The sequence below is a fragment of the Cygnus atratus genome, chromosome 3, assembly GCF_013377495.2.
Source record: "Cygnus atratus isolate AKBS03 ecotype Queensland, Australia chromosome 3, CAtr_DNAZoo_HiC_assembly, whole genome shotgun sequence".
NCBI classification, from domain to species: Eukaryota; Metazoa; Chordata; class Aves; order Anseriformes; family Anatidae; genus Cygnus; species Cygnus atratus.
In genome coordinates this window covers 48,072,115-48,215,782 of record NC_066364.1, presented here as the reverse complement: position 1 = coordinate 48,215,782, position 143,668 = coordinate 48,072,115, and the positions used below count along the sequence as shown (strand labels likewise).

General features: G+C 43.0%; 2 protein-coding genes across 2 annotated transcripts; both read left to right on the top strand.

Moving 5' to 3' along the window:
- The first annotated feature begins 24,738 nt into the window (after nt 1-24,738).
- Nucleotides 24,739-34,386, top strand: OSTM1 (osteoclastogenesis associated transmembrane protein 1). The gene is made up of 6 exons (XM_035564851.2): nt 24,739-25,166; nt 27,161-27,275; nt 28,816-28,913; nt 30,253-30,417; nt 31,176-31,341; nt 31,649-34,386. The coding sequence occupies exons 1-6, from the start codon at nt 24,807-24,809 to the stop codon at nt 31,702-31,704; spliced, it is 960 nt and encodes a 319-aa protein (XP_035420744.1). The 5' UTR covers nt 24,739-24,806; the 3' UTR covers nt 31,705-34,386.
- A 17,921-nt stretch (nt 34,387-52,307) lies between these two features.
- On the top strand, nt 52,308-111,833 carry SEC63 (SEC63 homolog, protein translocation regulator). The gene is made up of 21 exons (XM_035564843.2): nt 52,308-52,662; nt 70,019-70,118; nt 70,942-71,056; nt 74,652-74,764; nt 76,731-76,792; nt 79,580-79,638; nt 80,380-80,430; nt 83,210-83,318; nt 85,824-85,918; nt 88,911-89,043; nt 90,154-90,246; nt 95,717-95,871; nt 97,700-97,847; nt 99,459-99,541; nt 101,196-101,255; nt 101,467-101,625; nt 102,360-102,518; nt 103,462-103,563; nt 108,749-108,847; nt 109,703-109,807; nt 110,302-111,833. The coding sequence occupies exons 1-21, from the start codon at nt 52,539-52,541 to the stop codon at nt 110,443-110,445; spliced, it is 2,268 nt and encodes a 755-aa protein (XP_035420736.1). The 5' UTR covers nt 52,308-52,538; the 3' UTR covers nt 110,446-111,833.
- The last annotated feature ends 31,835 nt before the right edge of the window (nt 111,834-143,668 follow it).

Below are 143,668 nucleotides of genomic sequence, written 5' to 3'. Positions count from 1 at the left end.
TGATTGATAACACTTGCACCACCTGACTGGAGAACAGAGCAAAGAAACAGTAGGCACCTTCTTACCTGCCAATTATTCTCTTTGAAAATGTACACATGGTGGCAGAATCAAACCATCAAAAAAGAATTGGTCTATCTGAAAACTCGGACTGTGTCTTGGCATGCTGCATTTTGCATGTCTATAGCTTTCATATTTGATCAGTTCAAAGCCTTTTTTATTTTTTTTTTTTAAAAAAAAGCTATTTCAATGAAAAAATACACCTGTAAAGATAGAGAAAATGAATCAAAGTGACCATCTTCCACTGTGAACCAATGGCAGTGAGGGATAAGACTGGAGACCACCTGATTTTTGAGCCTCCCTTAATCATTATAACATGCTTTCTCCTCAGTTAATCAAAAAATTTCTCCAAGATACTATTTTATTCTAGATTTGATTCTTTCTTTCTTTTTCTTTCTTTCTTTCCTTTCTTTCTTTCTTTCTTTCTTTCTTTTTCTTTCTTTCTCTCTCTCTCTCTCTCTCTCTCTTTCTCTCTTTCTCTCTTTTTTTGATGTAAATTTTAAGCTCAGTTCAGTACATTCTGTCCAGGATTACAGGTTGTACAATCAAATATTTGTGCAGGGATGCACATCCATATATTTGTATTGGAGAGCAATTATTACTCTCTTCTACACTACTCTGTTGTCCTATGCTGAGTAAAGAAAACTAAGAACAATTAATTTCATGTATCTCCCATAAGCCAAAGAAGCACTCTCAATCTTTACTTTCAAGAAGCAATTAACTTCAGGTTTATTAGTCAAGTTGTGCTACGAAGTTTCAATCTTTCATTGTACACTGTGAATTTTAATTACAATTTATTAAAATAATTTAATTGACTTCAGTCAATGGGCGTGAATGAGGGCAGAATTTCCCTGAGAAAGCTGTAGACAGAAGAAAAGGCCACCCATCCTAAATGCCTTCTGCCTGCCCTTTTTTTGGATTGCATCAGACTGTTTGAAAGAGGGCCGCATTTATCATCTTTGATGCCTCCAGCTCAATGGTCAATTCATATTAGATTCCACAATAGGCAGTGAACCAAATTCATCTCTGATACAATTCCATTGACTTCAATGGTCTTACCACAGGGGTTAATCTGGCCTAATATTATAGTATTAGACTACATGTGTGTGTACTATTAGCCCAGACTCTTTGCTTGAGATCATGCCGGGTAAAAGCTGATAGCTGTTGCAGTTGCAATTTGCTCAAGAAATCCAATTCCTTTTGTTGACCCACTGAAGTTCACATTCCAAAAAAAAAAAAAAAAAAAAAAAAAAAGACCCAAACCCCCTCCAAATCCCTAACCAATTTGAAACTGCAGCTGAATTTAGATGCATATTTGCTAATTTGGTTTATTATGCATGCAAATATTGGTATAAAAGGTGTTTCAATTATTTTCTAAGGCAGGGACCTATGCATTCTCTGCAGTCACAAAGAGTTTAAATGGAGTTATTTTTCCCTGCCTATAATCGTTCTCCCTTTTAAGTACCCAGGCAGAAAAAGTAAGTTTACTGCTTCTAGCACAATGGCTCTCTTCACTTTTAGGTTTGGGAGACCTGGGTGACCTACGAAAGTTAATTAGAAGGTTAACAAAGACTAAGGCAGAGTAGAATACAGCGCCTCTCCTCCAGCCAAAGATGTCATCCATTAATTAGGGAAATCGTTAAGGTGGCCTTTATTGAATCCATAGAAAATCGGCAGTTGGCGGTCGACAGTTTTGATCAGATTTTCCTCTCCCCAATAATACTACCCTTAATCGTAGGAGAAGCAGAGGGTTCGGGGCGGGACGGGAGGGGTGAAGTGGGAAAGTGTGTGCGCGCATAGGGGGAGTATGTGTTTCAGCGACATTACAGTTAAACAGCCGCCAATTGTGACGGCTTTGATTCTCAGGCTTACATGGCATACTTTGTCCATGATGTAATCTTTATTGAACCTGGAAGCTTGGGGGTGGGGGGCAGGGGGCAAGCGAAACTCGCTGCCGCTGCTTGCTGCCGCCGCTGCCGCTCAGCCGCAGGAAGCCCTGGGAGTTAATATTGCAGTCATCATAGGCAGAGCTGGCTGCTTTGGCATGGTAATACGCTATCTGACTCCCCTTCTCCCCTAGCACCACGACCGGCTGCTTCTAGCAACGAGAGCAAGCAGCCATCTGCACAACAGACCCTTCATTTCTCCACGAATACATTCACTTCAAAGTTGAAGGGCCTTTTTGAAGACCTCAGATTTTTTTATACCCTTTTTTTTTTCCCCTACAGTACCAAAGTGGTGTTGCTATGGAGAATTTCCAGTGAAACGTTAGACAATCCCGGCATTTTAACGTGTATTTTTTAACCTAGTGGGAGAAACCAGCTTACTTTTCACGTTTTTCCCTACGTGTTGAACAAGCTCTGCCACGGACAGTAGTTACAGCAAGTGTGTCCGGCGTTTTAACCAAGAAAGTGACCTAGCATCAAAGCAGTGCTCTGCTGGGACACGGGAAGCCATCACCTTCCAGTGGAGGAAGGCAAGGACAAGGGCGACTGCAGTTTGGGATGTTTACGTTAAAGCAGTGCTGTCCCAGCTCTGATGTCCTGAAGCCTATGGGCTGGAGCCACTGGCTTGAGGGTTTTAAAAAATGTGGAATTGAGCTGTTGGGATGTTTAGAGGTCTATATCCTATGCCCCACATGGTACAAAATGTGTTAGAAAGAATTTTTTTTTTTTAAAGACAATCAAATGATTAATAGTTTAATTGACTGGTCTTCTTCAGGAGAAATTACACATAGTTTCAGGCCATTAGAGACTAACAAGCTACTAAAAAAATCTAGCACTCAATCTTGCATTTCATATTCTGGTAAAAAGCTTCTTCATGTTAGCATGAAGTTCTCTACCATAAAGCGTTCAAATGTTAAATGCCAGGAAAAAATGGCTACATTTTAGAATCAAGTTTCCATCTGAAATGCACAGCACACACATCAACCTTATTTCTTATGTATTTTTGAGCACTGCAGTAGATACTGTTTTATTTTTTATATAACCTATAATTCAGCATCTCCCGTAAAATATTTCAGCCTTTACCTAGTATTTTAAGATGTAAAATATGTCACAGTGAAAGCAAGTATCAGCACAGGAGCAGTAGCAAAGAAATGTCGAGCTTCCTGTATGCTCCATGCAACCCCCAGCTTGTCTGTATCCTTCTTCTCATATCAAAAGGGAGATGAAGCAAGGTTTACTCCACAAGTTAGGCTTTCTCTGTGCTTTGAACAGCTCACAGAGAATTGTGATTTGACCTGGAGAGGCGTTGTGTTCCCACAGCTCTGTTTTGGGCTTTTTTCTCTTTTAGGCTAAGAAACGAACTAACTCACCCATTGTGTAGCCACTGAGGTCGCCTAGATAAAGTACTATAAGAGTGCCACACACTATTATTCTTTTATTACGGAGCAGCAGTAGCTTTTCAAGAGCAATTGTGGATTTTTATATGTTTTCCTACTGCCTTTTGTCTTCTAGTAGCAGTCCTGTGGTTTTGAGAGCTTCGTTCTCTGCCTGGAGGAGGGTTCCTAAATTTAAGGTGGCATCTTTAGGAGGCTTTGGAAGTCATTCTGGGTAGGTGAATGCAGGTTTCCTGTTACTTAAATGTATTTTTGAATCATTGGAGCTTCCATATTAAAGTATATACGAGGGTGGAGAGCTGGTATCAGCTCTCTTTAACTTCAGCACTCTTGTGATGAATCTCCTGTCAACATTGAATAGCATTTGGAGAAAGCCCTGGTGTAAGCGGTGTATTACTCACGGAGATGCTGTCCAGAGTAGAGACAGGATGAGGACACCTCCCTCAGGGGAGGGAGGAGATTCTTGTAGCTATGGCTGTAAGAAATGTATGAAGGATGAGAAGGTGACTTACAAATGTTTTTTTCTCAGCCAGTGCTCCTGGAATTACAACCCAAATTTGCATCATTTGGTCTGGAACTTTTCTGGATTTTTCCTATGATTTTTTTCATCTGGTGGCTGAGACTGAGAGCAAAGCAAACACAGATCATTGCAAACACAACTTGACAATGATTTCATAGTTAATACATCTTTGATAAGGCTATTAAAGGGTGCATACTGAGAAGAGAAAAAGTGTTATTTATTTATTTATTTATTTTTAGTAGTAAACCCACTTATTTTTCAGTTTCCTGAAAAGGCACAGAAAGGAATTGGTACAGGAGATGAGGAAGAATGCTGGCAGAAGCGTGGAGAGACTGGAAAAGATTAGAGCAGGCTGCCATAACACAAAGCAAAGGAAGTTCAGTTAAAACTGTACTTCTGTTGCCCAGGTCTCTCGATGTCCACGAGCCCAGTTGTAGGTGCTACTGCAGGTGCTCCTCCACCATCTTCTCTAAAAGCATCATGGGAAGGATGTCTGGGGAAGACCAGGTATCTAGAGGAGGGTTCCTAAATTTAAGGTGGAGTCTTTGAGAGGGCGAGTAATTCTGCATAGCTTTAGGCACCTACACCTGTTTCAGTGTCCTTTTATATCCAGGGGAACAGAGGAACACTTGGAAAACACATTCTTTTGACATTTTTCCATTCTAATAAAGGAACTCTAGTGTATCTAAATTTCAGTGTAACAGCTTTTGGGAGGTCATGAGCTAAACAGGAGGAACAGGGAGCAGTCAGATCAAGGAAAATCACTCTTTGGGTTTCTCAAAAAGTTACCCAACTTATATTTTTAATAAACACCTGGGTGCAAAATGAAACACCATCAACTATTCAGAGAAGGACAGGAATATCCAACAGGAAGAGTTGATCGCCTTTACAAATAGAAAACCATTGATTTGTAATTGTGTAAAATGGACTTATGGATGAATCAGAAGGATTTCTGCTTGAAGCCAGAAGTTCATTACTTAGAAATGCAAAGGGGGAAAAAAAGACCTGTTACTGACCATACTCTGATCATGGGACACTAGAGCTATAGGGTTGCCAAGTAGGCAAATGCAATTCTAGGTTATTTCAAATTAGCTGTTTCCAGTGGAGAAAGAATAAAAATAAATAAATAAATAAATAAATAAAATAAAAGAATTGCTGTGCTCTGCCATGCACTGAGACTTCCTGTGAAATTCTATGAACAAAACCTACAGAAACTGAGGATATCACAAATAACCAAAAATAAGGTCTAAAATCTCAAGAGAAGGGCATTAGACTTCACTGAAGGGATTAAAGCAGCATCTGAAGGCTGTGCTGAAAGGCTTGGGAGATGGCCTGGGACTGGAGGTAAAATTTTTGGGGGACAGCAGAAACTGGAACAGGTTCAAAACAGATGAATAAGGAACCAGTAACCAGATGGCTGAGGACCAGCAGCTTTTCCGGGGACAGGGGAGGCCAAGGAAACTTTGGCAAGCCTGGAGGTTACTAACTGAGCAGAACTGCAGTGAGGATTCAGAAAGCTAAAAATACCAACAGCACAAGGAAATCAGAAAGTTGCAAAAGTCAGAAACCTGATGTGGAATTAAGGCTGTGGGAGGACTTCTGTTGACTGGTCTCACAGCTACAACTGCAGAAACTGGAAGGGAGGAAGTCAGACTGACCAATCCAATATATAAAAATATATAAATATATATAAGGAGGGAAGCCCAGAACCTTTTGTATCAGTGTTTAATGTGCAGCCTAAATCAATGGCAGAGAAAATGGGCAGCAATAGCGTTTCCCAGGAACCAAACCATTCTGAAGCCTTACCTCCAGCAAAAATAAATGACGGGGCTATCCACACCGTTTCCAACCCACAACACACAGTGTGAAGTCAGAAACCAGTCCCGTAGGCTGGGGTTCAGCGGGGATCTTGGAGAAGAGATGGGAAGAAGCTACCTCAGTAGTGGGGGAACCTGAGGAGCCATCGTTCCTGGCACGCCTCCAGCAAGGGCTGCCAAGATGCTTTGGCAATGGACCAGTTCAGAGGAACTCAGCTGGGCTTGGCCTGGCTTGCAAAGATCAGTGAAAGGAGGCCAAAGGCATCCCGAGAGGTGCTGGAATTTGCCATGGGGCTTGGGTGCAGTTCTGCAGTGAGAGGGGACATCGCTGGAGAAGAGCGGCAGGACCCTGTGAGGGTGGGGGACAGTCTGATAGGAGGGATGGGAGTCCTGCTGATGAAGTTTCTGAGTGATAAGGATCAATGTTACAACCTGTTTGTGAGGCAAGGGAAGTGGTTGCTAAGGGAAGCAGCCCTGTTAATTGCTCATTTAATGGGGGCAGGTAGAGGAGCACTGCATTCAGGGTAGCTGGGACCGTGGCCAAAAAAGAGCAACTGGTGATACCCAGTAAGAGCCCTTGCTCAGCTCTCAGGTGCAAAAGGTGCAGCTTATTGACCTGAAAAGTCAGACTGTGAGGTACAAGGGTCACAGCTGCCTCAGGTGGGTAGGACTGGCTGTGGCCGAATGCGTGAGGGGTTTCCATCTCTGGGGAACTGTGGCCAGCAGCTGAGCGTGCAGGTGGTTGGGTGGGCATGGACTGATGTGAGGAGACACCGTGGTGGGGACTGTGCAGTCTGCTCCACAGCTTGTTGCAGAAGGCCAGTCACAGAAGCATGGGGCCTAGCTCCAGCAAGAGAGGGCTGAGGCCCTCGAAGACGTTGTGTGGATGAGGTGGGGGAGCCGAATGCAGGGCAAATCTGATCTGCAGGGCAAGAGTGACCTTACAGGAGAAGGTGTTATCATGCGGCCTGTGCTGTGCCAGTGGGAGAAAGCTGGGAAGATCCTCTGAGGTCTGGGAAACCTTGGTGGTGAGAGCTCCTGGGGTGGAACCTGCATAAGCACCGTTTTTACTTCATCATTAAAATGAAGTAAATCATTAAAAAATCACCGGTTTTACTTCATCATTAAGACTCAAGGCTTATCTTTAGAGGCACTGAAGCATTAAGCAGCCCCACTTTGGGGAAAAGGTGCTTTACAGACCACTGACGAAAAGTACTGAGGGGATCTAAAGGTGCTTTCAGCAGTAACTTCGATGCCACCCCCAGGTCTGGTTACAGACAAGGATAGTGCATACCTCAGTACAGAGCAGAGCACGCTGAAGGGGATCATGCTGTGATATGTGCAGTCAATGCCGTGAGCAGGTAACACCCTGGGCAGTGCAGCAGTCCAGCCTGGTTTCTGTACCGGGTTTTAAGAAGAATTGGCAAGTGGCAGTGGAAGCAAAGAGCAGGAGTGAAGGGCAGGAGACAGCCTTTCTACTGCGTCAGTAGGCAGCACTTGAAAGTGCCGGCTTCTGGCTGACACCAAGTGATCTTGGAAGCGGTCACTGCAAAATAGGTCCCTCTCAGCCTGTCTGCTGTACTGAGATGGCTCTGGGCACGCTCAGGGCTGCTGCTAAGAAAGACTGCATTTACAGCCGGCCTGGGATCAGATCAAGGCTGCCACTGAGCCCGAGCTTCCTGAAATGAGAGTTGCTCTGAAAAGAGGTACCTCCTCGTGGACACACAGCCCCGTGAGAGAGAGTTTTCCCTAACAGAAAGGAAAATATGGCTGTGCACAGGGCTCGGCAGTTTCCCGGGCAGTCACAGACATGCAGGGCTCTGTGGGGCTCTGAATTTACTACGAAGGCTCTACCTTCGGATGTGCCAGTATCACAGAGCTGCTGTATGAGCTGGGTAAGAAAGAGACACCACCACAGAGGTGTGTGAGAGCTGCTGCTTTCAAATTTAGGGTTGCTTTTGCCTTGGCCAATACTAAAACACTTTCACGCAGGCCCAGACTGGATACTGCTCTGAAGCAAGAGCACAAGGAACTTACAAAGTTGAAGACTTAATATCAGTGATGGTCTAAATAATCCAGAGACCTCGTAAAGGGGAATTCTGAGGGACAGTTTGCCTGGAAAGAGGAGAAATGGTGAGGTTTTGTAGTCACACCCTGCAATAAGAAAAATGCTACAGACACCTTGTCCCAGCTGCCTGGTGGTAGTGAGCTGCAGATATTGCCCTGAATAGGATTGCTCAGGAGAGGTTCTCTAAAATGTAAGTTTGTCTCTCCACCTTCACAGTGTTTTCAGGTGCAAAGGCTTCTGGTGCATGCCATGAATACCACTAGACATAGGATTAGAGATGTCAGAGAAATGTAAATATTTCTTAAAGATCACACCTTCGATGTAGCATGCTGTGTAACTAGAAAATCTATTGGCAAATGTGCACGTCCACGAGTACTGCGAAACTGTCATTGCAACAAAGATCAAAGGGAAAATGATGTAAAAGGTGGTAAAACTTATCCAGTGATGATTCTGGTACAAGATGATGACCCTAAATACCGCATTGCTCAGTTCTGATCCATGTAAGCATTTTGAAACTGCCAGATATTCAGAGAATGTAAAAGTCTTAGGCAAACCTCTGATTAACGCTGAATAAAGAACCAGAAAAAGAGCATGCGAAATTTGTCAAGAAATTAGCAATTTGCAAAAATAAAGCTATTGGGATAGGGAAGACATAGAAGAGCAAAGAAGAAGCTGGTTAAGGATTTATAGAGAAGGGGCGCAGAAAAGGAAGCCCAAGTCTTTCAGTCTCCTCAACTTCTGCAATCAGGAACATGGCAGATAAGGGAGAGAGCCTGCCGCATGGCTGCACATGGCACGCACACACACAGCACGCATTATACAGCTAAGGACTGTAGGTCACGTCATCAGCTGGGAGAAATCAGCGCAGCTTCATTTACTTTCATGGAGCACCACCAGTTCCCCCCAGCTGCAGATTCGGCTCCTCTGTGCCCTTCTGCTCCGCAAAGTGAGCTGTTTTTTCCCGGCAACTTTGTTTTCTGGGGTTTGTTATTGCTGTGGGGGCTGGGAGGAAAGCAAAGATGTGTCCTCCTGAAGCAGACCTCACAAGTATCTAGGGAGATGCCTCCTTGTACAGTCGCCCTTTGCCACCTTCTCCTGCCCCTGAGACCAACCCAGCGTGCTTGGTTATGTCAGTTTTCCTGCCCGTTGTTGCAGAGAGGGAGCCAGCCTCCTGACTCCTGAAAAGCCTTAAACTTAAGTTTCAGGAAGAAGGAAATTTTATTTATTTTATCAGATAGAGGGAAAAACAAGAGCTATGATGTAGCCTTGAAGATTACCTGTGTTGTGATCAACTCAAGCCTCCATCTGTCTCTCCAGACCACCACATCAGTGTGTGTCTCGGAGTGAAGAAAATGTAAAGCCCCCTGCTGCAGTGGGAGAGGCTGAGAGGGAGGGCTGACAAGGGGCAGGATGATCTGAGGATGTGAACTAGGAGGCAGTGAGGGGCAGAGGCCGGTTTTGACTCTGCATCCTCTGCAGCACTCCACGTGATTGCTCTGGTGGCTGAGAGGGACTGTGAGGCATTTCTGTGCATTTCGGTCAGAGCAGAAACGGGGGGCAGTGTCCCATGACACAGGGGATCTGGGATGGACAGAGAAGGTGTGGGGGGTGGGAGGGTCCCAGCAGGTGTGGAGAAGAGAAATTTCTGCATGGAAGCAACAGCTGCAAGTCAGCAGATCCCTGCTCCACACCTGCTCAGCAATGCCTTCATCAGGATGAGGCACCCCTGGGGTACCAGCTCCTTACATAGCCCCACAGGAGCAACTACCTAAGCTGCTGGTCCCGCTGTCCTTGCACAGTCCCAAGCGGGCTGGCAAGCCCTCTGCGCACGCTCAAATGCAGAGACCCACCAGAGGCAGAGGCTGGCAATGAGAACGTGCCACTTAATCAACGGACCCCGCTCTAACGGGCTGCAAAACAAACGCCACTTCCCTCTCTGCCATATTGCTTACCGAATCACCGCGTAGCGAATAAAACGAAAATCCAGGCTTTCCAGGTCATGAACTCTGGGCCGTGGCGGCCGTGCCAGCGCTCTGCAAAGCGCTGAGCACTGCAACCCTCGCGGTGCCCGCGATGCTCCCCAGCGCCCTGACCACGGGGCACCCCGCGGCTCTTGGAGGCTGCAGCTCCCCCGATCCCCTCCGTAACTGCGGTGGGCTTCAGGTCGGGTTTATATTCCTTTTGAAAACCTTTGCCACATGTGCAAACAAGTTGCACTGGGTGGTGCAATTTGAAACCGAAATTAAATTAAGAGGTGACGCGCCACCAGCGTACACAAAACAAGGGAAGCGTTTCCAAATCACAGGCTGGGGAATGAGGAGTTTTTACATAATGGCAAAATTAGGGTTTGGATGACTGGTATTCTTCAACAAACTTTTCAGAAATATTTCCTGGAGCAAACCCAAAGAGAGAATCCTCATTTACCCTATTCCTTTCAGAAGTAATTGAATTCACTTGTTTAGGGTTTCTGCCTCCTCCACCTTTCATTCAGCGGTGATGTGAATTCTGCTAATCTCTCTACAAAACAGTCAATCTCCTCTAGTCTCACTAACCATCATTCAGCCACCCAGTAATGCAAAATTGCTTTGATCCTCTCCGTTTACTTCACCTCCAAAAAAAAAATTGTCTCCATAAAAAAAAAAAAAAGAAAAAATCTTTAATAAACACTGCCAACAAAAGGAACCTGCACGGTTAGTTCAGCAGCTTTTTCCCCCTGCAGTGGGTTGTTTGAGAAGCCCTGGGAGTTAAGGACACTGCAAAAGTGGCTTTGGGAATGGGTATATAACATTAATGTGAGTGTCCGAGTGGTTGTGCAAGCCACGGAAAATTGTGTGAAGAAGAGGGAAAATGCAGGGAATGGATTCGTGGTCACTCTTTCTGGACACTGCCTTTACAAATAAACCTCTGTCACAGATATTTTCAGACCACAGCAGTGCTGCTGCACGCAGCTACCCGGCGCTGTACCCGCACTGTATTAACTCAGATGAGCAGCACGGTGCTTTGGGCGTCTCTTTGGGGAGGAGACATGAGCACCGTCTCCCCAGGGGATCACTGCACCTGCCAGTCACCTGCAGAGCACCCAGAGCGCTCTCCCCACGTTTTCCCAGGGCAGCTTACGGCAGCCTCTCCGCCTCCCCTGACTACACATTTTCACTGGTACATATTCAGATCTTCATTGTTACAGCAATCAGCAAACTTCAGATACGTTCCCAGAAAACACAGCCATAAATTCGTCTTCTCTGTTCTCCTTGGGAAAAGATCGTAATTGCAGAAACTGTAAAAGCTATTGTAGTTCTGTCTGAGAGGGGATACATAAAAATGAAGCCTTCCCAGCCCTTGTTTTGTCAGATTCTGTGGAAGCCACAGTCATTTCTTCACATGCAAAATGGGTGCTTTTTCTCATTCCTGTACATCCCCTGGAGCAGAGCACAGTTTAACCCGATGTGCCACAAATCTCCAGTACCTCTGTGACGAATTTACAGGCTAATTTCCTTCTGCTTACTGTCCCAGCCGGGTGATCATCAGAGCTAGTGCCGTAAAATGCCCTGCAACACCTGGAGAAAAGTTGCAGTGCTTCTGGCAGCACCCCTCAGCTGAGAAGGGCGAGGCGCCCCGCGAGCCCTCGGGGCAGGTCCGGGGAGCGCTGTGAGCGGGGCGTTTTGCTGGCATGAAACTCACTTCCATTCCACGCACAGCCGTGTGTCTATATGTGTGCTTTTATTTTCCTAGACACATTAGTTTTAGTTATTTATCCATTTGTGCTCCAGATAATTACACGCTGCGGATTCAATTGGATGCAGATTTATTCTTCACTTCCTGTCCTAAATTCTCCGCAATTAAACAGCTGCTGTGTGCTTGGTGTAATGAATTTACACAAAATCTGTGAGGGTTTGGCATAGCAGAAAGGTTGTTTGGCACGGGCCTGGGATGGCTACGTTACGTATGACTGGCAGCCCCTGCGCGGGCCATGCCTTCTCTTCCGAGCGAGCACCACCGCGCCACGGTGCAGCCGGATCGAGCCATGAGCGGGACGGAAATGGTTACAGATTCACAACTTGATTTGCTTGGCTGTTTTGAATGTCCTCTCCCGATCTGAAAAGACAATTTCCTCAGCTGTCGATGGGCTAAGTCTTTTGGGAAGACCTAGATGGAGAGGAAGGAATTATTCAGGAAGCCTCCGCCTGCAGAGATGCCTCCACACCGTTTTGCCAGGAGGAGCTTTCTCCCGCTGCTCTGCTGAGAAAGCCAGAAAATGCAGAACTGGGCTCTTTTACGTATTTCTGCGTGTACCGTGGCGTTTTGCAGCATTTTGCATAGTCATTGATCAAATGCAGATCAGGAGGTTATCCTACCCCTTGCAAGGGCACGCAGAGAGCAGCATCTCTCGGTCCTCGCTGCCCTACACCCTGTCCTGACCCGCCTGGCTCGGGAAGTGATGCCGGAGCCCCGTGTCATACAGTTCCCTCCCGATATCTGCCTGTTGTCCCCACGGTGTCCCCATATCCCCACGGCACCTGCAGCCTCAAGTTACTGTGCTCAGTGTTGGTGTGTGGGCAGCACTCAGCCCTTTTGGGGAGCAGATGCAAAGTTGGCTAGAGCGGGGCCCACAGAGTGGAAATCAGCGATGCACTCCTGTTTATGAGCTAGCACACATGTCTTTTTGTTTCCTGATACCTTCTGCATAATGAAGTCAATGAGAGTTAAACTCCTCAGCTGTGATTCACATATTCATTAATCTTCTGTAATAAGAAGAACAAATTTTTACGGCGCATACAGTACGCTTATTACCAGCATAAACAACTTGCTGCATCGAAAAAAAAAAAAAAAAGGAAAAAAAAAAAGTGTTGTGGGAATTAGGTCCCATTGTATTGAACTGAAGGGAAGAAGAGTTAGAGAAATCTGCTTTGCACTGCTGGCTGGGCTCAGGCGGCTGCAGTGTGGTTGTTACCCGGCAGCGATTCTGGATGTGCTCGAGAGAGCCAGCCTCACGGCTCCCACAAGTGTCATCGGGGGTTGCTGAGGCCCCGCAGGAATTAACGGGGATTTAGCAAGCCCTGGGAGTCGCTGAGAAATGCCTATAGAAGCAGCGCATCTGAAAGCAGGACAGATGATTTATTGAACTTATCAGTGCAGTGGTGAAATAACGCTAAGGCAGGAGCAGAGAGCAGACCGTGCAGGCAATCCCGAGGCACCTCCTTTCTGAGAGATCGCCCCGTGGGACAGCTTTTGGGGCTGGGATATCCCTCCTCGCAGCAGATGACTTTGAACTTCAGTTAGGATCACAAGAAACATCCACCTCCTTCTTTCCACCCCCTCCACAACCAGTGCCTGTATCTGCTGTGACCACCTATCCTTTCTCTGGGAACATGCCTGTTGCTTGGCTTTAATAAAGGACAACCTTGGACATTTTAAAAAGGATCATTTTCCATTTCCCATCCCCCTTGACTCAGCTCCTGCTCAGGGTATAGTGTTTTTTTCCCATTTTTCCCCCCACGGAGTTCAAGAGGAACAGGATCAGGCCCATGACACAACACTGTGATACTCCTTGTGCTTTCTGCTCCTCGAAGGCTGAAGTCCAACCCACGCTCTCTTCCCCCTGTGAAATGAAGTCGGAGTTCCCAAGGCTTCGGGTCCAGCTCCGGGGGAGCTTTGGGCCAGACAAAAACTGAGCGGACAGGAGCTGCAGCCCGCAGGTTGCTGGCTCCTATAAAGACGTACAGAGAGCAGCATCTCCGCGAAGGAGGCTGACGTGTTTAGTGACATAAAGTGGCTTGACTGTTAGCTTCTTTTTTTGCCTCTCTCTAAATGACAAGACATCTCTGCTCCCCTCCAAGTCCCCTCACCCTCCCAGCCGCCCCCTTCCCCCTAGATGCTTGGTGTTTCTTCTTTTTAGAGCGAAAAGAGAGGGAGGGAGGGAGGGAGAGAGAGAGACATTTTCTTTCACACAAGCCCTCAGAATTACAGTTCATGAACTATTCAGTAAACTGACCGGCATGAACCTCCCTTCAACGGCCTAATCTAAGGGGTGGATCTATGTGTTTTGTTGCTTGTCAAAAACAATCACTGCTCGGCCCATTACATTTACAGCACGTCGTCCTTTAATTGGTGTAACACACTGAGGGCTGAAAGGAAGAAAGTCCTACAAAAGCCCCCGAGTGAATGAACCCTGACTCACACAAAAATACTCTTCAGAAGTTCAGAGCTGGGCACTAACAAGGGAGGTAGAGAGTTAGCTTGAAAAGGGGTTAAGTTCAGAAATGTGCCACCTTGAAGACCCTCCCATCAAAGCCATGATAGCATTGACAAGATGCAGGGGAAAAAAAGTTAATATTCTGGCCTTTGGGGGGTTGAGGAAGGGAGGGGGGAGGACTGGGGATTCTTCTCCGCGCCCCTTCCCCATGTAACCCTTTTCGCTTCGGGGGCATTCCCATTGTGTCCTTCGGCTGCCTAAAAAAAAAAAAAAACGAAAGGGGAGAAGGAGAAAAAAAGGAAAAAGGGAAAAAAGGGAAAAAGAGAAAAAGTGAAAAAAAAAAAAAGAAAGCAACGACGACAAGCGAGGTGCGGCGCAGCCCGGCCGGCGGAGCTGGCCCCGCCCGGGGGGGACAAAGCCTTCCCTCCCCGCTGCATGCCGCCTCCCGGCCCTTAATGATTAGACTAATTAGCAAAATCGATGTTTAACCGTCCGAAGCCACACTTCGGGGGGAGAGAGAGGGGCGAGGGTGCCGGGGCCAGCGCCAGATCCGACACCCAGCGCCCCCGGGAGCCCCGGGGAGCCCCGGCGGGGCCGGCGGCAGCGGGGAGAGGGGGCCGGGGGGGCCGCTCCGCCTCTTCTCTTCTCTTCTCTTCTCTTCTCTTCTCTTCTCTTCTCTTCTCTTCTCTTCTCTTCTCTTCTCTTCTCTTCTCTTCTCTTCTCTTCTCTTCTCTTCTCTTCTCTTCTCTTCTCTTCTCTTCTCTTCTCTTCTCTTCTCTTCTCTTCTCTTCTCTTCTCTTCTCTTCTCTTCTCTTCTCTTCTCTTCTCTTCTCTTCTCTTCTCTTCTCTTCTCTTCTCTTCTCTTCTCTTCTCTTTTCTCTTCTCTTCTCTTTTCTCTTCCCTTCCCTTCTCTTCCCTTCCCTTCCCTTCCCTTCCCTTCTCTTCCCTTCTCTTCCCTTCTCTTTCTCTCGTTTCTTTTCTTTTCCTTTTTCTTTTCTTTTCTTTTCTTTTCTTTTCTTTTCTTTTCTTTTCTTTTCTTTTCTTTTCTTTTCTTTTCTTTTCTTTTCTTTTCTTTTCTTTTCTTTTCTTTTCTTTTCTTTTCTTTTCTTTTCTTTTCTTTTCTTTTCTTTTCTTTTCTTTTCTCTCTCTTCCACCTTTCTCCTCTGTCCCACCTCTCTCGCACGGACTCTTGCTGCCGCGGGATTTTTTCGCTCTCCCCCCGAAGATACAATAACTATTTTGATGTAAATGGCGAGCCTTGGGTGGGTCCCTGGGGTAGAGAGTTAATGATTCTTCTTCCACCGGGCTGCGCTTTCACTTTTCCTGTCTGCACCGTGTTAATAAATTAATGCACCTTTCATTACTCCTACACGCATCAAACCCCAGCTTTGCATTTTCCGGGCTGACCCCCGTTCCTACACTTTTGTGAGCGAGTTGCCCCCATGCTAAGGCCGGGGCACTTTCAAATGCAGCCCCATAGTCCTATCCAGGTTTGTAATCCGTCAAAAAGCCGTTGATTGCTGCAAGCGTTACTTTTCATTAAGAAAACTTAGAAGCAATTTGGAAGAACCCTTCTCAATGAATACATTTACCCCCAAATGCTTTTTATTCTTCGCCTATACTTGATGAGTTTCTCTGGCACAAATCAGTTCTTACAGGCACAGAATGGGCAATCCCCTGATCCCCATCAATTGTCATCCAGAGTTTGGGCCACTTTGACCGCCAATAGTGGGGAAGTCAGAGCTAATCCTCAGAAGGAATCACGGGAAAAGAAAAGCAACAATAACCAAGTCAAGCGTAAAAAATGAAAGAGAAATCTCTATTATCACTCACTACATTTCCCAGCGATGTACTGAAAAAATCAGCTCGTTTGTCATTCGAGTCAGACACCCGGAGAAGAATATGGGGTCGTGGTGGGTTGGTAGACTCACACGACGTAAGGAACAATATTTTAGAGCGAAAGGCCTCTTCATTTGCCAAATCCTCCTCACATCCGCCATAACCATTAAATACAGACTGACTTTATTCTGTATGGGAAGAACAAGGGGAAGGGAGCCTTCAGCCGCAGAGCCAGACAAAAGTCCCCAGGGCCGGGGACAGGGGAGCCGAGGCGGGAGGAGAGCGCGGGCTGCGTGTCGGGGAGCACGCGTGGGGGCGAGGGCGTTGGGGGGTGTTGGGGGGTTTTGGGGGGGATTTAGGGGATCGTGGGGGCGTGCCGGGACGCGTGGGGGTGCTGGGGGCTGCGAGGGAGCGGCGCGCCCACGCGTGGGGCGAGAGATGAGTGGGAAAGGGGCTGCGTGCGGGTAACACGCGTGTGCACGGACAGGGTGGCTGCGGGGGGGGACACATCGCCGCTCCCCACGCCGACACCCCCGGCTGGCTCCCCAGGAAGGCCGCCAGTCCTTTTCTCCAAGCGAGGGGCAAAGGCAGCGCTCGGCCGGCAGCCGCCAAGCCTGCCGCGGGTGGCGGGGCTCGGGCGAGTCAACAACTTCAGAGCCACCCGGAGCGGGGGGCACCGGCTATTTCGGGGAGCCCCCCAGAGCCCCGGTGCCCTCCTTGCTCTCTCGGGCTGGCGGAGTGGGGGGCACCGTTTGATTATTCTATTATCTTGCTCCTGGTGAAAAATAAAATCAGTTTTTATGTTTCTAACGGATTTGAGCAAAGCTTTGATTTATTTATTATTTTCATCTTTTTTTTTTTTTTGCCTTTCTTTCTCGCCCCCCGTCCCCGCAGGTCTCGGGGCAGGCCCGGCTCTCCCCGGCTGCCCGGCCAAGGGCAAGGGGCGAGCCGGAGGGCTAGGGACAGCCGCGGGCCACTAGCCCCGGGCCACCAGCCCCGGGCAGCCCCGGCCGCTCTCGGCAGTCCCCGCCGGGGCGCAGCGCCCCGGCCGCGCTGTCCTGCCCGGGATTTACATAAAAGTGCGCTCTCTTTGCATCATCCCTCATCTCGAAAGGGTGCTTGAAGAACTCGAGACACTCTGCAGTCCTAATTAGTGATTTTTGTCCTCTTGTTACGGGGCTCAGCATCTCATGCAAATGAACTCTTCATCGCCGGCACCATTACCCCTGCGCCAGAATTAACTGACTCTTATCTTTAATGATATGCCGCTGAACTTCTCGGAGCCCGGCTAGCTTTTTATCTTGATTACTCTAATCAATAAGAAATGATAGAGTAGAATTATAAACTCTATTGGCTTTTGAATGTTGCCGACAAGCCCTCTAGATGCGCTCCCCTTTCATTGTTATTTATTAAAATGATCTTCAGCTAACGGCGGATGCAAATAGGGAAACGAGCCGGAGCGGGGGCCCTGCTCGGAGGCCCCCCCCCCCCTCCCCGGCCCCCCTTGGCCCAGCTTGGAAGGGGGCAGTGGGGCTTTGTAAACAAGTGCCTCCTTTTACCAGAGGCGAGAGTTTAAAAAAAAAAACAATAATAATAATTAAGGAAAAAAAAAATACAGCGCCACAAAACCAAACCTCCCCCTTCACAACAAATTAGGATACCCCCCCGGCACCCCGCCCCGAAGCCCTGCACCCCCGGCAGAGGGGGCACCCCAAGGGCCCGATCCCGGCCGGGCTGCCCCCCGGGGACCCGGGGAAAGGGCTGCGGGGTCCCGCGGAGCCAGCGCCCCCCCCTCCGGTAAGGCGGCCGGCAGCGGCTCTCGGGGACGTGCCCCGGCATCGGCGCCCCCGCTGCAGCCCCCCGCTCGTCGCCAAAACGGTTTTTGCTTCTCTGTCAGCAGCAATTAGACACCCTCCCGGTGACACGCAGCGCTTTGCTTTCAGGGGGAAGGATGCGGGGGTATGCGCGCACACACACGCTCCCGCTAATACCGAGGGCGAGTTTTGTGGCTGCCCTTTCCCCCCCCCCCTTTTTTTTTTCCTCCCTTTTTTTTTGAAGCTAAAAGAGTTGGGCTGCTGTCAGTCCGTCCCGTGGCCGTGTGTCCCGCCGCAGCTAGAAGGCGTGGGGCGCCCCATCCAACCCCATCCCACCCCATCCCATCCCATCCCACCCCATCCCATCCCATCCCATCCCATCCCATCCCATCCCATCCCATCCCCTCTCCCTGCCCGCAGCGAGGGGTCAGCGTCCTGCCAGCGCCGCAGAAATGTAGCTATACCGCCAGGCATGCAAATTTTCGAGGACTGCCGGACAGGGGAGGATGCCTTGGGTTGTCGGCGTGGAAACGAAACGAATTTTGGGGAAGGGAGCTCGGTGGGGAAAATCCCCGTCCTCTGGGGCCGTCGCTTCGCCCCTGCACGAAGCTGCACTGCGCTCCCCAGGCGCGGTGCTGAAGTTAGCGCCTCGCTCTTTGCCATCACCTACCGGGGAAACTCCCCGGGGCATGCGGACCCCCGCTGCAGACACTTTTCCCTAAACCGCTGAATCGCTGTGATCCTTTTTGTAGGGACCTGTGCTGCGTGCGAGCCTGGCCCCTTAGCGGGATAAGCGATCAGAGGGACGGTGGCGAGGGTGGGGATGAGTTAAACGGGGAGAATCGTAAAAGTAGCACCGCCGGCCAGCCAAAAAAAAAAAAAAAAAAAGGTGTTTTTTCCGTCCTTAGGAGGAGCGCACTCGGATTTTTGGTGCCGCACCCGGCTGGCGGACCGAGGGCGGCAGCGGCAGGGGCAGGTTCGGCATCGCGCTCCCACGCCTGCGAAGCGAAGTCGGGCGCCACAAAGGCAGCCTCGACCGTGGGGGAAGGGCTGAACGCGGCAAAATCATGTAAAATCTCGCTTCTTAGTAACATCTCGTTATTAGGAATGATGACTAAACCTCCAGGATTATTCTGGACTGTAAGTTATCAAGAGCCCACTAATTTCACATTAAAACCCATTGACTGCAACGGCGTGATTGAAGGGTTTTTAACAATTAACATAATCAGAAAATGAGCGGAGATAATTTTTATTCAACTCATTACTTTTTAATCATGTATTTCTTTTAATTAATATCTGCTCCGTGAAAATAACAAAAAGCCGAGTCCCAGCGCGGCCCCGGGCAGGGGAGGCGACCCCGAGGCGGGCAGGGACGGGCCGGGGGGGGGGCCGGGGGCGGCGGGGCCGGGGACAGGAGGGGACCGGAGGGACCGGGGGGGATCGGCACCGGTCCCAAAGCCTCCCTCGGGGCTGCAAACAGCCCTTCCCCGGCGCTGATCCCCGCGGGCTGGGGCTACGAGGTCCCCCGGCCCCCCAGCACCCCCCAGGGGCGAGGGGCAGCCCTGCGCCTGGGGCTCCGAGCCCTCCTAGCTGCTCCCCCCCCAGCCCCGCGGCTGATTTGAGCCGTGGAGGGGCTGCCCCTGGCCGAGGCGGAGCCGCGAGCGAGGGGAAGGGGGATCCTGACGTCTGTCCGTCCACCTGTCCGTCTGGCCCTGCGGAGATCCCAGTGCCCCCTCGAACAGGGCCGAGTCCTGCCAGCCGTGGGGAAACACCGAGCACGCTGCAGTTTGAAGACCGAAAGGTTGTGGGATTGGGTTTTGGTTTTGGTGTTTTTTTTTTTCTTCTTCTTGTTTTTTGTTATCTTTTTTTTTTTTTTTTCCAAACTAGCTATTTTTTAATGAAAAATCAAAGACTACATGAAAAAAATATATATATATATTTCCTTTTGGAAAAGAAGTCGAGCACCCCCATCCACACCATTCCATCCATTTAAGGTGCATTCACCACATGTTATATTTACCTTTGAGATACTATTTTTTTGTTTTTTAATAAATCCTGTGGGAACCCGTGGGACAGGGGAGGTGACTTTCGGGTTCGAGCAAAGGGCCCAAAGCCCTGCAATCAGCACAGCCAGGTGTCACAGCAGCTGCTTACAAAACATCATCAGGAACCTTCGATCACCTGAAGCCTTTTGGAAGTGACTGCTGGATCCTGCCAGCATCAGGAAGGACGTGGGGCATTCAGTGTTGCGCTTACCCCCCCCTCGGCCAGGGCACGCTCCCTTCTGTGCCCACGCACAGCCTCAGAGCTGAGCAGACCCGCAGCCTGGCAGGTGAGAAAGCTTGGCCCTTTTGGGGACAAGCACGCCCCTGACTCGTTGTCCCGAGCAGCACCCAGCTCTGAGCAGAACCTGGGCTCTCCCCCAGCCATGGTCATCACCGGCATATTGCTGGTATAACAACCCCAAATTGTGCTGCGGGGTCTTGGCTGTCTTTTTCCTTTTTTAACCCTTGCAGTCAACAGCCATGTGAGAGGAGGTGGACTTGTGGAGCTGGGCAGTCAGCACCTGCCCCAGCACGTGTCCTCGTTGCTGGGGGTTGCTCGTCGGGAGCTTTCTCCACATCTGGAGGGCAATTCCTGGGCATTGCCAAAAAAAAGAGAAGCAGGAAGCTGCATTGCAGAAACGTGCTGCTTGGCTCTGTGTGGAAACGCTGAGAAGACAGACAGACAGACAGACAGACCTGTGGATCTGAGGTCTGCTGAGGGCTGGCCTCTTCAAAAGTCATTTTTTTTTGCTGCATACCTACCTTCTTTATCTATGTATTTACTACTTCATCAGTATCTTCCCGTTTTACTGTCACAAAAGGCATCCAGTCTAGCAGCTTTTCTTTCATTTCATAACGAATGACACAATTAAGACTTAATTAGAAGCATATGAATAAGGAAGTGGCACGCCACCCAGGACCTTAAATGTGATATCATTCAATTGCTCAAGTACAGCATTCTCCTGGAAAAAAAAAAAAAAAAAGCCTTTTCAATCTGGATCTTTTCAGACTGATGTGACTGACTACTGACAATTAATTGTTTTCTAGTCATGGTTCTAAAAAAGATAATGTGCTTCTTCTTCCCTCCCCCCCCCTCCCCAGCAAAAACTGCTGACAGGTGCATGGAAATGACAATTCTCTGTGCATGGGATCCTCAGAGATTATTATACGCAAACATTCAAGGTCTAAGCAAAGATCATGTGGCCCTATATGATTCCACAAGCTGTTACACTGTTATGAGCTTACAGAAAATAAAAGCCTTCAAACCAAGATGTGGGGTTGTTTTCCCTCTTCAGAGTGTGATGGTGCTAAAGAGGGAAGGGCCTTAGCTGGCAGATGTCCTCTTTATGATTGATTGTGAATGAGAACATTAATGCTGGCTTTCTGGCTACATATCTCAGGTCAGTTCTCTTCCCTCTGATGTTCTGGCCACAAGGATGGGATAACATCCACGACTCTTCCTCCTCCCAGATCCTTCTGGGCGAAAGTGGCTGGAGTGTCCATCAGAGGCTACAACAGCCACGGGTTTCAGAAGAGGATGGCTATGGAAAAGTGCAGATGAATGCAGGGCAGGTCTCTGTGATGGTCAGAACAATAACCTCTGATCCCTTGAGGATCCCAGGTGCCGGTTCAGCCTCCCCCAAGTGAACCAGCTGGCCGTAGGGAGGAGGTAGATGTACCAGGTGGCATGTAATCCTCACTAAACCTTTCTCTGAGGTAGGGAAGCTCCAAAATGAGAGCATGGTGGTTTGGGTTAGGGTGGGAAAACCATGCACTCACAATTCCCTGTACCATTGACCAAGACAGGCACAATGAAGATCCTGCTCGAGCTGGACAGTCAGGCATAATAATTTTAGCCACCAGCTATTTGGAAAATGTCAGTGCTATCATTCTTCCTTTTTTTCTTTGGTGAGTTCAGGGAGTCAACTTTGACTTTCTAGAAGGTTTGTAAAAATGTGTGAGGCATCATCACCCTTTTTCTGTAGGTCTAAAATTTCTGACGTTTATTTGGGAATAGCATTTCTCATGTAGAGCGTGCTGTCTGTGAGTGGCTTCACATCCCGAGTGCCTGACCTGCCCTGATTCCCACATAGCCAAAGCATCTTTACTGCTCCAGAGTGCTAGAGGATGAAGGACAGGACTACTTGGCATCTGATTTGCAAATCCACTGGTAATTTTGGGGGTTCTTCAGAATTAAAGACTGAAATTATTTTAAACCATCGGTGTCAATATCACTGAACTGCTTTTTTTTTTTTTCCTAACTTGTTCTTTTGCTCATTCTTCATGATTTAGAGCAGATGTAACTGTCTTCTTGCACTGAGTGAAAAGGCTTTAATATTCTTTGCTACGCACATAGAAAAATAATACTCTGACAGGACTGTGCTAACAGGCACCATGTCTCAGGCTGGCCAGAAATATTGCAGCTAGACAAGGGTTTGTCAATCATTTTTAAACAAAGGCTCACATAATCTTTCGAAAATAAGAAATTGCTTAGACAATTATGCAGCATTGCCAAGATGATTTTCACTTGCAAGCAAACAAAAATAGATCTACAAGACAGTAGTTTATTTAACATATTTGTTCCCCCACAGGTTCATTTTCCTGGGTGTGATGGGGATGTGTGCATACCCTTAATTAAGTAGTTGTGCAAAACTGCCTTCTGGACTGCTGTCTGATGCTTTGTGGTGTCTGGAAAGCAGTTGTTGAATGTGGTGACCACTGCTGGGCTTTGACATAAGCCATAACCATCACACGAAGGAGCCAACTTTGGCCCTGTGAATAATCAGGGACAGGCAGGGCTGTGAGGGAGGCAGGGAAGGAAAACTTTCCATAGGCAGGAATTTTTTTTCAAGAAGGTGTAATAAGCTGGTCATGTTGAGCTTTGCCATCTTTGCAGTGAAATTAGTTAAAATTAATAAAAAGATTCCTATTTTCCCCTCCTCAGAGATGCCTCTGCAGATGACACTCGCGCTCCCAGCTCTTGCTGGCCCCTGTTTCAGCTGAGGACAGCCGTGTCAGCTCAGGGCATCAAGTCTCAGCTCCCAGGGATGTAAATCAGGAGTAAGACCACTGAAGGCAGCCAGGAGACACTGTACAGGCAGAGATAAGAACCAGGTTTGCAGCTCCAAACTCATCATTTTCTCCATTTCAGGCTGACATCTCCACAAATCCAGCAAGACAGCATAGGAAATCAATATTCACCTGCTGCATCCTGCTTCTTCACTGTTAAGTAAGGTCAGGCTCTTCCTCCTGCTGAATTATACGGACCTTTTCCTGTAGGCAGGGTGGGCACTGATGTATTTTCTGTGTTTTCAGGAATAACTGGGACTGTACAATAATGCAAGCCTTCTGATAGTCTGAGTGTTATTTCTGAGATTTCCTGGTAAAGGCCTTGCTTGCTTTGGCCATGAATATAAGCACTTGAGCAGAAAGGCAACAGCACCACTTTTATAAGGAAACTGATTAAGTTTGCTCCACAGCCAAGCTGTCAGACAGGGTGAATGCTGATTTCTGCCTGATAACAAAATTTGTCTGTTATCAGAGAAGAGATATGGCCCCTGCTTTCCTCAGACCCTGTTTTTGATCCACAGCTGACAAAGTTCATGAATTTCTAATTTTGCTTTGTAATGTCAGGGTTATTACTGATAAAAATGAGAAGTACTTAATGACAGGATGCCTTTTTTACGGGTCTGCAGCAACGCATTTATTAATGCCAGAAATATTCAGATTTTATTCTAAAACCCTTTAGACTTGTCTTTTTTCTTTCCTCCAAAGGCCAGTTTTCCACCCATAGGAAGAATACATTCTCCATCGTTTAGGAGGAGGAAAACACACTCCCTCGAAGGCCAGGATTTAGCTGCCACATGCTGTGGGACAGCACATCCCTCCTGACCTGGGAAGACGAAGCTGCGGCCACCAAAAGCCCCAGCAGGTCCTTCCCAGTGACCGTGCCTGTCTGCAGGAGGGAAAGCCCCGGCGAGGAAGGCTGCTCTGGGGATGCGAGAGGCTTGTCCGTCCGTCGGCCCCCGGGATGCCAGTTTTCTGCAGGAAACGCTGGCCTCGGGGCAAGGGGCGAGCGCGGCCGCGATGCGCCCGAATGCTGCTGCCCTCTCCCGGGTGGATGCAGCCAGACAAGACACATCGGGCCGGGACGGAGAGCCCAGGGGACACCTTCGCCCTGCTGGGGAGCAAGAGAGAGCAGGGCAGTCCTCACCCCAGAATAAAGCGATCCCCAGGCTGGGAGAGTGCCGCAGGGGCACCTGGAGCCAGGGTGATGTCGCCAAAGCTCCTCAGACTTTGGGCTGCACATGGGAGCGTGGGCCACGCTCAACTGAAGAGCGCGTTGTGGCTCTCAGGCTTTGCCCATCCTATCAAGGGATCCTGGTCTTCCAAACGTGGTGCTCTTGGCCATGCTTGGGCTGAGCCCGCGATGCCGGGTGTTATGCAGGAGGGTATCTCTTGGACTCAGCCAAAATCTTGGCAGGGTCAGCTCCGAACACGGAGCCACAGGGCTCCGTTCTGCCTCTTTGGTGCGTATCTGAGCAGAGAGCCTGAGCCCTGGTGAAAGGCCCATTGAATTCCCAGGACTCCGGTGACACGGCATGGGCATGGGGTCAGGGTCCCACCACCACAGCCGCTGGCATAAAGCGAGGCCCTGCGTCTGCTGCCGAGGAGGCTGCGTGGTGCCACAACTCACACTGCGTGCCCTGGCAGGGACCTCCTTCAGGGGCTGCAATTTTCTGGGGGAAAATATAGGGACAGCTGGCAGGCGGGCACGAGCAGCGTGCCCAGCTGGGGATTACATGGCGGGGAGTGCACTGCAGGAGGGCGTGGGCTGTTCCTCACCGGCGCTTTTTATGACTGGGGGGATCACTGCTGTAATTACTGCATTTTTAGCACTTTGTGGGTCGCTTCCTATGCGACAGATACCTCACACTTCCCCCAAGCCACGCCCACAACCACAAAGCCACGCCCATAAACACGAAGCCACGCCCACAAACACGACGCCTCGCCCACCCCGATAACCCACGCCCACCCCAATAACCCACGCCCACCCCAATACCCCACGCCCACCCTGTGAGCGGCGCGGCGCTTCCGCTTCCTCGGCGGGGCCGCCATGGCGCCGCTGCCCGGCTTCCATCTCCGCCTCCTCCTCCTCCTCCTCCCCGTGCTGCTGCTGCCGCCCGGCCCCGCCGCGGGGCTGCAGGCGCTGGGCGAGGCGGCCGAGATGGCGGCCGGGCTGCGGGCCGGGCTGCCCGAGCTGGAGCTGGTGCTGCCCGGGCTGGAGCTGCCCGAGCTGGAGCCGCCCGAGCTGGAGCCCGAGTGCCGCCGGCTGCTGGCCGCCTTCGCGGAGGGCAGCGCGGCGCTGTCGGGGTGCCTGGCCCGCCGAGCCCGCCCCGTGCGGCTGTGCCAGGCGTGCCGCGGGCAGTACCGCAGCCTGCTGGGCCGCTACCGGGACATCGCCCGCGCCCTCGGGGTGCGTCCTCGGGGAGGGGATGGGGATGGGGTGGGGGTAATGGTAGCGGGGGGCATCGGGGGCAGCTGCCCTGCACCCTTCCGGGAGGTGGTCTGTGAGTACCGGCGCGTCCCCGGGCGTTGGCTCGGTGCAGAGGGGTGTTTGGGTGAGGTTTGTCCTCTCCAGGGCAAGCGTCCAGCCAGCAGTCATTTGAGCTGGAAACCTGCGCCGCGTCTGTTTGGTTCTCACAGGGGAGCTGTTCTGTGAGGCCTCCGATCAGGTCGTGTGGAGGTGAGGGATGGAGCACGTAGTTCTCGCTTCTGTGTGACACCTTGCCTCCTGAAGGGTTTGTAACGCAGCCGAAATGCCCTGCACTTCAGGGTGGAGGCCATCGCTGGGGAACTTTCAACACAACGTTTTCATTGCCAAACAAATCCCGGTGCTTATAATGTGTGTGAACTCGCTATGGCCTCTGTTCTGGAGTACCGGCAGCCTGGGAGGGCAGGTTCAGCATTTCGCCTGAAATGCACGTCTGTGTTTGCCTTTCGCTCTGTGCGTGGTTTGCCTAACCGAAGAAATAAAGGAGGCAACCCCTTGTGACCTGGGTCCGTGATCATAAAAGTGGCCAGATACCTGATGTAACCTAATGTTCCCATCCTGCAGTAATTGCACTGCAGCATGGAAGAAGCGGCCAAGTTAAGTTTTGGACAGCTGTGCAAAGTAAAATCCTCAGTAGGCTTATAAATAAGCTAGGCGAACATCTTTAAGGAATGATACAGTTCTACCAGATCCAGTTTGGGATTTAAAATGTTTTTTTTCCCTACTCAGGATTAAAGCTGGTGAGGAAGTTTCACAGTTTTAACTCGCTTCCTGAAGCAACCAGCGAGTTTCCTGCATAAACAACTGCCTTGCATGTCTGCATGTCACTTAGCAGAATGGAAGCGTGGGAGTTACCAGAAGTGACTTCTGCCTTTGAGTCTCATGGGGAAACCTATTTAAAAAGTAAACCCATTTTAAAAGAGGGAGGTGCTGGGTCTCTCATAAAGCTGTGTAAGCAACATGCTTCTTGCTGAAGGGATTCTTTTCTTGCATGTCCCACGTTGCTCATCAAAGAGACTTTTGGCAGCTTTGGCAATTTTGGGGAGTGCTTAAGGCAATTTAGCAGCTAGAAACCAGGAACTGGAGCATGGGAGTCAAGTGACTGGAAAGCGTGGTTTTCTATCGGTGACTTGGGGAAGAAATGAAAGCTCTGGAGGAGAAAAACGTTAATCTAAGTTCTGATAGGGATGCTTCGTTTCCTCTTTATTCTGTAACTGCTTTTGGAGTGATTCTGCATTTTTTACTAGCTTGGTCCAGGGAGTAATTTGCTGTAAGAGTTCTGCCACGCCTCCCCTTGGAGGATGGGGTACATTGGATGGCTCTCTGAGATGAGATCAGCCTGGTACCTGTATTGGGTGAAGGAGAGCCTGGCCAGACACCAGGCTTGTGGGAGTGACCGCTGTGCAGAGGACCCGCGTTCCTGTATGTGGGGGGGTGGCCGTGGTACAGCGTGTTGGTACAGCACTGCCAGACCTTGCTCTCTCGTGTTTGGGTTTTGTTTGCTTGGAGGCTGTTCTGTTGGTTCAGCTCCTTCAAATAAGTCTGCAGTCTGATGAGAATGGTACCCTACCCATCTCTGGCTTGAGCTGGCTCCTAGGGCAGCAGCCCAGAACTGGATGAGTACAAGCTGGCTGGCAGAGGAGGCTCTGACTCTGTGCTTTCATGCGTCTGTGTATTTTTGACCAACAAGCGTGCAGTCCTAGTAGATCTTCAAAGACCATGTGCACTAAGCTGTGTTGCTTGTAGGATGATTTGGAGGATCAGAAGATGTTTATCGTTCAGTTGATTCTGCTCTAGAAATGGCAATGTGATGAGATGCGTTCATTTAGCTGTGTTTACCAAAAAATACTTCTCAAACTTTCCCTTCATATTTTTAACACCTGATGGCTTTTTTTTTTTTCCCCTTTTTGCTCTAGAATTCTTCTGAGAGCCACAATTGTGCCAAAAGCATCTTGACCTCGGACAGGCTGCAGATAGTTGTGACCCTTTCAGAGTTCTTTAACGAAACCTGGGAGACAGCCAACTGTGCAAGTAAGTGACTCGTTCTACAGCTTTCATGCCACTGTTAGGACTTAGCTTAACTTTGGCCCTAAGATTTGCACAGATCAGAATTGTATGTATTTGTTTAAATACATACAGTATATAACATAAAGATCCTAAACTAGAGCAACTCCAATGAGGCCTACAGGAGGTTTTTATTGGTTAAGGGATACTGCCAAAAATCTGAGGGTGTTCGTCTGCATAAAAAATCAGAAGTTATATGTGTTTGTTCTAGGCAAGCCTTTCAAAAGGAGGTTACATTAGGGTTGTGTGTGTTTGTGCAATCTGCAAACCCTGCTGGAGACTTCCCTTAGTTTCACTGTAGCTTCTTCTGTTTTTCCCATCTTTCCTTTTTTTTTTTTTTTAATTTATGTAAGGAACTTTGACTTTTTTGTTAATAAGTCAATAACTGCAATGCTTACTTGTATCTGCCTCCACAGTCATGCCCGTTATTTCACTTCATGGGTGGAGGGCGTCCAAGTCCATCCTTGTGCCTCCCTATCCCCATGCTGATGGTGCTGTGCCATGCTTACAGATAAACTGCAGCTCTTGGCTCTTCCCCTGGTGTGGGAAGTGGGACGCTATGCCAAAAGGTGCACTAGAAAATGGAGGGAATAGCACTGTGAAGCTAAGCATTACGGATAATGGGGCTTTCTACAAAGTCCTCTGAGAGCCTGGAAGAGTGTTTTTTTTTTTTTTTTTTCCATTTGCGAGTCTGGCTTCATGATGGCTGGAAAGGCAGTGTGGAAGGAGCCCTTTGGTCTGTGCTGTCCTGCCATGCTCAGATTTTGATCTGTGTGCTGCCTTCCCTGTGTCCTTGTGAATGCCCACTCAACACTGATGGTGCTTCCTTCTTTCATGAGAATTTTCTAGGATGTCTGCTTGCTCTCATAGTACTGTTGCTGAATGTCTAAATTCCCAAACCCCTGTCACTTCCAAGGGTTTGTCTGGTTACAGCACCTGAAATTGGGTGGCTGGCTGCCTGGGAGTGTTAACGGGCTGGGGTTGAGGGGGTCTGTGACCTGGAGGAAAGCCCCAAAGCTCCCCTGAAAGCTGGTGAAATGGTCAGCTCTTGTATTAAATAGCATTAACCTACACTCTGATTTCTACCACTGTTCATGGTCCAGCTTTTCCCTGGGTGCCCCCCCTTTCATCTCTGCTTCTGAGGCTTCTGCTGCCATATAATGGCTGTTACTGTTGCTGGGCAAAGCCAGATTTTCAGGGTAGAAAATAAAAGTAATGTCTTGTTTTATCTTAAAGTCCAAAGATAATTCAGACCTCCTCTTCAGAAAGCTCTTGATGATAGTCTTCATCTTTCACTTAATCAAGGCCAATTAATTCTGAAAAATGTTCTCGATGAAGAGTTAGGTCAGCAGGTCTAAGACATCAATGGCAGGCAGATAAGGAAAATGCAGTGTTGACTAGACCAGTCTTTTATAGTCGAGAGCTCTCTTTGCAAGAGTGGAGTGCCTGGGGCTTGTCAGCTATGGAAATGTTAGAATATCCTGATGTTTTTCTTTCTCTTTGACAGATTGTTTAAAGAACAACAGTGAGGGATTATCAAATTCTACTGTAGAATTCCTGGATTTATTCAATAAGTCTCTGACATGTTTTGAACATAACCTTCAGGTATTTATGCTGTTGTATTTAAGAGAATCACTAAATCCTCTAATTGCTAGAAAAATCTTGTTTATGCTGAATAAACTGTGGATACGTATTAGGCAAATAAAACTCTCAAGCTCGCCAGCAGTTTAGGCACATAGATCAGTGATCTGCAAAAATGTGGTTATTTACAGACTGAGAGCCTAAAATTAATTCTAATTGATATTCACCTTGACTTCATTTTGTATGTAGTTGCAATGTTACTTCACATCAGAATTTCTGAATTCACAACAGTTGATAATTACATAGTAAGTACGATAATGTCTGACTGCTGTCACTTTTTCTACCTCTTCGTGGAACTGTTGTCTTCTGACTTAGCAATTCAATCTTTAAATAACCTTTTGATAACATAGACTAGTTCAGAAACACCAGCTACCTTATATGATTGTTACAATTCTCTTGACTAGTGAATTTTTTGGTAGTCCGTACCAGAAAGGCAACATAATGCACTTTTTGAAATAAATGTGGTAATTTTCCTTAAAGAAAATGCCATAAATCGCCTAAGAAAAGGCACATAATCCATTTCATTTGGAAACTAGCCAAGTTCTGACATCGTTCAATAGTAAAAATGGGAAATGATGGGTATGGTACAATTTCTGAGGTAACAATCTGTGTTTTTTATTATTAATGCTATCTAGGAAATGTGCCTGGATAGGCCTTGGTCAGGCGCAACACGGAGTGGTCTGTCAATCAAATATCCAAATTCGATCTTAACCCAGTGGTCAGTGGTTAGCTGATACAGTAATTACTGGGTTTGGAATGTCTTTAGAAACTAGTTTTGTTTTCAAGTATGTTCTATTGCATTTGGTGATGGCGAAGGCCATAAGTCAAAAGGATTGTTTATTATGGCAAAGTCTGTGGTGGTCAGAGTTGCTCAGCAGTAGCAACAGTTACTTGCCTATGGCCAGATGATCAACCTGGTCAAATGAAAAAAAAAATACAAAACACTGTTAAGGAACCTGATCTGTGGCTCCAGAATAACAGTTAGTTGCTTGCAATTTTTCTCCTGTCTCTCCTTCTGGGAGCTGGTACTTTTAAAAATGTTTTTTTAAAAACATAACACTTGCTGATTCAAGAGATGCATAATCTGCAAAAAAAAAAAAAAAAAAAAAAAAAAGGGATCTTGTCACTAGAGCAGCCCAGTGAATTAGTGTTTTGGTCCCTTTTCCTCCTGCATTGTCATGTGAGTTGTCTGTCTGGGCCTTTTCTCAATGTGGGTTGTTATAAATCTGAATTTTGGTTCAAGCTTGACTGTAGTTTTTATAATTCCTTCAAACTCTGTATGAGTGCTGTTCTGTAACCCTAGGGACAAGCCATCGATGTGTCACCAAATAACTACACCGAAGTATGTAAGAACTGCAACGGAACCTACAAGATGTTGAACGACCTCTATAACAACTTGCAGAAGCTGAACAGACATGGCAGTGAGTCTGGACACTCCGCACACTTGTGTATCGATGTGGAAGATGCAGTAAGTACTTGTTCATGCTCAACAGGGAGACCTTAATCTGTGTCATGCGTGCTTTTCTTGCTAGGGATTGCTTTTTCCCCATTCAGTTTGGGACCAGCAGCAGGGCTTTTGGCAGGCTGATGTCCAGTGGAAGGGAGGGAGCCCAGAGAGGCTGTCTTGTTAGGTCCTGTCCTCAGTCAAGCAGCGGGAGCGTGACTGAGGCTCCTGATTGCCTGAGCACATTCCAGTTTGAGTAGCTGCACTCTAATTTCTTGTTACAGTGAAGGGGGTGGATTTAAAAAAAAATCTCTTAATCTTCTGGCTTTTAATGCAAAGCTTTACTGCTATTGTTCTAGCCGGTGTGATAATTGATTCCCTATTACAGCAGCTGTTTCTAGGGGTCCTCAGTATTTGCCACCTATGTTTGGAAGGAGCTTTGTTACGTTGTGAGGTTTCAAGCAGTTGGGTAAAAGGAGTGTTACTGAAAGCGTGAGATTAACCCTGTCCCCACAAACTGTCAGTGAGTTCTGCGGGAAATGAGCACGTGGTATTGTCTACAGTATATACGAGTATAGTCTTTTTTTTTTTTTTTTGAGGCTTGTTGAAACTTTGATGTGAGATTTTGGCTCCACGTAAATTGCATGTTTCTACATTTCCAGGGATTTGCTTGTTTTTGGGGGGAGATCTGTTCAAGCTGTTTTCTGAGGTCATGTTTGAGTGCTTGAATATCCTGAAAATGCACATGTTGTCCTTCACCGTTTTCTTATGTTTCCGTGTAGATGAACATCACTCGGAAGCTTTGGAGCAGGACTTTCAACTGCTCCGTTCCCTGCAGTGATACGGTCCCGGTGATTGCAGTTTCATCCTTCATCCTCTTCCTACCTGTTGTTTTTTATCTTAGTAGCTTCCTTCACTCAAAGCAGAAGAAACGGATACTCATTCTGCGTAAGTGATGTTGCTGGCGTTGTGCTGTTAGAGTTGGGTGGTGCCAGGGACTCTCTTGGCTCTCGTGGGAGCAGGGGCCCAGCCGGCTCTGCCTGCAGCTGTGCTGACAGCGCTAATAGTGACTATTAGTCTGCTGCTGTCCCCTGAAGAAGGGTGGGAAAGAGCTTCAGCCATATCTTTTCATTAAAGTTTTTGGACGTGAACAGAAAGCTGTTTGCAAGTCTGTGGCGGATAAATAGAGGGAGTGGAGAGACGAGTTTTGTGGAATTCTTTGTGTTTAATTTTCATATAATTTTTCCCTTTCTAGCCAAGCGTATCCAGTCAAATGCCAGTCTTGTGAACATCCAAGAAAAATACAGCTGAGCTGCAAAACAAAACCTGAGAACTGCTGCTGGTACACAGTGGGTACAATTGTGTTGGAATGAGGCCGGCACAAAAGAGGAGTTAATTATGGTTTAGTGTAATGATACAGAGCAACACAAGTTAAACAAAATGCTGTCTGACTTCTAAGCAAGGATATTAACAAACATGACAAGGCAGGGCTGTGTGACACTGTATGGACTCTGGTTTTGAAAAATCTGTGGTTTTATTTTTCAGTCTCAGGCTGAAGCTGGTGTTTTTCTCTCTAAGCTTTTGTACTTCTCACCAGTAGAATAGCTATACTTTCTTTGCATGTTTTTTTTTCCTCTTTAATTTATCATATTTGATTCACAGAAACCTATCTGAGATTCTGGATCTTTTTGAGGTGATTTTCGTAGACAGGAAAAACTTGAAGTAATATTTGACGTTCCTGTGTGAAACATTATTTCCATGTAACACTCTGTCTTGTCAGACTTGGAATGGACAGGAAACCTTCAAAAAAAAAATAAAAAGTTCCTATCTTTTTGATCCTTCTCTCTAAAGTCATACTGCTGCTCAGTTGATTGTAATGGTCTCTGTGAAAAGCATGAAATATGCAGAGGAAGTGGTAATACATAATGTTAAAAGCCAGCAACAAAAGCAACAGAACTGCCAGTGCTAGACGTGAACAGTAATCATTGATGACTACAGTTTTCAGCTATCTCTGATATAAGTGGCATATTTAGTCATTTGCACACTTCAACCACTAAAATATTTGCTTTTCGAATGTTATATTTTCAGAGGCTTATTCTAGGTGTCTGCCCAGGTCATTGGGAATGCATCACTGTCTGTTTATTGCGTTGTTTCCTTTGCCTTTAAAGTGTGGTGTTTTTTTTTTTTGCTTTTATGAAGTATTGAGGTAAAGTCAAGTCACTGGACATGCTGAATTTCCTAGTCTAGAGCTTGCTGTGGCTTAATACAGAGGTATTTACAGGAGTGTGGTAGGGAAAAAATGGCCCTTTCATGCATAACATGTATTGTACAGGTAAATGAACCAGGGGGTTCATGCAACGTGAAAACTGTCTTGAAGGACAATGAAGATGCTGTGCTTGGAATTTGATGACTTTCAAGAAATAGTCTTAAAAATTAGCCCTGTGAAACAGATGAATAATAAATACAAGCATGTGGAATTCCAAAGCAGATGGAAAAAGCTGTACAGTAACTGCAGGGATGGATAGTGCTGCTGACAGGCAGTGGGTACGGTTCAACAAGCAGCAGCTGCAGTGATACCAGAGGTTCGATTTGGCTGATGATGGTGCTAATTTGGGAGAGTGATGGGGTTGAAACAACTTATAGCTGTACTTGATGTTAATGAATGGCTTTGCTCCCGTTTGGAAATAACTGTTTTTATAACCGTGAGATAAAACTAAATGGCCATATCATCTAAAAATCAAATTTCTCTTGAAATTTGTGTGTCTGACTGTGGTCAACAACTGTATGAAAGTCTTACGTACTTGACTTGCATTTGAGCCTAGTTTGTTTAATTATTTCTTTGCACAAGGGCTCAAATACATATATAATGGTTTAACAAAACAGTCCTAAAGTCATCCTAGTCATTGTGGTTTTTTTTGGTTTTGAGCCATGACATACTGTCAGTTTTAAAGTCAAGTTGACACTGTGTGTTTGTTATCAAGTAAAATACTGTGTTAGTGATTGGCTCCATCCACATGACTGCTTTTTTTTTTTTTTTTTGCATTCTATGACTGAGAAGTATTTATCTCCCTCTGTTAAACATGAATTACTAGGTCAACAGTCAGTTTGTTCTAGGTAGCTTGTAACAATAATAGAAAAGTTTTTCTTCTGGTTATTCTATAGTTACTTCCTTGTGGCTGGGAGAGGCATGTTGCCTGTAGGAAAAAAGACATTTAATATTTTTTATATCTGTTATTCTTAAACTTCAACTTTCTGGGACTTATTCAGCCGCCTGCTCTAATAGCATTACATTGATTTGGGACATCATATGATTGAGAGCTGTTCAAAACAATCTTTCATTCATGCAGATAAAGCCAGTTTGTATGTGCAGCACTTCAGAATGACAGCTTTTATACTGTAAGCGGTGGCTTTTTGAGCACATTCGTGTTAAGTAGGTCTCAAAGTCATTACTTTTGGATATGGTGGTTAAGCACTTTACAAAAAAAAATAAAAAATAAAAAAATCAGCTTTTCTTATTTTCCTGGCTGCTAAGCCAAACGGAAATACTCATGTGACTTTTTTTTTTTTATTTTAAAGCAGCAGTAATGTTTACACTTGAGATTTTAAATCTTATATCCACTATTTGTCCTTCTTTTTTTTCCAAACTTTGTACTGCTAACTTGCTTTACACAGTTATATTTTTGGTAGGATGCTTCACATATAAATTGACTGAATTCTCTTTATAATCTTTCCAAGAGTAATGTGGAAGCACACAGATGGTGTGTTTGAAGGAGAACTAGAACTCATTTTGCTGCTAAACTTTCATCTTCGTTTATTTTTTGCCTTTTTGGTATTATATGTACAAAACAGTGAACTTTGGAAATACTGGTTGTTTGTATCCTTTTGTGCAAATAAAGATTTCTAACTGTGGGGTGGCACTTTGATTCGTATTTATACTTATTAGGAATCCTCTAAATGCTGAGAGTCAGCTTTAATAAAGATTGTCAATAAACAGTGAACAGTGTGGTTTCTTAATTGCTCCATTTATAGGAGTTTTATATTCCTGCTGTTCGGGGTTTGTGTTTAGAGGCACCTGCTTATTATTCCTCATTATGCCATTTGCAGGAAAACAGTATCAGAAGGACATTTTCAAAGCAGCGCTGCAGTGAATTACAGAAGAAATGAATTGCAACTGCTGAGAAAGGGTGGAGTTTGAGTGCAGTTAAATCCTGCAGAAGTATACAAAAAGAGTCTCAGTTGCAATGGAGTTTCTTAGTTGTCTGGGGGTAAGGGTACTTGGGATAACTTGGTGTCCTTCTGGGGTGGCTTTTAGTTACCTGCACTGGCCCCTCTTTCAGCTCCAGCAGTTGCCCTGTTGAATTTCTTTTGGACTGGAAGATTTTCTTAAAATGACAGTGCAGTGAATCATGGTGCAGAGACGTGGGTCTCAGTTGACGATAGCATAATGCATATATGGTAGATGTGAATGTCTCAAAGGCAAATTTAATCTCAGTTTGTCACAAAGGGACTTCCAGAAAAGCTGGGAAAGTATTATGCCAGTATCTGAGGTGCAGCTTCAGCTGGAAAACTAGGTACAGTTCTGCCTGCATGTGTTCTTGGGATTTGAAAGGGAATAAGTATAAGAGAAGGACAGCAGGAGGAGTGGGGGATTAAGCCAGTGAGTGGAACAGAGGTGCAGGGAGTAATTGAGGGCGGAAATGGGTATCTGGAAGCACACTCAGTTGCACGCTTTTTAGCCTGATCTTCATTAAGTTTGACTTAGGAGAGCAGTGATTTTACTGATCACATGGCTTATCGTTCCAGAGAAACTCAATATAAAATGAAGATGGTCTTTATTATGTTTGACCAACACTTCTCTGTTTTTGCAGTGTTTAAAGGTACCCTTTGAAACAGTGGAGTCAATAAATTCTATGACTTTCCTGAAGCATTACGTCTCCCAGCATTACAAATAGTATCTGTTCCTACTTGCTAGAGTCAGCCAGGATGACCTGTGTGCAACTAGTAACCTCGTGTTGTGCCAAGGGTTGAAGTGAAGTTGTTGTCTGCTGGAAAGATGGTGCTGGTCCAAGCTGTTTTCCCCCAGCATCTGCTCTGAGGTCCAAGGAGCTGCCTGGGGTGTTTCTGATTTGTGTTGGCAAACATAAACGTGGGAGCAGCCACAAGCACATCTGCTTCTCTGGGGCTGCAGGGGACTAGGATGGACCTTCGTTCCTTGCACAGATTAGAGATAGGGAAAGAGGAACATTTTTGTCCTGTGGGGTTTTTGTAACTTTCAGCCCTAGACAGAGAAGAAATGGTTGTCTCTTTACCCCTAGACAAAACAGCCTCCTTGCCCACCTTTCCTGTTGAATCCTGACTTTGAAATATTTGTATACGGTGACACTGACTTTCACTGTCATCAGTATTTTATATGGGATCTCCACTCTATATAGATATTGCCAGATTGCTTATGCTGCGGTGAGGCTGTCTGCTGTCAGGGAGCATTTTGCTCTTCTATTTAAGCCTTAACTGTGTTTCTTTTTCTCTGGGCAGCTCTACTTTGAGATCACTGGAGGTCACCAAGTCCAACTCCCTGCTCAAGCAGGACCATCTCTAAAGCTGGATCAAGTTGCTCAGGGCTCACAGACGTGTTTGGTTCCCCACTTTTGGGCACTGTTGGGTTCTGCTCCAAGCAGGCTGTGCTTTCAGCTCCCCAACATGCAGGGGTGCAGGGTGGCTGCCACAGCTTGAAGAAACAAGTATGAAAAACTGATGTCCCCTGCTGCCAGCCCGCTGTGGATAAAGAATACAGGGATAGTTTATGCTACGGTGTAGCTTCGAAAGGAGTCTGCGGTTTGAAGTGTGAGCTGTGTTTGGTTTTTTATTTATTTCTGTGCATCTCACAAATAGAAGTAAGACTGACCAGGTGGCAGGAGGGCAGGGATGCTGTTGCAATGCTTTGCAATCAAATGCAAAGTTGCAGAGTTAACTGCTAATTTTTTTTTTAAATTACTTAATGATTTTTGCTGGAAATAAGTTAAATAGTTAAATGAACCCTGAAATCTTCACCTACTCCCATCTAAGGTGAAAATGTTGGAAAGCTATTTCAAATATTTAATAACAGAGACACTTGCTAGTAGCTCGGTTGAAGTTTTAACTTTTAATGCTGAAAATTCCACTCTAGTGCCAGCACAGTAAGTATCATGGATTGCTGCAATTAAGCCAGTGCCTTAAGTTATTCATAATACTCTTTCTGGGCAACATTCCCACCTGCTTAATCTCTGCTCTACAAGCGTTTATTAGAACTGACTGTTGAAAACACCAAGCTAAATCAGACACTAAAAAAAATAATAAAAGAAAAATCAATCAATATGATGCCCTAAACTGGTTTAATATGTCTTTCCTCTTTAATAATCCTACACATTACTGATTTATTTGCTGTAATGAACATGCCATTCAACCAAAACAAGATTAGCTGAGAACACCACAGCATTAAGCACAGAGAAACTTTAGTGCTGCTTTACATTTCATTGTAATGCTCAGCACTTACAGTGTTGTCTCTTTCTTTCCTCTGTAATAAAGAGTTTGTGTGAGGATCACGAAGGGCTCTGGAGTGTTGTTTTGTTAAAGCATTTGAAGCAATAGATTTGAGTCTGAGTTGCAACGTAGCAGCTCCTTCATCCAACCGTAAGTGGAACCAAACTGGTGAGCAGGATTAATGCATGAATTTCTATTCCCTGCAGGATTTTTCCGGGGTTAACCATGAAATAAATGGCTTATGTCAAACTGATCAAGGTTAAGACAGAGAGTACAGCCACTGGCAATCAGAATATTCCTTTGGACTTCATTCAAAAAAAAATTTTTTTTTAGTAGCATTTGGAACAGTAGCAGTCTTCTGTGCTGCTGGAAATGCACACTGCAGTGAGCAGGTACCTTGTTTTTTTTACAGAGGAGTCCTGGGATAGATGTGGTAAAGACAGATGACTTTCAAAGCAGTCTGTAGAAAGAATCGGGAAAATATGAATGACAGAAGTATCTTATACCTGGCCAAGCTGTAAAAACAACACCTGGCTAGGTATAATGCAAAGTCTGAAGACTGTAAGCTCTCCAGCTTCCAGGTAAAACTGTGTGTGCCTGTCTTCCTATTACAGGGGTAATCCTCAACTGGGAATCTCTAAAGGCAGTGGGTTTAAATTACTTTGTTGTATTTTTATTTTCCCTCTGTCATGGAAAGAATGCTTTAGACAGTAACATTCCCTTCTTGATGATTAAGAGCAAGTTGTATTTGTTAGGACATCCATATAATCTCCATAGTTCTAAAAAATAAAAAAAAAACCAGACAATGAATTTTCCAGGGATGCTGCTTGCAGTACGATGTTATTTTTCATTTTCTTTGGAAGACTATGATAAGTTGCATGTGTGTACTTCAGCAGCTTTTTGTGTCTTGGAGTCGAGACTTGGAGTTAAGTATTGCAAAAGTGTGCTGAACTGGGAGCAATTAGTCAAACAGAGAAATGAGAAAAAGGTCAAAGAGTGTTTGCACTGTGCTGGAAGAGGTTTTCAAATGTGGGTTGTGTTTCTGATGCTGGAATGTGCATGTTTCTTTTGGCGAATGCTGCTTTTTTTTCCTGTTGATCAGAACAGAGAATTGAAAGTGATCTGGCAAAGGGAGAGTCAAGAGATTCAAGGCAGCTGTTTCTGGAGGAGGAAATGGACTCTGAAAGTCTGCAGCCTTACTTTACATGTCTCCATTGAAAAAATAATCTGAAGATGCTTTCAGAATGTCTGCCTGGAAGGTGAGTGCTGGGGTGCAAAGAGAGGGCTAGCAAGTATTAGCAAAGATGCTAGCTTGCCATTAATATGGCAGGTTTTCCTGGAAAAACAGTATCTCAGACTGAATGGGATGGAGCACTCGGAGGGGAGCATGTGTGCTTGGAAGGGAGAATTTCCTCCAGAACAACTGGTGTAAAGCTGGTCGTGGGATGAGTAATAACAGTCATTTATATGAGATATGGCAGTGCCTTTTTTTTTTTTTTTCTCAGTTATCAGAAGACACCACAGCACCATTTACTCTTTTGTCCAGGCTGCACAGGTATTTGCCATGATTGCATTTATCAATGCACCCCCACAGTTTACCTGCTTTGCATTACAGCAGACTGTTTCACTAGTGCAGACTATGCTTTGTTGTCTGTTACACAGATAAGCAGTATAAAAGGTGTATGTACATACATGAGTGTGTATTTATATATAAAAGAATATGTATGCTTTACTGTAGCCACTTGTGTGAGTTACTTTAGGTCTGCTCATGAGCCCCCAGATGCGTTTTATTTAAAGACCAAGTGATCTGTGTGATCTCCTAAATCATGGCAACGGAAGCACTTGGACTGACCTGTTTGGTGTCCAAGCAAACATCAGGAGAAGGGACAGTGAGAAAGAAGGAATGAGGCAGAAACAGCAAGACTGCTCAAGAGAAAGCAGGATCGAATAGTCCTGGGAAAGCCTCTGCCCTGCCTTAGCTTGTATAACGGGGACTTACACAACACGTAACCCAATCTGACCCTGACCCTGCCAGTGTTCAGAGACTATATTTTTACTGAGATTAAGCTTTTATTTTCTTTCTTTTTCCCGGTACAGTTTCCTTGGCTTTCAGCTTGCCTGTTGGCTGTCTGTCTGGCATGGCTGAGGCTACCTTACCTGTTTGTTCCTATGACACTTGGCCAGCTGCCCTTTGCGAAGGGCGGCCCTGCGTGTGCCCAGCCACCCTGCGGTGCCCCACAGCAGTGCTCACCAGGGACGGCCTGGTGTCTGTTCTCTGCTGGCAGCAGCACTGGCGGGGAAGGAGAGACAAACACGGTAAATGTAACCGCACCTTTCAGTTTAGCAAAGCAGCTGTGAGCTTCCCAAATAAAATGTCACACTGCATGGGAAGTGGCAGAGCTTGGATCCTCTAGGAGGCCCGGTGTTTTTTACCTTTCTCTTCATGGTAACGTGAGGGACTGGTGTCATGCCACCTTGCTGTCCTGCCTGCTGGCCTCACCCCTGGAAAACGCTGAGATCCCCATGCCATGAGAAAGGCCAGGGGAAGACCCAGCCCTGGAGGCTCCCTTGGCCATCCCACGCAGCACGGGGCCACCACACAGCCCCCTAGGCCTGCTTGCCAGAAGCATGTGGGATGGCTGCAAACTTGTGCCCCATTTTCACACAAACAAATCATCTTGCCTAAAGACAGTCCTAGCTCAGGCTGCCCTTGGTGTCCCCCATTTCCAAACCTCTGGGGGGTGCAGACTGCACTGGGCACATGCAGCCCTGTGTCATGGTGAGGAGCTCCTGCTGACTGCCTCATCTCCTGCTCCCCTGGCCTTCTGGGGACCATCTTAGAATCACAGAATCATTAAGGTTGGAAAAGACCTTCAAGATCTCCCTTCCTTCCAGGTCTGTGTGGTCCTCTCTGTGTCTTTAGAGTGGGGATGAGCTTTTTCCCTAGCTAGGACACAGGTCATGGATGCAATGTGGGCCTACACCGCTACCTGGACGTTGGCTGGCACAGGGTGTTTTTTGTCTCACCTTTGAGCTTCCTGGTTTTAGCTTGCTCTCATCTCAAGCTGCCTGGTTTTACACTTGCAACTTTAAAGCATCTCTCCCTGGGATAGCTGTCCCCACCTCTGTGGCACCATGGGGGAACAGGTAGGAATTCCAAGGGGAAAAATGCTAAACATTTTCCCCATTACTGACTTAGGAGTTCAAACCCAGCCTTTAAAAATGTGCTAAAATCCACTGACTCAGAGTACTGTGCAGCATCCCAACAGCCAGGGCACTTGAAAGGCAGGGCTTGGACTCCTGTGAGACTCTGTGATTGCTGGAAAATATTCCTCCTCTTTCAGATATTAGGTATTTTTGAAAACACTTGGTCAAGTTTGGCATGCAAGTGGTCATTAGTTCATATTTCTCAACTTATCTCAATTGATAGTTTCCTGTTCTTTCTCTAGTGGGGCTTTGAACATTCTTATCCAAGGGCTGCTGTACAGGGTATATGGACTGGCTTTTCCCAGTCACCCATGAGAGGGCCCTTCAGTGTTACGTGTGGTGCCCCTGGGGTTGAAAGCCACCGCTCAACTCAACCTTAAGCTGTTAGGGTCAATGCAAGGGTGAGCGTCTGGACATCCCTGGCTGGTGCTGTAAACCACACTAGCTTCAGTGCCTCTGACCGTTTCTCTTGGATTTAAAATCTTCCAGCAACACCTTTCAGGTGTTCTCCTGTGCTCCCAGGTCTTGGTGGCATATCTCCCTGCTCTGAACTCCATGATCTTCACGGCTTCTTCTGGCTCCATACCATTGCACCACGATGCAGTAACATTTGCCATCCCAGGATGGTTTCTTCACCCCACGGTTCCCACTCTGTCTTTAATACTTGCTGTCCTGATTCAGGCAGGTGGGTGCAGCTCCCTGTGATGCCATCAGATGGGAGCTGGGTTCTCGTGATAATGCAGAAATGACCATGGCAGCCTTCCCAAGGAAGTGTTGCTCAGCCAGCTGAGAGGGAGAGCAGAGACTCGCAATCACTGGGGGCTGAAAGCAAAGAGAAGTCTGTAGCCTTGAAGGGCAAAAGAGACTGTTGGAGGTGAAAGCAGATTTATGTAGACTATCTCCCAAAATGCTGAGCAAAGACAATCTTGCAGCATAATCATTTTAACATTTGATATCTTGCAGCATGAGCAGATTGTGGATTTGTACGAGGAAGAATTGTTTAACCCTCACCAATACCCAAATGCTTCAGAAAGAGCTTTCCACCTGAACACAGATTCTCTTCCCAGTCACACATCCAGCAGGAACTCCAAGTTCACAGTGACTGACCATGACAAACACTTGAACTTTGCAGGCTGCCAACCCTGCTCATTCCTGCCCTTTTAGCACGCTGGGACCTACATGTTCACTGTTTGAGCTAACTCCTCTGGACCATCTACAACATCTAGAATACATCAAAGCTGGGAAAACCTGTGTTTTTGTCTCTAAAATGACTCATATTTATGAATGCTTCAATTCAAGATTTGCTTTTTTTTAATTTTTTTTTATTTTTTTTCTGTACTCAGCTGAGAATGCTGAGTACAGGAACAGTGTTGTCCTTTACATGATCAGGGCAGTAATTAAACTGCATGTTATGTTGATGGCGTGATGCTATGAAACTCATTTTTTTATTCACACTAGAAACTCATTCCAAGGGGACAATAAGCGTAAGATAACAGGGACAGGTATATAAGTGACAGGAAAAAAAATAGATTTATAAATAAATATATATATGTATTTCTTTTTCTGCTAAGTGCATCTTCTTGATTTCAGAGCACATTACCTAGCTGCTGCACTGTGAGTCAGACAATTCATGAAGTGGGTTGCACAGATTGTCTAATTTACTCACTTTCAGGGTCTGAGGGGGTTGGTAAGGGAAAAGGAAAAAAAATGTTAGAGATTGTTAGATGTAAGACTAAGAGATCCCATCTTACTGGTAGGAAAAAAAATATATATATACTGCTAAAAGGAGATAAAAAGAGCATAAATTCCAGTCAGATGTGCCTCTCGTGAGAAATGACTAATTAAATGACATCGGTAGCTTAAAAATAGACCTTGCTTTAATGGGAAAATATTTTAGAGGTCATTTAAAGAGAAATCAAGACCCAGGAAAGATGAGCAAGTATGACTGCCTGCCTGGGCTTTGTTATTTCTTGGAAGTAAATCTCATTTTGGGGGCAGTTTCAAGAACAGTGGTAAAGCCCAGCACATGTACAATAGCCATGGTCATGCAAACAAGCACCATGCAGCCTTACAGAAGGCCCATGGAGGTCAGAAAACAATGAACTGAGCGGTGGATAAATGAACCAGCTATGGCGTGAGGAGTACAGGAGGGCAGCCCTGAATCCAGCCCATAGGAGCTGCCGCGCTGGGCCAGCGCTGCTCCAGCAGCCTGCCTCCACCCTGCGCTGCCTCGCGCACCGTAAATAACAATTATCGGTTCCTGTGATCCACCCCCGTCGTGATTTCGTAAACCTTTGCCATTTCTCTTCTGCAGTTGCCCCAAATAGATATTTCTCAGATCACGTGCCCGAACACCTGCAGGATGAGGTTTGGTTTAAATTTAGTTTACATACTGAAAACATGAAAAGGATTAATGCAAAGGGGAAGCGTTTGATCTCTTTGACCAAATAACCATATCAAAAGCTCTTTTCAATGCCTTTTGTTGAAACATATAAAAGTCACGAACTCCCAGGCTTCTAGCCAAATACACCCGAGTGTATGGGCCAGGTTGTTGCCCAGTGTAAGCCAATGTCACTCTGCTGATCTCGAGGGATATGAAGTGACTTTCCCCATGTTTGGACCCAGCCTCCGGGGATTAACAAGGTGCTTGTATGAGCAGTAATGCTGATCAGCCTGCAAAGAAGTGGGACAAACGGGTTTGCAAGCCTGTGAATGTATCTGAGAGGAAAAGCTAGCTCCTGAAGTAAAATAGATATTATCCCCAAGAGGGACTGACAGATTATCTTTGAGATGATTAATAGGAATAGGATTAAAAGCATTATTTTATTCAAAGCCTGGCTTTGCTCTGAATACTTCGGTGTTGACTTCCTGCTTAGTGCCAGCTGAGGTTGCTCCCCTGCAAAGGAGAAGTTCCCTTTAGTTCTCATTTTGATAGCAGCAAAACCTGATCGCAGAAATTCCTCACCCTCCTGAGCTGCGCCGATGGTCTGAAGAGAAAAGAGGAGGTATCTTACTCTGTTTGTTCGCCCTGTCCTTTACTTCAGAGGTTTTCCAGCTTGCTAGGAGGGGTACTGATGGTTCCCCAGCTGGGAACCGCCAGAGAGCTGTGAAGCTGAGGAAATCCCTGCCGAAATGGGAGCTGGAAGCGGTTTGTGGGTTGCTCAGAGCAGGTGTCCCAGCAGCGGTCCAGCTCCCCACAGCTGCGTGCCCACAGCAGGACAGCCAGCACAGCTCCTGGAGTCTGCAGGGTGGGAGAAACTTCTCCTCGTGTCTTGTCTGCAGCTGCTTCTGCCTACGTTTCACGCAAGTCCATGACAGTGGTGGAAGCATCCCTCCTCGGTGGGGTCTCATAAAATTGCAGCCTGGCAGCAGTCGATGTGGCTATGGTGCTGGCGAGCCCTCTGTTCCTCCAATGCAAGAGGATTTTCTTTCCCCTTGGTACCAAGGAGTTTTATGCTGAACTGACGGAATAAGACATTCCGGCAGAATAATTTTCCTGGAAGATTAAGAAAGTCAAATATTTCTTAGGATCTTTATCATGTCTGAAATCCCCTTATCCTGCATATAAATTACGTTTTTTTCTTTTCAAACCAACAAATGCACTGATGCTGAACCCGACGCTTTCCCTCCCAGCTGTTGCTGCTTAGCTGCTCTCCTCTCTACTTAAAAACTTTTTTTTTTTCTTTTTTATTATAGAGAGAGCCTGAGGGAGGTCAGATGGAGCATAAGTGCTCTGCTTTTTTCTTTCATTAGCACAAGCGATGGCTACCCATGGATTTCAAATTTGTTTCAGCTCTTACTGGGAGCTCTTTGCAACCTGAAGCAGGGATTGATTGTCGGTGAAGAGGCTCTGCAATAACAAAGACAGAAGTCATACAGCAAAAGTCTGACATGTGAGCTGTCAGAGGTGATGCCACCAGCAGCTGACCTATCATAAGACCTCCGGGAAAAGCCACCGGGCGCCGTGCTTGGGAGTTTCTAGTGCCCTGCTCCCTGCTAGTTTGTGCTTGGAAACAGATTGACTAACATAATAGAGTGATTTTGTAATCTGTCATAATACCATAAGCTACAGATCCACAGACTTTGACCCCTCGCAGGTATAATGAGCTCCTTTATTCAGCTGCACATGCTCTCTCGATGGGGGAGGAAGGGGGGGGCTTTTTCTAATTATATATCCAAAGCATATGTTTTGCCCAGAAACAAAGCATTATATTCATTAGCAAAATCCTATAAGCTAGGCTCTTTTTATTAGCCAGTTAACTAATTGACAGTTAAGAACGTGTATTAATATCACGGTGTAACCATGCAGTCACTTAATCTGACAGCTTTATTAAAATCATAGCATTGCTCTTCTAAGTTGCTGCAGCGAGAGGCTGTAGCATTTGCATTATAAACCTCGGTGTTCGGAAATGTTGGGTGCTCAGCTGCAAAAAAAAAAAAATCGATACATCATCATGCAGGCTCAGCCTAGTGGCCGTCTCCCTTAGTGCTTTGACAGGACCGGAGAAGAGCGCTAAAGGTCCTCGCATTGTTCTTTAAAAATCCGCTCAATCAATTTTAAGTAGGTCTCGGGAGCGCGCAAAGCATATGTTGGTGCATTTCCTTTCTCCCTTCCTAATTCAGAAAGTGATCTCACTGGAAGAAAATGCAGAGCGTCGCGCGTCTGAAAGCATACTGTGGGATGCTGAGAGCAGCACGGGGCGGGGGGCGTATGTCGGGGAGAAGGGGGACCCCGAGTGCAGCTGCGGATGTTGCACCGAGCAGAGCCCGTCCATTTGCGATGGTGGGTTAAAGAGGTGAGTGACTTGTGTATGGAGAAGCTTAGGGAATAAATACTGATAATGGAATCAATGTCATCACAGTATGAAGACGTTGTACAAATCAATCTTCCGTCCTCACTTCATCTAAATAACAACCCTCTACGGTAGCCCATGCTTGAAAAGGTTTTGGTCACAGATTTATGTCGCAAAGCACGGTGTTTTGGTGAGGAATAATAATAGGGGCTCTGCAGGATTACATTATTCCCTTCGTTAGGCTTGCACAGCCTCTGCGTTTGGCTTATAGATCATTATCACTCAGTGTCGGAGGTGGAAGATGGAGAATACAGTATGAAAACACACAATGATGTTTTCACAGGTCTTTATTTCATATACCTTGGCAGAAAACAAGGGGAAAATGTTTTCAACTCCCTGCCCCGAGCTGCCACTTGTCTGGCTGCAGCATTCCCATTGCAGCTGGGAGTTTTGTGTCTAGCTGGGCTGAAGCTACTGGGTATTTGCTGAGCTGGTTGGTGCGATCGCTAGGCAGGATAATGCCTTGCTAATCAACATTTTGTGGAGTGCTGGCCTAACCTTTTCCATGGCAAAGATGTGCATGTGTGTCCCTGCCCTCACTAGGTCAGGCTAAATCCCGTTGATTTTACTCTTCCTTCTGCACCCAAATCTCCCCAGCCATTGTTTCAGCTCACTCAGCAGAAGATTGCCACCTGGCACCGAGGACCATCTTGCTCCTGGTGCCCTGGGTGCACAGCTCAGGCAGGTGGGAAGATACAAGTTGCTGATGTTCTGGTTTTTCATGATCTGTCCCAGCTTTCAGGAATGATCTGGGATGGGATGGTTTGGACCAAGTTAAAATCATCAGGGCTGAGGAACTTGAATTTGGGCTGGACATTTACAATGCAGAAGCAGAGAAGTCAACAGGTCCTCAAGAGACTGTTGATCATACTGCAGATAGGAAGGCTGCTCATGAAAAAAAAGGCAGTTTTTGAAGCAAAGAAACCTCTCTACACAGATATCAGTGTGTGCGCATGAATATAAGGACAGGTGATGCTCCTTTCACTGGACAGTGGCAACAGGAGATGCTATTTAGGACAAATGTGAGCCTAGTCACCTTTGATGGTCCATTGACCCCTTTCTTTGCTGCATATAGTTCTGCTGTACTAGGAATGTTCAGGGGTATATCCTGGCCTAGTCCTTGTAGCACCCATCCATGGACCTGTCGTCCATCTCATCCCTCTATGAACCAGCTGGCACGATGCAGCTCCGCCAGCCTCCTGTAGCTGCCAGCTGTAGGAGTTCACTGCCTGATGGACGCAGAAGTACTGGCTTTGGTCTGTTGTAAATGGCCTCTTCTCACAGGTAACCAGTGATAGGACTAGAGGGAGTGGCCTCAAGTTGTGCCAGGGAAGGTTTAGGTTGGAAATTAGGAGACATTTATTCTCAGGAAGAGCAGTCAGGCATTGGGATGGGCTGCCCAGGGAGGTGGTGGAGTCACCGTCCCTGGGGGTGTTCAAGGAAAGGTTGGACCTGGTGCTTAGGGACATGGTTTAGTGGGTGACATTGGTGGTAGGGGGATGGTTGGACCAGATCATCTTGGAGGTCTTTTCTCCCATGCTAATGTTGCAATATTTGTGTGCAGCAGCGCTTCTTATCTGTATTCTTCAAAGCTTTGTAGACCTCAAACATGCCCCTTCCCACCATCCCCTCTGCAGAGTCCCCACCTGCCGAGTCGCTCCTTGTGCTGTGACCACAAGACGGTTCCCTCGATCCTTCCAGTTGCCCTTCCCTGTGCCTCCTCTATCTCCACTTTCTCTGCCAACTGTGTATACAAACAGCCATTCACTTCGGACACAAATGTGAGATGCGGTTCAGTTCAGCCAGTGGGTACTAGCTTCTCTTTGATAGATATTAACTGTATTTTAATCCTCATGAAAAACATTTTTTACCCTTTGCCTTCTGACACTTTAATCAAAACTCAGGAGCTCTTGCCCCCTTAAAAATAAGCAGAGGACAAAGTGAAGCAGAGAACTGTAGTTAATTATAAATTGTTAATGAAAGCTGACAAAAGCTTTCTGGAAGCCAGCACAAGTCCTGATGCGTAACATTTACATGCATGGTTCTACAGCTATTTTCGAGGCAAATCTTGCATTGGTGTCTATCAGACAAGAGTGTCAGTGGGAGCTTTGCCTGATCACTGGCAGCATGATTGAGATTATTGAGAAATAAACAAAATGTCAGGGAAAGCTCTTCTTAAACATTCAGACAACATTCGTTAATGAAAAACAGGCACGGCGAACATACTGTAGAGTTATGCTGTGCTAAGCCTCTGTAACTTGGGCCAGGCTTGTGGGGTGGGCTATAATATCACACTTGCTGAGCATTTTCTGAGCAGCAGAGGAGTAAACAATACCTCTAATGCGAAACCAGAGGTAAAATGAATTAGGTGATGATAACCCTTTAAAAAGAAAAGGTATTTTGTGAGTTTCTGTGCAAAGACCTTTTGAGCTCTAAGCTTTATAATCAGCTTGGAAAATAGTTTAACCCACAGGATCTTTGTGACTTACTTCTGTCTTCCCCAGTTTACAAGGTCAACCATCAAAACACATGTTGTTTGAAGAACGAATGTCAGGCGGCAAGGTCAATTTATAAATCATTTCCCATTTCTAAAGGCAGTGCCACTGCACTGTTTTTAGGCTATGATTAATATCACGGCATAAAATAGTTAATTTAAACAAACAAACAAAAGGGAAACTCAGTGAAAAAAAAGGGGTGCTTTTCAGATAATCCACTTACTGCATCTTTGTTGTGCCTATCGTCATAATACCCCTCAGTCCCAGTTGCTGGATTTAGCCACAGTGCTTTCTAATTTCCAGAGAGGCAGCAGCAGCACACCAGCTTTTATCGTTAGTATTCCTGATATGAGCACAATGTCCTGATGTCTTTGCAACCCTGCAGCAAAGTCTGCAGCTCCGCAAGGGCTGAACCTGCAGGCATGCTCCCTTTGTGAGGCTGGTGAAAGGTAAGGAAAAGCAGAGAGGGGAGAGAGGAAGAAGAAAAAGAGAGGAAGAAAAAGCAAGAGAGGAAGAGAGAAAGATGAGAGAAAGATGAGAAAAAGATAAGAAATGAGAGAGATAGGGAGAATAGAAACAGAGGAAGAGAAACAGACAGAGTTTGTCTTCACCGAGGGCCTAGAAAGACTGGAGAGAGAGCTCCCTTGGAGAACCTGCATTTTGGACCTAGGTCTGTGGAAACCCCCTACCCCTAATGCACTGTTCAGTGTTCCCATTCCCAGAATTATCCCCAGCACCCAACAAAAAATAAAAAAGTAGGCCCAAATGCCAACCAAACTGATTCCTGATATAACTTGTTCCATCCTCAGATTTTCATCTGAGGGTAAGACTCCAGGGAATCACAGCCCAAATATTACAGAGGAGCTTATGAGGTGCATGAGCTCTTATTTTCCCACTCTGGGCACCATGCCTTGTTCAGGAACATTGTGTGTGTTTTTTCTGTTTGTTGCTGTCGTTTGGTTTGTTTGTTTGTTTGTTTGTTTTCCTTTTCCCCCTGACATTAATCCCTATAAAACTGAGATATAAGTTCCCAGCAACTTGCCCTAGTAACTTCTGTCCTGAATTTGTCATCTCTAAGTAGGAAATACCCCTGATTTCCTACCATCTTTAACTACAGATGTGAACTACAGACAGACGTGAACCACTGAGAGAAGTTCTGCAGTATCCAGCGCACTGCCCATGAAAGCTCCACTTCTCTGTCCTACAGATCTTCTGCCATCACTCTCCTCCAGTGCTTCTCCACTGCCTCCACCATCCCCTTGCTGTCAGCCTGGCCAAATCCTTGCACCTAGTCAGGAGCGGATCTATGGAAGCTTTTGTGGAAATCACTCCAAAATGTTGGGAAGCGTGCCAAGGAGAAGGTGTTACATGGCCTTTCGCATCTCTCTTTGGAAACAAATCAGGTTTCGGGGGCACAAGAATGTGATAATCCCAACCAGAGGGAGTCACACACTTGTGGGAGCCCCAAGAAGAGGTTAAAACATGGTACTTTTCTTCCTCATATGGTCGTGTTAGATGCGTTACACAGTGAACTCCTCGATGGCCCTGGGCAGCCATTGTATTTGTTGCCATTGAAAACAACATATAAATCCTAAGGTGACAGGTCCACTCCAGTCCCAGGGTGGATCACGGGGCCATTTATTTGAATCTGGCTTCTCTGCCAGAAACAAGTAAAATAGCAGCAATAAAAAATGCTAGCCAGATAAGCAATGGTGTTTGCAGGGCAGTGAAGGCAGGTGTCCACCCATCCTAGTACATTTAGCTGGAGGCACCTTCCCTCCTGTAGTGTGTTTGTCTTCTTGAGATCGTTTTCGTTTCACAGGTGTCCAGGCTGGTCACATACAACCTTTGCTGACTGGAACTAATTGAATTGACCACCTTGTGTCATGAAACATGCACACAGGAAGAATATTTCTAAAACAGCTGGGCCAAATACAAAGGCTCCTGTGTGACATGGTCTGCAGAGCGGAGGAGGCTGCGAGACAAGAAGCAGGGGTCCTGCACTGCCACTGAACACAGCTGGGTAGCCTGAGGTGGGCCACAGCCACATGCACAGTGCAGATCCTGCTGCCTGGCTCATGCCTGTAGCTTTTCCACGGCTACAGGTGCTTTTGAAGCTCTTACAAAGAGCTATTTTCTCAGTAATGCCCATTTCAATTAAATATGTCATGCAAATCTGTTATCTTCTCTCCTTCCCACCTGAACACACTAATAGCATTCTTCCTTTCTTGGTTTAATGACCCAGATACGGTAGACTTATATAAAGTCACATTGCATTTTGTTGGAAACCAATATACTTGCTGAACTGGCAAATTGAAATCGGTCACCGTCTTATCGGACGCGTTTGGCAATGGCATGAGCTGGAGAGCGCCCCACGGCTGTGTTTGATCGCCATCTGCCGGCCATTCCCTACCTCTGGAAACTCCTGCTCTCCGGATTCCCTCGGCTGTAGGAAGGCAGTTCACCACCACACAGAAGTTCAGGAAGGTCATGACATCTGGGATACGAGTTCCCACAGCTATATGCATATCTGCCAAATTGTAATTACCATTTCACAGGTCGTAAAATCTTACATTCAGGTTTGAAACTGCCTATTCGTTACACCAGAAATGTTCTACATTTCACCATTCCTACTAATTCCTGCTAAAACAGTCCAACTGTCATCTTTGGTGCCTTACTAGATCTTTAGTAGCTGTTCTTCTGTAGAGATTACAGGATTTTGTCAAAGCATTGTCTTTCTCCTGACCTGGCACCTCCTCTTCTTGATTCACGGAACTGTATGGTTCCCTCAAGCCGCTCCTGATAAAAGCGCAGGTGTGCTGCTAGGTAACACAAGGGGTAGAAGATTTGTCCAGCTCATCAGAAAATGGACGTGTTTTCAGCATGAATATGCATCAGTTGTTGTGCAGTTTCAGATACCAGGCTTATAGTTTTTCTGCCTTCACACTACCATTTCTCCTTTCTGTGCCTTCTGCAGCCAACCTTACCAGTAGTTTGGGTCTCTGGTTCATGTTTAGGGATGAAGGTAGGACTGAAGATAGAATGCTTTTTTTGTATCTTTCCTTTGATGAAAGCCCCAACCTGCACGCTTGGTAGAGGCAATCAGCAGCTGACAATCTCCAGTGACACTGGAAACAACATCAGAGGATATGCAAAAGCGATGCTGGTGGCTGTGAAACCACTGTGTGAATGACCACACACATAACACCAACCCCACAGGTCAACGTTACCAAGCCTTTTGCATTGGAAGGAGAAGTCAGACTGATAAGTGTCCTGGGAGGTGCAGGAGGCAGCCCCCGTGCTTCTGGGGGTAATTGCAATAAACCACTCTGCCCCTGTGGAAGTGTCCACTACGACTGCGAGTAGCGCAGCAGGGGTGTGTAATGCAAGAATGCACTTTTGTGACTTGACACAATGAGTGTTAAAAGTATTCTGAGAGTGTTTGGGGAAGATCAAATTCCTCTAGTTTAGAAATAGCTATCTGCTGGGGTGTTCCCAAAATGTTGTCTCTACCTCCAATAGACGCAGCTGCACCTGAAATGCAAACAGGTTGTGGTTATTTGACAGGCTGCCGGTGGGAAAAGCAACTGATTCTCCCTTTCCCCATGGAAGTAAGGGATAACCATTATTGTTCATGGGGAAATTGTGTACACAAGGAACAACACTCAAACAGACTGTTAGGGTCTATGCTAGAATGGCCTCTGCTCACTCTGCTATTCAGATTCTGGGTGACACGCCTCCTAACCAGGAAGCCCAGAGCTGGACAGCAGAAATTATTTTTCCAGTGACGGTTCCCTGATAGCTGGAACAGGCTCACAGGGGAAGAGCAGAGACAGGATGAAGCCCAGAGCAGCCTCCAGGATTCCCTCACTAGATCAGTTAATGCCAAGGCAGCCCCCTCACAAGCCAACTTTGCCAACACCTGACAGAAAATCAATAGCTGGGCTCCATAATAATGGCATTAAGAAGCAGTTTCGTGACCTGCCCTGTGAGAGATGCCTGCTTTCCTCCTGATCTGGCTCCTGTGATCGGCTGAATGCATTGACCAAAGATTTGTTGTGGGGCACTTACACACACTGTTCCCTGTGTGGATTGTACAGTGCTTAGGTAAGATGTTACCTTAGCTCAGCCACTGCTGGTCCTTCACCTTGGAGCACCCACAAACCTTCCTCATCCAACAGGTTAACTTTGCAAAACCTGTAGGAACTTAACTGTCTTTGAGAGCTCTACCCCTTTATCTGAAGAAACGGACTCGGCAGCTGAACACAGTGGCAGAAGGAGCATTTCCTCTGCTTACAAAACCAGGCTAAGGTTCTTATTGATTCTTTTTTTTTTTTTTTTTTTTTTTTTTTTACTGTACGGAAACGTTTCACTGTCTCACTGGGAAATTTAGGACTAGAAATGTTCTTGGGGAGGTGAGTGCTTTATGTATTCAGGCGTCTTCCAAAACAGCTATTGCAAGAGCCTTCGCTGCTGCAGGAAGTACTCAGTGAAAGCCCACGCACATAGCAAAAGACATAGCAGGAAGTATTTTATTCTGCTTATAAACTCTGCGAGGATCTGACAGGGAATTGTTACAAAGACACCTCACACACCCCTCAGAGCCCCCAGCCCTCCCCCACGAGCCGCAGCCACCGCGCGGCGCGGGCGCCATCTTGTGGCGAGGGGAGCCTCACGCAGCGGGGACAAAATGGGGGCGTGCGCTGGGCGGGGGGGCGTGGCCACGGGCGGGGTGGGCGGAGCCACGAGCGGGGCGGGCGCGGCCCCCGCGGCGGAAGGCGAGGGGCGCGGCCTCGCTCGCAGCGAATCACAGCGCGGGCGGCCGGGGCGGGCGCGGCGGTGTGACGTCACAATGGCTATGGTGGCTGCGCAGTGACACGTCTCCTTGCGGCGGGGCCGGCGGGAGCGGGCGGAGAGAGCGGCGGGGGCGCGCGCGCGCTCGTGCCCGTCTCCGCGGGAGCGCGCGGCGCGTGCCCGGCGGGCCCCGCTTCGAGCCGTTTGAGGGCGAGGGCGAGGCCGGGCCGGGCCTGGCGGTGCCGCTGCCGCCGCCGCTGCTGCCCACGGGCGGGCGGCCATGGCGGGGCAGCAGTTCCAGTACGACGACAGCGGCAACACCTTCTTCTACTTCCTCACCAGCTTCGTGGGGCTCATCGTCATCCCCGCCACCTACTACCTGTGGCCCCGCGACCAGCACGCCGGTGAGCGGCGGGGACGGGGCTGTGCGGCGAGGCTTCCCCCCCCCCCCCCCCGGGGGGCGGCACCAGGGGTTCCCGGGGTGCTCTGAGGCGTTAACGCCCCCCCCCCCCCGGTGCTGCCCCGCTGTTGGGCTTTGTGGGGTGCCCGGGGCCGGCAGGGTGCTGGGGGCCAGCCCCACTGGTGCCTCTTTCAGGGGATTTGAGCCGGGGATAAACCCATTTCGTGCACCCCACCTTTCTATCTCATAGTTATTTTTCACCTTTGTATGCCATTTTAAAGGGCTTACGCGTTTCGCTTTGACTGGCTTTTAACCGCAAAATAAATGCTCGACGGTGAAATCTCCTTCCATTACCTCCTAGGAAGGAGTAAGTAGGAAAAAATCCTAGAACTAATGTCATTTCAGTGCTAGATCGCAGCTGTTTACCTATCTCCATTGCTGGCAGACATGCTTGGGGTTCTGCCAGGGCACGCTGGCTGTAGCACCTCTGCGTTGGGTTGATCTCTGCCCTCTGGTGCTACCTGTTGTACGTCGGGGAGTTAGCCCTGTCTGTTTGAAAGGAAGGTTTCTTTGCCTTGTCTTGTGCTGAATCCCGGCTGCTGCAAGATGTTGCTGGTGCTGAAGACATTTTGTGGCCTTTTGGTTGCTCCTGAGGAGCAGGAGATCAAAGAGAGAAGGTAGCTCTACTTCTGGACCTGCTCCTCCAAATGCAAGACTTTTGTTTTGTTATTGTTCTGGTGAAGGGTGGGAGGTAATGGGAAAGAAAATCATTCTTTCTCTTTGGTGATGGTGTACTCACTCCATAGTTTTTAGCAGCTACTGCTGGGGAGAGCTGCTTGGACTTAGCTGAGGTGCTGTGCAGAGTGGCACGGCCAGCAGTGACACTGCTGCTAGCTCCCCGGCTTCGGGGGACTGACAGAAAAACCAGGATCCATAGAAATGTTGCCAGACACAGGAACACTTTACTAGCATTATGTTTGAACCTTATATATAAGATTATCCTTACAGAATGCTAGAAAATGGGAATGTAAATTTGGAGTACGGCTTTATGAGTTGTACCCAATTTCCAGTTAGGTCTACTGTTAAACGTTACTCATTTCTTCCCCTCTGGCCAGCGTTGTCTTGCATGTGTGTGGAGAGCCTACCGCATAACCTTCTGCAATTAGTCCTGGGTTCTTACGAAGCTGTAGCAGACCACTCTTTGAAAACACAAGATAAATTTCATTGCAGTGTTGGTACAGAAATAAGTCAACTAAGTGAAAATCACCAACCGTGGTAATGAGTGGAAATGAAAGAATAATTTCTGCCTCGTAATTGTCTTAATGGGTTTTAAAATGTGAGCACGGTCCAATTTTTAGCGTGTGGCTTCATCGTGTGCCTACGCTCTCCTGGCGGATGTCGTAGTTGCGTTTTGTTCCGCGTGGCTCTTTCTACACAAGAAGTTGGTGTTGTGCAAGATCCCGTTTGGAGCTCCTGGAGCCCTCTCCTGCTTCATTGGGTTGGTCTCGTTGTGTGTGTACAGCTCGCGTGACTGGTTTCCAGCAAAATCCCCTGAATAGGCTTCGCACAGCTTTGTATGTATTCAGCCATACCTGTTGCAGCATTTGAAGGGGATACCAGGAATAAATTAAAACCTTATGATGGTGCAAAATGTTGGTTGTTTAGCCGTGACTTCTTGTTTCCAGAATAACACGCTAGTTTAAAGAACACAAAACCAAAACACGTGTAATTTGGAAGCAAAGAGATCCGATCGGGGTGAACTTCAAAGGAAATCACCCAGCTGACCTCCTCACTTCAAGACCTTTTTGCAAACCACAGCACCTTAAACACAGAGTAGGTTTCTTTTGGGGGTAAAAGCTACGTTGGAAGATGTGCTTCAGCCGCTGATGGGTGTTTGATTTGTGGGAGCAAATCAAAGCTGGTGTGAAGTAAGAGCGAAACATTTGTAGTGTGGAGGTCAAGCCTTCAGTGCCCGCTGTTTCATCCTACAGATGTACTGCCGTGGATTACTGATGAGTGATTTCCAGCTGGCTTCAGATGATGGTTAGCATCACAAGTCTGGGAACTGCTGCTGTTCCCCAGCATCTTAGTGTTTGCTCTGTGCTGTAGTTTTGTAGTAAATGCTGACAGAGTAAATGAAAGGGGGGGGGAATCAAATGCTTTTTTGCCCTAGTGAAGACTGGAAAGTAGGAGTATATATCTATATTGCCTCATTGCTTAGAGAAAACAGAAAATGTTACCTAATCACAAATTTACAGTAGGATAGTGGTTTTGGCAAGCTATTAAGATTTTGATCTTTGTTCTTTTTGGAGTAAACTTTTGAAACGTCATATCAGTGCTCCTCAATGCTGAAGAAGAGCGTGACTAAACTTCTTGCATCTCTCAAATACTGGGTAGAACTTGACCTGCTTTGATTTCATGGTTTTCTGAGTCTGTTTTATCAAGGCACTGCAAGAGAGTCTGTCTGAAGTGTTGCTGCAGCCTGCAGTAGGGATCAATTTTTTTTTTTTGAGGGGGAGAAAGGGAGGGTTGTTGCTGTCCTTTGGTTGTCACAGAATGCACTATCCTATAACTTCATTACCTCAGCTTTGATAAACCAAACAAGCAGGTAATTGACTTTGTAAAACGTATTTGTCCCAATGACTTTATCTTCCCGGTGTTCATTGTGAAGCTAATAAGGCTGCTGTAAAAGGTTAATTGTTTGGCTTTGCAGCTTGGGCTGTAGTTTCATAACTGCAGGGTAACTTCAGGGTAGCGGTGCTCTGACAGAAGACAACTTGTATTTTCCCCTTTCCCGGTGTGCCAAGCAGAGCATCTGACCGCTGTGGTGGAAGAAACTGCATTGAGCTGAAGCTAAATTTTGACTTTCCCCCCTTGCATTACTTTTTATGAGTATTGGTTTCTGGATAGGGTTGATTCATGGATGTCTGCGCTGGCACGGGGTGGGAAGGGTGCAGCTAAAAGCCTGGGCAGGCACCACTGATTATTTCGGGGATGGTGCTGGCTTCAAGTGACAGCGGCACTGCCGTAATGTTTAGCTTTGACTTGTATCTTTAAAACACATATATGTGTATGTTTAAAAACACCCAGCTCGTGCTTTTTGTGGATTACCTCTGTTTTGGGTAAATATTGGTATAGCTTTAGCATAATTACTGTGAGTAAAACCGTTGCAAGGACTGTTCTTGACTTGGAAACCAAATCTGCTGTTGCTAAAAAGTTATTTTGGTCCAAATTCACTTCTTAACTGAGGAGATATTTTCTGAAATGAGCATTTTAAAGTTGTTTTTCAAAAGTTTCATCTTGAGGGTTGAAGAAACGATGTTTATTCTGAGCAGTTAGGGATGGATAAGTGCGATCCAGAGCATCTGCATGTTGCTGGAATTGCTTTGAATCGGTTTAATTGTAAGTTTGTGTGGATTAAGCAGCAGCAGCCAGAAAGGAAATGGAGAGCAAGAGGTGAGTGAATTTAGTTGGATAACGCGTCAGTTGTCGCACAATGCCGATGTGTTTGCTGAACTTGGTGTGCTTCTTGACTTACACCTGTGCTGCTGAATTGAGGCACGCAATTATAAAACTGTGCTGAAACAGGTAGGGGTCGATTACGGTGTGTTTTGTGGTTACTTAACTACACCCATCTGGGAAGGCTCGTCATTCCAGCCAATTTTTGAGTTGAGTTAGGTATACATTAAATAAATTATTCTGTTGTAGAGCACTGGTTTTTCACAAAGTGTTACAAAGCTGCTGGGAAGAATAAGGTCTCTATCCCGAGCCTCTTACGGTAACGTGAACAAAACAAGATGTTGAAAGCAGTTCAAAGCCCACAAAGAATAATAGCTGTGTGAATGCAGAGGTTAATGTAAATTTTCTCTCTTAGTTTCTTCGGTGATAGAAAAGAGACTGTAGGAGCTATTCTGCTTGGGATGTCAGCCTTACTGAAGTGAAGGAGCAGAAAAACCTACTGTAAGAGTGGAGGTAGGGGGGAAGGATGGGATGCTATGTTTGTATTATCTAGGAACGAAAATACTGACATGAAATGGATAAAAGGTGTTCAGTTTAATTGTGATAAAAATCCGTATAATGTGCGCAGGGTTTCTTGGGTTCTTCCCCTTTGCCTCTCCCAAAACCCTTCTGCTCCTGCTCACCAACCTTTTTCCCCCTGCATCCTCCCCTCTCAAATGTCTGTGCCTGAGACGTAGCTAGAGCTTTCCCAGAGAGCTAATACAAATAAATACTTAGGAAATCTGGTTAAAGGAGGCTATTCCCTGCTAATATGTGGAGATACCTCTAGGAAGTAGTGTAGGCAGTTTGAGAAACACTCCTCTAGTGCAGCCTTTTTGCATTGAGGCTGGACAAAGTACAGAAATACATATGTAGGTAGTACTTGGTAGGCATGTTCAAAGCCTTGAGTGAAAGTCCTTCTATGCAGGTTTACTGTGTTAGGAACCGTACTTCTCTGTATGTCTTCCCACTGTGCTGGATATTCCCATGTAGGAGTATAGATAGAAAGGTTTCTCTGATGTTTTTATTTTATTTTTAGTCTGTCGATCTCAAGGCTCTATTCAGAGGACTGTGTTAATCCCCTACTTTAAGATGGAAGTAGAGGAGCGGAGGGAGGCTACGGTTCTTTGTCTCTTTAAGGACAAACAGTGAGTCTGCAGCTTGGATTTGTCTCAAGCCCACGTAAGGAATGCAGGCAGTGTTCCTTCTGTTTTATTTGTAACAGAGTAATGAGCACTTGCACCTAACAGCAGCTGTGGGAGGGGATCTCAGCCCTCCCTGATAGTGCTGCTTCTGTTCCAGGGTAGCGCTCTGTGCTGCTCCTAATCTCCCAGAAAGCTAAAATAAAAATGAAGTTGGTTGGAGCGGGTTGACTGTGACCCCCATCCTTGCTCACCGCTCACTGAAATCTCATTAACCTTACCTCGGAAGGATTTCTCAGCATTTTAGTGTGTGCTGGTACGAGGCAGGATAAAAGTACTGGATGTTGGTGAAGTAGAGGATAAGGATGCAGGATGCCCTGCTCGCTCCTGAAGCTTATGTGATGGACGGGCATGGGTGTGAAAACTCGTTAGGTGTGAATTTGAGTGTTTTGTGTTCACGTGTGCGTGTGTAGCATCTCATGTTAGCATAACCTGTGGGTATTGTGTCAGGAAGTGGAAGGAGGAGTCAGTGACATTCAGATTCGCATTTAAGAATGATTATTACATACAAATTGATTTTTTTTTCCAGTATTAAGAGATTGAGTGTGCTGTGGTTAACTTAAACTATTTCAAGTTCAGAAAAATACAGTTTATTAAGTGACTATAATGAGGGAGAAGAGAGTATGGTGGTGATATTTAATGTTTTGTTAATTTTTACTTTGTCACAGTTTGGAAGCATTAGTGTTTTTTCAGAAACATTGGAAGAAAGGGCAATCATCATGAGATGTCATTGGTAATGCCTGGCAATTATCTCACAGAATACATTTTAAAACAAAGCTTTTGGACAGTTATCTAAACTGCTCTTTTATTTGGGAAAAAAAAGTCCTTTCATGGAAGCTTTTTGAATTACTGTAATTTTATTATGAACATTGTAACATCCTAACAGTAAAATAAAATTAATAACCCTGTGTTGGAGATTAATTGAGTAGCTTCAAGACTGTCCAGAGCACGTAAATCTGAAAAGCCTTTTTTTGCAAGATAAAGACCAAGCTATTACAAGAACTTTATCTCTCATTACATGTATGTGAAAATAAAGCTGTTTCTATTTTTTTTTAATTAAACCTGTGTAATGGAAGCTTATGGAAACAGTATGGTAAAAGTGGGATTATGTACCTTGCTGTTCATGTTTTATTTTCTGTAGGGATATATTGTGTGCTCACGTAGACCCTATTGAGCTACCAGAATGGACAGGCCATGTGTTGGAGAACTCGGGTTAGTGCCATTCAACCCGATAGATTCAATGGTAACGTATGATGGTTCAGTTATGGCTTTGTGAGCAGTTAAACCGCTCACACAGTAGAGACAGGAACTTGAGAGAGGAAAAAGGTAGAAGACGCAGAATGGGGTCATCAGAGACTGCAAAGTGGGAGTTTAGGGCTGGTGGTGGTGGTTCTTTAAAGTCATGCCAGTGAAGAAGGTGCAGTTCTGCGTCAATTTGAACAAGTCTAGACCAGGACTGTCTTGTCCTGTGTTCCTGCTGTCTTTGCCCCCGTGTTTCTGCCTTCTCCTGCTGAGGGAGCTTGGCTGGAAGTCACCTCACACACGTGTGCCTGCCTCCGAAAATGAGGGAGGCTGTGCTGGTTGGACCATATCAGGATTAGATGGTGCCTGAAGCAGGTACTTCATTTCCTTCCACAGCAGAAAGATTTCTGCCTGCACTGTTTTTTAAATGATCATACAGTTTAGAAGATTGAAGAGGTGCCTTCAGATTTTCACCTTTACTTAACGTTTCCCTTGTACAGAAAATTACTTCTAAGAATTGTAAATACAAATATGTTGGTGATGATGCATTTTAGACTCAAAAGGTGCCTTTATGTTGGTTGGCTGGCTGAACTGTTTGAAACTAGCATAGTTGCTCACAACAATGAAGTGCGAATAGTGCCTAAAGAATATGCAGGGTTTTTATTCTCACTTGTTTAGTTTTTGTGTGTCCTTACAGAAGTTGTTACATATGTGGATGCATCCCTGTTCTGTTACTTGGATGTATCCCAAGGGTACCAGGACCCTGATGCTGGCTGATGGTGTGACCGATCAAGTATGCCACCGGTTTAGAGGCTCCTTGGCTGGTGACCCTCCTCAGTTTAGTTTGGTTGTGTTTCGAGTCTGAGAGACCAAACAAAGTAGAGAACAAAGGAGAGGCTGAAAGGGAGTGAAAGGTAACCAATTTTTTTTTTTTTTGGCAGTCGTCCTGGATCAGTTCAGCTGCCTTTAAGAACTGGAAACTGCAGATTGTTTCACATTAGTGTTGCTTAAGTAGGGACCTGTAGGTTTATGTTTATCTTCACAAAGTATTTTATGTATATACACAAAGACGATGTAAAAGGGTCCTAAAAAGTCTGACCCAAAATTCTTGTTGACTTAGTGAATTGCAGAGTTAAATTAGTGAAGGGTAGGAATCGTTAATGTTGCTCCTTACCTAATGTCTCCAATTTTCTATCATCTGCTGTATTTCTCCTGTTAACTAATCACAAGTTTCTTTATTTTTTTATTTTTTACAGGGATAAGTATATTCATGTCAAATTATGAATTCCAGTTATTTTTATGAATGCAGTTTTTACCCTAAACTACTATACAAATCGTAAAGGGAAAAACAGTTCTAAGGATATCTATGGCAGTCTTGTTCATGTTGCTTCCATCATGCTTTTTGTAGTACTGAAAATGATGCATCAGTTACAGCTGAGGACCTCTAAATATTTTTTGTGAGCTATATTATCTCAACTTTTACAATCTTTTTCAAAAAGCTATTACCATATCAGTGTTATTAAAAAAAAAAAAATGGCTGAAGGGTGATATTTCTAAATATTTTTTTAATTGTTTCTCTCATTAATGAAAATAAAAATGTATTTTGTTGTCCTCTGCAGGAGCATTGTGACTTCTGCAAAAACTTGCCAAAAAGTCCAAATATCATCAACATCTGTAGAAATGAAAGAGCAGACATACTGGGTCAGGTCCGATGTTGTTCTTATACAATATGGCAAATGCTTATGTCTTAATAACAAGACAAGTATAAATAGTGCTTCTTTTGCACATTTTTCCAGTTGTCAATGGTTTTCAGTTCAGTGACTTCTTTAACATAGCATCCTATGGCAAGGAGTTCACCAATTCTGCTGACCGCAATGCAAATAATCACCTTTGTTTTATATCTTTCAGTTTTTTTTTCCTCCTCAGTTGTTGTGCTGGAGGAGGCAGTAAATATTGTCATATCTGTCCTGTCACTTCTGGTCTTTACAGCCTTCTATTACTTCTCTTTGCACTTCTCTCTGTCTTCCGGGGTAGAGATTTGTGGCTTGTATTTTGGATGTAAATCTTATCATAGTTTTGATGGCGCTTGTTGACCTTAATTGAATGTTTTCTAGTTGTCCCTCTCTGGTAGGCGGGGGCCAGGACTGTGTATCATACTTAAGGTTGTGTATACCCTAAGCTTGTGTGGTGAAATAACAATATTTCCCTTGTTTACTCATAACTCAACATTTGCTTTGCCTTTTATCAATAATAAGTGTTTGTTCAGCTGACGTTGTCATAGAACTGTTTCTCACAATAACAAGATCTCATTCCTGAGAGGTAACGGTCAGCTTTCATATACGTATGAAACTAGGATAGTCCCCAATGCTCTTTTTCATGTCCTGGATTTCACGAGTCGTTCTGTTGTCCACTTGATATTCACAGCTCTTCAGGATGCCCTCGTCCTTGCTACCCAGAAGAGCTTAGTATCATTCAGAAGCTTTATTTTACTGCTTGTTCCATTACTCAAGTTGCTTATTAGTAAAACTTTAGTATCACAGTTCAAACACTGATTCCTACAGATCGTTTGGTGATTTTTTTTTTTCCCCTGTGAGAACTGGCCGTTCCCTCCATCTTCTAGCCACGTACTTAGTTTTGCAATATTTAAGTGGCTTTTCTAAAAGATTTGTAAGAGGAACTTTTCAAAAACTTTTTGGAAACCATAAACTGTATCACTAGGATCTCCGTTCATATGTTTACTTTCTGTAGAGAACTCAGGTTTGTAAAGCTCAATTTTCCTTTACAAAAATCTCACTGAGTATCTGTGGATGTATGGTGCTTATCTGTCCTTCATTATAGTTTATTGAAGGTATGCATCGGAATAATACTGAATACAGGTATTTTAGTGGTTGGTGGTGTCCTGAATGACTTGCCAACATCTTTTCTGGAATGACTGTGTTCTGTTTTCCTCAGAGGTCCCCCACATCAATTTGGTAAAATAAAACTAATAATTCAGGAGTGTTGGGCTCCAAGACTTCCACATCCTATTGATTTCATCTAAAATTATTAACTATGATTTGTGTGGGTGTCGTTCTGTATTAAAATGGCTAGGTTTTGACTCTTCTCAGCCTCCATTGCAGGTTTGCTGTTGCAACTATAGGTATGGCCCAACTATAAGCTTGATAATTTAGGTGATGTAGTTTAAGACGTTAATATAGTTAGTCCCACTAGTTTTGCCAGCACAAATGAGATGACCAACTAATAAGGGAGCCAATCACTTGATAAGGAGTAATTGTAATGTGGAACTGTGCCCTGAGACCAGTGAGGCTAACCGTAAACAAAATCCAAGAAAAATCTAAACTCTAAGAAGTTGTTAACTTTCAAGATGTTGAATTATCTTAGTCATCAAATAATTAGTAAAAAATATTATCTCTTGGTCAGCAAATATGTGTAACAGTATGTGAATGTAAGGTTTGGCTATCTTTTGTCCCACTTAGCCTTAATCTCGTTACTGGAAAAAAAAAAAAAAAGCCCTGGAAGGTAAGGCTTGCTACTGAGGACTTGGACAGGACTTTCTGTTGGTTGTGAACTGCCTGGAGTTTTAAGGGTTAAGAGCAACATGTTACTCAAACCCTTCTGGTATTTTGATTACTTCTATGAATATTTACTGGACAGATGCAATCTCTTTGGAAAACAACTAGGATTAGATTATTCAGCTGTAAACATTTCAGTGAAGAGGCTAACATGGACGTGACCTCTTTATGGATCAACTTGGGGTAATGAGGGCAATTCTCACAATAATAGGTATTAAAATTGGAGAGCATCTATTTAATTTGTTGAAATTTCTGCTAATATGATCAGTTCAAAGTCTTTCACCAGTGTTTTATGTGACTTACCTCCTGAAACACGCTTTCCAATAAAAAAAAAATCTTAACTGAAACACTAGTGTTCATTTGAAAGCTTTTGCCTTTGTACAACTGTATTTTAGAATGCTGTTAAACCAACTTAATTTACTTCATGCCTCATAACTTGGGGTTTTGCACTGAAGTCAACCCTTTTGTAATAAGGTTTGAAGTTATTTAGCGTTGAGTTCCTGCAAGTTTGAATCTTGCCTTAGTTCTTGGGGAAGATGGGTCACTGCTTTAAAACATCATTGTCAATTTGTCAGTGTCTTCTTTTTAAAGTATATGTAGTGTTTTTCCTTATTTTCTCATTCTTTTAAAATATTCTCAGCTACCCTAGGTGGCCTAATAAGTCGGTGCGGCAACGTTGTGATACTTGTATTCATCACCTGCTATTTGGGAATCGGTTCTGTAATTTAACAAAGTAAATTTGTTCAGAGGTCCCCAGCTCAAGACTTCAGTAAATAAGTTGTCTGTAACGTTGTTTAATTTCCGTGATTGCATAAACTCTTAAGAGGTCAGCCTTTGCATAAGTGTATGTATACATAGCTTGCATTAAGGGCTTGTGAGTAACTGGTGAAAGGAAACAGTAACCTTTTAGTGCACAATTTACAGGATGAAAATTATCAAACAGCAAACTGTGTAACCTTGTCTGATTCCTCAAGAGGAGGTAGAAGATGAGAAAAATCTCCCTTAAGTTTTCTTTTGGCTCACTTGTTGGAGCCCTCAGAACCTTAGACAAAAAGGTTGGGCCTAAAAAAGCATAATTTGTCAAGCTTGCCTGTGGATAAAATGGAGCCTCCTGTATTTTCAAAAACAAGTAAACGAAACTTTTCAAGCACTTTAAATAGTAGAATAGCGAAGACCACTTCTGCTCCTTTGTCAGAAGGGAGTAGGGCAGGAATTATTTCTGAAGTGATGGATAGTGTAGGTTCGTTTACACTGGTTACTAAAAACGAAAGAAAACTATTACAGTGTTGTTGTATTTGTATTGCTTTATGGTGTTTGCCTAAAGCCAACTTAAATCCCTGATCTTTTCTTTGATGTCTTAGCATAGCTGAGTTAATGGGTGCTGTTATTGTCCACGGTAGCAGTCCATTCTCTATATGGTACTGCTTTTCTCACATTTCACGAGGTTGTGCCAATGTACACCTCAGATCTTTGTGTCAGCAGAAGGACTCGTGTCCCTCGCTGCCTGGCAGGGCCCGTGCTGCTGCTGTCCTTGCTGCTCCGTCAAGAGAAGTGTGTCTGCTGGTAGTCCTCAGCGTGATCGGGCTGTGGTAAAACAATGTGCAGTTGCTGCCTTCTGTTAAGGCCTTGGATTTGGAAGACAGTGTTTGTGTGGGATGTCAAAGACTTGGCATCTTTGTGATGTGGTGGGACGGGAGGGGAGTGTGTGTGCCAGAAAGGAAGGCTTGGGTATGGGTGAGCATCAAAAATGTACAACCAAGTCAAGCATGGCCAAGTTGTTGGCCACAGACGGTATGTAAGCTGTGGAAACAGTGAATCCAGCCCATGGTTGGCCTCTTTCTGTGTCTGGGTGCCCTGTGCTCCTCACCCTGCCTGTGATGGGTAAATGGGATAGATGCTGAGACTGACACGAGATGTTTCATTTTCCACTGTCAGGGTGATCAAACACTGGAACGGGTTACAAAGAGGAGCCCCTCTCCTTGAAGATACTCAGAGGCCTACAGCCAAGGCCCTGAGCACCTGCTTTTGTTGGCACTGCTGTGAGCAGCAGGCTTAGACTACATGACCTCCAGAGAGCTCTTCCAGCCTCAGGTGTTCAGTGGTTCTGTGATACCCAAGAACTACGCGGTCTGGGTCACCCACCCAGGAAAATTAGGCAAGTCTGCCTTACTCATCCTAAAATCACTCCCTCTGAAGGTGTGGCTATTCAAGAGGAATACATAAGTTCTGACAAAGAGGACAGGGTTAATTGTTAATACTTAAGAATTTCCTACTGATCTCTGTATTGTTGTCTGGAATATAAAAAGAAAAGCCTTAGCCACCAAGTAAAAGAAATAAAGACCAAAGATCAAAGACAGTCCTTTTTATCTTTTTTTTTTTTTTTTTAGATAATGGCTTTGAGCTTGTTGTTCGGAATGCCTCTTTGTATTCAAGATAAAGTTGACTATATCTCTAGACCAATGATTTCCAGTCACTGTCTAGTTAAGGTACGTAGTCAAATGGCCAGCTAGCGGTTAAGGAAGAAATGCTTGTAAATTATTTTCCTCCAAAAGTAGTAACCTGATTAATATACAAACGAACTGTACTTTTTTTAATTAGATATCCATAACCTAACTGTGCCAGGGTCTGATTTTATTTTCATTTGTCTAAAAGCTTTGGACAGTGTTGGGCTAGTCGATTTAAAATACTAACTAGTATCATTGGAGGTTGTGACTAGTTCTTCCCAAGTAATTGAAAGAAGTGGCCCTGATTACTTTTTGTACCAGTAACTTGTTAATCTCTCAAGAACCTAAGAAGTGTATTAAGATTCAGTTTTGGCTGGATATTCATGTACAGTTATTAAGATACTGTAATAGGCACTTCTGAAAACCCTGAAAGGTTTCTGAAAACTCTGGAAGGAAAAGAGTTATACTGATGAAAAATTGCATGTGAATCTCAGGAATTTTGGATGCATCTGAAGGAATTTGGGGGGAAATGAAGGAATCGTGGGATGCTTCCCCGGGTTACTGACAGGAATGAACTGGCACTCTGTCCAAGTCTGAGAGGGGTGCTTTAACAATACCTCGATACATGGATTATTGTTGGTGAGATTAATTCAGAAGCTCATGGATGCATTACGCCTTTGCTTTTCAAGGCTCTCTAATACCTATTTTAGGAGAAATGCACTACTGTTAAGGATTTTACCCATCAAATGAGAAGTCACTTTGACCAGAGGAAACTCATTTTTCCCCCACTTGTCTCCCTGTAATCCCATCTCAAAGGGCAGTGTATGAAGGGCTCTTAGGCTTTAATGGGGAGCAATGATCTGGAGTGAGAAGAAACAGAACTTTTGTCTGCTTTTCAGACTCTGAACCTTTTTCCCTGACAGAGCAAGGATTCCAGAGCTAAGATCTAAACGCGGTACAATTCCTATTGTATGCTGCTCAGGGTAAAGCTTTGCAATGAATTTATTTATTGGGTAAAAATAAAGGGTATTCCTGCATGCTCGGGGTCTGCAGGGGATTGCAGGGGCAGCATGCCAGTTCTGTGGCATGGCAAATCCACTTGTGTGAAAGAGGGATCCTTGGGAGAGGAAGGCAAAGGAGGAAAAAAAAAAAAAAAAAAGGACCTGATTTATCCACAGCTTGCTCATTAGGAATACATTGCTGCTTTTGTTAGGCACGGTAATTATCTGGTATTCAGGCTCTAGCTAGGCTTTCTTTTTCGTTTTTCTTGTGCAACCAACTTCTTCCTAACAAGATAAGTGTTTTCTTTGGTGCAATCTTACAGGTTATCCCTAAATAAATAGGAAGTCTTTTTTTTTTTCCTGTGTACAGCAGAAATGTCATGTATCTTTCCTACTCAGGGTGTTGTTTCACCAGTAGCTTTCTGCCTAAACTGCGACGGATGCTGTCTTTATTCTCTCTTCCTCCTCCAAAGTTTTTGAATTCCACAAGTTAATGTGTTAATGATGAATTATGACAGAGGGGAGTGCCTGGGGGTAGTTCCAAATAATTTGAATAGTCTGGACTTTAGCATCAAATTGAGCAAGTTCTGGTTCTCTTTATGTTCCAGACAGATACCTATAAACAATCACTCATCTTTTTAATGCCCTGTTACCTTGTGGGGTTGTTAATCAAATGAGACCATTGGAATGCCAAGATTGGAAAGAAATTAATGATGTATTTTTGCTCTGATAGGGTTTAATCAATTGTAGTTAAACTTGATCCAAAGTTTTTTCATGTGTGTGTAAAATGCAATGACTGCTTGGCATCATATCTTAATTCTTTATTATTTTGAAGGGGTCCCCCTGCATGGCGTTGCTTTTCCAGAACATCATTGCCATGACTCTTGTGTCTGACTTGGGTGTCATGTTTACACATCCAAAGGGCTTAACTTTTGCTCCTACCATTTGCCTCATTTTTCTTTTCCTTGGTGCTGTTTTCAGACTGTTCACAAAATAACACTCTTGCAGCTGTTACTGAAAGGCTGTTCCAAAACCTCAGTTCTCAGGTTGCTACAAAACACCTTTAGTTTCTAGCCTCATTTTCTCTGTGGTCAGTTTTCATTTGACCTAGTGCCAGCTCTAATTTACCTTTTATAACTTTTTTTCCTTTTTTTTTTTTTCCTTCTATTTGTCTTGTCTTCCCCGTGGGCTTTTTGGAAGCTTTTTGGCATGGTAAGGTGAAGGGTGTTGGTCGTTCTTGCAGGGAGGATGTAGACAGGGAAGAAAGGAGAGGATCATCTGGCACTTGTCAGGGCTGGACAGCAGGCAGATGTGGGAACCGGGGCATTGTGTCACAACGTGGCACAGATCTTTAAAGACAGGGCAGAGCATCTTGTTAAAAGCCTCCTTGCAGATACACTAGGAGTCATATCCTGTTAGGCTTTGCTTCACAGGATTAAGTAAAGCAAGCTCTCTTAGTCACCTCTAGGTCCCCTCCAAGTTCCCTTAGTCACTTGCTGTTTCTCCCAGTGCACTGGTAATCCATTTTCACGTGAATTTCTCCAAGCAACGTAGTCGGCTAGGGCAGCTACCGAGCAGCAGCGCCCCCCAATTGTGCTGCAGAAATGCCTGTGGGGCCATGCCGTGGATTGGGTCGGGTAGCGGATCTCATCTGATCTGCTTGAATTGAACAGTTGGCTTCATCTGGCTTCAGCACAGCACGAAGTTACAGATAGTGTTTGAAGTGAAAGACTTGTACCAGCACGTGTCTTGTCTTAGAAGGGTGATACCTGATTTGTTCAAGTATCATAGGTGACTTTAATAAAAACATAGTGCTGTGGCTTGTAGTTGTCCAGTGGCCATTTGAAATCCCCAGATTGTTTTCCTGCCTATTTCTGTAGCAGAGTTCTGTAGTCCCCCATTACTTAATTGTCCGGCTAGTCTTTAATGCAGTCAGCTTTTATGATACACCGGATCTATGTGCTGGTAATGTCCCTTAGCTTTGCATTTAAAAAAAAAATCTAATTTTTAAAGTAATGATACGCTCGTGTCTAGTTGTGGCAAATTTAGTTCTGAACCAGTAGAGCTCTCCCACAATTTTTTTCTTAAAAATAAAAATAAAAAAAAAAAATTCTGAAGACAAACTGCCAAATTAGTTTGCATTCTTCCATTAGGGAGTCAGTGTTGCATTTTAACCTCATTTTCATTGCCTTCTGAATCTTCACAGTGCCTTACACAACAGTGAGGTGAAACTAGGTTGGCAGTTGCTAAACCAAATACTAACCATATCTTTTTTGTTCAGAAGTTTCACATTTAATACATATTTTAAGTATGTGACCAATCCTTGCAGATGGGGAGAACTTCAAAGTATCTGTGCAGTTTCCCTATTACACAAAAATGGGAGACAAGCTTGGAAGATTATTTTGAAGCCGTGTAAGACTCGAATCAGAGACAGGGGATTGAATTATCCTCTCTTGTCTCTGTCTTCAGGGATGATAGGACAACTAAATTAATCTTCAGAAAGAATCCCGTAAAGCTGTTTAGCGTTATATTGAGTTGCTGGGAAGATACGCTGTATAGAATTAAGGAGTTCAGAAGAAGTTGATAACGTTTGTGTGGTTCAGCATTACTGTGCGCTGTTTTGACTTTTTTTTGTCTGCTTTACTAGTTTGTGGCTGATCAGGTATTGTCCATGTTCACACTCTTTCTGCCAAATCAGCCAGAATTTAAAACGTTATCCAGTGCTCACATCTGATCCAGACTTAGTTTGAATTTGTGGTTGATCTGGTGCGCTGTGTTGGTATTTGCGATCGTGTTTCTCTGGTCTCAGATAGTTTGGTGGCTGCACATTTCTAGATTCTTTTCTAGATTTCTAGTTTCTAGATATTTCATTTGAATTGTGTGCTTACAGATGCTTGTAGATTACTGTGCTGTCGCTGTTACTGTGATAGATTACTGTGCACACAAACTCAGAATGAGTAAATAGAGGTGGTCATTGTCTTCCACTGTTACCTCTTAGAAATTTGCCAAAAGAAAACGTTTCTATGTATCATAAGCACAATTTTAGTTAAGATGAGGCCATCACTTTGTTAAAAGTACGAAGTTCAGGTTTAAGGCTGACTTAGGATGTGGTCGATGTGTGCTTTGGATCACAGTTGTGGGTATAATTCCTGCGTTTAGATAATTCACTGACTCATTTTAAAATAGCAAATTTAATCGCTTTATGTTCACCAGCAATATCTAAAAGCGTTGAGTCAGGAGGAAGATTTTTTTTTAGTTCTTTTTCCTTTAGTCTGAGAAGTGGTCTTATTCTCATGCCGGTCAGGTACGGTGTCCACTGCACTTGAGGAGCATTACGGGTCAGACTGCATAGTCTCTAGATAGGCAAGTTGCGTAAAGGAAAACAAGATCAAAGTCACTTTTATAGCATATGATTTCAGCGCTTACAGAAATTCTCTACAAGCTGTTTGCTTTCCACCAATTTTTTCTTGGTTTGAAAGACTACTTTAACCAAGGTTAGCCTGGTCTTGCTGAACACTGAAATACAACTAAACTTCTGTCAGTGGAAATTGCTTCCAAGCTTTGTCATGGTGATGACAATGTATACGTCAATATAATAACAAAATTGTTTCCAGCTCCATCTTCTCCTAAAAGGAAATGTAAGGAAATCTCGTTGGCTGGTTTGTTTATAATGGATCCAGTCTTACTGAGCTACATGGTTTACACATAAGTATTAACTTTTCCCTCCTTTCCCCGCTTAGTAGGAAAAACCTAAATGAAGGCAACTTATAAAAGGCAAACATTGCAAAGAGAAGGAAAATGCATCGTAATTTGAATTGAGGAAATAGCTGTTGATCTAGCCTTACTCTTTAGCTGCATAAAAAGTTTTGCACTATTTTTTTGTACACAGTAGTTGTAGTGAAATAGGAGACTTGCTGGAGTTGACTGTAAAATGGCAGAAGAAGAATCTGCAGATGGCTTCAGGCGAGCAAAGAGTGGGTTCACAAGCGTTGGTTGCTTCATGACAATAGGAAAGTTATAATAGATTCCTTTTAGGTAGTAAAGAATAATTTGGACTAACTTGTTACAGTTATGGAATGTGCAGACTCACTTAGATGGATGAAAAGCATTCTTTCTTTCAGTACTCCTGGTCTTTTTGTTAGTCCTCAAACTCGCCTTGCAATACCTTCTCCAGGATGAAGTGAGTGTGTGGCAAGTGCTTATGGCTCCAGGCCTGTTGGTGTCCAAAAGCTTCTTTGTAACACCACATGTAGATATGTGGTTTAACTCTTACGCTGTCCTGTGTGGAGCCGGGAGTTAGTCAGTGATCCTTGTGGGTTCCTTCCAACTCAGGATATTCTGTTTGCTATTTTGCTTTTTGTGAGATTGATTAATCAGAATCTCTCTCGTTATTTTTTACAGAGCAAATTCGGTTAAAGAATATAAGAAATGTATATGGAAGATGCTTGTGGTATCGCTTGCGACTGCTAAAACCACAGCAAAACATAATTCCCACTGTAAAGTAAGTATATTTCACTTGCATGACTTCCATTAAAACAATTCCTACATCCTACTTTTATAAAGCTATTTTTCTTAATCAAAGCAGCTGGAATTATTTGCATTGTAGTTGTTTTTGTGTCATAGAAGAGACATTTGCAATTTACTATATTTGCATAATACCTAATCATTTTTATCTAGTAGGGCTTGAAATCAAAATGAATGCTTTATCCTTTATAAAATACATGTTAAATGAAACCAGTGAACCTCAGCACTAATAAATATGTAAACAATGCATTTATTTGTTCAAAAAATGCTCTTCCCTCACAGAAATTAGTGGTGCTAGGGATATCTTTTGATTTAGATATTTGATGTGTAAATACATATATTCAAATATACAATAGTAATAATTCGTATGTTCAAAGCTGAAGGCTCTGTATCCTTCAGTTTCTTGTTTCTTACTCCTGCTCTCAATATTTTACCTTGTAATGCATTTTTTGCCTTTAAAAAACAAGAAAACATTTGCCTTTGTCTAGGATAAGATTAAGGTCATTCTTTGGAAATATGAAATGTTACTGTATGCCTGTTGAGGACAGACAGTTAAAGAATGTGAAGAGGCTTTGATAGGGGCTTGCCTGTTTGTTTGTTTGTTTAAAAAAAAAAAAGTTGGAAGTCAGGTCAGCTGTCTTTATCTGTGCCAAAGGTGGAGTTATAACTGATACTTGATACCTGCTTTAAAGCACTTTAATATTTCTTGCTGTTTGAGTATTGTCTTGTAGACTGATATTTGTAGAGTTACACTAGACCTAATGCATTTGTACATGTTAAAAATTTTTTCTTCCAAACAGGAAAATAATCCTCCTTGCTGGATGGGCATTATTTTTGTTTCTTGCATACAAAGTTTCCAAAACAGACCGAGAGTATCAAGAATATAATCCTTATGAGGTTCTACATTTGGATCCTGTAAGTAATAGCATCTTTCGGTAGTGTGTACTACTGTAATTGTATGTTTTGTGTCTAGATGTCAAATTTTAGACTTTTTTAAACAAAAGTTAACTCCAATGAATGCATCTAATGGTTTTGTTCTTTTTTTTGGCATCTGAAAATTGCTGCTGTTCGTTGTAAAGTCCATCATTAGATACTCTGTATACCTGTACTAATGTATGACTTTTGCATCTAACAAATTCAACATTCAAATGACTTTCTTAATGCGATGAGGTGGATTTTTTCAATAATTTTGAGGCTTACTTTGGTGTTACTTTTCTCCCTTTTTACAGTAAGAAAAATTCTGCTGTGTATGCCCTGTAGAAAATCCTCTCAACAGCCATTTTCAGCGATGCCGCTGCATAAGCCATATAAACAAAATGCTGATTCATTTGACTTAGTCTGTTATATGGTGATATTTCTCTTGTAAATGGAAGAGTTTGCTGAAGGGTATTGGTGATGTGCATTTTGAAGTAGTAAAGGTTACCGTGAGTCTCAGTTGCATCTGTGAATGGAGCATCGAAAACCATAAATTCTACATAGTAATACAAGTCAATTAGTTTATTAAACTGAAAAAATGTAGTGTTGCTATAGAAAGCAGATGTGCAGTGCTTTCTTTATATTGAATGTCTGATTAAAAATGAATATAAGAAGTTATATGTCTGGAGGAGACAAATAGACCTGCTGGGCATGTATTAAACTCTGTCTTAACTGCAATACCTCAAGCAAATTTTCTACTGATGGTAATTATGGATACTCAAAAGAGTAGGAAATAGTCATCTTTTCAGTTCTGAAGCCTGACACGTTACACTCTCCATTCTAAGGAAACGCACTCCGAATACAGCTCAGCACAAGAATAAGGAAGAACTTTGAATGTACCCCCGTTTTGATTAAACTTGATGTGTATTGTTAGTGTGGGAGAGCTTAATATGAATATGTACATTTACAAATACAGCTCTTGCAAGTAATGAAATGGCTTGTCAGCATAAGGATAGGCATCGCTGGTACTGCTTTCTGTGCTAAGAAAGCCATTGTAGCAGATGTGTAGACCTCAGCCTATTTCTTGCTAGACAGGTAGAACAAGACTTGTCTGTCAAGTGCGGAGGCAAGTTATTTAAATTCAGCTTCTGCTCAGTTCCTCTGTGAATTGACTGATTGCTGACTTACCTTTTCTACTGACACATGGGAACAAGATAAATTTTTTGCTATTGAATAGTATTTGTTGGAACTGTACAGTTTAAATGTTCATATATCTGGGTTAACTTTGGTTAAACAAATCAGGCTAGGGAGTAGGTCATTAGTGTATTTTCTTTTGTTGTCTTTAGAAAATTTCTACAACCCAGAGGGAAAAAAGTGTAGGTACTGAATTCTAACTTGATGTTTATTAATGAAGGTGTTTGTGAGCACACTCAAGACACATGAAGATTACCCAGGTTGTAGTGAAGAATCCAATATGGGAACGCACAGAGAACTGGTGCATAGAAAGAGCGTAAGGACAAGTTGAATTAAAACAGAGATGTTCCATGGTGGATGAAGAGATGTGTGTGAAGATAAATAGTTGAAGTAGGGGTAGTAGAATCTAAGATTCTTTAGAATAATAGTGTTTGATGCTTGCGCTATCAGAGATGTCTGTTGTATTCCCAGAAAAACTTCTGTACTGGACTTAGGTGAAAGCTAACAGCTGCCTTCCAGCACCATTGAAGTGTAACCTTTAGAGTTAGGGCCAGCCCCCTTCATGAATGTTACACCTGTTGAAGTGTTGTTAAGTAATGGAAATGTTGTTGCCATTAAAGAAAAAGGCAGGAAAAAGAAAAAAAAACTTTCATTTTTTTCAGAAAAATAATGAAAGGGTTGCAGATGCAAGCATTTGAAAGTTTTTATGCACAGTAATTCATTTTCTTTACGTTCACAGCAAGGCCAAGGTTATTTTTTAATCTTATGTTAGCATACAATGAGGCTTTTCCTCCAAAAGTGAACCACAACGTGAACAAAGTCCAGTTAATGTACAAGGACCTTATCTTATGTATAATATCAACACAATAGCTCTTTTTGGAGCACATCATTTACAACTCACAGATACATAGGGCACTGGAATGGTATTACTGGGTTTATGGAACAGGCAGAAAAGTGAAGCACAGTATTAATTATAGTTTTAAATTCTTCAAAGAAGACAGGCCCTTAAACTTTAATGTAAGCAGTTAATGTAGGAAAGCTCTGTGTTCCAGGCAGGGTGCTGACTGACATGAACTATCCTAGGCTGTTACGCATTTATGTACGTCAGGCCTAGTCTCTATAGCCTAGCACTTGAAAAGGAGGAGTAAGCAATTAATGATACGTGGAAAGTTTATAATCAGTTTATCTGGCTTCACATGCTAACCTCTGGTAGAGGAGGAAAAAACACTGGGATTTCTTCTTATTTTTTATGTGCAGGATTCAAGTGAGCCATGGAAACCCACCTCTTCCTTTCCAATGAACTGATTTTTTTTGCACTTTCCAGCTTCTGTTACTCATGTGTCATTCTTTGTCTAGTCTTGAGGTGGTTGTTATTACCAGCTCTAATTTATTGTGGATTAAATTCATCCCAGGTGTTAAATAAGGCAGGCATGCTGTTAAAATATAGCGTTGGAAAATGATAGATACTTTATCTTTCTTTATGCAAAGTAACATAGTAAATGAAGCCTTAGGGTAGGTTGATTTCTGGCTTAAATGTATTAAAACTGTATTGTTATTTTGAAGTAACTTCTTATGTGTTTTTTATATACTTAATGTAAGCCTGTTAGACCACCAACTGTTGAAAAGCCCTATGGGTAATGGGTCTGTGAAACTTAGCAGATAACTTAGTAGAAAAAACTTTATTTGCACTTACGTTAGTCAAGGAAATCCAGAAAAGTTTTAATGAAGTTCACAGTCCAGCCTGAAAGTTGGTGCACATGGGTGTGGGCTGGTGGCATTTAACGACGTGCTGTAGTAGAATAAGGGTTGATCTTTTCCTCAAGTAATGTATTCTGTTTATTCAAGAAGTTTGAAATTATTTATGAATAGAATGATTCTGCAAAGGCATTCTGAAGTGGCAAGGCAATCCACTGTTCCTAGTGAATGGCAGATTTGTTTCTGCCTAAAAGCTGCAAGTGAACCTTCATGTTTTATCTATGAACTGTTTGCCTAAACAGTGGACTATTGCAAATGAGAATTCTTTGTGTTCTTCAATGTGTTCAGGAAAAGATGAGATTCCTCAAACTGGTGAGGAAACCTTACTTTTTTTTCTATGAATGGACAAACAAGAAATCCAGAAGAAAATAATAGCCAATTATCTGAATGTCTTTTTGTTAGGCGGTAGCTTCTAACTTGGTTTAAAAGTAAATGGTTACTTTTGGCTGCTAGAAAAATGCTATAATCATGTTTCCATGAGATGCATATGTAGTTTCATCATCATATGAAGAACATAATTCATATTAGAACATAAATCTTTAAACATGAACGGCTCAAAAATATTGCATAATGCGCTGTAGTATACAGATCATAGAAGAATGGGTTTGATTTAAGGTATTAATAACACAAAACTTTCTCTTTTAAGGGAGCAAGTATATCAGAAATTAAGAAACAGTACCGCGCACTATCATTAAAATACCATCCAGATAAAGGAGGAGATGAAGTTATGTTCATGAGGATTGCTAAGGCTTATGCAGCGTAAGTTTCTTTTTTGCCTTTGAATAAAATTGATATCTTGGGAGGTTAAACCTGTAAGGTAATAACTGGACTGATCCAAGCAGCCAGGGAAAGTGTGTTTCGATATGTAATGAAAAAAACAAACAACAAAATAAATCAATGTGTGACTCAGTTCAGTGCATGCCTGTTGTGTGTACAAGTTAGGAGGGATAATTTAATTGTTAGCAACTGTCAGAATACCGTAAGGTGTTAGTTCTTTGTATTTAACTTTCGTGTCAGCTGGGAAAAGTGCTTCCAGTGTGACACATACTAAGTCTTGAAAAAGAACAAGATGTGTTGCAGTGTTTAAGCAACAAACCCTGTTATGCTTCAGAATGGCCATCACGTAGAGAATAAAGGTACTGTTCATTTCACCTGGTGGTAAAGCCAGAGTAACAAACAATATTCTAATCCTGTTCCCATCTGGCAGCAGAGGTGTTTTTCTGGTTCTGATTTAGTTTTCTGTTGGCTTGCAGACTTGATTTTTGACTCAGTGACTGTTTCATGTTATCTGTGTAGTTCTTAAAAGAAGATTCAAGGATTCAGCTTTTCCTCCACTGTATTTTTTTTTCACTCATACCTGTGTTTGTAGCTTGTTTTTTTGGATCTGAGTGAAGATGTGTAATATTAGATTTCGGCATAAAAGAAATCCCCCTTTTCTGAATTTCTCCAAAATAAAAATGTGGATTTTTATAATACTATTTGTACACTGAATCTTGTACAACTTTATATTCTTCTCCACTCTAAATAATCATCCAAGGATCTAGCAAATTGTAGAATTCTGCTTTAAAGTCAGTTGCCTGTGTGGTTGACCTTACTGATTGAGTGTATTGTATGAGATGAGAAGTTCGATACTGAGATGATTTGAGTTTGATAATGAGATGAGAAGGAAAGCCAACACCGTGCTCACTTTGAGCAGTTTTGAAATTCTTTCTGCTTACAAATAACTGCATTATTGAGATGCTTCTGTAGAGTATTGCTTTATAAACTCATGAAAAATCTCACCACTGTTTTGCAAACTAGCAATCAAATGTTAGGTGAGTACAGTCTCATACTTAATATACTTGTGCAACAGCTACGACAGAGGCAAATCGTAGAGAATGACAGTGGAGTTCCTTAGCTGTGCTGTCTGGAAAGAATATAAAGCTACATATTCAGTAAGTCTGTTTGTTAACAAGTGTGAGACTTAGAAATGATTAGGAGACTTCTGACTGATTCTCCAGATTTCTTCTGTGGCAAAGTCTTCTGTATGTGTGGTGTTGAATGTGTGGCGTTGTGTGGTGTCATGTGTCCTAAAGCAGAAGGTTCCTGCTTCCTTGTAGTAGCAGGGATTCTTCTTGAGATTGCCTGTTGCCAACAAAATGTCATCATGGTATAGAAACTGTAAGATTTAGGAGGTAGTATCTCATTTTTCTCTCTTCTTAGATATGGAACTAAGTAGTTCCAAATGAAGAAAACCAAACAAAAAAAAATCCTCACAACTGTACTATCAAATGTTAAGTCTAGAATAACAGAATATAAGCTTCTAGAGAGAAATTCTGACTTATCAATTCATCTTGTGTATTTACCTTCTTCCACCCAAAAGATAGCATCTTCAACCTTCGTTGTCTTTCAAAGTTTGCTGTACTGTAACCTGGTGTTGAAAGGTGATTTTTGTTGATGGATTGAGCAGTCAGTCTCACGAAAGGGAGATGTCATTGTCTGATTTCTTGTAAGAGTGCATCCTTTTGTTTCTAAGTTCTTTTGCTGTCAGATTGATAGAAAGGATTTTCCTGTGTATCATGAAGGAATACAACAGAATTGTTCTTATCAGATTTTATATAAATAATAGAATTTTGTAGTCTCTGAACGATAGTATAAATGCCACATTTTAAAGTTTCTATATGTTAATTATTTTGACAAAATTCCTTTATTTCTGTATTAACTTAATATTTCTTCTTGAAATTAGCCTAACTGATGAAGAATCACGGAAAAATTGGGAAGAATTTGGTAATCCAGATGGACCACAAGGTAATAATTATGAATGACGGAAGTCCTGTATTTTCTGTGCATTAAGATGTCAGGTCATTTGAGAAGCTCTCAGATCTTATTTTATGTAAAATATTTTTTCTTTGATTTGAAGATACCTAATAATTCTTTGCATGTAAAACTGGCTGTGGTGTGTGGATGAGAGAAATGGAAAGTCAGGAAGGAGTTTGCTTTTAAATTTCTTATTTTTTATCAAAGGGAAAAAAAAGCTATGTTACTAATGACCCAGCTTCAGTAAGTACCTAGAGAGGATTACCAGTGTTAAAAGGAGTTTTAAGTGGAAAATAGTCAATTAGTCTTCAGAAACTTGTCAGTTTAAAATATTTTTTGGTATTTATAATCAGGTAATATATGTAAAAATAAACTGCGAGGCATAATGATACACGTCCTCACATCCATTGCTTCAAAGTGTGTGTTTAAGTAAATACTGTATACACATCTGCCTTCCATTTGCTGGAAGTTGTACTGTTTGGAGGAAGCTCTATGCCACTGTCATCGTGAGGAGTCCTGGTGATTATCCCTATGCTGGTCGATTGTTACTGGGTGGGTAGCTATATGGGAACGATGTCTGGTGATATACATGATGATGGTATACTTAAAATTTTAGCTTAAGTGATACAAACTAAAACAATTTAAGATTGAAAGTTACATTTTTTCCTTCCTGTTTGCAATCCCATCAGTCACTTGTATAACATCTTTGTAACAGTTGTTTGTGTACTAGTTGTGAGGGAAATTATTACATCTCTTTAGATGCCTCTAATACTTTTTACAAACAAAAAGGAAACCTGCAGCCTGATAAGACGGACCTGTGACCTCCATAGATCTCTGGCTGTTGGTGCTATGTAGTTTGAGGGACTAAGGTATGCTACGTGTCTGCATGGAATGAGTTAAGGGTAGCTTGGAAGTCGAAAATAGACTTTAACTTGAATTGATCTGCAGCTGTGACTTCAAAACAAGATTTGGCCAAAAGCAGATGAGAGTTTGAAAATGAGAAGATTCTTGCATGGTTTGCTCAGAGAGCTTTCACAAACGTGAGGGACTCTGGATTCCTGAAGGGCAAAGTGAAGTGGTTTTGTAGGGCAGCAGTTCATATTGTTGACTTGCAAGCCTTCTGCTCTTCTGAAACCTTTACGGTCTGTGGTGGAATGAGAGTTCTCTGCTTTTTTAGATCTTGCTTTGTTGCTTGATCTGAATGGTTGGAAGAAGCCTGAATGAAATTCTCCTTCTCCTGTTCTCTGCTCTGTAACTTTGTTCCTGCAGTGTGAAGAGAATTCTCATTTAGTGAAATTAATCTTTTCATTTAGACAGCTGTAATGTAAAGATCTGTATCCAGGTCATGTGCTGTAGTTTTTAGTTCTGCGTAGCCCAAGAATGGTGACAGACCCTCTTACAGGTACATTCTGGGATGGGATGAAGCACATCTTACATGCTTAAAATTAGATGAGGTACATCCCACCCTCTGTGCCCAGCACAGGGAAACATCAGCAAGCAATATTCATTCCTTATCCAACTGAATCAGCATGGAGGTTAGAGGCAGGCAAGCAAGATTTCCTCATCTTGCTTCTTTACTAAGTAAAATACTAAATGTGCAAAAGAGAGTATTTAAAAGCACATGAATGGATCTGGAGAATAAAAATACATGCTTTTAGGAATGTCAGGCAGTTTTGGTAAACTATTTTCTCTTGGTATTTGCTAGTCTTTCATCCTGATGAGCATGGGCAAAGAGATTCTTCAATGAGAAGAGAGCTTTGTATTGAGCTACTTCTGCCCTTGGAATAGTTTGGAACTACAGTCCTAAAGATCAAAAGCATTATGAGAAACTGGAGTTGATGTCACCAATAAAAGACACATTACATTTTTAATAGATTCTTCTAAAAATCCGTAATGATTACAGGTAGAAAAATGTCTCCAGACTCTCTTCTTCAACCAGAGCATTTCCTGTAACATAATGCAGTAAATTCACTTTGATGTTCTGTTGGACTATTAAGCTTGAGGTCAGGTGTCTAACTTGAATTTTGACAAATAGTAGTTTCTAATGTAAGAACTACATAGAGGTTATGTTAGACTTGTGCATAGCAACTGGTTGTCTGAATTGCTAACTGTCAGAACCTGTTGGAAACAGTAATTTCTAAGTACATAGGGAATCCTAGTCTGTCCTAGTTTAAGGTAATGCTCCTCATTGGTCCTTACCAGTACAGAGGAAAAGATATTTTTTTTTATATAGTAGATGGTGGACCTTGGAGCAGGCCTGTAAATCTTTAAAGTTTTTTTCTCAGAACCTCTAGTGTTGCATGTCTGAAGGCAATCTATTTAATATTAATTCTGTATTCAGTTCTGTGCACTGTAGATGTTAGGGAATCATGGCTTGTATTTTCTCCAGCCGAACTCCTTTTGAATTTACAAGTGTTGCATTCACTTTCTTACCAATCACACAGGAATGTGAAGCTCTGTAAGGCAAACCTCATAAATCTTTCCACCTGCGAAGTCTTCTCTCCTTTTTGATTATATTAATAAATCTTGCGTGTCTATTTCACTGCAGTCTGTTAAGCTGAAATCTTAGGTATTTCAGATGTTGCATTTAAGTCTTGTCATTTCATTGCATACTTGAGTGTGTTTCTAGTTTGTTTTTTGATTAGCTAAATTTGTTAGAATTTTACTGATTGGAGTGCTATACATGAGGTGTGGGTTTTTTTTGTTAGACTTAATGTGACTTTAAAAAAAAAAACTGCTTAATATTTTACAGCATATTTCTTTTCTCTCATCCTACAGCTACAAGCTTTGGTATAGCTTTGCCAGCTTGGATTGTGGATCAGAAAAATTCGATTTTGGTGAGTCATCTCACTTAGGTTGAGATTTTAAGATGAACATTTAAGTCTTCACCTTAAAACATGTGCCTTTGCTTAATACTTCATGTTTAAGTCAAAGCACATGGTTAATAATACTGACACTCTGGTCCAAATGCACCTCTGAAGCAAGTTCCAGGAGTCAAAAGTAATAGAATATCTTTCTACTCTCGAAGGCTATATTTATGTGCTTGGAAGTATTTCATTGTAGTGATAATGAAGTGGTACTGTGCTGCTGTGAAGCATGTTTGCTGTAGCAAGAAAGCATATAGAACTGTTTCTGTTCGTTGGATGTATGTAGTCCCATGTGGTTTACTAGAGATGCTGTAATCACACAGTGCCTAAATAAATGCTGTTTGCATTACATTTGTTGCTGTAAGGTACTTAGCTTACCTGCTTGCTTCTTGTGCAGTAATCTCCTCCGTCCACTGAATCACAATTAGCTGCCAATTCTTCAATAATTATAGAGACCCAACCAAGACAATGCACGGATGATTTAAAAGATTACTTACACTGAACAAATACACTTTATTTAAACTGTATTCAACTGATTGTATTGCTTGTAAGTTCTTCAGAAATAATGACAAGTACTGTGCAATAAGCTCGTATTAATTTGTAGTAGATTTGTGATAATACTGCTTGATCATATTTTAGAAAAAATATTAAACGAGAGCAGTATTAAGTAACTGAAGTACCTAATACAGTACGTTTCATAATTTTTTCCAGGTTTTGCTTGTATACGGATTAGCATTTATGGTTATTCTTCCAGTTGTTGTGGTAAGTATTATCTAATTAGTATTCTACCCACTGTAAACAAAGCTTTCTCAGACTCTAAATGAATTGCTCATTCTTTCCTTTCATGGAGAGGGAGAGCTTTTATTTTTTTAATGTGGATGTTCTCCTTTTTTATGCAAAAAGTGTAGTTGTATTACACTTTCCAAAAAACACAGTGCTGTGTTAGAGAGAGGGCTGTTAGGAAAATACTAGATAGCATAAGAGTTAGAGATTAAATCAGGTAATTTGTCTTACTTCTGTCATGTGTCACATGAAAATTAATACCGTGTGGTGGACTTGAGAGTATATTCAGTAGTTGTTCAGTAGTGTTACTGTAGTTATTCGGTAGTGTTACTGTTGAGCCAAGACAGATGTCTTTAGCTCTGGGTACTAGAACAATTGCTGCTTGTGGAATAAGTTGTTTTGTTTTGTTTCTCTTGACTGTCTTTGTTTTCATAATTTTAATTTTTACTGATCTTCTATACACAATGAAATGTCTGCTCTTGAGATTTCTTTGTGTGAGGAATCAATTGCAAGACGAGTGATATTTCAGGGCTCCAGTTTGCCCTCCAGTACTGCTTTTGAACAATGTCCCTTATCCAGTGATTGTGTATAGTCGGGGTATGGCTTGAAGACAGACTCAGAAAATTGATTCTCATAAACCTTCATGCTCTTGGGAAAACGACTTTCATTTGAGAAAGTCTCCTGGGATCTTGACAACTGCTTATGTCTCTGTGTACTGAGAACCAGCCAGGCATTATCACTTCTCGTAGGGAGCCTTTCTGCCTAACTGAAGATCTAGCATAACAAATTCCTGGTGCGTTGATTTCAACAACGAGTTGAGTAACAAGTCTAAAATTCAGAGTAAGATGTCTACCTACACTTCCTTCTTTCTCTTTGTGTTTCAGTTGGTGCATGTTGATTTTTTTTGTACATGTGTACTTTTAGTGATTTTTATACCAGGTTCATCATAGCTCAAGTGAAAGTAAACATCCTTTCTGTTGTTATGAAGAAATGTCCTAAGTGGAGGGGGGGCAGAATCTGCCTCTTTTTGCCCCTATATCAAATGTAGACTTATGCATTGAAACTTGTCATTGTAAATTTCTTTTATAGTCAGTGAAGAGGAATAGTTATTTTTATGGAGCAAGTTATTGTATCATTTAATTCTAAGCTAGGCATATGAGATAATTCATACCTTTGATGGGTCTGTTTCTTTTCTGTTAAACAATAAAGAAGCCTAAGTTAACAACAGTGTAGTCATCCAGTATCTGAGATAGACATCTAAAATTAAGTAAGTCTAGTTCCATCCTTTGAATCCAGATGTAGAAAAGGGAAAATACTGATGCACAGTTCTTTGTAGACTTCCATTAACCTATATAATGTTCTGTATATGTACATGAGGCAAGAGAAACTATATGTGTCTGCAAAAGTAGGTAGGGCAGCCTCTTTCATTTAGATTTGGACTGGCTGTAGTTGCACTTTTTTCTTTTCCAGTACCTATACTTAGTTTGACAAAAAGTCTGAGAGCTATGGAAATATAATATACATTTTTCCACAGAAGAACTTAAAAAAAAAAAAAAAAAAAAAAGGGGGCTATTCTTCTGTGCCAGGGTTCATCTATTTGTGGAAGAATCAAACCTAATTTAAAACAAAGAATCAAACCTAATTTAAAACAAACTAATTCTTCTTGTGGGGAGCCAGTCCTAGAACATTTTCCAAATAATTAAGTAAATTGCAGAGTTCTTGCTGTGCTAGCAGAATTTACACAATTGCCTATTAAATTAATAATAGTATCCATCGTTTGTTACTTCATTGCTTGCTGCGTTTCACTCATGATAAACTTTGTAAGAGATGGTGATTTATCTTGAATGTTTTTCCTAAGCCAGTGAGCTTGGTTTACAAGGGCGATTTTAGCGAGCAGACTGCAGTTGAAGAAAGGGTGGCGTGATAGGTTATAAAATTATAGAGTACAATCACTGTACAGTGAGTTCCATAATTTGAAGTCTCTGTTGTAATGCTAATAAGGGAATTGTTGGAGTGTTTCTGAAGGTTTGGAAAAATTCTTCAGTCAGCATGAAGGAATAAGGCTTAATTCTGAAAATTTCCAACAAGGACACTTGGTCACCTTTAGATTCCTCTAGTGGAAGATACGCCTGCCCGTGGCAAGGGAATTGGAAGTAAATGATCTTTAAAGGTCCCTGCCAACCCAAACTATTCTATGATTCTAAATTTTCTAAAAAAACATTTTCTAATTAGGAGACTTAAGGTAAATTTGGCGGGGGGGGGGAACAAAAAACACATGTAGTTAAAGAAATCTTTTGTTTTGGTCTTGGCTTGGACTTGGTCAGCCTAAACTGAGTTTCATTTGGATGCTGTGTTACATGGTAAGGAGTTACCGCTTTCTGTGTAAGGGGTAACTCCAGTGGATTCACTGTTTAGTGGATTCACTAAAACAACATCATAAATAAACAAAACAGTGTGTGCATGCGTGCAAGCTTGTGCTGGGAGAGGGTAGATTCTTATGGCAAAAAATCATCTCGATTTTTAGCATCACATTCTCTCAGACGAATATATTGATGTGTGTTTAAGATTACTGTTGGCAAAGATATTTTTGTTCTTTCTGAAATTCATTTGACTTCAACATAAGTCAGTTGGGGTAAGTAGTTTTTTATGACGTACGGTTTACCTAGTTACAATGAACAAATACGAGGTGATCTTGCATCGGTGTTTTGATACTGATATCATTGTGCTGATGTCATGTTGTTCTTACTAAACATTTCAGGGTTCCTGGTGGTACCGATCGATACGATATAGTGGAGACCAGATTCTCATTCGGACAACTCAAATATATACATATTTTGTCTATAAAACACGGAACATGGACATGAAACGTAAGTAAAAAGTATCTGGACATGCTGATTTGTTGATGTTAAAATGTTTTTGCTTTATAAGCTTTTGTTATGTTAAAGTATTGTTTCTGATGCTGTAAGAATGGTTTTAAAAAACTTCATTTCGTTGCAGGTGAAGAGTACTCTATAAGAAAACTTATTGGGGGAGGGAGTTGCATAGATCTTTATCTGTCATCTATACATTTAAAAAAAAAAAAAAAGATTGTATGTAGGGAAAACAGATGCTGACCTACCTAAAGCCTTGAAGTTTCTTTGTGGCCATTAGAAATGCAACCTTTATCTGCATGTTTTCTTCTATTCCTGTAACAAAATAAGTGTCTTGAATTTTGTAAGGGTTGTCATAAGACTTTTATATTACCAAAGAATTTCTAGTTCTCTGTTCTTTGTGGTGATATACCTAAATTTCTGCTTAATAGTTTTGCTCCCTATCAATTTCTTGTTGTTTTGTTACTTGTTTATAGTTGTTGATATACTTATTTTTCTTGTCTGCTCACACTTAAGCAAGCAAAACCAAACTTCTTCCAGAGAAATATGTAGATGCATTACATTGGGCCTTATCTTGGTCTACAGTATCCTCAAGTTCAGGAATTAAATCCTCCAGTTAGGAGGTTGGCATGGGCCTGAAGAATTAGCATGATATTAGTTCTAGATTGGATTTTACTGCATCTCATGCTCAGTGACTGAAAAGCAGAATAAACAAACAATAAAAATGAAAAAGGTGTCATGTAAAAAATCACCTCTTACTCCTTTAAATTGCACTGTTGTTCAGTTATAGATTTGCTGAAAGGTTACTGGAAGCATCCATTCTTGATGCATCCTTTCCTCTTGAACAGAAAGGCTTCATAGTTAAAGAAGTCTATGAGATACGAGTACAGAAATACACTAGCATTCTAGTCACAGCAAAAACAGGTTTACGTGTGTGGGATTAGTTCAGGTTAGTTTGTTCTCATACTCTTATGCTTTTACCTTTCTCCTCCTCCAGACAGCTGAGTGTGAAAGGATGAAAGGGAGACTAGGTGAGATTTCTTAGAAGTTTAGAGAGATCATTGCAGACCTGTTCTCTTCTTTCTCCAAGATTGCTGTCAATAATTGGGCTCAACATGAAATAACCTCACGTTTGAGGCTTTCATTCTCTCTCCTACAGATCAGTAAAAAGTTACCCCGAAGTTTAAGTGGCCTTATTTAAGGATTTACCATTTTCAGGAAGTCCTAGGTTCAGAGGCAGGTCAGTTTTTGTTTTTTTTTTTCCCCACTGAGGCCTGTTGTACAGTCTGCATGAAACATGAGGCACAACTGAGATAGCTTAGACAAATCACACAGTGATCAGGTAAGGCCTTTGCTTGGTTGTGAATTTCACACTGGTGAGGTACCAGATCCAAAACTTGGGGCTTAAGCCTGGGATAATGTAATCAAACTAGGGAAATGGTGAGACAGATCTGCATTATGTGGCTTATTTTTTTAATACATATATGACATATATATATGCGCAAACGTGTGTGTGCATGTAAAAATATCTAGATTTCAAGACAAATGAGTTCTTAAGAATTTTTGCCTTAGGATCCGTAATTATGAAGCTTAAATAATAGGAAAGTCTGAAACTCGTTGTTATGTCATGCTCAGGAAGTAAACAGATAATTGAGAACAGAAATGGAAATTGGTGCTCAGGGAACTTAATTGTTGGTAGGTGGAATTCGCTGAGCACTGCAGGCAGAGTAACTTTGACTTGCTCAGAAAAGAACTTGCTCAAAATACAAGAATGAAGCTTGAGTAACTATAGCTGAAAAAGTTACTTTAACTGGAAGAAATGATGGGGTGAGTTTTTTTTTGTTTCCTATAGCAGAGAGGTCTGACACATTCATGAGCAGAAAGCTGGCTAAAACATCTCAGGTGTTAGATTTTTAATCTTAGATGACAAAAGAGATTTCAAGGTAGTATGGATTTTCCTAATCACGTTTTCTGCTAGCAAAAGAGCTGTCTATCTTCATGGGATTTATTTGCAGGGGTACATATTGAACTGCTCTTCTAATCATTAAAAGAAAAAAAAATGGTGAATTTTTATTGTCAACTGAACAGAAAATTGAGTTGAAATTTTCTCTCCCATCTCTCCTACAATACACACATTGAGGGGCAGCCTCAGGCATATGAATTCTGAGGTGAATGGTTTTGTGAGCATGCAGTAGTAGTCAAACTGCTGTGTGGTGACGTCTGCCAGTCCCAAAGAAACCAAGCTATGGTTTTGTGAAGACATTTAGAGTGTTTAATGCCATCCAAAATGGAATCTTGAGCTATTTCAATGATCTTGTGCCAAGCATCATGTTCACAGTAGCTTTGCACTGTAGCAATAGTAACTCATCCCATAGAGAATATGAACACACATGGTTACTGGGGGAAGAGTGGAGGTAAGTTTTGTGGCTGAGATTTCTGAAGAAATCATTCAGTGGCATAGGATATTGATGACTGTTTGTATGTCTCCCGTTATCTTTGCAGGGCTTATCATGGTTTTGGCAGGGGCATCTGAATTTGATCCTCAGTACAATAAAGATGCTACAAGCAGACCAGCAGACAACATTCAGATACCACAGGTTAGTTATATTGAGAGGTGTTTCATAAATAACTGACCCCTTCAAGGGAGGAGGGGGGTGGTGTTCCTGGTTGACCAGCTGATAGAATTTAATTTCTCAGTGCATTAATTTTGTTGAGATTGCAACTATGTCTTTTCAGAAACAGGAATTAAAACCTAGATTTAGAATTAAAAGGTAGATTTAGAATTAAATATATATATATAGATAGATAGATAGATAAACAACATTAACTGGTTATAATACTTGAAATAGAATCTGTTTAGTATAAAAACTTGGATTGCTTTTTTGGGAGAGGGTTGAACTAAATAGGGAACTAAAGTATTGGTCCTTGTAAATTTTGTGTGTCAGTGTTAGGCAATTGCTGTTTGATACTGCTTCTTAGATATAAGCAGTTGTATCAGTAGCAAAGATCTGGTTAAATATGTTAATATTGAAATAAGATTATCTTGCTTGAGTTAATAATATCTTTAACTATTATAAAGACTCCTTCATGAATTTCAGGTCTCCTCTGGTTGCCTATTTTCATTTTCATTCTGTCTTTCCAACAGAGATACAGTAATATATACTGCAACAAATAATTATTGCTAGCAGAGTTTTAGGAAGACTTATTTATCAGAAATTAATGTTTTGGTTTAAAGCACCATGTACGACATGCTCTACACTAAAAATATTTTGAGTTAACAAAATGAGGGGGAGTAGTCCACCGATCTAAACTTCGCCTGCATGCGATTGGATTTTCAAGTCATAAGCATGTTTTCATGTCCTAAACATTAAGATAGGCTAAGGTATCTCCTTCCTTAATTGTCTTCATCTCTTACAAATTCTTCATCTTCTTGTAGGCTTTGGGAAAGACCTAGAACTATGATTAGGTGGCTTTCTTTCTGCAGGCATTGTGCTCGGAGCATGTGACTGGGAAAGAGCACCTTGATCATCAGGTCTTCTGTGCTGTTGTAAGCATTGGCATTGTGCAAGCCCTTTACGTTCAGCCATTTTTCATTTAAAAGGCAGTCAAGCCTCCTGATCCAGAACTTGCTGTTCTAGTGGTTAGGAATCTTGTTTGTGACCAATTTATATCTGTGGTTTTGTCATCATTATTCTTGAGTTTGTTTTTCTTGCTCTGTATACCCTTAATGCATGTATAGACAGAAGCATTAACCCATGTGTTTTCTTTTTGCCTTCATTTTGCTAAACTAAGAAAGCTGCAATCTTTTCTCTTTCCTAAAAGGCTCTTCACTTCCCTCATCCTGCTACATGCTAAATGAGTTACTGTTCACTGTTTTTATATTTTTAAATTTAACATTATTTTTTACTTTGGCCAGAACTGTCCATAATATTCCATTGTTAAGTCTCAGCATTGTATTAGTAGCATTCCCTTTATTTCTGCAGGAAGTAACTGTAAGTGTACTGTTGCCCACAACTGTTTCATATGGGTGACTTAATGTAATCTTGAAGCCTCAATTCTTGTTGTTATGCAAGCGTGTGGTGGCTTTACCCTGCTGGGCAGCTGAACTCCCCCATAGCTGCTCTTGTACTCCCCCTTCTCAAAGGAAGAGGGGGAGAAAATACGATGGAAAGGGCTCAAGGGTTGAGATGAAAAGAGGGTCTGCAGGGCTGGTTCTCACTCCTCTTTCCCAGCTGCTGTTGCGCAGCAATTTCTTCTGTTTCTTCAGTTTGCTCCCCCAGAGTCCCAACCAACATTGCTCCCTGGCTCGGCTCTGGCCAGCAGCAGGTCCCTTTTGAAGCCAGCTGGAGCTGGCTCTGATGTAATGTGGCAGCTCCTGGGCTCTGTTCACAGAGGCCACCCCTACAGCCCCCCTGCTACCAAACCCTTGCCACATAAACCCATTACAAAGTGTGACCTTGCATTTTATACTATTGGATCTTCCATTTCTAAAGCTCCAGTCATCAGTTTCATCTGTTTTTTTTTGTATATGGCAATACAAGTCCCTGAAGCATAAATACAGGAAGGTATTGCTAGTGTTTTTTGTTAATGCATCTTGCTTTTTGTGCCATGATCATTGTTCACATTTTTATTTCACCTTTCTATCATAAACCCAATACTGATAATTTTTATAAAAGATTTCTTATCAGAGCTTTTATTCTTCTTGGTTTGGTGTTACACCATGACTTGTTTATTAGGAGCTTTTTATTAAAAGATCTTTTTTTCAAGTGTAGGGAAAGACTGGTCCAAAGTTAGTGTATCCTGCTTGTTGATATCCTACCTTCTGTTTGTGGACAGATTTTTGGAACTTCAGTCCCTCCTTAGGTGACTTGTTGACCTAAAAAGTGAAGCTTCTGGGTTGTGTCTTGATTCTTATAAACGATGAAGTTCAGTTAATCAGGTTTTCAGCCTCTCTTTTTAGGGTCTTCAACAAACTCAGGTGAGAGACCTGTTTGAACTGTGCATCTTGGTCTGGTCAAGATCAAGTTAGGTCACCCTGAATGAAGAATGCCATGCCTTTTCCAAGTTGGTGCTGTTTATAAAAACTTAAAATACTTGATCGTCAGCCTACCAGAGAATTTAGGCTTAAAAACCGCATTCTTGTGATATTTGTCTGTATCTGAGGAAGCTGGCTTGATCTTAGGTGAAAAGTCAAGGTGATGCTGTTGCTAGTGCATATTGTGTATAGTGTAAATAGCTTAGCAATATGGCTGAATCTGGTAAACCTTGGCAATAATGACAGATTCTTCAGATATTTAGCTTTCAATATAAATTTAATCAAAGCTCATTCAACGCAAGTTTCTTGTGTGCAAATCTTCCCTTCCCCTCCTTCCACAGGTGAAAAAACACAGTGAAAGATACCTCTTGACTTGGTGGAGCTGTATTAAAAATAAAATGACCATGTTCATCTCTACAGAACGTTCCAGGGAAAATTTACTTAAAGACTTGCATAAATGAATGTAACCTTTTTCTCTTTTAAAAACTGTTGTCCTCACATTTGTTTCTCTTCGGAGCCAAAATAGCCATTTGTGTTTAATTATTTTATTTTAGCTAATCAGAGAAATTGGTGGCATAAATTTAAAGAAGAATGAGCCTCCACTTACCTGCCCTTACAGCCTGAAAGCCAGAGTTCTGTTGTTGACTCATCTTGCAAGGATGAAAGTCCCTGAGAGTCTTGAAGAAGGTAATGACTTTTCTTCCTAATCAGACATTGTTGAAACAGAGCAACAAATTGCGTGCTACAGTACTCATAATTTTTATCCATTAAAGAGTTGCGTTGGATCTCTGTTCAATAATCTCTACACAGAACACTTAGCTTTTCAATTTGAATGACTCTTTAAAAACGCTTACTTAGCATTTTATTGTTCTCTTGATAGCCCTGTAATACTAGTATTGTAGTTGTTGATGCTTTTTGCCTGCAAATGTAACTTCAGAGTGTTTTTTCTTTGTAATACACTTCACACATGTAACTTCTTAGTCTATTTCCTTCTCAGAGCAAAGAAATCTAAGATGAGCATAATATTGCTCTCTAACTTTTCCATTCATGTTTTTTGACTTCCACCCTAACTCTGTGTGAAGCAAGGGAGATTAAATTAGAACTTCAAAATATCCATTACATACGAGCTTCAGCTACATATTTTGCAATTCTTCATAATTGTAAATGTTCAGGCAGAAATGTTTCGAAATGCAGTTCTTAAGTTTCATCCATGAAACTCATGGCTTCTTAGGCTGACCAGTGAACTTAGTGTTCCATATTTTAAAATTTCCTTAAAAAGGAAAAGGCTTTGGTTTACTCTTTTTGAAAGCAACTGGAAAATCAGATGATTTTAAATCTCCACTAAAAATCCTTCCTTTCCTTGTTATTGAGTTATTGTTTGTACTTACATAGATGTTTATAACTAGATAATACTTTACAAATTGTATTTTTTTCTCCCACATTCATACTTCACTTAAATCCCTCTGTTAAAAACCTGTGATTACCTAAAGAATAACACTGTGTTAGTAAGAGTGATAAATTGTTTGGACATCCTGTATTAGATTGATTTAATAAGTACTTTGAAGTGAAAGCTGTTAGTCTTGTGTACAAAACTTTTATTCCCTCTTAGCACTTTCTCTTTCCTGTTTTGTTAGGGAATCCTATAGACAGATGCTTCAGTGAGAATGAAGTGGTAGTTTCAATAATACAGGAATGAATTGAAATGAAGGCTATACCATTAAATGACCAGTTCACGTAAATTATTCCCTTTTTTTCTTAATAGGATGCAGTATAATTGCAGTAAGTTTTGTCTTACAGATCAGCAGTTTATCCTGAAAAAGAGTCCGGCATTACTTCAAGAAATGATTAATGTGATCTGCCAACTAATAATAATGGCTCGAAGCCGTGAAGGTAAGGAAAGAAACAGTATAGTTAAAACGGGTAAATATCATTCTCCATTGCAATACTTCAAAAAGAGTCTGTGGTTCTTGAGGAAAATTTAATCTGTGATATTTAGAAACGCTTAAATGCGCTTTCACTCTTTTTACTGTAGTGAGAGAGTTCTCTGCTTTCAGGATTGAAATGCTGCTACTGCCAAGTCCTACTCTGAAATCTTGAGAATCTATGTTCAGCTTTTAATTTTTGCTATTAAAATTTTCTCTTAAAATGCTTTGAAAAACATTTTCTTAAAGATCTGGTCCATTTTTGACAGCATAGCACTTAATATAAGATAAATTGAACCTTGTGTTCATCCATCTTTTAATTGCACTCTTTTCTAGCTCTTCCCCTACTGTTATGAGTGTCACTTGTTTCAGCTCATTTCTTTGCTATCATTTCTTTTGTGTGTATTGTTCAAATTTCTCCATTTCTGGTACCAGTGTTGTTTAGCCTGCTGTGTATGTTTTTTCCTGATTTTTGTAATGGCAGGTAGTTAGCTGTAATTGTTGTAAAAAAATATAATTTATTTGAAATGTAATACTTGAGCTTTTTCATTTTTATTATAAAAAGGGTTTAAGCTTAAGAGGGTTGTTTGTGGAGTAAAGACTTGGGTCTTATTCCTTTATCACAACAAATATAAGCAGGGCATACTTATGCCAAACTGGTGACTATTATGGTAGCTGTCAAATAATACTCATTGGCTGGTTTTCACTAGACCCAAACCCCTTTAACAAGCATTATAGCCTCCTAACGAATAGTTTTGGGGAAGATCTTCCTCAGCCCTATTGCATGTGGTGCTGGAAATAGTGCTCCATAATCTGGTAAAATGAGAGAGAGAGGAGACAAATAGATAAAGCTGTTGCATGCTGTTTGACTATCCTATTTGAGAAATAAGCAACAAAGAAGTTAATGTGTATTTCACTTTTAACCCCTATCTTTACCAGTCTCTGAGACTGCTGGGGAGCAAACTTGAAACCTAGGAAGAAACAACAGATGTATTTTTCATTGTATAAGTTATTGTAGCATTATATTTAGTAATGAGTCATATTAGGAGCTCAGCTGTATGTAGATAGATACTGGGTATGTTTTTGTGAGTGTTCTCTGGACTAGCACCACAACCATACTGTAAAGGAATCTCAAATACGTATTTAACATGGGGAAACCAATGCTTTCAAGCTCTATTTGTTTAATAGTTTAATAATGTATTTCATAAAAAGCTAAGTAGCTGTTTTCGAAATATTTTTTCGAAGTTTTGCTAGCTCAGCCAGGCTGAGTCAACATATTCTAGCTAATTAGAAAACTCACTTGTATGAAAACATTTTTCTCCTTATAAGCCCTTGCGTGTGCCAAATAGAAGTATTTATTCTTTTGCTATTTAGTTGCTTAGCAAATTTAAAATGTTGGCTCTATTTTTAATGACAGCACACATGTAGAGTTTTACTCCCTGCTGACTTTCTCATTGGGAACAAACTGGAAATTGAAAAGCTGTTGTTGTTTATTTTCTTAAGATATGAGTAATATAAAAGATACTGCAGTTTTTGAAAGACTCTTTTTTTCGTTTAAGTCTGTATTTGTCATCTTAGTGTAATATAAAGTACCTTAAAACTTAAACGATGGAAGTTTCTGGTTTCAGTTCTAATTTTCAAATTAATGGCATGGTACATCAAATTAATTATCATGTTCTCTAATTAGCAATAGGTGTCCAGCAGTCCTGATATTTGAAAATAGAGGTGAAAGCATGGGGTTAATATTATCTGAAGAAACATTTTGTGGATGAATCATATTTTGTGAAAGCTAAATTGATGCCTGGGTGAGGAGTTTTGTTTTGCACTATGTTCATTTGTCTTTCAAATATCCTGAAATAATACTACTAATAATGTAGCAGTAGTATTAAAATCTGTGCTTTCAAAAATTCTGTAAGCATTTATGCATACTTCTTTGTAATCAAGTCTTGAAGAAAAGCGCCTTGAAAATTAATCTTCAGAAACTTGACACTTAGTTTCCTAGTTAACTTTTAAAATGTCCATACAGCATTCATCTCAATCCCATGTCAGCTATTCTTGAAGGAGATGCAAGAAAGAATGACAGATACTAAGGACAGCACATCATGGAGGGAGATTTATGAAGTTCCCCTGACAGGGACAAGCGTCCTTCCTCTGTGGATCGCAAAAGTAGTGCTGCAGACTGTACTACTGCTGTGTATCCCCATGAAAGCCATGGACACTAGCTTTCTTAGCAAGCCCTATTAGAAATAATCCATCATAAAAGAATGAATGTAGGTCTTAATTTTTAACAGAGCTGTCATTCTTTGCAAATAAGTTTGAGTTTATTATTTGTTATTTGCAAATAACAGTTTGAATTTTCTTTCATAAAAACAAAATGGATGTTATTTTCATTTCAGTCCAGTCAGAGTTTTATTCACTGCTATGATTTTTCCAGCCTGGTGAAAAAATGTGGCAGTTGTGAATTACCTTCCGATAAAATGTCTTGTATGCTCTTGCCAAATTTCTGCATAGCCCGTGAGACTTTATTTTGCATTCTGCTCCCTGAAAATATGCCTTGCTCTGTGGCATCCCTTGTTTGCATCCATTGTTTTGTGGTGGCAACTGGTAGTTTAGGCCCACTGATTATCAGCTATCTTGATGGCTTCCTTGAGATCATCCTTTAAGCGGAAAGCTGCCCTGTCAATGCGGTGTTCGTTGTCAAAAACATACAATATGCTCTAGAAACTGTATGCAGGAAGGTTTAAGCATCAGCTGAGCTGTCCGCTCAGAGTAGGTTTCATAATTCGGACTGGGAGACGCAGTATGACTTAGCGGTTGTGGTTTGACCCATTCCCTCACAAGCAGCTGTTGTTTGCATTTAAATTTGTGATCGACTTGTTTCATGTCATATGTTTTGGATGTCCTTGTGTTTCATAGATTAAAGGTCATCTTATCTTGTGCACTTTGACAAGCAGAAGCTGTCAAAATATGTGCAGTTATGACATCTATGTAGAGGGCAGTTGGGTATTGTTAAAAGCTATACTGTTCTCAAATTCACTCTCAGAGGTATAGTCCCATGTTATTTTCAGGAAACCAAAATAATGTTGTCCAGCTTGGTTAAAACATTTTCTACTGTCATGTGGATGATGAGTTAATGCTTTGAGAAACAGGAATATCAGCTTTGACTGGTGCTCTGTGGTCTCAAAGCTCTAGGTGAATTTCCTGTGAAAGCCAGTTTGTCAGAGAATGTTTAGGACCTTTTTATTAACTTAGTTTGCAGCATGACTTTCCTTAGAAGCAGATGAAAAAAATTACAGGGGAGGTTGTAGATAGGTAGGACGGAAATGAAATTTTGTGCTACTTAGTTGGAAGGTTAGTCTACCCATTACTATTTTTTGGAAAGGTAGAATTTGCATCTTTGTTACTTATCAGCATGTCTAGCCAGATGGTTCCCTTCATAATCTCTCTGGTGTTATTTTTCTCTCTGCTTTGCATATAATCTTTGTGCTATTTTTTAATATATTGTGTTAAAAAAATGTCCTGTTGTGTAATTTGTTCTGATAGCTGATTGTATTTATAGCTTTGTGTAATTCATGAAGAAACAAGCCATAAGGGGGGAGAGGGGCCAGTGGAGCACAGGAGATGGAGCAATCTTTCACATATATTTAAATGCAGTATTAGCTGCCTATAAATGTGCAGAAAAGTAGCGGTGTAGATGAAGGAGAAAATATACCGAAGACATCGAGTTTGCTTTCTTTGGTCAGATTTGTTACCTTTCCATATTTCCTCTGTAAAAGGTTTTAAAATTAATATAAACTTGTTTTGTATCAAAATTCTTGGCCACTGGTGCTTAAATAGAACACTTGGCAATTTTTGTTTTGGTATTTTTTTTTGGTGGGGTGCAGATTACAGCCTGTCTGCCCTCTGATCCAGGTGCAAGTAAACCTGTTGATATCCACATCTATAACTGCCCTGATATTGTGATAATCATGATTGCACAGCCCTAGCAGTGTGGGTATATTCCATCTTACCATCTACCTACTTATTGAAAGATGCCTGTGTGCCCCTGTTGTAGCATCTCAGACATACCAGTAACAGTCAAATCCATCTATACCAAATATACGTATTTGTATACGTGTATGTGTATATTGGTATTTGTATGTGCACAAATAGTTGTATTTATACTTATATTCAGCATAGAAATATATTTAAAAATAGCTGTACCAGTCAAGATAACCAAAAATCCTTTGTTTCTGGGAAAAGTTTAGGAAAATGCATGCATGGATTTATAGATAAGCTGACAGGCTTTGTAAGTTACGTCCTTTCTGTAATGCTTGTTTAAAACTGCCTTCAGCTCTTTCATATGCCACATACGAGTTCAGAAAAGAATTAAGTTGCTTAACTTCCTTTTGTCTCTCTGAAGAACATCTAACTTATTTTTCTGTTTCAGTGGAAAGTGCGTATAGAGCAACCTGAACATTGCCAATTTCATACTTGCAACAGCTCATGAGCTGCTGGATTCTGAAATGGGTTTCCTAAACAGGGTTTTGTGAAATCTTATTTATGAATTGACAGTTGTCAAATAAAGTAGTAGAGAACAGTATGTGGAAACCTGTCTGCCTTGCTGTTCTTTTTTTCTTTGCAGACATGATGAAGAGTATTAAATAGCAATTTTTTTCTTTTGCTGGGCTCCGGTTAAGACTTTCTCCTTGTGTATCTTCGCTTTGTTTAATGATGTAGCATATATATCTCTCTGTACTTAAAAAATCTAAATGAAAAATTGTGTAGATGTTTGCTTAGACACCTATCCTCTAGGCTTGCTTATAAGTCATCTTGCCTTTGATATTTTACAGCTATTCTTACTGCCTTCCAACATAATATGCTCTGCTTAGCTTCAGTTATACCTACGTTTTTTTTCTTGCATGTGCTAGGCTGCTACTTTTACGTTTATCTCTCAAGATGATCTTAGAACCCTTTTTAAATTTTGGAAATAACGTGTTGCAAAAGGTTAATGATAGGTTATATTTAATGATATGCTTACAAAGTAGAGCTAAATGTGTTAAACATGCACACATACATAGTATACAAATGTAAAACAAATTTCTGATGCTGTGTTTTTTTTCCACAAACTTTGTGGTGGAGCTTCTCTCTGTAACTGGCAGCGTAGATACATTGTGCTGTTGTTCCCTGAGACTGTTAGATGGAAGCCTTTCCTTTTCTTAGCGTTCAACTATGATAGCTTAAATAGGGGGGAAAGAAAATGTCTGCTGAACTATGTGACTACAAGGAGAGTAAAAAGGCTGCCTGATTAATTATGCTGAAAGCTTTAAAATGCTACTTTCTTCTGTTCGGTTTACTGAAAACAAGGTTGCCTGTAGTCTATAACTCAAATATAGATTGGAAAAGTGTAAAAGGGGGAAAAAAATTAAAATGATGTGGTATATTCCTTTCTCCCCAAGAAAGGGAGTTCCGTGCTCCATCTTTGGGATCTCTGGAAAATTGCATGAAGCTTTCCCAGATGACTGTCCAAGGACTTCAGCAGTTCAAGTCTCCACTTCTGCAGCTGCCTCACATTGAAGAGGACAATCTTAGGCGAGTCTCCAATCATAAAAAGGTATAAGACTAGGAATGATGCTTGTTAATTTATTAAAACAGTGTTTTGATTAACCTGTTGGTCTATAAGGAAACAAGGTCACGAATTAACTACGAGAAAAAAGAAAATATCAGTATTTGTGTGTGTGTATATATATATCTATGTATAAATAGGATGTGCATATATAGGAGTATGAGGAATTCAGTGTAATATATCCTAGATCTGTGTGCTTTTTGTATTTTTAAATTCCATCTCTGTTAGGAGGTAGGAATTAAGATCAGATATTTGTTAAGTATAAAAGGCACCTTGACCTCAGAAACAGAAGAAACAGTTTCTTTCTTATTGCAAAGTGTTATCTTCTGTTGAATGTAGCATGTTTTCACAGTACAGCTGGAATATGTTTTTTTGATTGTTTGGCTTTACACCATTCTGTAATCTAGTTTGATAGAAAATGCAATTTGATGATAGCACAAAGGACTTCATAAAGGGAAAAAAATAGTTAATTACTGTGTTTAAGTATTTCAGGTTTTGTGATCCTTTGTGTATGAAAGAGGATGCATTTAAAAAACAAAGCTATTGCTGTGTAGTTGTAGTTGGATAAGTATTGATATTTGTAGAATTTAAGTACAAAAAAGATCGTGTGACTGTGTTGTCTGAATACCTGTATACATTTCTTTACGCCTGTTGCACTGACTAATGCTGTGTTCAAACCTGCTTATTTGTTTGACTGTAGCATATCTTCCACAAATTCCTGGTTAGAAACAAGCAGTTATATTCTAATAGAGGTTGACTTTTGTGATAGTCTTATGACAGTGGCTAATTGTGATAAATGTTAAAAATATTTTTATGTAATGAAAGTTTTGTTTAGCTTTAACTACAGCATTAGGTGGTGTTTAAATGCTTCTTTATTAGTGTAAAGATAACGAATTCTTGAGTGCTACATTTTTGATTTAGTTTGAAGATGCTCATTCACTGGCATTAGTCTGTTCCTTGGGATCAAGTAGAAGAACCTTTCTCTTACAAGTATTGTTAAATGCTTATTTTCCATAATCCAGCTGCAGTCTATAGGGAGCATACAAAAAAGTACGCACAATTTTGAATATATTTTTGATATGTATAGTGTTCCTAAGAAAACAAGAATTTGACTACTTTGTAATCCCACTCATCTTTTCCCTGAAAGAGAGGAGACCAATTTGTTAGGCTTATTTGTACAGGATTTCCATGCAATTCATTTAAAATATAGTCCCCTAGATGGAGACATGATCAGCCTGCCCGGAATCATGATCAACCTGCCTAGATACGTTAAGTTGATTTTAATAAAATACATGCTTTCCTAATAGTGTGAGGTAATTTAGTGTTCAGACAAATCTGTTTCTGTCCTTGCCCCTCCACTCTGCAAATCTTTAAAAAGGAATAATTTTGGATTTCTTTGTAATTCAGTGTAACAACTAAGTACAAGTTACTTAGCTTTTTCCTACTAGTATAAATATCAAAGCACTGAGGTAGTCCAGTTAAATAAAGAACTCAATTAGTAGGGTTTCTTGACTCAGCTTTCTGAAAGAGCTGAGCTTAAATAATAGTTTCGTAACAAATCTATTCAGTTTCTAAGGAATCGCATTCTGTGGAACACACCAGTGTTCAGACCAGAACCATTAGGTTAGAATGGAACCTCTTTGTTTTATTGCTTAGCAAAACTTGCTAGTTTTCTAAAGTGTGGCTTTTTCATAAGAACAAATCAAATGTTGTGTATGTATTAGTAATGTGGGGACACGAGTGATGTATTAGCAAGAGTTTTTGTGGACTGTGTTCTCTGCTACCATGTGGTTTCTTTTTTTTTTTTTAAATTCAGTATAAAATCAAAAGTATTCAGGATTTGGTGAGTTTGAAAGGTTCTGATCGTCGGAATTTACTGCATTTCCTTGAAGATAAGAAATATGATGAAGTTATGGCTGTCCTTGGTAGCTTTCCATATGTCACTATGGATATAAAACCACAGGGTAAGTCGGAGGTCTTTTTGTTCTGTATGTGTCAGCCTTCTGACATTTTGGTAGTCTATTGGCAATAGTCTTTTGGAGGACTCTGAAACACAACTCACTATTATTTATGTGGCTTGGAAATGCCTTTTTTTGATTGGCAGACTCTTGTATGTGAGATTAATAGTCTGCGAAGATAAAATACATTAAAACATTTCACAAATTCCCAAGCCAGCAATACTTTCTCCTACAGGAGCTTATCTGGTATTTCACCAGTTGATTTAATATTTCACGAGTAATATGGAATTCTGGTTGAAATGCCACTTTTATTAGCTATCTTAAAAAGTTGTCCTCATACCAGAATTTATGCTCAGCTTATTCCAGTATGGAGAGTCAGTTATGAGATTTTTGAATTGCAGACCCTGATGACTAAATATTCGTGGGTCTATTTGTGATAATCTTTCTACGGTTTTCATATATGGTAGAATATTTCCATGCTATGCTTAGATTTTTTTATGCACTGTTTCAATGAGTGTATAACTGTCTTAATCTCCGAAGTTTAGGTATATTATTAAGCAGTCCCTGTTAGGTAGCTGTTTAGTGGAAAGTGGATTGGTTCTTCAGTCTCCTTTCCTGTGTAGATCAGTGCTAGTAAATCTGAAATATATGAAAGGTTGTTCTAATACTTATTTATATTGTTACTGTGGTGGCAATGATCAAATTCAAAATGTGATGGATTTTGTTTGGGTAGCCTAATTTTTAACTTGTCATATGCATAGTCCTCTCTGAGAACAAAATGTTAATGAAAATGCCTGTTAAGGAAACAAATGTCTGTTGAGCTTGGTATTTCTAAATATTGTTTTTTTTTAAAAAAGCAAACAACAACAGAAACCCCACTACTTTATTGTACTGAAGTTATATGGAATATAATGAAACATTGTATGAAATATATATATGTGAAACTAGTGAATAGTAAAACTGCCTTCCTGGGGCAGGGTGGGGTGTAAATAAAAGTTCCACACTGGGATATAACTCTTCTTCCTCGACCTGGGACATTTTCCAGTTCATAGACTGAAGAGATAAACTCCTCAATGGCCTTCCTGTGGGTTTTACGTTTGATGTTTTAGTTAAAGTAATCATTGCTATTCTTTTATTTTCCTTCGCCTTCTACTTAAAAAAGAATTAAATGCATGATTGTTAAAGTGGCATTGAAATTGAGTTGTTAATCATATGAAAGTCAGGAAAATCAAAGTTATGATTCCCAGAACAAGTACAACAAGGTCCCTTTGGTCATATGTGGTATTTCATGTTTCTGAAGTTTTATGCTTTAATATATATAATGCACAATATAATAGAATTATGGTTCCCACAGCAGCAGTAACTTTGAATTTTCTAACTTCCATGCAATTAAAATTTCAAATTCAGTGTTGCTATTTTATAGTTTGCTACATTACCAGCCCTCATCCTGATAGTATATTTGATGTTGTAAGAGACTTATTAAATAATATTTTGAGATGGTTTCTGTTATTTCTAAATATAAGCGTACAAATTCCATTTTTTGACAGAAAATAATGTGTAATGGAAAAAAATGCTTGACAGAAGTGTAACAGGTAATTTTGTTTCCTTTTATCCTAGTTTTGGATGATGAAGACAGCAACAATATTACAGTGGGTTCTCTTGTCACTGTTCTGGTCACACTGACAAGACAGACCATGGCAGTAAGTATTAACAATACTTGTTCTTTAAGGTTAACTGCAATTATCTGCCAGTAAGCAAGCATTTATTCTTTGGGAGCTAGTGTAGTGTTTTGTAAATATAACTGTAAAATAAAGATTCGAAATTGAGAACTTGTGCTCTTGATCCTCTCTATATTTCTGTTTCTGAATGAGTCAGTTTTCCTGGGGTCAGACTGAAGTTGAGTCAGACCCATTGCAGCTCTGCAGGAAACAATAAAAGAATATGGCAGGTGATACTGCTCTGAGGTGTGTAAGTAAGAGTGAAAGACATTCAGAAACTTAGTTCCTGAGATAGGATGAAGTATTTGATCAAATACTTAGGATAGTGTTTGAAACTGATTTCACTTTGTGGGCTCAATGTTACAAATCCGTTGATTTTTTTTTTTTTGGACACTTAGGAAACTCAGTCCAGCAGAGTATAGCATATACATAACTTAATATAAAGGAGATACACCTGTGCCATAGAAAGTAGACTGGGTAGCAACATTATGTAACCAAAATAATACTGCACCCTAAGAGTTAAATTTCTGACTTGTGCTTATTTTTTATCTTAAAATGTAGTAATGACTTTATTTGAATGAAAAAGGTAGTACACAAACTAAATAAACTTTTACCCAACAGAGCCTCCAGTATATTTTTTTACATCTGTACTATTTGTCTAAGCAAATGGAAGGTCTTGAGTTAAGTCGCTAACACAGGGCATACAAGCAGGCGTATAACAGTTGGGGACCAGACTACACACTGAAGGCAGTTAAACACAAAGCAGTCTGTATGTGCAACTACCATGTGTTCATGTTGTGGAATTTCAGAATGCGGCATCTCAATGGTAACTGAGGATGCAGTAAGTAGAAATTAAAAGCACCATCACTCTGCTGGAGAAAGCTGAAAATTGTGAGCAAACTTAACTGTACTGCAAAATTAATTAAGAGGTCTGACAGTGCATAGAAAACTTTAAGGTTTTTATTTTAAGGTGCTTTCTACAGGGAACTCTACTAGGCGGTCTGACCTTGATATACATGGTCTAAACACTAGAACTAGCTCTTTATAAGACACTTTTTGTGGTGGTATCTCGTTTGCCATCATTCTGTAAGACATATCCCTGTAACTGTTTTTATGTTCTTTTTAATGGCACATAGTATGCTTTGATGAAAGAAAGACATGGAAAACTTCCATTTATATAGAATGTTCTAGTGAACAGAATACTAACTTTGTGTTTTTGTCTTAATGTTTCATATATCTAGCTTGATTGCTTTCCTGTGTCCCTGATTAGCAGTACAGCTGTTAGTTTTTAATGTTCCGGCAATTGGAACAGCATTTGCATTTTACTACTGTTTGCTTTTGTGATAAAGGATTTTTTATAAAACAAGCAGGTTCTTTGGAACATGATGGCACGTTGTTACTAAATTTCTTTTTAATGTTAGCGATGGAAAAGTCCTAGACCAAATGTTTGAAATAGTCTAATTTTGATGTGTTAATCCCCTGTTGCGTTTGTCAGTGGAAAAAAAATTTTTTGAATAAAACCTTCAGAACGGATTTAGCTATATTTAGATAAATTCAAATATAAATGCAACTCTTTAATCGTTTGCTCGTTTGGTACAGAGAGGCATTAACAGTTCTCACATCTTTCTCTAATCAGGAAGTGTTTGAAAAGGAACAGTCTATATGTTCAGCAGAAGAGCAGCCAGCAGAAGAGGGGGTAAGTTGAGAATAAATGTTCCTCTTGCTAGCCGAAGAGAACTTTGAGTTACTATATTTGCCCTTCTCAAGCATCTTCTTCAGAAACACCTACTAAGTGTCTCTTGAACTGTGTTTTCTAACTTTGGTTCTCAGCTTAAAATGCTTGAAGTAGAGTGGATACCTGAAATTTGATGAACAGAATAAATATTTTAAATACTACTTTCTTACAGCAAGGAGATGGCAACAAAGTGAAGAGCAAAGGATGGCAGCAAAAGAATAAAGGAACCAAGAAAGCTTCAAAATCAAAGAAAAAGAAGCCATTAAAAAAGAAACCTGTGCCGCCTTCATTGCAGCCACCAAAACAGCAGAAGCAAAAACAAGCTAATGGGGTAGCTCATAGATTCATTGATATTTTAGTTTTATGTTCAGGTTATCATTCCTAATCTGATATTTGTTTTGTTTGCTTTTTACATTTCATTCAATGCTTCTGTAAAGCATGTTTCCTAAAATACTCTTTTTCTTGAAATTATAAAAATTACAGATAAAATTATCAGTGAACCCCACCCTAGTAGTGTTTCTTGTGGCCCACTGAAAATTGTGCCTAACTAGATTAGAAGTCTGGCTTCATATTCCCTTTTTAATAATTTTGTTATGCTGCCATCTGGGATATGGATTGTTCCATACCTTTTACTTTTACTTTAAGGGCAAAAAATGAATAAGATGAGATTTTCTTCTGGTAAATTAAACAGGTTTAGTACCTTTATGCTCCCACTGCATGGTGTTTTGTCCATTTCATGGGTCATGTTGTAGGTATTTCCTTATGTTCTCTCTAATTTTTGTATGACTCTTTTGAAATGCGTCCCTGGAATCAAACACTCCTTTCTCCTATTTGTGTTGCGGATACCATATGGAGAAGGAAAATTGCTTCCCTGCTCCTCTTAGGACATGAGGTGAAAAAGATTAATCTTCATTGTAGACGTTCTCTGTGACACAGGAAGACTGTAGATCAAAATAGGAAATGAGAGCTATGACCTTAAAACAAATGCTGAAAATGCTACATACTACAGTAATGCAGACAAACTAAGTTAGAGGTGGGTGGTTTTGTTGTTTTTTTCCTCACTAGGAAGTAGTTGTGAAGGAAGAAGAAGAAGAGATCTCTGATAAAGGAAGTGAATCTGAAGAAGAAGAAACAAACAGGGACTCTCAAAGTGAAAAAGATGATGGAAGTGACAGAGACTCCGATAGAGAACAAGATGAGAAACAAAACAAAGACGACGAAGCTGTAAGTCTTGCTTTTTCTTGAAGGGTAATATTGCCTCTGGGCTTGAGAGAAAATGCATTTTAATCCTCTAGCATCCCCTCAGGCTAGGCAACACTAGGATAAAGGCAGTAATATCAGTACACCAGAGGTTTTCAGGCCTTATTCTGGCATAAGAGCTCTGTCATTGCAAGTCTGTTTTAGAAAGAGTAGTGAAAAGTCTTTGCAACGTAGACAAAGCATAAAAATGAAAAGAGAAAACTAGCTTAACTTCAGGGAGTGATTGCAATGTTTCTTTCAGCTTAATTTGATTACTAACTGCTGCAGATTATCATATAACACCTCTCCTTTGAATTTTGTTCTTTATATACAGTAGCTATTGTATACTGTATAATACATACTATAGCATGTAGTAGTTGAAGGAACTAGTATATGTGCTTAATATGGAAACTCTACTGTTGATTATTCGGTTAGTCATTTGAAACTGGGGATTAAGAGGTTGCAATTGAGAATGAGGCATTGTGGTTGCAGATGACTTCTGCACCACCGTGGAAGACTTAAGAGAGACAGCTGGAAGTCCAGTACAGGGTGAGAATAATTTTCTGACTGGGCGGGGAAAAAGAGCTCTTAATCAAGACACTTACAGATTAGATGAGTGTTTATAGGTTATGCCATAGTAGAGAGTTCTGAATGTGCAGACTGATCTTGCAGATCTGTTTTTTGTTGTTTTTATAAATACCTACATTAGTGGTTTCATTAGTTTTACAATTAGATATATAAATATATATATCTTGCTTTTAATTGTACTGTATAATTTAATCTCTGTGCCTTTCCCATTTATAAAAGATAGTGCAGTATAGTAGTGTAAGAGCTTGTCCTAGGTATCTTTTTCATAGGCTAAAATTTTTCCTTTTTTTGGTCAAGAGATGGGTAGTGCACAGTAACTCTTTAAATTTGTCTTTGACAGGAGTGGCAAGAATTACAGCAAAGTATACAGAGAAAGGAACGAGCTCTTCTTGAAACCAAGTCGAAGATAACACATCCTGTTTACAGTCTCTTTTTTCCTGAGGTCAGTAATAGAAAACATTATAGTTGTGAAACATGAGAATTAATATAATAAATAATCTCTCTTTATATAGTTTTCCTGTAAATACTGGACTTCAAAAATATCTTAATGCTTGAAGAAATTGTTAATCTTTACTTGAAAATGTCTTGCTTTCTAAAATCCTCTTAAAAAATCCTCTTAAAATTTTCTCAGTTTAGTAAAACCTGTTGATATGTTCTTTCTATCCAGTTCCCAGAGACTTGCAAATTTGTATATAATTTAAGATATTTTTTCCAATGGCAACAAAGCTAAAGTTTTCTTCTGCTGATCTACTACGTACAGATACATTCAGAATGAAACCTTTCAGATTTAGGGCTCTAATTTATAGTACTCTCTTCCATTTGTGCTGTGCAATGTGAAAGCACAGCAGTTGCTCTAAATAAAGAGTTAATGTAGAGCATTACCTGCTCTTTAGCTTGCTGCAAGCCCCTCTGAGAGGGGGAGGTCTTGACTCCTCCTGTGTTAACAAAAATGACCAGAGAGTTTGGGGAGTCATTTATATCAGCAGTTGTTCTGGCTTGCTGCTTGACGTCTAGTCTCAATGCAACAGCGTGGTGGCAAAGGAGGGTGCAGCTGTGGAAGATGGAGAGGGTTAGTAAAGCTGCCTCTTTGTACCGCAGCATAGTCTGGAACCGCCATATGCCAATATGCCAATTGGTTGGAGGCTGGTCACTAGTGGTGTCCCCCAGGGCTCGGTACTGGGGCCGTTCCTCTTTAATATCTTTATCGATGATCTGGATGAGGGCGTCCAGTGCACCCTCAGTAAGTTTGCAGATGACACCAAGCTAAGTGCGTGTGTCGATCTGCTCGAGGGCAGGAAGGCTCTGCAGGAGGATCTGGATAGGCTGGAGCGATGGGCTGAGGTCAACTGTATGAAGTTCAACAAGGCCAAGTGCCGGGTCCTGCATCCTGGGGCGCAACAACCCCAAGCAGAGCTACAGGCTGGGAGATGAGTGGCTTGGAAAGCTGCCTGGCAGAGAAGGACCTGGGAGTATTGGTTGATAGTCGGCTGAATATGAGCCAGCAGTGTGCTCAGGTGGCCAAGAAGGCCAACAGCATCCTGGCCTGTATAAGAAGCAGTGTGGCCAGCACGGTCTAGGGAGGTGATTGTCCCCCTGTACTCGGCTCTGGTGAGGCCACACCTCGAGTACTGTGTTCAGTTTTGGGCCCCTCGCTACAGGAAGGACATGGACGGTGCTCGAGCGAGTCCAGAGAAGGGCGACCAAGCTGGTGAGGGGTCTGGAGAACAAGTCTTACGAGGAGCGGCTGAGGGAGCTGGGGTTGTTCAGCCTGGAGAAGAGGAGGCTCAGGGGCGACCTTATCGCTCTCTACAGTTACCTTAAAGGAGGCTGTAGCGAGGTGGGGGTTGGTCTGTTCTCCCACGTGCCTGGTGACAGGACGAGGGGGAATGGGCGAAAGTTGCGACAGGGGAGTTTTAGGTTGGATGTTAGGAAGTACTTCTTTACCGAAAGGGTTATTAAGCATTGGAACAGGCTGCCCAGGGAGGTGGTGGAGTCACCATCCCTGGAGGTCTTTAAAAGACGTTTAGATGTAGAGCTTAGCTGATATGGTTTAGTGGAGTACTTAGTGTTAGGTCAGGAGGTTGGACTCGATGATCTTGAGGTCTCTTCCAACCTAGAAATCTGTGTCTGTGTCTATTAAATCATGGAGCACTCTTTTCTATACAGCTTAAAAATATAAAGTCAGCTGTGAGGAGGTGCCAGAGAAAGGAGAAGGGGATGTATTTAAGAATGGTGTCTCAGTACTGTAGGTAGGTTGGGGTGTCTCTACAGCAGCCTTTGGTTTTGCAAGTTCTATTGGTTGTTACTTATGCAAACTGCTGGCGAGTTTGCAGGTGGCTGAAAACCCATTACAACAATGAAACCATGAAAAGGATGGGATTTTTCAAAGTGTGGGTTTTGTGTTCTGAGCAAGTGAGAAAGCTCAGTGGGAGATGACCAGATTGGAACCAGAAAGGAGGAGTATTTGGCCACGCTTTCTTTCCGGGCTGGTGGTTCAGAGGGTTCCCTTTGCTTCCCTGCTGTCTGACTAGGGAGCTAATCTAGGGTCTCTTCTCCTGCATTGTGCTGGCTCCAGTAACAGGGAGGAGATGCAAGGCTTATGCTTCCTTTTGTGGTTTAAAGGAGATGACTGAGATAGGGAAGAACAGGAGAACATTGGAGACACTGTATATCTGCTCCTTCTCTTAACTCGCCGAGACTCTGTGCTCTGTACGGCTTGTTGCATGTGCAAAGCATACACTGTTGTACCCGTACTTGTGATCCCTACTATTCTTGCTGTCTTTACTCCGTTCTGCTATTATTAGAAAGCAAAGTGTGGGAAGCAAGAGTCTTCTGGACCTCGTAGAGATGAGGATGTAATTGTGAGGACAGGGATCTGACCAGTGTGCCTGCACTGTCTTCTGTGACTTCTTTATCATTGCTGAGGAGCCAGACAAGATAGACGAACAAACCAAAGAAACTTCCTAAAGGCCTTAGCTGAGAGTTGTGCTGCCTCATGACATCTGGTTTTGTAAGAGGTTATTGTAATGCTGCATTTTCCTGACGTTGTTAGGCAACTTCTCATCTCTCAGTACAACTTCTGACTGTGCACCAGTATAACAAGAAAAGTTGTACTGGCATTTTGCTCTTCTAGTCTGCCCTAGATCATGTCAAATACGCAGCAGAGTTGTTGCTTGTTGCTGCAAAGGCAGCTGGCTTTGGTCATCAATTTAACCTCAAATAGTACATACTATGCGCTGTGCTACAGGGGTGCTAACTATTAGGTTTTATTTTTACTGCACTAAAGGTTCCTTCAGAGACTTTGCTTATGCTCTCAAGTAACAAGCTGCTGTGTGTAACAAAGCTGTTGATGGATTTTATGATAAAATCAAAATGCAGTATTTTGTTTAAAAAAGAAAATATAGTTCTGAACCGAATATTTGAACTTGAAGGAAATGCATGGTGTTGCAGTTGTAAATTTTCTGTTTTCTCTGCACTGATTTCCCAAAAGTTGAATGCAGCTGCAGTTGGAGCATATTCAGAGTTGATTTGCAGAATCTGAAGGAACAAAACCTGAAGAACAAAACTCTCTGGTTTATTTTCTCCTCTGTGATTTATGGTGTGCTTAATCATGATTGTTGTCAGCTCAGAGTTGCAGAGTTGTGGATGAAGTGTTGTATTAATCTTTGTATTTCCAGGGTTTATGGATGTTTGAGTGTTGCTGAGCCTCATTGGGACTGCCTCCTGAGGACCAGTATACGCTTTCATCGAAGTTTTTAGGCAGTTGATTACTCTGCCAGTGATGCATCTTTAATCTATGCAGGTTCCTAAATAATTATCTTCTGCTTCCACAACGATAGATCCAGAAACTGCACAGATTGTAGTTTTGACATTTTTAGGTAGAAACTAGCCCTGGTATTCCAATTTCATGAACATACTGGTTCCCTGGCATGCCAAACCTTGCACCCATCTGTTAAAGGGCATTTTGCCCATTTGCCTGTTAGCTTGCCAGATTCTCACAGGCACAAACTTTAAATTCTACCCAATAAGAGAACGGAAAATGACACTCCTGCACAGTTGTCCTTTCTATAAAAAATGACTTTGTGTTCAGGTTCTTTACTTCCAAAGAGTTTACTCTATAGATTTCTTTGAGCACTAGAGTGATGAATGGTATTTCTTTCCCCACTTGGTTGGGTGTTATTTTTAACTGTCAACTGAATTTTCACAAAAACTGGTCTGTTCTTTGCTCTAAAGAAAAAAAAGAAGATTCCTTGCCATTAAGTGTGATGGAAACATACACAGCGTATAGCAAGTCAGCAGAGTGTTTTAGTAATGTCAAAACTTACATCTTGGTATAGAAGATGATCTTTTCTGTTATGGTTAGAGGCCTCATAGGCTCAAAATGGCAAGTAGCCATGTCTGTAATGGTTCTACCTTCTTTAGTTCTTGTTCTTGTTAGTACTGCTTATACTGTTTATCTTTCTGTTCGTAGAGTCCCCTTGGCTGGGAAATAAACATTTCTACTGTGTAAGATTCTTCTTTGCTACAAGTGTCAAGGAGATTGACATTGTATTTTCTGTTAAAACTTACACCTAAAATAATTTATGCCTTGTAATCACATGGAACAGTTATTCATAAATAAATCACTTGGAGTAGCTGCAAAAAGGGCTTAATTCTACAAATTCTGGTCTTAAATTGTGTATGAATAGGTGTTTTTTCTGTTCTTAGTGTTTATTCTAACCATGTGAAGAACTGCTGTTGCTTTACTGTGACGCAGTTGCTTGTACTTCCATACACTGCAGTATGGGCATTAACATATTGAGTTAATTTTGTACTTCTCTGCTATGGGACTGAACAGTGCTGATGAGGGTCTCTTGGATGCTGTTGTATGTGTTTTGATGTTATAAATCTATACTTTGCTAGGTGAATATTCCAGTGAGATGTTGATAATGCTTACTAGCATAACCAGTCAATTCAAAAGAAGAAAGTTATTTAGCTTTTGTGACTTTTTACATGCGTAATTTAAATTTTAGGTTAGCGAATACTGGTTCTGAAGTGTTCAAGAAGAAAAATAAAACAATTAGGATTTTGGACTAGTCAACTGTTTTTAGTCTACTATTTCAGTAGACTTAAAAAATTCTTCAAATTCCATACATTAACAGTACTGGATTCCCACCTGTGGAATTTGGAAGGGGTTCAGAGGTTTACTGGGAAGAGTACTTTGTCTTTCAGCATGCTTTGCTGTGTATGCTGACCTTTTCATCCAGGCTGGGTTTCTGTCGAAGGACTTAAGGTAGTATTAAATGGAGCTGGGGAGCGTTGTACTTGCATGAACTTGCTCATTAATCCTCAGTGTACACAATTCTTCAGAATGGTTCCGTGTTGATATGGTAAATCGGGTTGGCTACGAATGAATGAAACCTTTGGAGGCCAACAGTTACTTGTGATAACCTGTTTTCTTTCAGTGTGTGGCATATACTATTTATGTTGTTAATACATAAATAAGAATTATAAAAAAAAGAAACACAACATCCCTTGTATCTGTATTATAAGGACCAATGAATCATAATTAACTGCTGTAAACAGTACAAATGTCTTTGTGGCTTTAATATTCCTGTTTTTTAATATTTTATTTTATTTTTTGAAAGGAAAAACAAGAGTGGTGGTGGTTATATATTGCCGATCGAAAGGAGCAGATGCTAATATGTATGCCATACCATGTTTGTACACTAAAAGATAAAGAAGAGGTAAAGTAGTGGAAAAACTTACTTTTTCAGTGTTGCAAAGCTGTACTAAAGTGTATTATGGTATGCAAATACATTTAATTCATTTCAGTTTTATTTTTTTCATACTTGACTCTTAAAAAGGGAAACGAATTTTACTGTCCTGATAGAAGTATGCAAGAGCCTTTTAACCGTGAAAATTGATAATGGAAAAAGAAAAAATAATTTAAGCCTTTCAACTTCCTTTCCAGATCATAATTTTTTCCTGATATCAAAAGCTGATCAACCCAATATTCATACAAAATGATCATTCTTAAAGAAAGTTATTCAAATATGTGAGAAATATGAAGTGCTCTTTTTTCTGTAAAACATTAGCCTTGGCTCATCTGAGCCTTTTCAAGACTGTAACCTTTCAGCTGTGTTCTTTGTGTTTCTGAAAACTGGAGACTTGATGTCTTTTGTTCTTTTTAAATAAATTTTATGTTCCATTTCAAATAACAGTAAACTAATACTTTCAGCAGACCAAATATTCTTCTAAATCCACAGAGGTTAGAGTTAGGAAACATACAACAGGAGGAAATTGTATGCTTAAAAATGTAGAGCTACTTTGGTCTAAATCAGGAAAAAAAAATTTGACTACGAATATTAATCTTTCTTGCAAGGTATTGTGCTTGGGTATTCTTTATTTTTCTGCAGATACTCTATCATATAGGAATTTTCAAATATATGTCACTTGTAAAAAAATAAAATAAAATATATATATATATATATATATATTATTCAGTAATAGTATTTATTACTCACTAGAGTACTTAGTTAATTGTTCTATTATGTCATTTCAAAGTAGTAAGAACTCACGGAGTGAATTATCTTTTGCAGGTAGAGCTGAAATTCCCAGCACCAGGCAAGCCTGGAAACTATCAGTACACAGTTTATTTAAGATCAGATTCATATATGGGTTTGGACCAGATTAAACCATTGAAGGTGATGCTTAACTGTATTGTGTTTTTGTATTGTATTAAAAGGTACTTCATATAGCTATTAAAATCCTCAAAGCCTCATTATCTTTAAGAATTCAAGATGTCCTAATTTTAAAATAGTTGCAAAGAGTGGCTTTCAAGTGGTTTCTGCCTAATCCCAGTAGTAGCAGTTTTATGATGGATTTAAATGGGACTAAAGGTTGTGATGCTTTCCAGTGTGTGCATTTTTTAATATATATTTTCTTTTTATTAAATTTTGCAGTGTAATTTGCTCTGTCTTTATATCTTGAGCTCTGTCATGCAGTTTCTCTTTTCTTAGTCCTAGATACATCTATTTAATGGGAAAATCTAGCATGCCATATTTCTGGAAGCAGTATTTTTTTTAACCGTCAGTTTTGTGTGGCATGTCCTTTTTGGTTTTGTTTTGTTTTCTCACTGGTGTGTATTTTTTGTAACTCTTTTCTCCTCTTTTCTTTCTTTCTCTTTATCCAATTGCAGCTGGAAGTTCATGAAGCAAAACCAGTGCCAGAAAATCATCCTCAATGGGATACAGCAATAGAAGGTGATGAGGACCAGGAAGACAGCGAGGGCTTTGAAGACAGTTTTGAGGAGGAAGAAGAGGAGGAAGATGATGATGATTAAACAATACTGTTAATTGACTACAATATCTGCACACACTGCAAACTCTTGGTCTGACTGTGGAACTGTACAATAATCGAGAAACACAGTACAGAAGCTTTGAGAAGGCTGAGTTTAATTTTTCTTTACCAATTAAGAGTGCATTATGTAACTTCTCAGTGGAGGTGAAACAAATCTGTTGCCATTGATACAACCTTGGAATATGCTTATGGCTCATTATAGCCTTCAAGTGCAGGATGGTGCATTTGTTTCAATTGAAAATAAAAGCTTTTTTACTATAAATGTCTGAAAGCGTGGGCTATATATCGTCTGATCAGTTTAGGGTCAAATTTAAATAAAAGGTACTATTAGCTAGGAGCCAACTTTAAACAAATTTTTCTGCATTAGGAATTTATTTTAGAAGACATTTCAGTATAGTCGACGTTATGAATCTTTGTTGGTTGAAACAACATCTGCTCAACTTTCAAACTTGGTTCTGTGGTATTCTTTCAATATTTTGCTGTGATACTGCTCACATCATTCATAGCTTTACAAATCTGTTTTACTTAACTTGATTATTCTATATTGACTTCATACCCATTGCTACATTCCATATATTCTGGAGGGCTGCTTTTTTAGAACTGTTGCCTTTTAATGCCCAAGATTATTATGGAAATCAAACTTTTTTGACTCTGCCATAGGAAATAGTAATGGCTTAAAACATTTTTTAAGCCTGTATTTCACCAGATCAGCAGAAGATCCCTGAATCTTTTGATAAACACAATGACTGAAAGCAACTTTGGGACCATGTGTTACATAAGTTAGTAGCTTTTGCTTAATACCTTTGTAAAAGGTACATGCTGAAAGCTGAAGTGCATTCTTAAATCTGATTCTACCTGACACTATCAGAAACATTTTAAGGAGTAAAATACAACGTGCAAAGAGTGCATGTTTTGTATCAGTTTTGAATTCCCACCGATAAACTGGATATTTTGATGCCTGTTTGCATTTGTAAATGTGCATCTCTTAGAGGTCTTTTTTTAATTTCAGTCTCCTTCAGGTCTGTAAACAAGGCAGTGATTCTACCCAACCCCTGCTTAGAAAAAATAGTCTGATTGGGCAATAAGTTCAGGGAAGAGAGAATCAAGGCTGTTGGTGTATTGTGTGACTTGTCAAAATCCACAGACAGATTCTTCTTCTCAACTATGAAAATGTGATGCTGTAAGACATGGGGCAAGTTGTCATACTGAGAAATTTCCATCCTATGAAAATCACCCAAAGCCAGATTAGCTGTGCGCTAATTTGTGACCTTGTTTATTAAAAAGGGATGTCACTTTAAATGCAAATTTACATTGATATATTCTTTGTAATTGCAGTAGTTGCAAATAAAATTTGAAAATGTTTTAAATGAGATTATGGTATTTTTCAAAGTACTTCTGAAGTGCACATCACCCAGGAAAAACTTGTAAAACATGAGAAAACATAAGCAGTGTCAGATGTTGAAAATAAAGTATGGAGACTAGGTTTAAATTAAACAGCTTATACACTTGACACCTTAACTCCATTCTTCATTTGCAAAATACAGTAAAGAATTAAAAATATAACAAAAACACTAGTTGCATTTTAAAGTCTTTCAAGCCAAATATTATACTGATGAGAGAAATGCTTGAGAAAGAGGTGTTAGACTCACTGTTATCAAGGAGGCAAAATGAATGCCGAACTTGCATTGTTCTGTCAGAGCAATTCCTACCAAATTTGCAGTTGTTAAAAATTGGAAAGTGATTATAGTTAGGAGTCAAAATTGATAACAGCATGGGAGAAAGTGGGTGTTCTGACTACTGGTTCCTAAATTTTACTATTAGAAGTCAAGCTATATACTTGCAAGATGTGAATGCATTGAAGTGGTTTAGAAGAAAGTCTCTGGTCTGTACAGTGAATTATTTTCTTCTTGAAGATTAAAGCTGACAGCTGGGATTACACTGGAAGTCTGAAAACCATGGATAATTATTGAACTAGCAACGACTAAATCTAATACTCCAAATGTGGGCCTGCTGCATAGCCAAGGTAACTTAATAGAAGATGCAAGGAAAGGAAGTGAAGTGGTATTGGAAATCTAGTTCATAATGTGAAGAAGGCAGGTTGGTGCTTTCTCTCCTAAAAATATTAACTGTATAGTTGTGCATCAGTTTACATCCTCTTCTGAGAGGGGTGCCAAAGTGGGTGTGAGGAGGTATTTAAGAGCTTCATGCAAATAGAAATACCAGATGCAGATACACAGCTCTGAGTGCTACATTATTGCATTGCTGGTTGGCTCCTCGTGTGGTCTGACCCTTAATAACAAGTTTTGAATAACAATTTCAATTGTTGCTCAGAGATTGAATAACTCTTACTTGAGTAAGTTACCCGTATACGTAAAACTTTTGACTGGAAGAAGCAGTATTTTGCATTTACTGTTGTCTGTCTTGCTTTTTGAGAGGATTGGAATGAATTGAACAAATTTTTACACTCAACTCTTTGAAAGTCCGGACTAGCAACTTGAAGAGTAAAGTAAAAAAAAAATATCAGTAGAAATAAAATGTGCTCTGCTGCTGCACCCCCTGTGCACTAGTGTCCTATGCATAATTTAGAAGTACTTTTATTTCTGTGTAAACAGACTTGATTTCTCCCTTGTGCTGTCATACTCCATTTTTTTTTTAACCTTCTGTTGGAGATTGGAGCAGATACCCGTGCAGCTGGACCATCCACCTGAGCAGAGATGCTGCAAATCACTTCAGAGCTCGCAGAAGCCATTTCCATAGGCCTGTGCTTGGATTTGGCTGCAAGAGGCAGATGGGTGATGCAGCACAGCTGGCCCTGCTGCTTCTGGCCTAGCTTAAATACTGATACGGGATGCGGTGGTAACTTGTGGTTGGCAGATGTAAGTACTGTGAAATACATTGAAGGTAGATCAACGCCACTTTTTGAAGTTTGGGATACATCTGAAGTAGATACATGTAAATAAAAGGAACAAGTTATAAAAGTGATTTTTGTTTGAGTATGATGTAATGCTCCTGCCCCCCAAAATGTTGTCAGTGGTTGGTTGATGCTTTTTCTAGTCTGCTGCACGATGACTAGAAAGTTATGGTCACGCAAAAATGTGCTAAACACTTTCAAAATTGCAAATGTCTTGTAACTGGAGGGAAAAAGTCTTTAAGCTGTACAAGAAGAAAAGATGCTTCTATTCAAAACTGCTTAATTCCAGCAATTCCAGCTCTTCCTCCAGCAGGGGGAAGCAGGGGCATAAATTTCTTCAGGAAACATTGGGATTGTTCCAGTTGACACCTAGTTTGTTTTTAGCTGCAGGTTTGGTTTTGTCCTCCCCCTTTCTGGAGGAGGAAGGCATAGATGGAGGTTTCTTTTATCTATTTCTTGTGTTTTAAACTACTGTTTGTTCAAAACTAACATTTTCCTTTTTTTTTTTTTTTTTTTTTACCAAACTCCTTGCTGACTATTCATTTAAAGACTGTTGAAGGAAACCCTTTATAAGACAGGATTTACTACAGGATTATTTAAAAATAACACCTGTATTGGAAGTTGAGTGTATGCTTAAATTCCTTTTTATTTAGTAGTTTAAACATCTGCTTTATTGCCTGTGTTATGTTGGGACCTTGGCAAGTCACGAAACAAACATAAGTGTACGAGATATCTTTGGTTGATTCCTGCTTGGTATTGAACTCTAGATGAAATACCAAAATTGTTCCCGTTGCATATCTGTGTGATTTTCATGGCTTGCAGTTTATTTCATGCAGTGTGTAAACTTGTTTTAATGTGCAACTTGAGCCCACACAGAAGCTATTTAGTTGGTAGAAATAATTTTCTGCTGAAATCATTTAGCTTTGTCACTCAGTCAAGTAGTGGAACAGTTACCAGCAATGAAACTTATAATAAATCTAATTAGCATAATAGATTGTAAGGCTAATTATAATATTTTTAAGCCAAATTACGTACACTAAACTTAATGTGTGTTGAATCAAGAAGCACTTTCAACTTCTCAGTGTGTATAACCCTTCCACATGTATGCTTTAAGAATTGAACAAGGGAGTTACATTGCCTGCATAGGATTTAGTGGTACAAAGGTACTTCATGGTCCACCTTGAGAAATTGTTTTTAATTCATCCACCTTCATTTCAAAATAAGTTGAGTGCTTTCCTTTTCATGCAAGCAACATAACTAGCTTCATCGACAAAGCTGGAGACGTTTATATGTTCTGGAGAGAGAACCTGGAAAAAACATGTATAAGGCAAGTTGGCAGGAGTTAGAATTATATTTTATTTTCACCCTAAAGAATCAATATGACCCACAGAGTGGTGACTTCTGGGAATTTGTTGGGTATGATCACAGTTGGGAACAGCAAACTTTTTTTACATCTAATGCTGATGTTAAATATTGGATGAAATTGCATTCACAGGTTAAAGGGTTTGGGTCACAGGTGTGGGAACCCCTGAGCTGGTGTTCTGCTGAAGGCAGAGCACTCTTTGTAAGGACAATCTAGGGACAATTGAGGTGTGAGATCTAGACCTTAGTGATACTTCCACACACCCCCCCCCCCCCCCAGTGGAAAAGAGTAAAGGTTTATACAGTATTTGTTAATGAATAATAGTTCTGGTATTGCTGAGCCTTGATGGATGTACTTGTCTTTAGATTTACTGGGCCAAGTTCAACAGCAACTTAGAAAGAGGTTGGCTGTTCCTGTAAAATCAACAGGAATAGAATGGCCTGGGTTGGAAGGGACCTCCAAGATCATCTAGTTCCAACCCCCCTGCCATAGGCAGGGGCATGGATTTACACCCATTGGGAAATTGGTATGTGAGGACCACCTTTGAATAAACTGCTGATACTTAGTCTTTCCAGAAGCCTAAATGGCATGCCCCCAAATGTCCTAGTTAAAATGTACTTAGTCTTGTAGCCTTGAGCCAGTGTTTTTTGCCTTTTGTGTATGTTTATTAGCTTTTGAATGCTTGCAGGAGAAACATTTGTTGTTCCTTTATTAATAAAAACTAATCAGTAATTAAACAAATGGAGTGGGGAGCAGGTATGTACCTACCTTCTTTGCTGTTCCTTTCACCCATTTGAAACTCTCCAGGAATCCTAAATTGTGCCACTGGATGCTTTCATTTTTCACCTCAGTTTGTGGAACTTTCATTTTTCAGCTCAGTTTGTTTTCCATCACTGGAGTTGTTCATGTGCACGCCACAGATGCACCCTGTTTTGCAGCCATCACACTTCAACCCACCCCAGTCTCTGGTAGACACACACACCAAATGTAGACAGGGATCAGAACGAGGCAATCGTCATTTACATGCCAGTCTGATGTTTCCCACAGCTGGGAAATAGGATAGCAGTAGCAATGGGGATGTTTTTTCCTTGTATTTCCAAATGCCGAGATGCCTGGATTTATTTGTGTACCATCCTCCCATCGAGGTGCTTCAGGAGAGTAAGAGGAGTGGAAGGCCAGCAGCATATTGTTTATTGGGTGTTTTGTTTTTTTTCCTTCACAGCACACAATCCATGCCTTGATCACAGCTACGGAATTCGTGCTTCCTAATATATGCATGTGCAGTAAATTAAACTCAAATTGAATGACCAATTTCCTTACAGCTGAAGCTCCATTAATTATTATGTGTAAATCACATTAGATGAGATTAGGCTATAATGGCTGTAAAATAGATGCTGCCCATGACAGGGTGGCGAGATTCCAAGGCCCAGGTGACAATCACTTGGGTCACCAGAAATGAAAAGATGAAATGTGATAGTCCTTGCTTCATTTTGCACTGGTGGGTTGATCTGCTTGAGTTGCCCAGCTGTGTTGTCCCTCCAAAATAATTCAGATGCACAAGAACCTGCTCTTCTCTTGGTCCTAAGCAGAACACACAGGCAGCAGCTTCCCATCACCCTGCTACTGTCATGAGACGATTCAAACAACCTCATTTATGTCTTTAGCTTCCTTTTAAATGTCACGTGGCAGAAGTGACTGCTGGGCGCAGGTGCTTCTTCCTGAAGTTATGAAGATTTACTCTTCGCAGTTAACTTCCTTATGTAAGGTTTTATCTGGTTGTATCTTTTTATGGTTCCCTCCTGATGTAGATTTGTTAGGTTGGTTTGATCTCTTCTTTTCCTTCTCCTTTGCAGCAGGAGAATGAACCATCTGAATGGTTCATTCAGATGATGAAAAGCTGCCCCATTATATTTTACATTCAAATTCACATTTAATATATAGTATGAATGCTAAAAATTACTGGTGATTTAAAATACAGAGACTTCTCTACACAGGCTCTTCCTTTGCTGGCAAAAAAAGTGCCTTTAGCACATCTGGTCCATATCTCAGCCTTGTGGCAGGGTGCGAGGCATCCATCTCCCTCCCCTGCTGGAGAAACCAGCCCTGCCTGGTGCCTCTCTGTCCTTCTCCTTTAGAAGGACCTTGGTGGAGATGCCTCGAGAAAAGTCCATGAGACATCACCAGGGCATCCACACCAGCGGCTGCAGGTCAGAGAGCTGCCCACATGCTACCCAGCAAGCCCTACACAGCACAGCAATGTCTGTGCTCGCTGCTAAAAGCCAATTAAAACAAAAAAAATAGAGCTGTGTTGTTCAAACCCTGGCATCTCTTAAAAGGGAAGCACAGCCCCCTTGGTCAAATGTGAGCCTGGGAGACTTGCAGGAATGACAGCAATTAAACATCACATTGCTTTGAATCTCCATGTAAGTGCAAAGTGTTAAATATTACGACAGCACCAACACAGGGGCTGACACCAGCCTTTGTAATCCAGGTCTCTGTAGATGCGAGGTTTTAGGCTAGGCAGTGATAAAATAATTCGGTTTGTTAGGCACAGGCAAAGCTTGTTGGTATGCGTATCATGCCAGCCTGAAAAGTGATGGAAGTGTCAAAATAGCAGAGGTGGGGAAACGTAGCGAAAACCCGAAAATCAAACCTTTTATTTCAAAGACATCACCACTGAAATTAGATTAGTTTTATTATAACTATAATATGATTTCTGAAGTTTAACTTCTGAGCAATTAATTGACTAGCTCTGATAACTGCTGTGAAGCAGGCTTTGATTCTGCTCTCTTTTCTTCTTCTGTTGGCAGCTATTCCGCAGCTGGAAAGAAAATTTGTCCCATCTCTGGCACTGAACAGAGGCCTCTTGCAAAGCTTAAACCTGCTTTGCTAGGTCAAATAATTGCCTCCCTGTGACAGGAACTGACAAGTCCTTGCAGAACTATACATGGGTGAAGGACAGCAGAGCCTGTCTGGCGATTCCTGATTCCATGCAACATTGTGGTGCACTAAAGTACTAAAACTGCACTAAAGTACTTCCACTACCACCAGTAAAATAAAATCCAGATATAAAAATTATCCTCAAAGGTTACTGAGGGATAAAACAGGCTTTGATGTTTTTCTGGTCACTGATAATATTGTTTGTTTGTTGTTGTTCTTGATGGTTTTTTGTTTGTTTGTGTAATAAAAAGTGCTGCATGGTTGTGGAGTCTCCTCCTTGGAGATCCTCAAAAGCCACGTGGATGTGGTCAAAGGCAAGAGCTCTGGATGTCCCTGCTTGAGCAGGTGTTAGACCAGATGGCCTCCAGACGTCCCTGCCCACCTCAGCCATCCTGTGATGCTATAACTTTGTCCCTTTTTGTTCCACGTGCAGACCAACCAGAAACCAAACCTGATGCCTGGGGTAGGCAGCAGCCCTGCTCTAGCACCAATTTCTCCTCCTTGTGCTGGGTTTTGCTGAGTGCAGTGAGCAGGGATCGAGTGCCCGAGCCAGGCTGCCTTGCATGGTAGTCCTGTCATTTGACAGGTGGCAGTCTGTGCCAAATTTTGGCTACCAGAGAGGCTCTTCCCATCCTTGGTGGTACCAGCAGATGCTGTGTGGGGTGTTTCTCTACTGAGTTTGTATGCAAACAACATACAGCTCCTGACTGATGATGGCTATCCAACTCCCTGGCTAATTAAAATCTATAAACTATGCTGGCATATGTAATTTAAAAAATAGCTATACTATAGTATGACTATGCATGCATATAGACTAAAAATAGCGCTTGCCAAGAGAAAGAGAGATAATTACAGTGAATTTGGATGGTGACTGATTTTACTCCTTTTTCTTCTATTGAATTAAGAAAAATGAGTATGCAAATGTGTCTTATGTGGAGGTATATATTTTTACTGCCTTTTCAGCTATGGCAAGAAACCAAAGCTGGTGGCCCTAGATGTTTCGGCAGGTGGTCACTGCAGGAAGGCGCTGGTACCGCTGGGCCTCCTGCACAAGATGGCGCCCCCGCACAAAATGGCGCCCCTGAACCTTGCCTCAGGTGTGTGAGCAAGCGGTCAGTGTGGGGAAGACATGCTCCTGTGTCGCTGTGTCTGCTGCCCAGCCCTGTCCTCTGCCTGCTGTAGCCGTGAATGGTTGGAGGACATGTTTTTGGGGCTGGGTCTCTTGGTAGGAAAGGCTGACTTGGTGTCCACCCCCTCAGGTGTGGTGTGCATCGCTGTTATCCCCCCAGTCCAGTACCTGTGGCGCTGTTTCCTCTATGATCTCCATGTTCAGATGCTCTCAGGGTGCCAAATTTGGAGGGGCTGAGAACAACACCGGCTTCCCTGGTGCTAGGGCAGCCTCCAGTGCCTGAGGGAGGAGACAGGGAAGGGTCCACAGCAGGACTTGGCACCCAGCTACTGCTTCTCTTCTGGTCGCCTGCGCTGTGAAGCGAGCGTCCCTTCAGTGGGGCTGGGCGTAATCCTCCTTGTGGCCCAGGAACAAAATCAGGAGGCACCTTGCACAAGAGGGAAACCGGGAGCTGCCAGCATGGCTGTGGGTGTTTGGTGGCTGACGTGCCTTGGAGAAGCCCTAGGTTGGAAAATGACTTCAAGACATGAGACCAACCCAAGTGGAAAAAAAGAAATCTGTAGTATTTTGCTTTTTAACTACTGCCCAGGCACAGTCATTTTATTTCTGTCCATTTATGCTACTAGAGATGAGTTATTGGAGAAAGATGCTTGGAAAAAGAGATGTTGAGATTGTTGCTTCTGTTATCATTTCATTGAACTAGCCATTGAATTTTTTGTTTATCATGACATTTATTAAAATAGATACCTTTCACTTGTCATAATGCAGCGTTTCCCAGCTCACAGTCCCTCTCTATATGACAGCCAAAAGTTCGAGCTAAGATGCTGGTTAATCAAATCCTAGAAATTTCCCAGAATAAGAGAAATCCCCATTTAGGAAATGCTGCCTAAGAAAGGTATGTTTTTAGGAAAGGTGCCCTGATGCAATTTAAACTGTTTTGTTTTCCATGGTGGTAGAAGAATGACCGGGTTTTCACTGCAGAAGCAGCATGTGAGCCCATGGGATGCTGCAGGTACATGGTGGGAGCTGCTGTAAGGAGGGAGCCCAGTGCTGGGGCTCCCTGGGCAGCTCTGCAGCCCCCTGCGCTCTCCAGGCTGCCATCCCAGCCTTTCTTCTGTTTTTTCTTTGAACTTTCTTTCCCCCCATCCAGTGCTCCCCTGATGGGATGTCTCTCTCTGTGCCCTGCTGTGGTTCTTACAATAAAAAGCTGACGTTTCAGTGTGTTGCCTCACAAATAACAATTCTGATGCGTACTCAGTGAAGAGTTTCTAATTCAGCTTTTCAATGCCTTATCCTTGTCAGGCATGGCTAATATAATTAGCAAGGGAAAGTCGTGCAAAAAATAATCCTGACTCTTCCTTGATCTTCACGCGGAGAGTGATGCAGTAATTGCTATCGCTTCAGTGTTTCTGGAGCAAGATGCTCTTCCCAGCATCTGCTCAGATTGTGCTGAGCAAACACCCTGTGCTGTATGATGCTGCAACATTGCATATATTCTGCAGGGAACAGATTTGGAAGCAGGGGCATGCAGGTTGCATTAACAGGACAGTGAATGGCATGACCTCCTTGTGCCACACCTGCAGGCTCATCAGCTTTTAAGCTTCACTGCTAGCACTGGACAGGCAGATGTGGTCCACTGGAAGTTTGCTGCATAAATAAAAACATCAAAAATGAACATTGGTGTCATGGCCCTTAACCCAGAGGCAAGAAAAGGGCTCTTTGTTCCTTAGCTGCAGCAGGCTGCGTTGGTGCTCCAGTTCTGGCTATGGTTATCATACCTTATTGCACCTGCCTGCTTCAGCTGTGGGGAATTCTGTCCAGGCACTCAACTTTTTGGGTGCTGTCACTCCTGCTTTTTTGCCTAAAATAAGCTCAGAAGGGAAAGGAGAAGACATGCTTTCTGCAGATCTAAAAGATTATTTCTTTTATTGCTAAGGATGCCGTGTGACTTTATTGCCTTTCTGAGCTCTTTAACACAGCAATAAACGAGCTGTTAAAATATTTTAAAATCAATAAGTGTAATAAAGAACCAGGCAAATTACAAAGCCCCTCCTGACATTTAGTGATTTGGGAAATAACCGTGTCCTGAAGCCAGGGGCGAAGTGGCGAGGAGGAGGTGCTGTGGAGCTGCGGGGGTGGGGGGTGGGGGCAAAGGCTGGGACGTGTATTTTGGGAGCTGCCCCTTGCCTCTCTGAGGCATGCTGGGGCTTGGGCTTCATCTTCAGCTCAGCCTGGTGAGCACATTGCTGCAGCCCACTGCCGAGTCTCAGAAGCTTCATTCAGAAGCAGAAACATGAAATGTGGATGCCTACGTTGTTCTGGGCAAGCTCTTGCACCCCAAGTGCCATTTGTGGGGTGCTGTGGTCCCCCCGCAGTGGGGGAAGGCGGTGGGCAGGAGGCACATCCCCTTTCCCCTCCTGGCTTCACGCATCTAAAGGACTTATTAAAGGATGCCTTCCCTGCCTTCCCTGGAGACCTGTTTTCTTGAAAGATGCTGGTGCTTTTGTAATTAAGGTGATTGTTTAAATTCATTCCCTTAGACCAGATCGCATCGTACCTTAACCAACTGTATCTCCCTGAGCGTGGGGGGATTGGAGAAGGGTAAGGGTGGCTGTCGCATGATTAATTCAGCATCCGGAAAGATTTATGGGTAAAAACCTCGTTAAACTGAAATGCCTAATAAAGATGCGGGGAAAATCACATACAGGGCATAACCCGGGCAGGCAGCAGCCCCGAAAGACCCTCCTGCAGTGGTCACCCAGGGGCTGGATGTCACCAATGTCACCCTCACGGTCAAACATCTGCTGATGGCAGCAAGAAATGCTCCGGGCCCCCGCCTCGCTGATCTCATGCCCACGTACCAGGCAGGGCTGCGCACGCTTAGGCTGTTTCGGGATATTTAATTTCCTTTCTCACTTAACCTGAATGCTTTCTGATTTCATGGAAATCCACAGGTAATTGAATGTAATTGTTTAAAGAATCAAATCGTTTAAATTACAGGGTGATGCTTGAAATAAAATGACAATCTGTGGGAGTTTATTAACGTCGGCGGTGCTTTTCCTGCCTGGGACAGAGATTTGGTGTGATCCTGCCCAGCGCTGGGCTGCAAGGGAGTGCAGATGGGGGAAGAGGATGGTGTGAGGGTAGGATCCAGCACCTGCTCAGCCCTCAGTGGGATCAGCGCTGTTCCCATCCTTGTTCCCCTCCTTATTCCCTGTTGCCAGTGTGGATGGTTATGGGCACCTGAGACTGCCCCTCAGTCGAGCACAGAGGGGAGTGGAGGACGCAGTGAAGAAGGGAGCCCGGGTTTGTATTTTTGTTGTTGGGGGGGGGCTTTTCTGTTTCTTTTGTTACAGACGTGATAACCATCTCAGATAAAAAAATGCTTTGAACCATCCCCCAATGCCATCTCATCCTCTCTTGCTTTTGGAAGTTGTGCAGCCCTACAGACCAGCTATTTGTTTTAACCCCAAATTCAAAACTCTTCAATTTAAACTTTTACCATCAAATAAACCCTGCAAAGAGCCCAGTCTAAAGAAACCCACCATCCATAATGGAGCAAAACTTGCTCTGCACTCAGTGGAGACGTGTTTTGAGGACTGCAAACTCATGCATGGCATTAAAAACAACAGTAAAAAAATAAATAAAATCCTGATCCCCTCCCCAGCACTTTGCTGTTGCATTGCACCGTATTAATATCAGATTTTCTGCAAGAAGCTGCAGCTGATGCCTCCGTGCTGTGCTGCCGTGCCCATGCTGGATGACACTGGTAACATCGTGTGACACAAATAACAGCGCTGGGTGCAACAAGCCACAGCAGCATCGTGCCTGCTGAGGAAATGGGAAGTGACAGGGATGGCTAAGAGCGTCACGGTCAAAATTTTGAACAGTTTAAAAGAGAAGACAGGCTTTTAAAAAGATCCTGGCATCGTGATTACTTTTTTTTTTTTTTTTAATCACTCTTTTCCCCATGTATCCTGTTAGGGAACTTACAACTGAGATTTGCATGGGTTGACAGCCACCTTCCATTTCATTCTTATTGGGGAATCTGTGAGCGCTGGCCCACTGGCCCTGATTTTTTCAAATAAAGAGAAGAGGGAGAAAGAGGGATCTCAGGACTTTGCCAGGACGAAGGCTGAGCTGTGTGTTTCCTCACCTAGCACCTTTGCAAGCACCACAGGTTTCAGACACCAGCAGAGGAAGACAGAAAATGGTTGTTCCAGTTCTCTGCTGATAATATATTTTTTCACACCTAAGATTATCTGTTGAATGCAAACAAAAGCAAAAACAGAAACAAACAAAGAAAAAGAAACAAAAAAGAAAAACGCTGCCTTGATTCTCCAAACCGCAATTCTTTTATCTTTAGGGGTACAAAGCTTTCCTCTTTTAAGAGACAGCCAAGCACTCAGCCATCCCGCAGGTGGATGGATGCCCTCCTCCCCGCAGCTGGGGACGGCTCCAGCACCAGAGCATCATCTGATACTGATGGGAAGGGTCCAGGAGTCGGGGTGCCTTGCTTTTCCTCTCCTCCTTCCTCGTCTGCTTGCTCATCCCATCATCTGTGGTGATGGGTCACCGGTAACTCCCGTAAAACCAGCAAAGCCAGGCTAGCACAGAACCAGTGAACAGGGACCACAAAACCAGCAGAACCAGCACCAACGGCTGCAAGCCCATCTGAGGAAGCATTCACAGGAGTGGAAATAAAGGGAGGTGAGGAGCACATTCTGGCAATAAATACCGGGTAACAGCACCTGTGAGCGTGTGAAGTGGGCAGCGGGGAGCTGTGCGACACTCGCAAACAACTGCCACAAGCCCCTTTGCTGGTACAATTTCATCTAGCACAGTCAATGGAGCGTGACGGGATTATTATGATCATTATTTATTATGTGTATTATACTGGGGGGGTGAGGAGTAAGAGCTGCTGGTGGTATGATAGATAAGGAAAGAGCCGGTGCCTTCTCAAAGGTGAGTAGCTGAAAATGCAGTGAAAATCCAGTCCTGCATCCTGCCCAAGTGCAACAGCACGGCTATGGTGACCAACATCTCCAAGTATTATGAATATCATCACCTGGCCGTACCTGTAAGATATATCTTTGAGCTCCAGGCTCCATGTACGTGTGTGCAGATGTGCGAGTGTGAGCACTGCAGTACCCACGCGCTCCTGGTGTTGCCGGCAAAAAGGTCCCAAGCTCCTTTCCCCCAGTTTGCGTTTAATTTGTCCGAAACTGGAGCGCCCGGTCCTGCCCATCACGTTAGCTCGGTATTGGGCCACATTGCTGCAGGATCGGGACAAAGGGATGATGATACAGGCTGGTTTCTATGGCAACAGAGGAGGGGTAGGTAAAATGTAGAAATGTTGCAAGCACCCGTTCTGCTCGTTGCACCGCACCGCACGTTGCTGCGAAAGCTGCTGCTATGTGGGGAAAAGAAGTCCGGCTGCCTTTACCTTTTGGCTTGCAGAGCTCTGAACTATACAGACATGGCAATTTTTTCTCCGTTTAGCTGGGAAGAGAAAGGAGACACGGCACACGGGCCCTCATTTTCTGCGTGTAAAATGTGTGTGTTCTTTAAAAGGCAGTGGTTGGCTGGTTTTCCGGACATGATGTGGTTGAAGCTGTCATCGTAATGGAAATTCATTGCTGTAGCTATGGTAAATCGAGTTTTCTGCCTGTGCTGAATGCATTAGTCTAATGAGATGTTTGCAGCTGGAGAGCTGAGCTGCTGGAGGCTTGCACTGTGCTAAGAGACAGGGAGAAGATGGCTTTTGCCGGGCTCTGGGTGCACGTGCCGAAAGTCCTCTGCCCTGTGGTTCCAAATGCCCGGGCTCTCTAAAGACACTGCCCGGTGTTTGAGCAGAGGCAATAGGTAAGGGGAAAGCATGCTTCTTTTTCTCTGCCTGATTTCCTTGTTCTTCAGCCTTGTTCGAGCAGTCCTCGTTCCACTTGCACGCTAACTTTACAGTTCCTAGATTGGAGACCCTCTGCGGGAGAGCCGGGTGCCGCTGCCGTCCTGGCACCCATCCCCAAAGGCACCCTTCCCAGCCCTACCAGTTTGGGAACCGGTGCCAGAGCGGGATGTGCTGGGGAAGGTGCAGCGGGTCAGCAGTGCGTACTGCAGGGCTGCTCCGTGCCGTGCCGTGCCAGCAGCACCTGCGTGCACGAGTTTGTGCACACTTCTGGCTGCAGAGCATGCAGGCTGCAGGGCAGCGTCGGGCTTCTCCAAACCCTGCTCCAAGTGGGGTTTCTGTTTTGTTTTGGTTTGGTTTGGTTTTTTTCCTGCCAGGTAAACGCCGTTTTAAAAGCAACTTACTTTGCAATATATTTAGCAGGCAGTATTTATACCACAGATCTGGGGTTTTAGTGCAGCTGATAGAGCAATTAGTTTAACTGCAATCTCCTCATATCTTCCAACCAGATGTTCAGTCGAATTGCTGCCCTTTGCTGCAAAATTGAAGGGAGCGGTGCTGTCTGCGTGCCGGCTTTCTTCTTCAAGCCCGAGGAGTAGCAGAGTTATGTCTCTTTGCCCTTCCAGGTGCTTCCCAGATAACTTCGAGGGAGGACCCCACGCCCGGAGGAGATGCACGCACGTCCCGCTCGCCCTGCCAGCTCCTCCCCGGCGTCCCCGGCCACCGCTGCATCCCCAGCCCCATCCCGCAGCCAGCGCCTCGCTCGCCGAGGGTGAAGGCCAGCGTGGGTCAGTGAGTAACTCCGTGGCCGGTACCGGGGAGCTGGTACATGGCAGAGGCCGCGGGCGAGCGGGGTTTGCTTTGCCTTGGCTTCATCCCACAGCAGTAAGCTGGCGGACCGGAGTTGAGGCTGGTTTTGGTGCATATGGGGCTTGTCGCGGGGATGTGAAGTGCATCTGGCAGGATGCAGGGGGAAAGTTGTTGAAATTCTCTGCTTGGGGAGGGGATTTCTGTTTCAGCCTGTTTTTAATTCAAGAGGCTTCTGAAGGCACTTTGCTCAAGGATAGACCAAGGGCTTTTAGAATGGGCATTTAGAGACAGATGTAGAGCACACAGGAGGGGGGTAAATAATAAATACTTGGAAACTGCAGGGATGTTGTTCTTTGTGGGTGCAGGGATGCAGTCTAAAAAGTGTCCTTGTGCCACAGCAGTGCTCGCAGCATCCCTCTCATGATGTGCTGCCAGCCCCTGGTCCAGCTACACACAGCCGGGTGTTGGTGTAAGTCAGCGTCATTCCCTTGGCTCTAGCCTCGTACAACACAAGCTGAGGATGTGGCTGGCAGATGTGAACGTGCAGGTTTTGTGGTTTGGCATAGGTCAGGGGTCTCCCAGTCCTCTCTGGCTGCAGGTGATTTCTCATTTTAATTAAGATGTCGCACTGATTTTCCCAATGAGGCAGAACCCTTTTGCCCCATCATAAAAGTTATTTGGCTGATGCTCATGCTGTTCGGGTTAGAGAGGCTGGCAGGGACATGAGCTTGTTAGCAGTGGATTATGGAAGCATGGCAAGAAAAAAAAAACACAAAACTACCAACCACAGAAAAAGTACATGTGCTGCATAAGGTCAAAAACTCTGCAGAGTTGATAAATGCTTTGTCGATGTAGCACAGTAACTCTGATATTGTGATCATTTCATTTAGCAACAATGTTTAACTCTGGTACTTTCATATTCTGGGGAAAAGAGCGCGTAGAAAGAGGCAATTTTCCTTCCTGAGCAAGGAATGCCTTGCTCTGAGGTTTCTCACCTGCTGGTATGGGTGCTCAATGGGAGCTGTGGTATCTGAAAAGAAGAAATTGCAGTGAGAGGCTTTTCCCCCAGTCCTTCTCTTATCATTGTGCTTACCACGAATAATGTATTTTGAAATATTTTTTAAAAGTTTAAAAGTGAAACACTATAGAGCACGCTGTCACAGGTACATGGGTGACACTCCAAGCTTCAGCAAGCTGAGAACTGACCTTACACAGGTCTCTGTTGAACATCTTCCTTCCCCAGAATTTAAGGTAATAAAATAAAGAAGAAGAGGGCACTGACAGCAAGGAGAGGCGAGGAAGCAGGGTGTGGGATGGTTTGCTGTCCACAGCCCAGGAACAGGAAACACACAAGTCCATTGGCTGGTGCGCCTGCCTGTTCCATCACCAGCCCCATGGGGGCTTAATGCTGGGATGTGATTGTCCTCCACGTCCCTGGCCATGTCAGGACCTATTGGCATCCTCAGGGGCTTTAGATTACTTTCATAAAGTACGTCGTACAGTGCAATGTGTTTTTTTTTTTTAAGAGAAAAGCATGATGGTGAGGAGAAGAAATACCCTGGCTCCCTGAAATCCTGCCCTACTTCTCTAGCTACAGCTTTAAAATGGTGCAAAGGAGGAGTCAGCTGCATTTACATACAGCACTCCCAGCTGAGCTCTCCTGCTGACCATAACGAGCACCTACAGCAATTAATAGGTGATGGTCAACACGGGTGTGCTCGCAGAGTGACTGAACAGTTATTGGTGTATGTGTGCAAGGAAGGATATTCCAGGCTCACCTGAAAGGGAAATAATGAGTTACGTGTATTAATTTTGTCATAGCAAGTTGCCTCATGAGGAACTGATTCTCTGTGCAAAGGAAGAAAATTTTCTCTGTATTGTGCTGTCTTAAAAAAAATAATTCAAAATTGTGCATCTGTGTAAGGGGATTGCACGCTGCTGTGTGAAACAGAATCACAATGTATGGACGCATTAAAGGCAGTGGCTAAATTTGCTATTGATTAATAAAATTGAAAATAATCCACAATCTTGGAAGCATCTTTGCACCAAGTTTTCTTATTGATTAGACTGAAGGAATTGACAAAAGAAAGGGAGATGTGCAGGGAAGCTAGGGTTAAAATCTACTAATTAAAGATGTAAATTTCTGATATTCTACTTTTCTAATAAAACCTTACAAAGATGATGAAACTGTAAGTCATTCATTAAGATTGACTGCTCCCTTTAGGAACTAGTGCAAATTTGGCCAGAATAAAGAATTGCCCAGAGACAGTCTGGATGTGTAATTATGTTATGCTGAAGGATGAATAATTCCTCTTGAACTGAGCAGTTTGCTGCTGCCCTGCAGTTTATCCTGACCCCATCTTCAGAGGTGATTCCCATCCTGCAGGAGAAACGTTGCTGTAAATGCCAGCCCTTTGCTCTCCAACTGTTCAGCTTGCTCCATTCATTTTGGGTGCAGGATGTGACGGACAGGGTTTGCTTTCCATCCCTCCTTCACCCTCTTCCCCACCTCACCCTAGCTTTTTCCACCACCCCGTGTGGTGTGAGTGAGGTGCCCCCAAGCACGGCGTGTTTCACCTGCTGGGTGGTGCAGGGAAGACTCTTGTCTTGCACTTTGTCCTCCCTCAGGTATCCCCCACACAGCATTTCAATACCTACCCAAACTGTGAGCGGTTTTGCTTTCAAAACTGGCTTGCATCTAACAGCACGTGGAGACGTGCTGTCCCCGTGCCCCAGGACTTGCAGGGGAAGACTATGGAGAGCGAGTTCCCCCATGGCCAGAAGGGCTACCTGTGGGCTTCAGCTTTCTGAACATGGAAATATCGTGGCAAAACAGGTCCCCTGAGACTTCTTTGAAGGAGCAGGCTGGCTGGAGGTAGCTGGCTGTGTACACCACGTTGGTGTGTGTTGGCCTGATCCAGCCAGCGAGAGGGAGAAGCCATGGCCCTATAATGCAGCAGTCTCCTTGGCGACATGAAAGCCTTTAGCAACATTAAGCTCCAAATGATTTCTTTCTACTGGACAGCCGTGGAGAGGACATCATGTGCAGGTAAGTTTCTAACCAAAGACCTCCTCTTGCGCCACAAGCAGACTTACAGAGAATTATGGTGGTTACCGTCCTCAGAGGCTCCAGCTGGTGTTTAGGTAGTCTGCAAACCCACGGCCAGAGAGTACATGCCATTCAAACACTTTAAGTCAATCCAGACAATCCAGAAATCAATCTAGGTTTCTGTATCTGAAAAGCAATGTTGGGCTAAACTAGGCTCTCCAGGTGACCTGACCCTCTTACGTTATTTCTGAATGAAACCACCTGTCCCCTGTGCCAGTGCCACCAAATCACCCTCAAAGTGCAAGTGGGTTTGGGGTGGGGGGTACTTCTTATAAAGTTAATGTATAAAATGATCTGATTTCCAAAGTCCATGCCATAGGTTTGTTTCTATCTGCACCTGTGGACACAGTGGGGAGGGAAATATCTGTGTTGGGGGAGAGAGCAAAGACTGAGGGAGGGAGTTTCCAAAGCTAGCCAGAGATAATGCTCAGACATTTCCTTAACATGTGAGGAAACCACTGAACAGGGAAAGGCGTGCACGGGGTACAATCCCACTAGGGCAACATTACAAGAGGTTTTTCAGCATTAGGGACAGAGACTGTTTAATATTTTTCCTCTGCTGCCATTTTTATATGGAGCTGAGTGACCCAAGGTCAAATATGAGCCTAGGCAGTGGCTCAGGCCTGCCTGTCATGACATCCCACTGGCACTGGCACTGCTGTGCCCTCCAGCCTGGACAACTACACCAGCCCAGAGCTGACACCAGGGATGGTGGAAGGACCTAGGGGTGTTTGCTAGTTTGCTGGGATTCCTACAGAAAAGCCTCACAACTTTTGATACGGATGTAGCCCAGCAGAGTGCTGTGGAGATTCATAGTACCTAAGGCCTCATAACACAGGCATGTGCATATAGCCACTGAATATGCTATGTAGCACAGGAACCACAGAACCATAAAATCCAGTTGGAAGGGACCCACAAGGATCACCGAGTCCAGCTCCTGGCTCTACACAGGACCACTCAAAAACCAGCCCATGTGTCTGAGAGCGTTGTCCAAATGCTGCTTGAACTCTGGCAGGCTCAGTGCCATGACCACTGCCCTGGGGAGCCTGTCCCAGTGCCCGACCACCCTCTGGGTGCAGAACCTTTCCCTAACCCCCAGCCTGACCCTCCCCTGTCGCAGCTCATGACTCCATTCCCTCGGGTCCTGTCGCTGTCCCCAGAGAGCAGAGCTCAGCGCCTGCCCCTCCGCTCCCCTCGTGAGGGAGCTGCAGGCCGCCATGAGGTGAGCAGTTGAACTGTGCAATAGAGAGAGGATTTTTCCTAGTTTTCTATCCAGAGGAGTAAACAGCTGAATCAATGTTACTTGATTTATTACCATTAGGAAAAATCGATGATAGTTCCACATCATCCTCCATGTGTGGAAGACACAACTGTTTGGCATGGCACCTTCAAGATCTTGCAAAAGGAACTGAAGGAGGACTTCAGTACTACAGTACCTGATGCACTTTAAAGATCTGTTTACTACAGAAGATATCTTTCCTCTGCCTTGGAAAATCACAGACCTTATGAGAGCTCTTTCAGATGCCATGTGAAGCTTCTGAAGAGAATATCTATGAGAAGTAAAGGTGCAAAAGTTCTCTCTCCCCTTCTCTGCCCTAGGCTCTGTCAGAGGAGGCACCCACACTTTGGTGCCAGGAGAAGAGTGAGTCACAGCAGGTAGCCAACTCTTCCAGGAGGACGTTCTCCGCTCCCGCAGCTGGGCAGGTGCCGAGAAGGCTCTGAGTGAGGGACCCTGACCAGGGACAGGTCACCATGGCCCTGCTGTGTCCCTGGGGGACAGGAGAGAGTCTGGTGTTGTGACAGGGAACAGCGATGCCTCAAGGAGTGGCATCAGTGTGGGTATGCAGTGGACACACACAGAGTGAAAATAAACAGGAGAGAGGATGTTGTCAAGAAACTGTGACCACTTACTTATGTGTATCTGGGGACTCAGTACCCTTCCCCGCGTCGCCTTAAAAAATGTTTATAGCATTTATCACCTGATTTTGTCTGGTAGCCTCCGTCTCTTTCCGTATAAACGATGAATGAGAGATGTGCCTAGTAACTGTCTCTTATGGCTCAGTAAATACTTGAATTTATTTGCATATTAAGTCAGCTGCGCTTATACTGTGCTCACTAAATGCAGCACCACGAAATGCTATGCAGAGGAGGCTAGTCGGCCATTAACATATTTAGGATTTATGTGAATGACTCCCTTTAACAATTAATGGAAGTTATCTATACAAATCGTCTTCCAATGGGGGAATAGGCAATAATGTATGTAAATACATCTTACTCACTGTCATTTAGTCATTTAAAAGGATACCCAGCAATGTAAAACACTGCTCTGGTGCTGGTACTCAGTTTCCCCTAAAACATGGAGAGGTAGGGTGCTGCTCATGTAGGATATTGTGCAGTCCCTCAAGCTTCAGTGGGCTGCAGGGGAGCCTGATTCGCATCTCAAAGCCCTTCTCATAGAGGGCAGGGGGGTCCCTGCTGACGTGCAGCCAGGTGCCACTGGCCTCTCTCAGGGCGAGGGTCTTTTTGTTACTGATCTGTCACTGTGTCTCCAGGGTGGCTGTGCCAAGCAGAGCAGATACTGGCTTTATTTCTTTGCAAATGTGTGCCTGCTTTCAGGCTGGGCAGCTGGGGCCTCTTTATTTATGACCTCCTACCACTGCAGATGTGGAGCCGGATGGTTTTGACCGAGTTTTGCAGTGAGTGTTGGAAGGAGCCTACAGCACTGGAACTGAAAACCCGCAAATCCCAGCGAGGTGAAGCCACACCACTTCTCAAAGGCAGGGCTTTGGTCTGAATTTGCCATTTCTGCATCTCCTGCTGCTTGGGGTAAGAAGCCAGCAGGGGCAGAGGGGGCCCATCCATGTGCAGCCCATCCACATGCATGGATGGCTCTCTCATTTTGAGGGCCTCTTGCCATGCCCTGTCCCTTGCTCCATGCAGTGGCTGGAAAATGGACTCGTAGGACAAACCTTAAAATTCAGAGGCATTTTATTAACAAAAGACGCTAGAATTCACACAATCCCAGGTGTTTGAAACTTATATTAAATCTACCTGACATAGTTGCCACAGATGATTTCTAGTTAAATGAGGTTATTAAATGGGGAGACAATATTGCAAAAATTATTATTGATCTTGTGCCCTCGGCCATTATTTTTACACCATTAGCAGTGACAGTCTCTGTTGACAAAAGAGAATGATGCTGAGCCAGTGAAGAAACAGGATTACTTGTCCCCGCTGAAAAGAGAGGTGTGCTCAGGTGAGCTTCCATCAACCTGGTGCCAGGCCTCATGTCCCTCTGCCAGCTGCGATCTCCCGGGATAGGAGGAAGTCTCACAGGAAGGGCTGATGCAGGTATTTATGTACCTTGGTAGGCAGGAGAGGCTTTGCCATGGAGGTTCATAAAAGCAAATTATTCCCTTATCTCCCCCCTGTACCTGCCAGCCTAGGGGGAGACACAGGACCCCCAGGCTGAGAGCAGCTTGCTGCCTCCTGCCCAGAGGGCAAAAATAACATTTTGCTGCTGATGAGCCCCAAAGCTCAGGTAACTGTTAAGGTTTTTTTGTTTGTTTGTTTTTGTTTGATTGATTTTCCTTTCCTGAATTCCTACAATTACTGGTTCTATTTTATTTTATTTTTAAACAAACATGAGCCAGGGCAGAGCATGGCTATCCCGTGCCTTGGTGCAAGCAACGTTCAAACCAAACCGAGGGCTTCTGCTGGGGGGACTTTGGTGAGGGTCCTGCCTTGCTGCATCCCACCAGCGAGTGACCTATGGCCAGGGTTCCCAGCACCTCCCCAGGAAAAGTGAAGGAAGGTCCCAGTGCCAAGGAGAAAAAAAAAAATTGCTGTGTGCGTGGTCTGGAGGAGGGCAAGCGAGAGCATTCCCCACTGAAAAATGGAGAACAGGACCAACTGAGACTTCTGGTGGGTGGTATATTATGATTAATTCAGAGGTGAGGGATTTCTCCTAATCTCATTCATATGTAGCTCTGCAAAGTCCCATGAGACAGCAGTCCCCCACAGCCAATGGCTACATCCCCGTGCAGGATGGGCTGCTGGAGACGGCCCACCACTTTTTGTCTTATAGTTTTTTGGCAACAGAGAAATGAGTGACAACAGAATAAATAAATAAAGTCAGCCTCTGAAAAGGTCACATTTGCCTGCGCTTATAGCTGGTGTGCTTGTTTCTCATGCTAATTTTGGGGCAGTGGGAAACTTGACGCTGCAGTCCTGTTGCCTGGTGATTGCTAGAAAGGGCAGCACAGGCTGCTCAGAGTAAGGGTGTTAAAGCATCGGGAGAGAAATGGTGCACTGGGAAGGCCAAGAGAGTGTCCTCCGTGAGGGAGCACAAAGTAGGAGTGAAGTGGAAGGAAAATAAAATTTCTCCTGGTATTTGCAGGGCTCCATTTATCATGCACTGTGGATGGCACCGTGCCTCGGTCCCTCACAGGCTCCCTGCAAGTGTAGAAGATCTCCCAGCGTGAAGCGTGATAAAGTCATCTCTTCTGAGTGGTGATAAAGGAGCTAAGAAAGCTTGAGGGCAAAAACAGGATAAACGCTGAGTGGAGGAAATAGCTTCAGGCAAAGAGTCTGGGGCATAATGATGACCCAGGTGGCGCTGGGTCCCACCTGAATTACTATGCTAGAGAGTGAGTCTTCCACTGGGTGTTGAGATTCAGAGGTAGGCATTTGCAGTGGGGCACTTTGCCTGTCCTACTACTGCTATCTTAAGCACCCCTGATCAATTGGCATTCACCCTGGATTTCCAAGAGAGATACAAGGAGCATTTCAACCTGCTATTTTCTGTCCTTTGTAATTTCAGAGAGGTTGCATGAAGAGATACGTACCAATTGTTTCAAACACTGTACTGCCCCAAAGAGCTTATAATACATCCCTGAATGATGTGGTGATACACAAAAAACAATAAAAAGGATTACTTGCCTCCAGATAATGTCCCCATCACCTACGTGTGGGTGGGCAGAGTGAACTACGACCTGCAGATACTTTATCTGTCTTATAACCAACCACTTGTACTTTCTCACTGGCGGAAGAAAAGTGTTAAAAGCTGGAATCTTTTATTGAACAATTTTGAAATTATTCTGCAGGGGAGTGTGAGAAATAGTCAAAAGGTGACCAGGACCTCTTATGCAGTGCTTATGAAGACCTTTGGGTTAGAGATATTTTTAGGACGGGGGAGGAGAGTGCACCCCCTCCTCACTAGGCTCTTGTAGGCACCTTGGGTGCTTCTCAAGGAGCACATGCTGTGCCTGGCAGGCGGTGGAGGTCTTCCTTTCCAGAGGCAATCAGGAGCCACTGGTCATGAATGTGTTGTTTGTTCTCCTGTGATTCACATATTGGGACAGTCCTCAGACACAGATACTCACTGCCACCATGTCTGAAAGCCTCAGTGCTAAATCAGAACATGACACGAGTGGCTGACTTGTCAGCGTCAGGGGTACAGTGTGCCCGAGTCTGTGTGCATGGACATTTCTTCCTCGGCAGCACCAGGCATTGCTGTGGAGCTGTGAGTTGTCTTTGCTACTTGCATTGTTGTCCCAAGGAGCTGGACGAAATGTAGCCACAGTGGAAGACATCGCCATCCTGTGCTGGACCTGTGTTGCCAACTTCATGATACAGACATATAAAAAATGAAAATAATGACACCTCAAGAACCATTAAGCAATTCTATGTGTCATGGGGAAAAAAGCACCATGTGCACGGGGTGGCTACACAATATGAGCTCCCCTCCGGTCCCAGACCACTCTTCTGGAGGCTTAAACTGGATGGCACGAGCATATATGACTTCTGCTACTACTCTCTAGTGCTCTCACCAGTTAGTGCTGGAGTTATAGGGGTGCTGAACTTTGTGAACAGTTTCCATAATGAACCTGAAGGTTTTCCTTTAGTTGCCCTCAGAGCTTGTTTGGAGTGTGCCTTCTGGTCAGCATTTGCAAGGACAAAAGCACTGAAAATTCATCCAATGGTGCCTTTCATCTCGTGTCTTTTTTTTCTGTTCTTTAAAAAAAAAAAAAAAAGAAGCTCAAAGCAGTTAAAGCAGATGCTTAATCAGTCCAGTTTTGCAAGATGTATTGCCCAGGGTATACACATGATGACACACAAGCCAGCTGCAGCATCTTTGTTCTCGTTTTAAAGTTCCTAGGTGATGAACAGAGGGTTGTTGCCAAACACAATGTAAAAATAATCCAGAAAACAGGAAAAAGTGACTCATTGTAGGGGGGAAATGTACAAAAGAAGTTCTGAAAGGTGAGAGTAGCGTGTTTATTTAAAAACAAATTAATGATGTAGTCAAACCGTGGCAAATATCACTTTTGCATGCTGTGTGCTGTAGTGACCAGCTGCAGTCGGTAAAGCTTTACTCCCCAGCCACACTTGGTCCAGCTTCACTAACTTGCCACTTGGTGTTCCCACGGTCTGAGGTCCAGGATGTTTGTAGTTTCCCAGCACGCTTCTACTCCAGATGTGTTTGCTAAGCATCTTGAGAGCCACCTGCAGCCTCCCCCTAAGGCAGATCTGGTGTCCATGAGGACAGCGAGCCTGCACGTGGGGTGCATCAGAGCATGAATCACAGCGGATGGCCCAAAGCACCACCAGCAACCCCGTCCAGCCAGCCCAGAGGCTGCTCGGGCAGGAGGGTGGCTGGTGGGTGTTTGTCCGCGGGGAAGCCAAAGCCATCTGACTGTACTGTGTGCAGTGGGGCAGCTGGGACCTGGTCCCACCAGGGGTCTGGGGCACGAGCAAATGGCTTCACCTTGCCTCTTGTGACACAAGTAGAGTACATCTCAGACACTGTGTGTCACCTTGCCAGGTGGATATGTTAATTTAAGTTAACACAAATAGATAATTGTGTTGGAAGGCTCTGGTTTCCCTCCTGAACCCATGTGAGCTTACCGAAGGGTTTGGATCACACCAGAGCTTTTCTTCTCAAGCAGGAAGTGGTGGCGGTGGGGTGACTGTCTAGTCCTGGCTAACACAGCGGACTGTAGCAGTGATGCACATGCTTTTCTCATTTCTGCGCTTAATGATTAAGATCAGGATCCTTTTATTTATATCATCTGATTCCAATGTTAAAATGTGGTTTGAATAAAAACGTGTCTCCCATGCATAGCAATGAAAGCTTGGAGCATCTTCAGAAGCTGTGGTCCCTGAAGTCTCTAAAGACTGAAACCTAACAGCTACTCCAGTTAATGCCAGAAAGGGACGGACCTTTCATAAGTATTATTGCTCACAACGTAATATAAAAGTGCAGTGGATCCCTAAGGAATAAGGATAACTTTATGTGAGAAATGAGTGAAATTCTTGCGCTGTGTCTAAGAAAAGTTATTTCCCTATTGACTTTTGTAATATCACTTCTTCAGATTTAGGGGGTCAATTTATTTCCTGAGGCAGCTCCCAGCTCCTCTGAGTTGCGGCCACATTTCACGTGTCCCAGCCCTCCGCTCCATGCCAGTGCTGTGCCCATCCCACCGCAGTGCGGCGGCCGGTGGCTATTGGTGGCTCGCATCCCTGCTTGCCTATGGGGCCGTGGACAGAGTGAGGAGGTTTGGTGGGCTTCACTGTGATGTGGATATAATTAGCACAAATGAAAAAGCTGCTGTGTGCATGCATATGTGCAATTTTTGTGTGGCAGGAGAAAGAGCGAATGGTTTCTTCAATGCTCAGGCCACCTGTAGAGCAGATTTTGATGGGAAAGGGGTTTCCCACCTCTTTTTCAAATAGGGACACATTAGCCCTGGTGATTTCATTCAGTAGACATAATTTAACAAGGAGCAAAGCACAGAAGTTTTAGTCACTCTTGTGGACTCAAACAAGGCAGGGAATGATGGGGGTTGTACCCAGGACCAGGGCTGTCTCTATGTCAAAAGTGCATTTACTTGGTAAAGTAATTGAGGAGAACAGTATGCAAGCAATAAAGAAATGTCTGGAGTAGCACAGGAGGCAATAATGCCAGCAGAGAACAGCCAGATCACCTCAAGCTGCTCATTGTGGCAATTTCTGTTTTCCGCTATAAAGTTTGTTTGTATTTCTTACTACACAGCTGGAGGTCTCCTTTTTTACAAATAGAAAAGGTTGAGAGCTCCCAACCCTGCTTACCGCTAGCACCCTCCCTGGCCTGCTGCACAGGGCCAGCCTTAGCCACGTGGATGCTCTGGAGAGGGGCATTAGTCCTGCTCTTCTTTTATTTAGTAGCATAGTTGTTGTTAAAGAGATTCCTGCTCAGTTCTGAGTGTGATGGGGACCAATTTCATGCTCCCGTGTGCTGGGGATGCCTAGGTGGGGTTGAGGCCACCTCCGTCACTCCTTTCCAACCCTTCTACCTGGATGTGAGGAAACTTTTCTGACAAAAGTTTTGTTGTACCCTGTGATTTCCTGCAAAATGTTCTCTTAAAAAATAATAATCTTGCACACTGTGTTTTTGGAAAATTCCCAGCCATCTCTCATTGTAGTGTGCACCAGGCAAATCGGGATAGGTATCCTGAATTCTTGCACATCTGCTTGGTTGTATCACGGTGGTGAGACTTACTCTCTGCTGCCTATTTCTATTTATTCTCCTCCATCATCCCCACAGGAATTTGTACAAAACCTGTCCTCATCTCATCCTGTGCCAAATGCACTCGGGAGGGATTCTGTGTGGTGAGGGGGCAAATGAGGTGTGTAGGGACATTGCCTCTTCTTCCTCCCTGTCTCCCTACATCTGACCTGAATACATTGGCCTTCTCAGACTTAGGTGTCTGGTCCTTCTTTCTGCACAATATGAATATCAAACTCCTTTTTTTTTTTTTTTTTTCTGCAGGATGAACAATACATTGATGGTTCAAGAAAACACTGGAAGTATTTCAGGGAAGTTACCTAGATATTCTGGATTCTTCCTGGAAGTGAGCAAGCCACTTTGTGAGGCTTATCCATTTATTGCAGACACTGCTTGCAAAAACTATAGAAAACTGGGGAGAAAAAAAAAAAAAAGCCAACAGCTATAAAAGCAAAGGCCAGAGTACTGCCAGACAAGCAAGAGGGAAAAAATATGAGTATCAGCCAATTACAGACTCAGCTGGAGAACTGAAATGGCCATAATATAAATGTTGCTCATTTTGCATTCATTTGTTCCAAATCTTTGCCCCTGAACATTTAACAGAGAGCAGAGAGGGTCTGCGGCTTATTGGTGATGAAAGCTTCTGTCTTCTGTGTGAAGCATAGAAGATGAGAAAGAAAGTGACTGCATTCAAAAGAGAAGCTGGTGCTTTCTTCACAGGTCTGAAGATTTTAGATAAATAAGATTGCTTTGTGAGCCTTTAGTTCAAGGAGGGTAGGCTTGTTAACTGTGCAAGTTCCCTGGTAACAAAGCTAATGGCAGGAGGGGACCTCTGCAAAGCAACCTGTAAATCACACAGGCAAAATGTGTGATCAGAAACAAGGCCGTCTGAACTAGCCACTGCTTGACTGAATATGTGAAGCAGGACTCGATAAAATACAAACCCCAATTTAAACTTAATTGCTTCTGGTTCAGAATCAGCCTCGGTTTTGTGGGTTGAAGTCCTATCAGGGCTACAAACACTCATGTATTTAAGAAAAGATTTGTTTCGGCATCACCTAATTGATTAAAAAGAGATGCCCTGGGCATCTTTGCTTTGCCAGTATCCAGGGTTTCAACCAAGGAAACTGAGGCTGGAGGATCCTGGTGTTGTTGATCGTATTTGGTGGTTGGGTTAGAAGAGAGAGGTGTGCTCTGCATTACCATCCTCCTGCTTTCTGGGAAAGTTGCTTGGTCCTGGACTGAAAACGGCCAGATGCAGGCCAGCAGGGATGCATGCAGCAGGCCTACAGGTGGTATCTTCAGCTGACTGCAGGTAAGAAAGGTGGCAGGCCTCCATTTCACCTCCCTACACCCTCAGAGATGCTCCTGAGGAGAGATAGGGTAGCACCCTGCAGAAGTGATGAGGAGAGGACCCCCCTCCTTTTGAGGGAAGGTGAGGAAGAGGAAGCTTTGCAGTCTGTCAGTGAGGAGAGGAGGCCAGGTGGAGAAGGTGAGGAGACAAAGTGGAGGAAGGCTGACAGGAGGGGTTGGCCGACAGCCATCATGAGATTGCAAGTCTGCAGGAGTAGCTACTTTTATAAAAGTCACTAAAATTAAGGTGCTCAGCCCTCCACCTCAGTTCTCCATCCTGCCTCTCTGTGCTTGCACAAGGAGATTTCCTTCGCTCCTGGGCTGCTCCACCAGCAGCCTACATTGTGCTATCATCAGGATATAAGAGGAGAGGATTTTAACTCCTTTTAACAAACCAAAACAGCACCTAGGTGCACCCAGAGGCTGATGCAGGGTTGTTATTTCACTGGGACTGCAAATCATATACCACAGCCTGTAGTGAAGACCTGCAAGAAGAGCTCAACCATCTGCTGCAGGTTGTTGAGGTGGTAGGCCGAGTCCAGGCCCCATTTTTCTTCTTGTCTCTCTGCACTGTCAGAAGTGGTACTGCTGCACCTTATTTCACAAAAGAGACAGGGACTTCGCTTTGTTTTCTCCCGCCTGATCTGCCCACAGGTGGCTTGACCCCCTCGGCAGAGCAACCCTTACCACTCACGTGGCCTTCTCACATCCATCCTCCGATCTTCCCTCCGGTGCTCCCTGCCCATGCTCACTTGCTCCCTGTAGTCTCATCTCCCTGATTCCCTGCCACAGGCTACTAGTCTGCCAAAAAACGTCAGGCCAAATGAAGAAAGGTAAGCTTGAGAGGTGAGGCTGGCCTCGGCTGCTCCTGGGGGTCCCATTCTCACAAGGGTTTCCAGGTTCTTCTGGCTCATTAAGCAAACCTGAGCGAGCAGGGGCAGGCAGCACTGCCCTACCTGCTGTCACCAGGGTGCTATCTTTCAAAGGAACACCTCCTCAAGGACAGCACTGTCACTGCCTTGGACTGAACTTGAAAAAAAAAAAAAAAAGAGAGAGATCAGGCTGTAAGATGACACTGGGAAACTTTTTTTTTTTTCTTTCTTTTGCTCTTAGTAACAAGGCAAGGAGCAGACACCATCAATGCTTTTTTTATGGGTTTTGAAGAAGCTGTTGCTCTGCCTAACCCACTCTCTACTCCTCCATTAAGGCACTCAGACATGAGAGGGAGATGAGGGCAGGGTGCAGCTCCGGACCCTGCTCCAGTTGTGCCCTGTTCCCCAGCAGAGCAGCAGTGAAAATGCCCAGTGCAGCCCAGCAGGATCTGTGCTCAGCAGTGAGGAATGAGCCAACCACGGGGCTCTGCCTGAAAGTACTGCTGCTCACGACTGTAAAGAAACCCACAAAACACCTGTGGCAGAAATGCTGCTGGCCTTCTGATGCATTCAGACATGTTTGGGAATGAATATAAATGCAAAAGGGTGTTTTCTTGTTTGAACTCTGCTTTGGATCCATGGGCAGATTATTTAATAAGCACCATGTGATTGTCCTTGCAGCATAACCTGCGGCACATCCAGCAGCTGGAGAGGTGCAGGTAAAAGGGGTGAAGCTAGCTGCAAAGAGAAATGCCATTTTCCAGAGATGCAAGTAGCCAGACAACAGTATGCCAGCCACATTCAGGCTGGCTGGTGCAAAGCAGGTGACAAGCACAAACACAGAGATATTAACAAATGTCTTTTGCTCTCACCTGTGTACATTTGACATCTCGTAAGACAGGTGGCCAAAACTGGAGGGCTGCAGACGTGCAGGAGTCAAGAGGTGGAGGCAGGGCTGCAAGTGCTGGTGGGGATGTCTGGGCCTGGGATTCCTGGGTCCCTGCAGCTGGGACCAGTGGCTGTACTGGGAGTGAAGGGAACTATGCTTCAGCTGCTGTGAGGTGAGCACCTTTTCTACTCGACTGCACTTGTGTGCCTTGCTTTGGCTTAAGGCATGTACTGTTTCCTCCATCCCTATGCATTGTCACTGTGCCAGTCCAGGAATGGGTTTGCGTTAGACCTGGTGTAAACCAAGTTAAAATGATTATCCTCTGGAATTACCGACATAAAATTTAATGTGATATTTTTACCTTCAGCCCTTGCAGTTACTGGAGCGCAGGTTAAAAGCTGCATTTATTACAGGCATTTATTTTTATTAAGAACAGATCTTTGCAGTCCATCAAAAGTCCTCAGTTTAGTAGGAAACGCACTGTAGCGACCTCCATTCCCTGGTGTATTCGCCAGCATGGTGAGCTGTGTTGCCAGTCTTAGAGCCTGTATACCAACACATGCTGCGGGGCAAGCACGTTGCAAAGCATGGGCTGTTAGAAACACGCTGCTGTGCATGCACAGCTGCTTGGGGTCCTCTGGGGAGAGGATCCCCAGGGTGGGACAAGGCAGCACCCTTCTTGCAGTGCTCACCATCCCCTGTACCCTCCTGCCTGGGACCTGTTGGGGAGATAAGGAAGGCAGGGCTGGAAATAAAATCGTGAGGTCCTATGGCTTGAGAGGACAAGGAAAGGTCACTCTGTGTTTAGCCCTACATTAAGGGAAGAGAAGCCATAAACGTAAAACAGTTTCCTGCTGTTATTTTTAATCTAAGTATAGAGTGATAGACCCAGGTCAGACTGAGGCTTCACCACGCTGAAGGCTGTCCAAAGCTAGTTCCTTAGGAAAAGTACAAGGACAGGGCAAAAAGCTACAGATTTCCATCCCCAGATACTATCCCCAGCTATTCATGCCACAGCAATTTCCTGAACTGGGGAGGTGCCTTTGTCAGCAGCCTGCAATTTGCCTCCTTGAATTCGCCCTTAATTTGCATCAGGTTCTCTGAACCTGCTAGGAGGCCACCAAGCTTTCCAGGAGCTGGGCTGTGGGTCAAGAACAGATGGTGGCAATGTCAGAGCTACACGAGCTGCCTCCAGCAGGACCGGGGAAAGTCCTTCTGAGGGGATGCCTTGACTTTGCTGGGGTGGCAGAAAGGGGGACCCAGCTGTCACATCCCATTGGCACCCCATCAGCTGCAAACCATGAAATTAGGACTGGTCCTTCAGTGCTGCCTTGTGCCTGGGAGGGCTTCCAGCACACTGAAGCCAGCAGGACTTTGAGAAAGGGAGAGAAAAGTTTCTAATCAATTAAAACAAAGGCAGTGTGGGCAATGAAACCCACAGGGGCTTCTCTGCCAGTGAAGCTGGGGCTGAAATGCTGGCCTCAGGGTAGCCAAAAGCAGTGCCTCCATCTCTCGGGCAGACTCACAATTTGTTTGCATGTTTTTCCAGCCTGGCTGAGAGCTTTCTCCTGGCTGTAAGAGGAGGTCATACTGCCACTCCCCACCATGACATAGAGGTAAATTTTACTTATTCTGCTCTCTTTCCCTACTGCTGGAGAGCACTCTCACCTTCCAGGGTCTGCAGCAGAGTAGCACAGCAAATGTCACCCAAGATGTCCTCATACTTCCCTTAGCATAAAAGAAACGAGAACCAAGTCATGGCTGGGTTTATAATTAAGTGCAGTAACGACAGCTTCTATACTGCGGTTGACTTTTTGTTCTGCTGTACCAGTTGAAATGCATTTCACCGAGATTATGTGTGCACAGTCCAGTTGGTTCTTGTGTGTGGCAAGGAGCTTTAGAGGTTTTTCCAGTGCACAGTGCCACACCTCTCAAGAGCAGAGGATAGGGGATGAAAAAATAGTGACTGCTAATACCTAGTGTGTTTCCTGACTGCCACATGTTTAATGTGTCCGATGGGCCACAGCCTGCCAGCAGCGTGAGAACCACTGCTCCTCCCCAGGCAGGGGCAAGCTGGGCTGGGCTGGCCCTCCTGATCTCTGCCAGGCTGCGAAATCCAGCATAATCCTCACATTTCCCCTCCCTGCTCGACTCCCTGCCCACAGCTAGCCTGTAATGTAACAGCCAGGGGACGTTGTGTTTTGGGAGGTGGGAGAGAGACAGAGGGTATCACTCAGAAAGCGCTGCAGGGAGGAAGATGCATGCAGCTGTAGACAGAAGGAAAGTGGTGATGCTCGGGACAGAGACAGCCTTTCCATTTGACTCCTGCTGTGGTGAGCTTGATGCTTTTAACCCTGAAACTGCAGTCTCCACAGTCACACCAGGCTTTTATTTGGTAAAAATCAGACCCTCCTGGCGGGCTTTCAGCCCATTCCTGATCTGACTGAGTATACCTCGAAAACGCAACCATATTGCCCCTGGGCAATTAAAAATTAAATTTAAAAAATATATAAATTTAAAAAAAAATTACATTAAATGCTGCAGGTTTGTCACACAGTGCTTTCTCCAATCTGATGTTAGACATCCAGTGTTTGCATGAGAGTTTCAGACAGCTGATGTTAAGGACCAGAAAATTTATGTTCAAACTGTAACTCTTGTCATATATAATGGATCTGTCTGAACTGAGCAGATACTCCTAATGCCATTGTAAAAATCTGTTTGTAATATATTGCAAATAAATGCATTTACTGGGGGTTGGGAGCCCTCTATATTTTTCCTCGAACAACAGACACTGTAAACTACTGAATGGGTAAAACCAAAAGAGTGAATCATTTCTTACTGAGTCATGCTTTCAAAGTTGTGACCAGACAAAACGTATTTACCTTTAAGACAGGGAATCCCCTGCTGCAGGCACTTCCCACCAGACAGAGCCCGTGTTGAGTGGTACCCTTCACACCACACAGGAGCACAACCCCATTTTTGCTGCCCACAATGTCAGCTTGACTCAGTCCAATCATGCTGGCTTCTGAAATTATCAGATTTGATTTTGCAGTTTGTAGATATTGTAAAAATCTGTGCTTGTCTGTAGTAATAAACAAACCTCTGCTTGCTTTCTTTTTTGAGCTTCAAGGATGCTCTTGGACCACATCTTCAGGCTGTCCTCTGTAAGCGAGAGGGCCAGAAGTTGGTTCTGTAAAAGTGTAAAGCAGGGAGTCTTCCTTTATCACTGGCCTGAGGGAGCATGCAATTGAAAATGTCAGTTGTTCAAGGTTTATCATAAAAGCATGAGAACTGCTCATATGCTTCTGTCTAGCAATGCGTGCAGGCTGGGGCTGGGCTAGTATTCTGTCCACGCTCAGGAAAGCAGATGCCTGCAC

Bases quoted from the DNA above. Each gene is read 5' to 3' on its own strand.
- OSTM1 (XM_035564851.2), top strand. From the start codon at position 24,807: ATGGCGCCGCTGCCCGGCTTCCATCTCCGCCTCCTCCTCCTCCTCCTC. The intron at 25,167-27,160 runs GTGCGTCCTCGG...TTTTTGCTCTAG, and splicing joins ACATCGCCCGCGCCCTCGGG to AATTCTTCTGAGAGCCACAA. The intron at 28,914-30,252 runs GTATTTATGCTG...CTGTAACCCTAG, and splicing joins GTTTTGAACATAACCTTCAG to GGACAAGCCATCGATGTGTC.
- SEC63 (XM_035564843.2), top strand. From the start codon at position 52,539: ATGGCGGGGCAGCAGTTCCAGTACGACGACAGCGGCAACACCTTCTTC. The intron at 80,431-83,209 runs GTAAGTATTATC...TAAACATTTCAG, and splicing joins TTATTCTTCCAGTTGTTGTG to GGTTCCTGGTGGTACCGATC. The intron at 95,872-97,699 runs GTATAAGACTAG...TTTTAAATTCAG, and splicing joins GAGTCTCCAATCATAAAAAG to TATAAAATCAAAAGTATTCA.